Source organism: Cyclopterus lumpus, chromosome 23, assembly GCF_009769545.1.
Source record: "Cyclopterus lumpus isolate fCycLum1 chromosome 23, fCycLum1.pri, whole genome shotgun sequence".
Classification (NCBI taxonomy): Eukaryota; Metazoa; Chordata; class Actinopteri; order Perciformes; family Cyclopteridae; genus Cyclopterus; species Cyclopterus lumpus.
In genome coordinates, this window is record NC_046988.1 from 2870010 (window position 1) to 3014188 (window position 144179).

Here is a 144179-nt window from a genome sequence, read left to right on the forward strand (position 1 = left end):
GGAAAATTTGTAATTTGTGATTCTGGGCTATACAAAATAAACTGAATTTAATTCAATTGAATTGAATGTACTTTTACACATAATGTACCCAAGTGGCAACCTCCGGTGCTCAAAATAAAATTAAGCAATCGCCTTTCAAATGCTTTCCGAATGGAGTGAGGGTGGAGCATTTAATGAGGTCCTGGACTGGCAAGTACCTGGAGCCTCTTTCACAACAGCCCCCCCCCCCCCCTCCCCTACACACACAACATCTGGAACCTGTTGGTGTCGACTAGCTCAAGGAAACAAGGAGACGACAGGTGGGAGAGACGGATCGGGCCAGCGTAACAGAAGAGAGGGACTCAGTTTGAGCAGGTGGACAGGTGGAGAAGCTGCAGCACTCCTAATGTCTCTTTGCATCTCCAACGTTCCTTTGGAGGTCAAAGGTCATCAACACAGACACTGTTCCGGCTGTTGATGTGCAGAGCCGGAGAGCTGTCGCTGTCTGAGGCCTCCGTTACAAAGAAAACGCTGCGGCGGTGAAACTGGATCTGAGCAAACCGGGCTGTGTTGATGATCTCGGCCGCCACCATTGGGTCGTCTTTTTGTTTTTATGGCGATGGAAACTTGAGACAGGGCCCGGGAGTCTGTTAATGAAACAGAGAGGAAGAATCTTGGATCAGGATGACTGATAGAGTTCACCGGGGTCACGCAGTACAAACCGCTGACGGTACCAGTCCCAATCCAAGCGACACCAACGTCCACCAAACATGGTACAGTGTCTCTCATATGGAGCGGCTTTTGGTCCAGATTTATAAACAGCATCTCAACAACTATTGGGTGGTGTTGAAAACCCATCGATGCCAGTTTAAACTTACAACCCCAATGAGAGGAGAAGGCCAGACAACAGCCCTGTTAGTAAACTATATATTTAATAGTATAGTAATTACAGAATTACGTAACTATGTGTTGTCTTAGATCATTTAACAGCTCTTGTCATGGCTCAACACTTCCAGGTCATTTCCCTGTTAGGAACCTGCAACTAAAAACAAAAAAAGACTAATTGACCACAGCGGTTGTCTTGTTTAGCTGTGAGGCATCATGGTGGATTAGTTGGTTAATTAAGATGCATGTTAAATATATAAAAGCATACATAAATAAAATAACTAAAAGCCACGCTGATCTCTCCACATGTGGAATAAAACAAACACTGTGAGTCCACATAGTAAATATCATTGGAATACTGTTTTTTCTTTTTTTCGTCCATTAGTGGAAAGAAAACAGTCACAATCACATCCATAAATTTGCCCCAAAATCCATCATCATCCCTTTGTCAAACGCGTATCTTCACCTGTGTTTGGTTTCCCAACAAATTAGCCTGCAAATGAAAACACTGGGTGCATGATGAGTAATATTCAATACTATTTGAGTGCTATGAACAGCTCCAGGACGTCACGATGCCACGTGCCAAGTGCAAACGTCTGAGTGACACACTTTCCTCAGCTGCCTCTGCTCCAAATGTCACATCTCCATGATAAACATCATCTGTGCTGGTGACCAGCCGGTCCTCAGCCCCGATGCATATGTTTACCCCTGACAGATACACCTGCATGTACCAGCCGTCCTATCCGCTCTCCATCTTCTCCAGAGGGAGAATACGTCTCAGAGGAGTCTGGCTGTCTATATACTGCAAGTTAAAGGGGGGTCGCCCTGAGCCTCTGTGCGCCTGAAATCTAAGGTGTGCATGAGAGCGGGCGTCGCGTTCGAAGAAGGCGAGACGGAGAGGCGGGCAGCTGTTCTCATCGGGGTTCCCCAAAGCAATTCCTCTTTCTAAAAATAGCCCACGCTCTGCCGACCTGGACGAGAGGATGAAAAACATCCATCCGAGGCGTGCATTCAAATGAAGGGGAGGGAGGCCAACACCTATCTCATTGCCAGTAATCAGGTCTGGTTGCCATGCTGTGAGTACAACCAAAAGCTCACACTATGTCTGATGATCATAACATGTTCAAGGAGGAAGGAATCACCACCTGTGAAATTGCCCAGGCCGAAGAAGTGATGGTTTTATGGTTTATGAATTACACGTCACGCCTCCCTTATCTCTGACCCAGATGTTTTGTAAGGAGGAGAGGAGGAGGCAGGGAGTGAGCCGGTTATATGGACGGCCCTGGGAGACGGACAGATCGTTCCGCAGTGTGTTCATGTCTGTGCTGTCGAGGCGCAGTCGGAAAAGAAAAGAAAAGAGAAAGAGAAAGGGAAGAAAATCAGAATAAAAAGACGACTAAATGCTCCACTAATCCGTCTGTGAAAGAGAGCGGCTCGCTGCAGCAGTTCTTTTATGCTATGCGATTCCACAGAGAGGAGGAGGGGGGGGGGGGGGTAAACACAACGCTGAGCCAGCACCCGGCGCAACCTCGCCAACCCCGCCGCACCGCAAGCACTGCGGATTACCTCAATTTATGTCTGTTAACCCATTTAAGCCTCCCGGCGACGGCGGCCGCCATAGTGGGCAGAGGGCGTTTTGCAGGTGATGTAAGGCACCCTCTGTCGGCCACAACGGAGGCCCTCTTCATCCGCAGCGTCCAACAGCATCTGTAATGACGCCTTTGGCCAGGGGGGGCCATGGAAATAGAAAGTAGAGTAGACGTTTGCCTAGATGGTGGCTGTTGTTAGTCAGAGGAGCCATAACAATGAGGAGGTGGTCACAGAGCCCAAGAGACTTCAATGACTTTCTTTCCTAGTCACTTATCGATGTGACTAGTGGCATGGCGGCACCACAGCACACACAGAACCTGTTGAGAGCAGTTTCATTCAAGCTAATGTGGGCTAGCTCAGTGGTGCTAGGTGAGCTAGCAGTATCTGAGCTACCCAATCTCCAGTCAGGCGCCGGGAATATATCGTGGAAGAAGAAGGTGCAACGCGATAGTCATTAAATTAAGTCCAAAATTAAAGTGTAAAAGGGGACTAAACCTTGAATAAAGCTTGAGGGACAAATTAGTTACATGCTTCATGTATATGTAACTCCATTGCACTTAAGCCACATTTTGCTTCCATTGATACTTTTCAGACGCTGGCTATTTATTTTGGTTAAATATCCGTCATTTCAACTCTTTTAAACAGGAGCATGAACAAACGCTCCCTCTCAACCTCCTGCTGGCATAGTTACAGTGTTTGTGGATTCTTATTGATACATACAAATAAAACTCTGTAGAACACCACTCACATGGTATGCCAGGTCTATTATTCGGGTCGAGCCTCCTCCGTCATTGAACGACCTTGCACCTCTTCACACAATGACAGAGGGTCTGAGTGTAACATGTCATTGAAAACAGAGAGTGCTCTTTCTTTCTTTTCACTGTTGGCTCTCACGGCCAATGCATTTCGAAATAGCAACGACAGGAGAGCTGCTGTAAATATTAATAAGCCCCCTCTAATAAATGAATAAAGACCGTGGGTGGAGAAATGCACGGCTTCCATACACCGATCAGAGGTGCTGTGTGCTTATGTAACTGTGCCGTGCCAGCACATCTTTTAAAGTGACCCCTTTTATACGAAGCTCAACGTCCACCGATGCAAAGCAGGACTGAGGAGTCACGCCCGGCGACATCCGTCTGACGGACGTCTGTTTTGTTTCCTCCCTTCCTTGTGCACTCTTTCCTGTGCCTTCAACACCTTCCTCCAATCTCTTTTCCTACCTTACCACCCCTCCATCTCCTTCACCTCCTTCCAAGTTACCCTCCCTGCTATATATATATATCCTCCATGTGTCCTTCCCCATTCCCTCTTCCCTCATTCCTCTCTGGCCTTGAAGGAAAGCCAGCCAACCATCAGGATGATGTATCCTAGCAACAGCGACCCCCCCCCCCCCCCCCCCCCCCCCCCAGCCAATTCAGTATTAGGATGAACACAAATTTTAATTTTGGATGAAGAGAAGAGAGAAGTGAGGAGGAGGGGTGAGGAAGGGTAATAACCATCAGCGGATTCCAGACTTATTTCAAAGTGCTCTGTGAACAGTTTTGTATCAGTAGCCACCGATTCATCATTCCAAAACAAACATGGCATCCTTAATAGGACAACATACGTAGAATACTAAAGGTACATCTTGCTGGGTCAAACTGAGCTCTATGCTGTGTGAAAGTGTGACATATTGACCTATATCCCCATAATCATCTCAAAACATGCGGGAAGGCCACACCACATTGCCAGCCAAATGTTTGTATGAGGAGAGGAGGGATTTCATCAATTTGCTCAAGAGCATTGACCACAGTGCAGCGGTCCGGATGTCTCTTTCTGTTCCTCTTGAAAGAAAACTGAACAATCATCCAAACCTTCCAAAAAAATATAGTCTGCGGCGAACACGTACAGTTATATCTTTCTCTGGTTCATTTGCAAGCAGTGCCATGAAAAAAGCTTTTTTCACACTTTGCCTCTGCTTCTCAATGTGTAGGCTTTGCAACTGCAAGCCTCTCCGAAGGTCTGGATGTGCTCTCATAGCCAGTCCCCAAGCCTCTCCGAAGGTCTGGATGTGCTCTCATAACCAGTCCCCAAGCCTCTCCGAAGGTCTGGATGTGCTCTCATAGCCAGTCCCCAAGCCTCTCCGAAGGTCTGGATGTGCTCTCATAGCCAGTCCCCAAGCCTCTCCGAAGGTCTGGATGTGCTCTCATAGCCAGTCCCCAAGCCTCTCCGAAGGTCTGGATGTGCTCTCATAGCCAGTCCCCAAGCCTCTCCGAAGGTCTGGATGTGCTCTCATAACCAGTCCCCAAGCCTCTCCGAAGGTCTGGATGTGCTCTCATAGCCAGTCCCCAAGCCTCTCCGAAGGTCTGGATGTGCTCTCATAGCCAGTCCCCAAGCCTCTCCGAAGGTCTGGATGTGCTCTCATAGCCAGTCCCCAAGCCTCTCCGAAGGTCTGGATGTGCTCTCATAGCCAGTCCCCAAGCCTCTCTGAAGGTCTGGATGTGCTCTCATAGCCAGTCCCCAAGCCTCTCTGAAGGTCTGGATGTGCTCTCATAGCCAGTCCCCAAGCCTCTCTGAAGGTCTGGATGTGCTCTCATTCTGCAGATGATCCATAAGAGACGACTTAAGATTCAGGAGCTCCAACAGTCGGTGGAGCTCACCAAGGAAGCAGCCAACAGAGAGGCCGGTGTGCAGGTATTTGCCAATATGAAACAATCTGTTGAGGAAGGCCTGGCTCGGCTCGTGGACCCGATTGAAGGGAAGCAAAAAACATCAGAGAACCGGTGGAAAGGCATCACGAAAGGGCTGGAAATGGACATTTCGGAGCGGACGAAGAGAAGCTCAGAGCTGGAGCAGCTCTCACGCACAGAAGACCCCCCTCCACCTCCTTAGACATTGTTCCACCCACCGAGGCTTGGACAAAGGTCAAAGTTCACTCGTCATATCAGGGGACTGTAAGGAGAGCTGTCTCACCCTGAAGGTGTTTGTGGATTACTCCTAACAGGCAGTGAGATCACGGAGAAACTCTCCCGGTGCTCCAGTCCATGTCTCAATGACAGCTGTTCATGTAGAAAATCACAGATTTGACAAACGAGTAGATTTTCTACAATAATGACTTATTTGAATAATAACACCAGAACAAATTCAGCTCTTTGTATGGAAAGGCCACCAAATAAATATAATAACTTGCATTCTTCTATCCAAAGTTGGTCTCCTGTCCTCCCTTTTTCTTCCTTGCCGGTCCCTTTCAGCCTCTCTTTTCTTTCTTTCCCTTCTTCCCTCCACAGCACCTTTGTGGGCGGGGCTTGGTATCAGATGTTCTGCTGTTATCTGAGATGGACAGGAAGGACCGTTCTGCTCTCTGCACCGTTGGCAACGTCCTTGGCTCAGGAGAGTATATCGTAATGCTTATTAATAACTGTTAAAATTGCTTCTATAAGACAAGACAATAAAAGCACAACATCTTTAATAGATACAATACTGTTTCATATTTCTTGTTACATCTTGTAATTCTCTATATTTTAATATTCCTTCTTGTCATTTGTACTGGCCTCTAATGGATAAATAAACTGTATGAAAAGTATTGAACATATCTTGAGAGCAACCCCCTATGTCCCGTTATTACCTTCATGTTGCTGCAACCAAGTCTCCTGCCTCTTGTTACTGGACCAGCTGGGGGTTCGGTGCCCTGCTCAAGGGCACTTTAACGATCCCCAAGTGGCTGATCCAGCCTCAACCCTCCGTGACCTCCAGGCGACCATGAACGTGTCAGATCATTAGGAACAAGACGGAAGAGACTTAAGGGCTCAAAGCTGGATGGAGGAAATCACAACGACAGGTCGAATGAGCTCAAACCAACTGGAAGCAGACTCTACCTCCCCCTGCTGGTGGAGGAGCTGTTTTACACAATCCTGAAAATGCTGACTCTTGGTGGTTTAGATGATAAATGTTCATTTAAAAAATGTTAATAGCTTATTAAAGCTAAAACATTGTTAATAGGGCAACTATACATATTTGTATTTGTGTTTATACATCGAAAAAAAAGAAATACAATACTAATTTAAATTATTATTAGTGTTATTACAATTACTAGTATTCAGTGCATGCCAGTGTTTTTAGCATAACTTTAGAGAGTATGCCACCCTGTACATTGTTTGTGTACATCACAAGTAAAACCGTGAGATCATCTGAAGTACAAAAAGAGGAAACAACTAATACAAGTATGGAATCTTCCATTTCAGTTTTGAAATTCAAAATGGCATCAACTGGCTGCTCAGAGGCCCAATGTCATACATTATTTCACCACCATCTGCACCAGCATCACAAAAGGGGAACGACCGGCAAGATTTCAGTTCCTTTTTAACTGGGAAAAGATTAAATTGTTTCAACAATGATAAACTGGAAACCAAGTAAGACCTTCAAAACATATTTCAAATATAATAATAATAATCCATTTAATTTATATAGCGCTTTTTAATGTACTCAAAGACACTTTAGAATATTGATCATAAATCAATAAAATCCCGTCAATTGTATTTGAACCATTTCTCTCTCTCCCTCTCAGACACACATCCAAGTACATCTCTTTGTGAGGACACTCAATTAAATACTGCAATAGCCTAACCTTAACCACCCCATCTAGATGCCTTATTTATATTCATTTATTTTCCACCTTTTGCTTGTTCTGATGTTATTTAGATTGTATTATCTTGGCCTAAATTAGTGACATATTTCCATATGTTTTAGACAAGTGTTCAGTCATTTACATGATACCTTGTTCATGTTTAGGTCCAGACTGACGATGTTGTAACAGATGATCTGAACAGTAATGAGTCAATATCCCTCAGACAACTATAAATACATAATGAATAATACAGTTGCTATAGGTACAGAAGAGACAGACGACCCCGAGATATCATTTGTTTTTATTCTGTGTTATGTTACATGTGACCATAAACTTACAGGAAGTTATAGTTGCCATGGAGATACAGTAAATATATTCACATACTCAGATTGGAACAAAGGTAGGTGTGTGTGTGTGTGTGTGTGTGTGTGTGTGTGAGAGGGGGAGTTGACATTGACAGTGTGCACAAGTTGAGGACAGTTGCTTGTGTGTGACGTCAACACGTGGTGGGATAAAACCAACTGTGTGCAATTATAAAATCAGCATTTAACTAATGCTACAAGCAGAAACAAAAGAACATAGACCCACATACAAAAGAGGAATAAATAAAAGGTATTATTTTACAGAGACAACAACGACAACGACAACAACAACAGAGATGTTTATTTCCCTCTGAATTTTGGTATGTGAGAGAGCGAGAGAGGGACGACGATGCCAACGTAGGGGAGTGGTCTCTCTCCCTCCCTCCCTCCCTCCCTCTCTCCCGTGGCAGGAATCAGCATCCGGAAAACCTACAGGTGATTTACTATGGCGATGCTTCGGGGAGGGGGGGGGGGCAGGAGCTGGGGGGGAGGGGTGGTGAGTCAGACTCCTTTCTAAGGCTTCGTATGGCGCGCCTGGTCACAAACCCTACAGTGACGACAGCCGCCGCCATGGTCCCAAGTCAGAGTCCCCCCCCCCCACATATGCTATTATTCCAGATTATTGCCATTATTATTAGTTCACCTCCCCACACCACCCCCCTGCTGACCTCCTACCACCTCCAATAGACCCCCTATCTACCCCCTCCCCAGTCCCACTCTAGAAGGCACTGGTATATACTTATTTCTCCACATTCTAATATCTGGATTCTCCATTTAAGATGAGCGATCGAGGCAATGAGGATACACAAAAATACACGTACAGATACACACGGGCCAGCCGGGTAACTTACGGGGGTGGAGGGGTGGGGGGGGGGGGGGGGGTGGTACAGTTGGCTCCCAACGTCGCTACCAGTCTTTCTTTATACCTGTGTTAGCATTACAAAGTTGTCATCGCTCAACAGTCTGCTGACGGCGGAGGCAATCGGATATGTAAACGTCGACAAGGCTAACGTCATGACAGGCGAAGAGATATACAAAACCAACGTCCAGATACGGGCCACCGGGTGCTTGGGATCTTTTGGAACGGCCTCAATTAGCGGTCACTGACTTTGTATCTTTGGTGGAAAGTCCTGACAGACCTCCTTCTAATATGCTGCCTTCAGCTAAACACAGCCGCGACTTATTATTAGAGTCCTCTTGAGTCGTAGCAAGCCTGTGCACTTTCAGGGTATTATGTCCGCCATTATTAGTCTTTAAAATGGCTAAATGTCGTTACCTAAAGAGGAAGGCAACAGATTAGAACCACATCGTACTCTCACACAAATGTTTCCACAAAAAAAAAAAACGTCTTTATTTCTTGCAACGATGTGACGAAGAACAGCAACGTCTTGAGGCCATTTTGGGTCAATTTGCGATGGGAATCTAATCGTGTACCCCACTAATTCATTTCTTTTGGCCAATGTCCATGTGTATCTACAGAGCAGTGGACAGAAAGACACACGAGGTGGAAAAAGACTGGCTTGTGCACGGTAGCGCGGGAGTGTGTGTACTGTGAACCGTGGTGTTGGACCGAGCCGTCCCGCTGGGTATTTACACAGTGAACGGGGTCGACTCCTATTCTACGCACAGAGTTTGGCTGGTACTTGCGTACATTTGGAATGGTTTACTGTGGTGATAATAGTAGTTAAAAAAAGTCTATCTCCTCCTCCCACCCTACTTACTAAAGTGTCTATACTAGTTCTCCTGGTTAACTTCTGAGGCGCAAAAGCACTGAAAGCGATGATGATGTTTCACTCCGCTGCAGCCGGCAGCTGAGGGGAACGTTCGAAAAGGGTCAGGGCTCTGTTTTCATATCGAGCTTTAGATCAGCTCGTCTTTTGTCTCTATGGTAGCAACAACTTCACCCTGAAACTTAAACTCATTTTGAAGGAATAGTGAAGTTAGATGAGAAAATTGCCACCACTCCGTCTGTAGTGGGAATGATGACGGTAAGGAGAGCAGCTGCTTAGCTTAGCATAAAGACTCTAATCAGAGGTCACACAATCAGCCCACTGGTACTTCCTCAAAGCTCTCCAATTAACATCTTGTATTTATTTAATCTGTACAAAATCCATAGTGTAAAAACGACACATTTTGGTTAAATTGTACGTAACCCCCTATAAAACCAAATCTTGTCTTTATACTTTAACACCAACAACATGCCAAATGTTTTGTTATCTTCGTTTCCAGTCCTTATGCTAAGCTAAGCTAACCCGCTGCTGGTTGTATTGATCGTACACACACACGAGTGGTATCGATCTTCTCATCCAACCCTCAGCAAGAAAGTGCGTTTCTTATTCTATTCCTTTAACTTGTCGTGTGGTCCAAGAGGGCCGAGTTCACTCCCTCACTTGGCCTGGCTGACTTTGATTAAAACCTTTCGACTCCCTTTACCTGAATCTAGGGCAGTGTTCACTGAAACCCATGAAAAATCACAAAGAAGAAACATTTGGTTGATGATACAAACCTCGTCAGGGCAGAGATGTCGAAGTATTTTCATGTCTATTTATCACGAAGGTGACTGAAAACTCCATAAATAACACAAATGTGACATTTCCAGTGCATTTGTGCCTTAAGACAAGAATACTGTACACGGGGCTGACGTCCTCACCGCTCCTCGAGCTGTACATGCTACCTACAGTCTACAATGAGGCCCACTTCTTTTTGTCAACATTGATTTAGTACGCAAAAGGTGAAGATTTATTATACAGCAGAAATGATAGCTTCTGTACCTTTTCGACAATGTCACTGGTGTCATTTGTCTTCCTCGTCCGTTTCCACGACACCCCGGCTCATATCAAAGTGTCTGATAATAAAAAAATAAAAGTCACATAGATTGGACCACTGTGTTTTACTCTCCCTTATCGCCGCTTTTTCTTCCAAGCAGACCCCTATTCACAAAGCACACACCAAGAAAAGAAACAGAACCATTAAAAAAAAAAAAATACATTAAAATTAAAAAGGTGTACTTCTGTAAAATCGGTGTTACCATATGAGCTATGGTACTCGTCTCCATGTTAAAAGGTTCCCTGTTGTTTGAGGTGAAATGTGAACCACGAAGTAGTTTCACTCCATCGGAAAAAAACAAAAACAAACAGCTAAAAAAAAAAAAAGGAAAGAAATATGGCTGCTGTCTTTGCCTCTTACGTCAAGGCAAATGAATGAACTCCAGAGCGGCAGTTGAGACTAAATCTCCCCTCCAACAACTTCTCCTCATCGCTCCTCCCCTTTTGAAATTTGCGGATCTCCCCAGAGTTTTGGAATGGACTGGTTAAAACAAACACGTCGTAAAACAAAAAGTCTCTTTTTGTGTGGGAGTCTCCACTTTTCTGGACGTGTGTAGTTGAATAAAGACAGAAGAAGAGAGTCACTTATTGTGAGAGCTCCAAGTTCCCGTCTCTTAAGTCGTGACGGCTGTAATGTTCATTGAGTGTGTGTGTGTGTGTGTGTGTGTGTGTGTGTGTGTGGGCATCACTCTCTCTCCTTGTGGGTATGTATGGCTGCTACTTGAAGACATAGTTGATCAGGACCTGGAGGAGGATGAGGAAAACGATGATGACGTAGTCGCGCTGCTGGAGGAAGGAACTGCCCTCCACCCGGCCGGCCGCACGACTCCGCAGCACGCTGATGTTCCTGTGAACACAAGGGGGGGGGGGGGGGGTTATGTCTAGACGCTAGTCTTCATATCCCGCTCTACAGGGTGAGGGGTGCCCTTCTCACCTGTTAATGTCCTCCTGCGTCTGCTTTATGGATTCAATGGCACTTTGAAGTTCACTGAGGTCGGCTCCTTTTTTCCTCAGCCGGCTGTTATGCTTGCTTTTGTGTCCTGAAACAAAGTGTGATCAACATGGCGTCTGCATTTATTCAGCTCACCAAATGCAGTTTAAAGGCTTTTTGAAAGAACTGTTGGACACCACATACAATTTAATGGAACATGTTTTGGGGTCGTCCAGGTTAAAGAATCCTGGAAAACCAGTGCGGAAAATAAGGCCTGCAACTATCGATTAAGTAGACTAATGAATTGACATTTACATTTACATCCCAGCTCTATAATAATACCTAATATTATCATGAATCAATATAGTGGACTGGACCGAGATAAGCAGCAGAACATTGATGAAATGGACGAGCGATTAAAAACTGTTTAATAAATAATAGAATGAAGTTGACACTAAAGTTAATGAGCTCCAGACGTGCCAATGAGGAAGCTTCAGTGTGACGACATTCATTCATGTTTTCATTGCTGAAAATCCCGCAAATACACAATCCACAGTCACACCGGTCTCACTTGTAGTTTATTTATGCATAATGTATATACTAGCCTGCAAACTACATACAAACAATAAATAAACACACAACTCATTATACTGTCAACGGCAAGAACCAACAAATATTCAGGACCTTTGTAATAACATTTTTTAGTGGTGCTTTTCTTTTTTCTAATCTTGGGTATTGACACTATAAGCAAGTTCCTACACCATCACCTCCACAAAGAACCCTAACACCACCAGAATGTGCTGTTTACTTACTCAGTCTCAGCCTATTACTAGCAGTCATATGGCCTTCTGCAGATTGGTTAGAAAGTGAAGGCTTTATCGCTGTCCAGGCAACATGTGACCAGTATTTCAACAGCAATATTCATGTGAATTGTACCCGCCTCTATGGCTGTTGTGTCATTATTGAGATAATATGCCGTCGGTCAGTGGGACCAAATGTTTATATTGTTACCAAAACAATGTATGCTAAAGTTAGACTCACATTAGCTTGTGTGTGCGTGTGCGTGCGCGAGAGTGTGTGTGTGTGTATATGTGTGTGTGCGTGTGGTTAAACGAGTGTGACTCACGTTCGCTGCCGGACGAGTCTTGCCGGTCGGGTTCGGGTGAAGAGCAGCCACTCTCTGGGCTCTTGGGCTTGTCGCTCTTGTGTTTCCTCTTTGGCACCGTCACCTACACACAAACACACACACACACACACACACACACACACACACACACACACACACACACACACAAGGAGAAACAGGTCAAACAAACAGGCCACACACACACAACAGGCTACAACCAAATGAGAGCACATGCAAACACAACTTAGCATCTGCACAAGCACAAAGACTCAAGAACACAAGATAAACACAATTGTTTCCCTATCAATAAAACAAAATAGTGTGATGATGCAAGAGCCCCCCCCCCCACACACACACACTCCCTTAACATGCTAGTTGGTGTTGGCGTGTCAATGCAAGGCATGCAGGTACACAAGTCAGTCGCATCCGTTTAAAACAGTCGACAATGACACACAACAAACGTTCGAAATGAACCAATCCTGCCAAGAGCTGGCACATTCAAATAATTCAGTTCAACGGGATTAAACTCAGATTACAGTTTTTATTCTTGATGCTGCGTTTGATGTGATGAGTCTTTATCAAGCAAAACAGGATTAAAGGTGGATTAAAGGTTGGCAGCGCAAACACATTTAGTATTTTGCGAGACAATAACCAGAAGGTCAAAAGTGCGCCAAGAATTTATAATAATAAAAAAAAAAAAGTTTTACGTTTTATTCATTTTTTATTTAGCTCGAAATATTTTTCCAATCATTTCACTGGTAGTTACGGAAGCTCCGAGAGGCAAGTGAGAGAAAACAAATAATGATGGTGATCCATCTGTTTTAAGGCTGATCTAGACTTCTGCTTGTATGATGAACATGTGGGAAAAGGTTTTGGCTGCATAAAAAAAAAAACATTTCAAGAGGATAAAAGGGTGTTAATGCAATATACATTTTGGCCACAAGAGGCTGAAACGCAACACTATTCCTTAACTTGGACTAAAAGTTACATTGGTTTCTAGGTTAGTTTAAATGTCTCCATGCGCTCTCAACTCAAGGGGCACAACATGTGTGTTATGAAGTGACATCAATTACAATGAATTTAGACCATGGGGTCGTGGTGCACTTCAGCCTCTTGTGGCAGAGATGAGTACAACAACAACAAACATCCTGTAAAAGACTCAGTGATCTTTAGTCGTAAACACAGGAGAGAAAACTAGTTAGATCAGACTTAGAAAATGGATCACCTGACCTTGTTTTTGTCTCACTTGCCTCTTCAAAAAGCTCCACCAAAGAGCAAAAGTGAACCAAAGCTCGGCCCTTGGCAGGAACAAACTGTTCCACACGGACTGCCTTCAGCCTCCTCAACCCGACATGAACGAGGAGCGGCTCGGTAGAAGTCGACACTCGGCGAGCGAACACAACGTGGAAAACGGACAAGAGGACGAGGACGGGTGGAGGATGGGGAGCGCGTGGCGAACACCCTGAAACGGCCAGGCGTCGGTCTGTCGATGTGATCGACGTTCTCTCGTTTAGACTTTGTATGGGAGAAAAATGTATAAGAGTGGGAGACAAAACTACGTATGACGCTAATTTCACATTGGAGATTGGATTCGCAGCTATAGATGCTGCCAATCATTACCTGACTGACATCAATAAAGATGGTTTCAATATATGATATTAAACTGAGCATCCTTACAAAAAATGCTTTAATAGTGCCTATTGTGTAGAAGTTATTATACTCACTGCAGTTTTACTTTCTCAGAAACCTGAATTATCGTTCACGCCTGCTCGTCCACGTACTTCAGTGTGCACTTTGACATAACCCTTCCCTCCCATACAGAGAGAACAGCTGGTGCCGGGTGGGAGGAAAAGAAAAGACAAGGACAAAGAGAAAGAGAAAGAGACAGAAGCAGCGGCGGCGATGGCGGCACAGCGATGGCGACACAAAAGAGAAGAAGCGACAATGAAGACGGTGCACCAGGTGCTGCGTGGGAGGTGGCTGAGGCGGCGAGCTGCTTTTTAATTTGAATCGTTTTTTTTTTTTTTTTTGTTGAAATGTCGGTTTTCGATCGGGACGACCTACCTGGCACTTGCAATTGTCCCTCCGCGGCCCCTGGTTACTCAGACTAATAAGACTGCCAGAACGTACCATAGGGGTGCGGTGTCGGACCTTGGTCTGGATACAGCCGTCTTTCTCGAACTGGATCAAGTCGTTGAGCGGATCCCATGGCCTCGTGCTGGGGTGAGGGTCGAGGGACGCAGAGGGCGAGATCAGGAGACACAGAGGAGGAGGAAACGGTGAGACGGGTGCAGAATGGAAAGGAGGGAAGAAGTAGACGGTCAAAAAACACAACCAAATACTGTTCTGCCCCAATGTATCAGAAGCCGATTACAGAATATATTGATCACAAGCACAATGTTGTTTTCTTTAAAATCATTAAAACGCAAAAAGAATCTCCAAATAAATACTGCAGGATTTATATTATATGTTTAGTGAGTTGGGTATTATTCATTTTATTATTAAACAGCTAAAAAAAAGCTAAAACATTTAACATCAGCTTTAGGCTTTTGTCATTTTGCTGAATGTTTTTTATTTATTTAATTACTTGTAAGTGAAGCCTGCACCAGTGATTAGGTAGACTGATAATAGTGTTAGCTTGACACTCCAATTGTATGAAATAATAAGTCATTGCTGTCCATTCATGCCAAATAAATGTTTGTGGTAATTAGTGGTAAAAAACAAACATTGTCGCCATTACGTGGTTTGTCCACTAGAGCGCACTCACAAGTGTATTTTCATACCAGAGAATGACCCATTCTCCTACCTTGGTCCCAATTATTTATTTAAATGCAAGTCATTTTGATTGTTTATGTAAATCTACTATTAGTTCGGTTGTACTTTGTTGCTGTTCAGCACCTCCAAATGCATTTATACATAGTATGCTGCAGCGCTGAGGTAAAGGCAGTAGATACGGTATGAACCGTCACTTTTCTATTTCCCGTCACTACACTTGGAGCCTGGTTCCAAACCCTGTGAGCTCACAGGCAGCCGAGGGAGCCACTCACTCTGCGTATCTGTAATGCCACTCTCCGGTGACGGGGTCCTGCTCGAACAGGGCGGGGTTCCACTCCTCGCACTTGGCTTTCCGTTCCCGGGCGGACTTCCGCTGAACCTCCTCCAGGATGAACTTCTCGTTGGTGGCCTCGGTCTGGTCCTTGTTGTAGATGGCCCGCGTCACGTGCTGCCACAGCCTGGTGATCGAGAGCAAACAGAGCCATGAAGTCCATCTGCTCTGAGGGAGGAACTGCACAAGCAGCGTTTTAAAGAGAACGCGTCAAGATGACAAAGGGGGACATGGGAATGTGGCCAGAGAAACTACATTGAAAGCCAATGGTACATAAAAAGTAGTCTGTCATGTTTAAGGATGAAGTCAAAGTCCACCTTTCGGATTCAGAGTCTCCCTGCTCCTCTGGTGGGACGGTGCAGCGCGTCAGGCGACTCTGCCTCAGCTCTGTCGTCGGGTTCCAGAAGGTGTCCACCGTCCCCGTCTTCTTGTCGTTGATGAAGATCTCGCTGTCCTGTGAAGGGGAAGTCAAAAAGCTCTCTTTACTTTGCCTAAAGGCGGCGCAACAACTGCAGCAAAGGCCGTAGATCACAAAAGGGGTCGGCATGGAACTCGGGACCGAGGCGTGCTCGAGCCCTGCACGGTGCATGTTCTATGTACATCGGGTTTTATTATACAACAAGCAGCCGTCAGCCAAGTACGTATCTCACCCAGTGTCCTTCAAGCGTCGCCAACACCTCCTTCCCCAGCTTGATCTTTCCACAGACCTGATTGACGCTGTCACTGCTGCCCAGGAACGGCTGGAGGAGAGAGAGGAGAGAAGGGAGCAGCAGGGAGGGGGGACGAGAATAGGGAGAGCAAATAAAGAGGAGGAGAGGATCGGTCGGGCAAATGGACATTAAAGAAAAGAGCAGGAAAAGGAGAGCGACGGGAGAGCAAGAGAAACACAAGGAGGTGTAGGAGGTAAGGGACATGGGGGTTTAAAGAGGGGGATACACGCACACACATAGTTTACTCGCTGCAGTTACTGTGGAGAAAATAAATACTGTAGGTTTGTCATTTGATCTAAATGTACGTGTCTGTCGAAAATTTGAAACCGGATGCTTTCTCATTCTAATAAAAAATAAATGTGGCTGATGGAGCAAAACAAGGCATGAGAGCAGGCTTCAGTTCCAGATTTAAAAACTATTTTTTTTATCCAATATATGCCCAATTTAACAAACAAAAATGAAATTAAGCAAGCAACCACCATTAACTTGTAATATAACTTACTAATGAAAGTACGTCGACTGACACTGCCTTTAACACTACTCAATCTTCTCCACTAATCTACATGAACTCAAGTTTACACTGTAACCGCAGTGCAACAGAGAGACGTCTATCATCATCTGCGCTTGACCAAAGAGATGCATTCATTCCCTGTTATCTTCCTCTGACATGTACCTGTCGCTAGTTTGTGATGGCATAATGTAGTCGATGGTGTTAAAGGCGGTATGGAGGAGGGGGCGTTTTTCAGGGGGTGGAGGAGGAGTGGCATGGCGGAGTTGGCGATGGCGAGGTGGGGTAAGACATTCAGAAAAGTTATGTGAGAAACTGTTTTTTGTTCTTGTTTTAAACACTCCTAGAGGTACTGCAGCTACAAAGGCTTTGGGGAGTTCCCTCTTAAGGGGACAGTTTGGGTGTTTAGAAGTGTGGTTGGATGAGGTACTTCTCCATAGTCAGGGTATCACAGGTAGATGGAGTTTAGAGAAACTGACGGGAGCAAAGCGATGGACGTATTTTAGATACGTACAAAACATATCAATATCACTTTCAGTGTTCTTTTCTAAAATATGTCCACACTGCTTTGCCCCCTGTGCTGCTGCTCCAAGCTCCTGACTCTCTAAGTACCTTATACAACCCCACAAAACAGCCACATTCTCCCTTTAAGACGTGTACTAGCTGTAAACAGCTCTAAATGTTCCAATCTACCAACACAGTACTGACAGGATCTACTCCTCTGAACTAAGTATCACAGCCATACCTTTAGTTTGAACTCAAGCTGAGCACTGTAGCCCGTTTTCTCACACGCGATGGTGACCTGACCCCCCAGCTCCAGGGTCATGGTGCCATACAGGATGCCTACCAGATGAAAACAAAGCACCAGCAGGAGTCAGCACTGGTAACGGGGGAACTCGGACACATGCTCAGAAAGGGGAGCAATGCAACACGTGCACTCACCTTTACAGTGAGCGTAGGGCATGTTCATCACGTAGTCCTCTCCTCTATTGAGAAAGGTCAGCCGAGCCTCCCCGTCCAATATGGCCGACAGGGAGTTTCCTGTAATGCGGAGGAACGGCAGTCAGTTGACAGGTTGGCACAGCGCAGACAAAATAAAGCAGCGGAATAAATATTGTATGTATTTAGGGTGCCTGCAGGTAAAGTGTACCATAGAACTTGGACTTGGCGAGGATGCTGCCACTGAGGCAGAAGCCATCCTTCCTGTTGCTGACATAGAAGGCTGACACAGGAGGATGATGGGATACCTGAAGAAAGACACACAGATGTTATGGGACTGAATGCTAATTATATTAACACACAAGGTAACTTGTTTGATTTATGTCATCACAGATCGTCAATGTAGTCTATTTGCTTTGTACTATAAGAGTTATCTGATACAGTGGGAATGAGCTCCAGACCAATCACAGAGCTAGTTGTTAGCACAGTAGTTACCTGTTCTCCTATGTAGAAGGTCTTGCTGTTGGTCTTCTGGTGGAGCCACATGCAGCGATATGTCTCTCCGATTATGGGGTTATAAGGCTTCTTCAACCCCTGAGGATTAATAACCAACATGTCATATGAGTTTAGTACAATTAATTGTGTATACAGAAGAAAGCACTTCATGGAAGCCCATTTCCACCAACGTGATGAAGAGAAAAAGATCATTATAATTCAGGACTTTCTCAAAATGACCACTTTGTCTTTCAAAATGTCTCAAAATAAAAAGCAACTTTCAAGGTTTCTTATTATTATGACATTCTAAGTCATTATTTTGACACACACAATAATGACTTGGAATGTCAAAAATAATGACGTAATGATTATTTTGAGATGTTAAGGCGTTATTTTTCAGAGTAAGTTTCTCAGTATTTTGATATACTGACTTTTTGATACAAACTTTTTTATTTTCATCACAAGGCTAAGTTTAAGCTTGGTGGAAAATGGCCTCCATAATACTCTTTGAAGCTCATTCTCATGAAGGAGGATGTGTGTGTTTATTCCCCTGACCTTTGGCTTTTTGTAAAACCCAGAGATGTACCACTTCACCACCTTCTTCATCCGGTCGTAAGCGTTCTCTTCGATCGCCGCCCTGAGAATGAAAACAAAGAGTTTAGACGGATGCTCCTCCAGAAGTCCGTGCGGTTCTCTGAAATGTATACATGCTGATGCAATAATCTCTCCATCACCCCCCCAGTGTTTCTCTACTGAACCTCTTCACAAGGCATGAAGACACCCGGAATACACAAGACACAATGAAAGTGTCCATATGAGTAATCAGTCGCTCAACTTCAACTATTGATATTGACCATTATAACCCCCAAAGAATCCCTGCTAGATTAATGGAATATATGTATTCTTATGGTAAATACAACTGAGTACATATGGGGAAAAGTAAAAAAAATATTTAATTGCTACAGAAGAAAAAGGACCACATCAAAAAGAATCATTTGATTTATGTGTATTTATTTCGATATTTAGCTGAAAGTGCTTGTTATAATCTGTCTACACTTCAGTTCTTGTTATACTGCAAGAGGCAAACAATAACCTCAGTTAAGGATGCACTGTCTGTTAAAGGAAGGGTTTGAGATATTTCTGCACAGATATTCATTTGTAAAAAGATATTGTTTCTATTGGTTTGATAAGACTTAAAAAACAGAGCGTGGAGCTTACTCTGACAGGAAGTCTGCGTGGTAGTAGTAGTCAGACAGTTTGTCCAGAAAGGACCTCTGCTCCAGGATGAAGGTGGGCAGCACCACCTTCGACAGATCCATGCCGGGTCGCACCTGCTTCAGCAGAGTCCAGATCAGAGATTTATTCTCCTCCGATACCGTCTCGGTCTGGGCCGCCTCGCCAGCCTGGGGAAGGAGACGCACACGAGGGTACAGAGGTGATCCTAAAATGCTTGCATGGCTGTTTATGCACAATGAGGTTTTAATTAGCTCTCAACCGCAAACATTTTGCCTCAGCTTCGGTAAGTGTTTAATTATTGAGTTGTCAAACTTCATGTCGGCCTACTGCAGTCACCCACGCAGATCAAAGCCTGTCCATGTTAGATAGATAGTAAATGAAAATACAGCTTTTCTCATAGCCCCGTCAGAGGAACATGCTAATTCCTCAAATTTGACAACAAAATAGCTCTTAGCTGAAGTTTTAACTTCATGAAAATGCCTGGAAGAAATCCTGTGAGAAAGTGGTGTAAATGCAGCAATCTCATGATCTACGTGTCTTATTAAAAGCTCTGCGTGAAAACGTTGTCTTCCCCCCTGACCTCTCCAAGCTCCTCGTGGGACTGTTCCAGGTACGGGGTTTCCCGCAGGTGTTCGTTCGGGTCCAGGTCGATGTAGGAGTCGTCCTGCCGCTCTGACGTGTCGCTGTCACTCTCCTCACTCTTCTCCAGGCCCTCTGGGTCCGACTCCTCGTGGTCCTGTTCTCCCTCCCTGTCCGACTTGTCCGAGTAGAGGTCCGGGTCTTTCAAATGGTCACTGTCGTTGAACCTGGAGGAAGGGGACGGATCGGGTGGCAGGATGTTTACCACAAATATTTCCTACATTTGAATGTGAGCTGGCAGCCCATAAAAGTGGGAATAGTGTAGCTTTGGTTTTATTTCCCACTCACTGGAAACCATGGATGTTGTGGGCTCTGAGGAGGCTGTAGAAGTTAATGGAGTGCTCTCCGCCAGTGGCTACTGTGCTCATGTCCTCTTTGCCCTCGCGGATCATGGTCCTCTTCAGCAGGCTGGAGCACTTCAGGGCCAGCTCTAAGGCGTCCATCCAGCATCGACCTGGGAAAAGGATAATATGTTCAGTGTCCTCCTTTTGTATATGGAGCAAAAAACATTGGTTTGAATTTTTTTCTTTTAATAAAATTGTACCCACAGTCCCCCCTGGCATTTTAATAGTAACATCATTACAGAAGGCAAATTACATTATCACTGCAATGAAAACCAGAAATAGCTGACTTTTATTCAGAAATAGAAGCTTGTCTTGGTTTTAATATATAAATGCATACAACTTAGTGAAACTTATATTCTAAATATTGTGCAATGGTTTTAGAAACTGTAGGACTATTCCAGCACCACGGACGGAGACCCAGACAAGGAGAGACTGGCTGTTTCAGCACCATGGACAGAGGCACAGGCAGTCCTCCATTCACCCACTGTGTAGTGAATTCTGTGTAATGAATTGTACCAGTGCTCTTTTTAAAGACATGCCTATATTTAGGTAATGAATTGGGTTCAAAATAACAAGGATTTCCACACACACATACTGCACATGAACCTAGTTTTAAAACCAATACTAATATTGATTTGACTTGATACCAAAAGTCAATAGATTTATGTTTATCTTTCAATGTTTCAATGTCAATGTTGTTTCAAAGACAAATAGCTGCAGTGTGATCGGCAGCCTGTCTCTTACCATCAGACTCCGAGGTAGCACGAAAGATGAGGTGGCTGCTGGGTAATGGCTGAGTGATGGAGCCGACTGCTTCTCCTTTAGGACCCTGACGGCGAGAAAGAAATACATCAGCTTTAGTGTTTAAGTTCAGGTAGATGTTGTTGAGAGTCAGCGTCCTGATTATTAGTCTCCGACTCTTTTTCACTTGAGTTATGAAGTCCTCGTTTCACCTGCGAAGTGTGCGTATCATTTATTTCACTCGTGTGTGCAAACAGAGGAAAACGTGGACTCCCCGGTGTGTCGTTATAATAATGAGCAATGAGAGGGGGACAAGGAGCTAATTGAATGAAGTGTTTATTTCAAAAGTAAAGGGGGGCGACGTGGAAAGCAGGAGCGCCGCAATCTAAAAGACACAGATTGCCAATTGTGATTCAAGCCTTCCCACTGCACCAGACACAAAACAATGGCGAGGCGGGGCCAGTGATGAATACCAAATCACAGTTGGAGTGCACGGCCGAGCGCATCTGAGAACACAGGAACAAATGGAAAATGTGCGCCGCCAAATATTAAAATTGCTGGCAGTATGTATAATTGTCTGTGTATGTCCTCAAATTAAAGCAAAGATGAGCTCTTAATTATACAGCTAACATCCACATCTGTTTAACTATTTCTTTGTTTTACTGCAGCAGACAAAGGGTTTCGCCTGTAGTGAAAGATCCTGTCTCCTGGATCTGTTTGTGTTCATTTTGTTTTGTTCATCGCTGCATTCAGACTCATCCTGCGTAACAAACCCTGTTCAGTATTCCGCTCCTCTCGCTTTCCCCTGATCAATCTATCATTAATTAGTAATGGGACGATAAGGTCAGAGGCTTTGTTCCATCGCAGTGTAAAGATAAATGAGGTAATATGTCAGACTTAAAGGGATAGTACAATAATACACTGATTTGCTGAGAGTTAGGTAAGAAGATTGATGCCACTCTCATGTTTGTAAGGTACATGTGAAGCTACAGCCAGCAGCTGGTTAGCTTAGCGTAGCATACAGACTGGAAAGCTTACCTGGCTCTGTCCGTTTCCCCCTGGTTACCAGTGCTAAGCTAAGACAGTAGCTTTATATTTACCAGACAGACATGAAAATGGTTTCGAACTTTGCATCAAGCTCTCAGTAATTATTTCCTAAAATGTGAAACCATTCCTTTTAAATGCCGTCCTCACACATATTCAACTTGCTTTCTGATATTCTAGAGTAAGATAAGATAAGATATGTAAGTGAAGAGTACAGGTGCATGACCAACACGAAACCTTGAAAATTCTCCTCAATGTCAGGGCATCTTTTACCGGACCGGCTGTTACACAGAACCATCTGAGAAAACTTCATTGGAAACTGCTCAGAAAAGAGCAGGCTGTCAAAAAAATTGGTTGAACCATCTGTCAATCATTACAGAAGCAGTGAAAAACCTTCAGTGCAGTTTATTGCTTGTTCTTTTAAATAAAGAAACCACTCTGCAGTTTTGATAGAACTGATGCTATTGCAGCAGCTACGCTAACCTTTTCTGTCGTCACACACTCACCTAAACCCCGCCCATTTCTCATTTCTGTCAGGACACTGATTGGTCTGGTCACTGGCTTACCGAAACACAAATGATACGTGATGCCACGACTCTTGCGTGAACCTCTGACATCTCGAGAGTCCAGCTGCTGTGCAAAAGGGCGTTTTATCAGTGAGCCAAATTCACACACCACTTGCTTCCTTTTTGCCTTCACTATTCACGTGCGTACCTCTCTCTCTGTTCAACGGCTGACACGTCTAGTCTTTGCTAGAATTTCTCATCTCCCAATTTTCCCAGCCTGGAAATCGCTCCTCAAGTTCCTCAGAGTCCCTGCCGGCTGCGAACCCTGCCTCTTAAAACAGGTTGGTACTGACCTTGACGGCCCAGATGGACTGCTCCAGCGGGTGGAAGAGCTTGAAGCAGAAGCCGTCCTTCTTGGAGGGCCTCTCGATGAGCTCGCAGGCGTTGAGCAGCACCGTTCCCACCCACTGGCCGTTTTTGTGGGTTTTATAGATGAGCAGGACGCCCGGCTTCAGCACGCACCACAGCTTGGTCCAGCTCTTCAGAGTGCCACGGATCTGGATCAAACAGCGATAAGTCAGGAGCCTTACCTCACCGAAACCACCCTTCTGCGTTCCGCTACATGAGGAACTTGAGGATTCAGATTAGCCAAACAAGAAATGCCTTTAAATGTATGATTATATTATAACTATAGTCTATTGTACAATCGCTGCATCAGCAGCAGGGAATATTGAGTGTGGGGTGGAGGGCGCTCCCACCTTGAGCCAGTCGGCCATGACGATCACAGAGGGGTCAGTGATGGTGCTGAGCAGCTCCTTGGTCGCCCTCTTCTTTTCTTCCCTGTAGTTTTTCTTCTGCACCTACACGGAGCACAGAGAGGAGCACAATGCAGAGAACATCACCTTCACACAGCTGTAAATGTTAATATTCCACATTTGCGTTTTCACCAAATCAATATGTGGCAGCAAATAACGGGCCCTGTGATGACACTCCTCTGCGTTCTTGTTAAATAACAGCTGGTACCTTCCGACTGCAGTGTGAACTTTGCATTTCATACCCTCCTTTAAATGTAATAACTGTGGCGACATTGGTGCACAATAGGAAAATGACACCCATCTACTAGAAGTACGTTATGCATATTGACGCTTATATGGGTATTTTAAGACTCATTCTGTTTGCCTTAGTGGAGGAACACACATAACTTACTCTAAGCTGACCTCTTAGCTACTCTTATCTCACTCACCTTAAGGGACTCCTTCTTGGTGAGCTTTCCTCCGGATGTCGACACATCTTTGTCCGAGCCATTGTACAACTTGGTTTCAGACTGAACACAGGGGGCGGGGGAAAAAGAGAGAGAGGGGTTTATTTGCAAGAAATGCCACCGGATTCATCCTTGAAGACATCGATATCTGTATTATTTCTCAAACTAATTATCTGGAACTATTAACAACTATTAGCAAAGCTGTCCACTGATTGTAACCAAAGCTTTCCTGCCACGACTTGTCTTTCAAAATGTGTGCCGGCGTGTTTCACTGCTGCACTGTTCTGAATAAAGTCTCGTTCCCTTCTCATTAACGAACGTATTACCACAAATAACACAGTGAAGAGAGTGGGCATACATGAGGGCTTTACGGTTGTGTTTCTTCACAACAATGAGCTGCGACTTGGTTGTGAAACAGCGTCTCGAAGTGACCGTATTGTTTTCCCTCGCGTGCCTCCTTGTTTCCCTGGTGGCCCAAACTTAGCTCAGTTAGCAGAATGGAGCCTATATATGCCAGCGCTGGTGTGTCTCTCTGCCAGCTCCTCTCACCAGCCAATTGGAGCGATTTAAAGTGGAGAGACAGACCGGGGGGGGGGGTGTAGGAATCCTAATGCCGGGCTACTTATGGTCTTAAGTGGCCATAGACAGGGCTGGACAAAGATTGAAGGTGCATCATAATGAGAGCTAAAATCTTCTCTTTCAAATCCTGTTCCTACTGAGAAACCCACACAAGTTTGTTTTGTTGTTGTTGTTTTTGGCTGAAACGATTGATGGATACACGGCCATGGCTCAATTGGGCTTTTCTATAGCTTTGCTGTGATGGTGGTTGTTCTTGACAGCAGAATCAAAAGATTAATCGGAGTGGGAAGAAAAACCAAACAAACGTCTTGGTTTTGGGAAGCCTTGCTTTATCATACTTCACAAAATCAGAGCACATTTAAAAAAAAGGATTCCTCAGTGTGACAGACGGAGACTCAGACTCCCTCGTTTCTCACCGACAAACACATTTGATGTGGGCTTCGAGAGATAAGACTCCTCCACACGGCGCTCACTTGAAAGGAGGGCTGAGCTTGAATTTGAGGGGGTTGATCATTATTTCATGTGCAACAGTGTACATGATGCGTGAGTCATCGGGATATGGGCAATCTCACGCCTGAGGCCAGGCTGGGAGAGAGGAGAGGAGACGTGCAGTAATTCCCAGTAATTCCCAGTCCTTCCCACCCACCAGTCATGGAACTTTATCTCAGCGGGGTGATGTGTCCTCACCTTGCTCTTCGATATGGAATGTGAGTCCTCTTTCAAAGGCAGAGACAAGAGGTCCTCCTTCCCTCTCTCGAAACCTGGAACAAAGAAAACAAAAAGCCCAACAGTATGAAAACCCAGTCCACCATCCTTCTCCAGGTAACCTACAGGACCCCGAACCAGGAGGCGACTAATGGGTGTGCTATGAACGGGGCCCAAGGGGCCATGGCCCCGTGTCTGGTGGTCAGGAATCTATACTGATTATGGGATCATCTCAGGGACCCTAATGAAAAGGCGGTTTATGTCGTATTTTGGTCCTCTGGCGTGGTGGTTCCTAAACGGGGTCCCTTGAGGATGGGCCGAGGCTGATGGAAGATTGATCATAGCATTGTTGATTTTGTGTGTGTTTTATGACGTTATTATACATCTGAGATATTGAGATTAACTAGGTTTTATGTTTCCATTTAAACTTCTGAAAGGTCTTCCACTTAATAGACCAAAATACAAATTGACTTTTAGATAAAATAACTGGTAGATTAATTTACTCATGAAAATGATCCTTATTTGAAAATTCAAATAAAAGAACAATTAATGCTCTTCAGCTTTTCAAAAAGGTGCACAGTGTAAGATCTGGCCAACATGTTAAGCATCATCAACAGAATGTGAAGAGGGCACATGGTTGACGTTGATTTAAAAGACGTGCCTGTATCGTGTGACTACTGAAATGAGCATGCTAACCAGCTAGCCGCGGCCCATCCCGTATGTAATGCCACTTAGTGAGTCACTGTAGCGCTGCAGTCTCGTGGAGCTGTCTGAGGGCCCGTCGAGCACGTTGAAGGTAAACCTTAATGTTGGCTATTTAATGACAACACAAACCGTACCGAAAGACATTCGCCAAATGGCGGCGATAAACAGTTGCAATGTGTCTGTTTTCTTATTTAAAGTGAGCTAAGCAAGCTAATGTAAACCAGATTTGACTGCCCATTGGATGTCAAATGTCTTTGAAAGCGGGTCTTTGAGTGCAAATGGGATCTTTTTACATAATGTCAGGCGCGGTCACGAGAGCAGGCCGTCCTTCAAAGCAACGCGTGGCGAGCCACAGAACGTGGATGACAACAAGCTGCTGCAAGTCCTTAATCTGAACGGAGCTAAAGTTAGATCACTGGCAGGTGAAAGGAGATTCCCTGTTTTAATCCATAGTTTGGCTGGGACAATGTGGGCTGGAGAGCGAAGGAGACACTGGGTGACCGACCGCTCCAGTGACGTGTGCTGCGGTTCTCCCCGAGCAGCAAGCTGGGCAATAAGGAACGCTTACGGATGCAGTTGCCATAGATATAGTGCGTCGCAACAACAAACTCCACCTTGAGCTCCACCTTGTTCCGATCCTTATTAATGAGCCGGTTTCCAACCAATTAGTCTCACCCCGGCAACAGATTCCTGGCAGCGGGGGCTGCCAGTGGTCTCAAGGTGACAGAGAGCTTGTAAATATTTGATAGCTTTCGTCTCCACAGGCTGGAGGCCGTGTATTCAGCCATGAGAAGGAACCGCAGAGCTGGATTACCAAATGAGATATTTGACGAGCCGTTTTGATTTAATAAAAAAACATATTTTGTGTCTGTAGTTCTATTCGATGTATTCTTCCTACATACGTTTATGTTGTCCTGCAGACAAATTGGATCGTGAACATTTAATTGACTCCTAAGTCTGGATACTTTTAATAAAAATAATGTGATGTTCAGTGCATTATGGAGGGACATTAACCTTCCTCCTAGGGTTTTATTTAATAGGTAGGAGTCTTTTAATTTAGCTGGTTTTATCCGACCTACTCAGTACACATCATACATTAGACCATCTGTGCCCACACAGGCGCATCTCCATGACAACTTGACGGCTGGAAATCAACTCAAGGGCAGGTCATCCACTATATATATTGTCCCCACCCCACTCCAACCATATAGTTGTCATATATGTATCTACAGTGTATTTATAGAAACAGAATTCACTTTAAGGTGCCTCTTCCCCGTCCCAGTAAAACTAAAACGGCACCACAAGAACACAGAAGAGCACTGTCAACTGTCTTGTTGCAAACAGAATGATTTCATTGCAGCAGGAGGAGCTGGAAATATGACATATTATATACATATTATATATTGACAAGCTCGATGCAGCTTGTCAATAAACAAGTATGGCTAGATATTGACAAATTAAATAGGTGAAAGTGGAGCAAAGCATTTCCCTTTTGCACACAAATTCATCAGTACGTCTAAAATAAGAAAGGAAATGTGAAAACAACTTTGTCCATTGCTCGTCAAACACGTCTAATACAGTTATTTGTTCAAATGTGCTCTAGTTCATTCACCTCTTTTTGGAAGTACTCTCTCCAACTAAACCTTTTATATCAGTAGTACAAAACATTAGCTTCTAAAAGGAACCACCGGGGTATGAGCCGCCTTTCATGTGTAATCTTTATCCTGATAAACCCACAAAAAACTCTTTGTTACATTTTCGGATTATACTAAATGTTAAAAGGCTTTCTACTGAGGGCTTTTGCAAAATATTGCAAAAGTATTTCTTCTTCTAGGACAAAGGCAGAGCAGGGAAGAGACATGTCTGTGAAACCAGCAGGAGCTGCAGGTTTTAGTGGTGTGAATGCCACAGAGTACGTAAAGCATGCTCTGATGCGTGAGGGCAGTTTGTCTTCTTTACTTTAGTCTTCTGGTAGCCTGTCACACAGATGATGGTGCCACTGCAGACAGACGCCACCAGGGCGGTCTCAGGTCAGAGGCCAGAGGCCAGTCTCCCAGACAGAGACTTCTGCTTCCTGTTGAGTCCCGCTGGAGACGAGCGGCGGACATCTCGCCCACGGGTGACGAATGAATGCCAAGCGCTTGTCATTTAAGTCATTTGGGCATTCAAGACTGACCTTTGATCTATCATTTTACATTGTTTGGCAGTGACCTGCCACTCATATCCACAATTACCAATCTTAAGTGGGCAGTGTTATTTATGTGAGAGGGTCAGAGCTGTTTTAATGAAAAATACCCATTTAGCAACCAAATAGAAACTCAACAGTTATAAAGTAACGGATACAACATTCTAAATATAACTAAAGAGCAAAGGATTTAAGAGCAATGAGATTGCACAGTGAACATTATTTGGGAGATTTTAGTGGATCCAAGCAAAGATAAGTACAGTTCTGTTGAATTAAATGTCTTTAGCGTACCAATGTTTCTTTTTTTTAAACTCTTAACCCTTTCCCTTTTAAAGGATGTCAGAGTGTGTTCTTGTGTGTGTAGCTGAAGGCTCACGTCCCACTGCAGACCGACTAGTAAAAAAAAAAAAAAAAAAAGAAACTAGAGCTGCAGTGCTTCTCACTCCGCATCGAAAGATCATACACAGGACAGAGAAGGGGAAATAAAGAGTGACGAGAGCTGCGTGCGGCTACAATGAATCTATTCCCACTGTAATGCCTCACAAAATAAACACAGTGGCCCGAAGCATTAATATTTCTTGCACCACGGATACAAAAACAGCTGCGATCACGCAATTAATTCCTGGACAAACCACATCATTTATGTCCAGAAACCTTTTCATGCATCTTCAGTATTACGGGAGATCGACGTCCCTATCCCGACTAAAAAGATAATCACGGCAGCACAAGGTGAAATAATCATGACTCAATGTTCCACCAGAAAACATCCCTCTGGAACCCGCCATGTGGGGTCGAGACATTTTAGACATCCATCACCGGAACCCTGAAATCATGTCACCTCGTCTCAATCGTGACAAATGCAACATTGACGCCGCCGCTCCCCAAAGAAAGGAAAAAGGAGCTTTTGTTCCAAGTCACCGACATGATCTCCTTTCGGAGAGCTCAAACTGGTATCTTCCAACCACATCACAGAGTGAACCATGTTCCTTCAGGGGAAAGACGGGCTCAAAGACACAAGCTTATATCTCCCTTTCAACCATGATTCAAAGGTAATGAGCAACTCTCAATGGTGCTGGTGTATTCTGTAGGAAATGTGAAGGCTACCATGGAAACAGGTCACCTGAGAACAACAAATGAAGGGAGAAGCAGTCAGTCTCTTCTAAATACATCCATTAAGGTTTGTTTCCGAGGGAGAATCGCCATGGCAACGGTGGCTACACATTTTTGGCTCAATAATCACGAGAAGTGAAAGATTAGCTGGACCATCGGAGAGAAAAAGAGATACCGTGTGGAAAGTTCCAGCCATGAAGATGTTCCCATTTTGACGATCCAATTAGTAGCATGAATCAAACTGTGAGTCCCTTTATGTAATAACATACAGTACAAGCACAAACCTGTCGAGTATAATCAAAAGGACAGTTGACAACTCAAAGCAGTCGTCCTCACTTCCTGTGCGGAAACACCTGCTGGGCTGACTCAATTAATGTTTCAGCTGCTCCAACTGAATATAGGATAAGAGGATGCTGCACCGACACGGAAGGTTCAAAGCTATATGATCCAACACTCCACATAATGTCATTGACCCTCTCGGTCTGATAAACATGTGTCTTTCAAACTCCACACCTGTGGATTGTAACGCAGTTATCAAACGTGCACTCTCCAACCCCGGTGAAATCAACAGGGTTATTTCCTCCAGAGCCACAGAGACGTTTTACAAGAAGGAATTAAAAAGAACTGATTGCCTTTAAGAGAAGCTTTGATTCTTCTTTTTTTAATTATATATATATATATATATAAATATATAAACCTCTTATTGGATCTAAAGCACACTTGTGTTCTTTGCCACTGAAGTGCACCGCTTCCTCGTGGTAATCACAAACCTTTTCTCACTAATCTCACATTATCTCACATTAATCTCATGTGGTCAGAGACTCCACTGAACGCTCCGACATGCAGTCTGCCGAGTCATGCTGACCTCAAGACGAGCCATGGTCCATCTAATTATTGACCACAAGGGTACCGCTCGTTTCCTGCTCTCTTATTAGCTTGATAGAACCTCCAAATCAATTTCCCTCTTAATTATTAGTCCCTGGCTACCGAGGAAGCAATATTAGAAAGTAATTGCAGTGAACGACAACATTATATTACTTGTGGGATTAAGTGTATTTGTGGGTTATCGCAGTAGTTTGTGGGGGATACACATTTCAAACCGGCCCAGCTGAGCCCAATCCCTTGAGCACTTGAATCTCAAACCCATTTCTCCTGCAGTCTGTCGGAGTGTAGGACAAACAAACACAACAACAGCAGATATGAATCGGCCCAATCCACATCAAAAGGTACTTTTATCCTGTCTGCACGGTATCTTTTGTTTGGAGGGGGTGATGTTTCAAATCGGATGTGTCTGGATGAGAGTGGGGGCATAAGGCATGTTGCATTACCACGGCTGGGTTTGTGTGCACGGCCAGACGCAGGGCCTGTTCTTTGGTCTTGTTAAAGACTGCAGGCAACGACCCATCTTTTGACCTTTAAAAGGACGGCTTGGGAGAGTCAAACGGCAATGCTTTGCTCAGAAAAGGATACCAGGAAAAAAAAGAAAGAACTTTTAAATGCAATAAATCCAGGTGGCGAACTCGAGGATTCAAAACAGCAGTCCACAATCCAACGGGTGACGTCACCACATATACGTCCACTTCTTATAAACAGTCTACTATTAAACCTGAAATGACTCAAAGTAGAGCTTTGGACATCACACATACAACAACCGAACAGGCATCAACCGTTCAACCGTCTTCTATGAGACAGCCACAACGATCACAAGGTCCTGAATACATGAAAGCGACACGAGAGTACGCAGGCCTCACAGCGGAACTGAGGGGCGATGGACAAGTAAGAGAAGAGAAAACCAAAATGAGTGAGGGCAACCCGCGTGCACCAGCTGCCTCCTGCAGTCTCTCTTAAAGCCGGCGCCTGTGAGCGTCGGAAATGAGGATGAATGGAGCCGAGGCCGGGAGCCGACTGTGAGGGAAACCAACATGACTGATGATGTTATTTGTATTGCTGAGCCGAGCTGCTGCTTTAGAGGAGAGAGAAGCGGGCTCGTGGCCAAAAGGTCACGGGCTTGAATCCGAAAGGTCGGCGGAGAGAAAGGCGGTGACGAACAACCTCCACGTCCTCGGCAACTGCTGTTCAGATGCCCTTCGGAAAGGCACTCATCTTGACTGAGGTTCTACCAGGTCGCGCAAGTCTGAATTACTGCGCCAAAGTGTGGCGGTGTTTGTGCACAGTAAGCCTTTCCTGGATTAATAAAAAGGTTAAAAAAAAAACAGTGGAACAGAACATCCACCCTCTCAAAGCGCCAGGGGGCTGCCAGCTGTCTGACACCGGGACAAACGGTAGGAAGATCACAAGAGGAGGCCATTTCACAAACGAACAGCAAATTGATTTAATCCGAGAGGTTCTGGAGGATTTGGCGTGCTTCTAAAAAGCGAAAAAGGATTATCGCTGCGCTCTCATGGAGGTATCGTTGGAACCCGAGTGACAACGCGTCAGCTGAGCGGAGGCCCGAGCCGTCCTCCTGCATCAGCTGGCAGCGGCCGTTTAGTCGTTATCCATGTTGTAAGATCACAGATATGACCGAAGCACAATTCTTCAAAGACATCTTTGTGTACCTTCTGAAGAGACAGATACAGCATGTTGCCACTACATACACCCTCTGTGTTTGTTTGGACTTTTCTACCCTTTCAGGTTCAGGTTTTTGGATCAGAGTAACAATGTTAGTACTTAATATTGATTGGTGGAATACTTTTTTTTAAAGTGGACATTAAAAGTAGTTAATATCACTCTAATTTACTTTGCCTGGTGTCCCAGTGGTTTTAGTGCTCCATACTTTTAGTCCATACGGAGGCTAAGGTGACAAATTGAGCCTTGGGAGTTTTGACAATCTGGTCATTTTGTTGTCACCACCTCTGGAACCATGAAAATGAAACAGCTAATGCAGACTAGAGCCCCTCCTTTCTTATCTGTGACTACAGCTGCAGATGACTCAGCAGGTGTTAAATAACCTGAAGGAAAAGTGGGAAACGGTGCTAATATGACACTCGCTGACATTTTCCAGGTGGAAAACAAACTCGACAGCACCCACATGTTGGAGCAGATGCCTTCAATCACAGCTGAGGGCTTTGGTTTGTAGAATATATGACGATGAAGTTGACGATGAAGTTGACGGCTCGTCTCCTAGCGACGCAGCCCCTCAGATGTCACTCACCAGCTGCTGCCGTGAGAAACTCCCACCCGGAGGCTTGAAGCTTAGACGCACAATTTCATCCTCTTTTAAACTGTGCACAATAGCAACGCCATTGTTTTAATTAACAAATTGAAGTTTGACACGTACAGTCGCAGGAAGTTGCCCCTTGACTGTGTTCACGGCAGTTTCACTCGACATTCTTCTAGAGTCCCTTCTCTCTGCTGACATGAACAACGTGCTTTCTGTGGCAGAAACTTCAAGTCTGCATCCGTTCTCTGAAACCGGAGGATGAGCAAACACAAATGGGTTCCAACAAGCATGAGACACTCTTTCAAGTGTCTCATACAAGCTTCCGACACAGTGGAGGACCTTTGTCACAAACAAGGTGCTCCACTGTCAGCCCAAACAAGTACATCTACATTCACTACTACAGAGATACCAATCAATCACGAGGTGAAACTACAGGCTCTACAAACGGGCCTTTCCTTGGGGGGGGGGGGGAGCATCATACACCCACCTGGCAGCGAGATGGGCGACAGCTCGTTATAGCCCCCGAAGGAGGCATTGCGGATGAGTTTGCGTCCGTCCGGGTGCGGGGGTCGCAGCGACGCTGTACCGCCGCACGTGGAGAAACGGCGACGACTCAGCAGGCCCTCCTCCTTCATCATGGGGCCGGCCGGAGCTCCCTCGGCGTGTGCGAGGAAGGGAAGGAGGGACAAGGTAGCGCCCAGGAAACCCGAGGGTGGAAGGTTGAGGGGGGGTGGGGGGGAGGGGGTCGGGGAAACAGTCCGATCCGTCCCACGCAGCTAGTGAGCCAAGCGGATAAACCAACCAAAACACACACACACACACACACACACACACACACACACACACAGAGTAGCTCAGACACAGAACAAGTGCAGTATGCTGCTTTCCTCTACGCTTCCTTCAGCAGACTGCTCCCTTTCTCCCTTGCACACTCACACTCACTCTCTCTCTCTCTCTCTCTCTCTCTCTCTCTCTTTCTCTCTCTCTCTCTCTCTCTCTCTCTCTCTCGCTCTCTCTCCGCTCGTGTGTCTGAAAGCAGCAGCCTGTAAGTACTTAATAACAAATAAGCTGAGCCCCTCCTACTCCCTCGCTTCTGGATGGGCAGGAGAGCTGCATCTTGAAAATATCCCCCCTATGTTCTACAGCTCATCTCTCTCTACTGCTTTCTTTCTTTATTTTTTCATTGAAGGACTTAAGATTCATAGGGACGCTTTACCGCTTCCCAATTCATTGTAGTGGATTATTCATCAGGGAATTTTGTTTCTAATGACATCAGTAGGCGATGGGAAACAAAATAAGAGGATATGGCTGATTGGCTTTTTTTTGTGTGTGTGTGTATATATATATATATATATATATATATATATATGTGCTAAACATGAGTCAATGCAACAAGCAGATGCATAAAGCTCCAGCTGCTACTCGTGCTCCTGCCTTCCTGCTAGAGGCTGATGCAGGCAGGTAGCAGCTAGTGTGGCTGACGGACAGGCTGCCCAGCCAGCAGAGGGTGGCGCTAAAAGGGTTGTTGTGCCTTACAGACCACGAGGAGTTAATGAATATCCAGGTTAGTAGCCGTGAAATGTCCCTTTAGGACACTGTATGTTCATGCACCCCCTCCTCTTCATCTCTCAAGGTATGCAGCTTGTAGACTGTGAAAGCTATGCATCACACACACACACACACACACACACACACACACACACACACACACACACACACACACACACACACACACACACACACACACACACACACACACACACACACACACACACACACACACACACACACACACACACACACACACACACACACACACCATTGGCTCTATTGAGGACAGAAGATCACACCAGTGCTCTGTTAACCATACTATATTCCGCAGACGTAAACCAATCACTTTCAAGCACAGGCCATCTATCAGACCGACAAATAGCTCCAGTGTAACATTGTTTTTTGTTGACTGATATCTGTGGAGAAATGTTATCACAATGATGCCAATCCAGCTGCATTTTAGCAGAATTAATGTGGCTCAGACCAGAGGAAAATATATATTTTTACTTCTATGAGAAATTGAGCTCTTTAGCCAAGTTATGCTGTTTTCTTTATTAAAAAAGGCGACATTTTTTTTTGGTTGCTGTGATAAAAGCTGTGAGAAATAATCATTTCTGCAAGGGCACCAACGGTTACTGTATCTCTGCAGAAATGAATAGCCTTGGCTGGCACCGGGCCTTATCTACGAAACCCAATCTGCTGTTGATCCTTCCTCATATTGCCGCCATCATCTTAATCTGCCTTTCAGCGAACTTGTGCCTTTCTTCGCTTTCCATTTCAGCATTTTTAAAGACGTACAGCATCCTGCTGGCACCAAACCGTGCTACCCACTGTCTGTGAGGACATTCACTCCCAGAGAGCTCAGAGAAGTAAACAGCGTGATCCCCTCCAGAACAGCTGTCCCAGAGCCAACTGATGAATCTGCGGCTCCAATGTGCTTTGATTAACACAGGTAATTAGGGTGTTCAGTGTGTCCCAGACCTAATTAACCTGCTTGTAGAGGAAAAGCCCATTTATGCTGCTCCAATGGCACTTGAGAAACATTGGCTCAGTATAGTCATCATCTGGGTCATTTTTCCAAGTTATTTCTAGTCAGGCAAATCCGACACCCCACCACATACCAAATAGAGCTAATCCATAGCCAAGCATGGCTTCGTCCTACTGTAAACATTCAGTCCTACGGATACAGTGTTTGCCTTCTGAACTCCCGGCACTGATAAACCATTGCAAACACTCATTTTAAAATTCCATCCACCCTTCTCTTAAAAGCATTCTCGCCACTCAGCATCCCAATGTGAGCTGCAGTCCAGTCGACACCATGCAAGTGATACATACACCGCAGACAGTGGGTCACATGCAAACACACATACAGTATGTGGTCTTACATAAATGCGACACGGGGACCCTGTTAAGCCCGGGATTAGCTTCTCAACAAAGAGGCTTTCTGAACACGCGCCTACAGGTATCTCGGCCAGTCACTTTAAAGAATAGCAGGATCTTTTAGCGGGTCTTCTTGTCCACATTTTGTCGGTAAACGCCATCTCACCATGGTGCGATCTTTCTATCCTCACGAGAGCCACCTCACATAGACAATGCACACGTACGATACCGACGTCATCACAGGGAGGGGGACTCCACGTGAGCAGAGCTAGAGAGGTAGAACACAGACGTCAAGCGCTAACAAGCACGACTACTACTGCACACTGTACCTTGATTTCCTTCCGGCTAAAACGTAAAGAAAAGTTTGCAAAGGTCAAGTGTTGACAGGACCCCAATAGTCCAAACCATGCTAGGATCCCCTCCTTGCTTTAGGTCCAGGTCGTGTCAGTCCAGGCAAGCCATCGGCCGTCCGGGCAGAGCTCAGGCCCCGAGGCCGGGATATTCTCCATTGCTTCGTCCTGTCCTCCTGTACTTCCACTGACTCTTTTCGTTATCTCCGGTGCACGTCTCGGTCTCCCAGGGCTCAGCGGGAGAAGGGACGCCGGATTGGCAGTGGCTGAGAGAGTGGATAAGTCCAGCCCCCTCTGATGTGGTTAACCTCGTCTGACAGGGCATAATCCCTGAGGCTGATCTTAAATCCATGCTGACCCCACCTGCTCTTTGCTCTCGCCTCGCCGACCAACTCACTTCCGTTCAAGTATATTCTTAATTTCTTAGTTGTTTTTTTTCAATCTCTTTCTCAGTCATCTCACTATCTTATCATCCCTCCCTCCCCCCCTCCCTCCCCAGCCGCCGCTGCTTCGCTCTCCAGCACATAGACTCTCCCGTTTACCTGGAAAGACGACGGGCCAGCCAGTGAAAGGCGGTCAAAGCGAGAGCCAGCTCCAAAGCGGATTGAGGGAGCCTCGTCAAACAACCTCCTGGGTTTATTCTGGTTGTCAGTGAGTCATAATGGAAGAGAAGGGCTCACTTGGCAGCCAGACCACGGACACCAGAGTTGGTCTGTGTGTACGCGGATGCTCCAGCTCCATTATGAAAACAGTCCGACCAACATTGCATTTTTTTTTTAAATTAAATGTTATTTGATTTGGGGGGGGAGAAAGAATAGTTAAAGAGTTGTGACCAATACATGTACTCAGCGTTGAAAAGCATACTTTGTTCTCTTGTTACATTATCTTTATGTGCGATAAGTTCAGTCGATCATATTGCGATAATGTCCTATGGCTGTCCTCAACCACAGAAAAACAGACCTGGCAATAAGGGCATCAGTCAGAGAGGCTGAAGCTGAAGCCCTCCTTGTTGGCACTCCACACCAGGTTCAGCCATCCTCCATAACTCATCTCACCTTCGATGGTCAGGTCATACCCCTCTCCTCCACAGTCACTCATCTAGGAGTTAGGTTTGATCCTCCTCCTTTTATCATCTCAAAAACATCTCCAAACTCCGCCCCACTTTAACCCTGTCAGATGCAGAGAAGCTCGTCCACGCCTTTATCTCCTCTAGACTGGACTACTGTAATTCACTCTTCACTGGGATCACTGGCAAGAACATCCAGAAACTACAATACATTCAAAACAGCGCTGCCAGGATCCTGATGAGAGTCTCTCCACTCTCTCCACTGGCTCCCCGTCTCAACCCGGATTGACTACAAAGTCCTACTCCTCACCCATAAATGCATAAATGGACATGCACCTCCCTACCTACAAGAACTCATTACTCCCCAAACCTCTACCCGCACCCTCAGATCTACAAACAGCTCTCTCCTCCGGGTCCCCAACAACAAGCTCCGCCCCATGGGCGACCGGCCTTCTGCTCAGCAGCGCCCCGCTTATGGAACATCTCCCTGACCACCTGAGGGCAACACAGACACTGGACGCTTTTAAGACTGGCCTAAAAACCTTTTTATTCAGTTTATGACTTTAAGTTGAGTTTTATGACAAAGATGACCCTGAAGAAACTGGAACGCTCCACAACCAAAGACTTGAGACTGATGATTATGTTTCTCAGTCACAGGTCATTCAGGTTTTTACCCCCGTCTAGTGCATTAACACACGCCGAGATATTGATCGGATGATTTCCCACCTTTGGCAGTAATTTCATTAAAACATATCAGGAAATGTGAAAGCAGGTTTTATTTGGTTACGAAAGCCAAAGACGTCGTCGTCAGCTCCTTCTTCGGAGAGGGTAGAGGGAGAATTTGCTTACTGTCCAAACCCCCATGTAAAGTAAACAAGAGGGTTTTACAGAGTGATGTACTAGTGTCTAAATATAGCACACTGGCCAATCAGAGGAGGCCCTTCACTCTGGTACAATCAAATGTGATTATGTTCCAACAGAATTTGTGACAATTATCCTCTAGAAACCATGCAAGCTGTTTCCTGTGCAGCATCAAGTTATCGTCATAATCCATCTTGGCACGTTACTACGACCTACTTCTCAAATCAGATTGAACTATGTGCTTACCTCGTGACTTTAGGGTACAAATGAAAAGTGAAGCATCAGTCATTTATGACTGCAGCCAAAGGGGAGAGAACAAAACTGTATCTTGAAACATTGGTCAAGAAAAACAAATGAAGGCATACACTGTCATCACTTTGACGCAGGACCTAAGGCTAGTAGAACTGAAATCCGTTGCCATGGATACACATTTTGTGCTGCAGGGAGTTGAGGATCAGAAGAAAAAAAGGCTTCCATGCTGTTTTTGCCGACTCGTGCTTCACGGACGCAGCTCTGTTAGAAGGTGATGCTGCTGGACAGACGAGAGCCACGTCAGCCTGTAGGTCTGCTGCTGCTAAACACCATCTCCTTTTATGTACTAACACGAGTCAACCGGACTACACTGTGCAGAACAGATGCAGGACAACTGCACAAAGGGGGACATCAACTACGATGTTTGTGTGAAGTGCATGAAGCCCTAATCTTGACAGGGCAGCCGCTGAAAAGAAGAATGATTGATATTACTGTATACACATACAAACCCATCATACGACGCGTGACAGAGCTGTCAGACGATATGATGCGTGTTATATGTTGCGTGGAGGGCTGTGAATGTATTCCTGTGTTATGCTCACTCCCTCTTGTGGTTGGATGTGAGGTGTGCAGCTTTCTGAAAAACAGAAACCCGAGCTTTTACTGCAAATGTATTCATGCAAAGGGGGCGGCGCTATAATCGACTGCTTAGGTTTCGATTCCCAGCTGGCTGAACCGTTTCCTGTCGCTCTCTCTCTACACTGTCACCTTTGAGCTGTGACCCAAACCTTGAACAACCAAATGGAAAAGCCAACACATTTGCCGTTTGAGATTTGAAAGATGTACAACTCAGAAATCTTTTGGATTATCAAATCCAGCAGTGAAGAAACTGGTGAGATGTGGCCTCTTATCTGGATCACAACTACCAGCCAACTGCAGGCCAAGCACTGCTAATGAAAACATACACAAATATACTAAAACAGTTTTGACGTGTCTTGCCCTGCCCATCACTGGAGAATTTTTATTTTCTACTTCCCAATTTTGCAGCGCTGTCATAATTCAATTCAATTCCATTTATTTTGTATAGCCCAAAATCACAAATTTGTCTTAGAGGGCTTTACAATCTATACACATACTACAACCTCGGTCCCACAAAAAACCCAGGGAACAAAAATGGAAGGACACAGAGCAACAGAGGAGGATCCCTCTCCCAGGTGATAGATGTCATGTCATTTTCATCAAAAGAAAAAAGAAAGCCGACTAAACAAACCGTTGACCAAAACAGATACTGAGAACATCAAAATCTTTCAGTACAGCCCAAGCAGAGAATCCACAAGAGGGCGACGTAACACAAGAACAAGGTCCAAGCAGTGTGATGAGGGGGTGACGTAAGACCCCGGCCGGATCTATCTGTGAGCTTATTTCTCGACAGTTATGCATCCTTAATTTGATCTGTTCCTAATCTGAAGCCCAGCAGGATGCCTCTCTGCACTGAGCTGCCAATCAAACCAAATGAGGCCATCTACAGCCATACTGACACATTCTGATGACCTTTTCCAACGACAGAGCTCCAAGGTTGAGGGTAACGGGCTCTATAGAGCAACGACAGGAGTCTAACCTGGTCTGGAGTTTACCACAAGTGCCCCTGCTGAGTTACGCCTTCTTTTGGTTTAGAGATCGTACACAGCGGATCTAATGATCCTCAGGGATCTACTGCATATAAAACATTCGCTATCAGCGTTACAAACGCAGCAAAAAACTAGAGAACATCGCACGATGGGGTCCCAACGGCCACATTGGGCCAAGGGGCGTAAAGTGAGTGTGTGGGAACTGGCCCCTTCCCCACTTCCTCCTTGTTGAAAAAAGCATCGATTCATTGAATGTTTTGTTTTAAACCACTAACTCACTCTGTGACTTTTACTTTGAACAACAACAAAAAAACAACATTGTTATTTATTGAGATCGACAATTTATTACCAAAGCGTTTGTCACATTTTGCCACAATTGCACATAGATCTAACAACACAATAACGAGAGGACATAAACCTGATCAAACCCTGCAGGTTTATTGTTGTGCATCAGCAGGCAGTAGAATGCTGAATGACCTGAATTAAGTTTTATAACTTTTTCACAATGAAACCTATGCAGGAAGTGTTGGATTTATTGAACGGGGGAAGTTAGAAAAGTATTGTTACAAAGCAAAAACTAAGATTAGTTATTATACAGGTAAACATGGTGTTTGTACATTGAATAGCAGCAACTTAATTAGGCTTATTGGCTCACATGAGAAAACTAAGAGACTTCTTACTGAAATACAATACGATACTTACAAAACAGGCAAATTAGAGATACAGGTCTCTGTATTAATAAATAAGAGGTACTTGAACTAAGTGAAGACCCTGGCCACTTTATTTATGAATTTACAGTTTTTGTCATAATACTTAGTTTTTTTCTTTTAAATGAGCTGTATTTATCTTCCTGAATTAGAATATGGCGCGAGTGCAGGTAATAAAAAGCTTAAAAGAGTTCAAGAGGTCATTTATGAAGTCGTAAAAAAGGAAAGGGTGTTAAGCTGCGAGTATATTTTCATCTAAAAATAATCCTTGGAGCTCAGTGTAATGCCGCACAAACCAAACATAAAGTTCAAGCCGGACATTTGAAAGCGGGCCTCCTTGCGGTGAAGAGTCTTACCGTGACTGTAGCTGACCCCCGGGCTGAGGCTGGAGGGGCTGGCGACGTGCTCCCTGTTGGGCGTTTGGAGGCCCGCCTCCTTCTCCTTGTCCCGCTCCTTCACCTGGCGCTGGCTCATCCTGCCTGGTGTCAGAAGGAGGGTGTCATCACCGCACACTACGGCAGCTACAGACGGAGGGATGGAGAGAGGCAGCCAGGAGGGATGGGAAAGGGTGGGAGACGAGAGAGAAGACAGGGGGACGTGAAAGGAGACATCAGACATGTCTTACTTTGCATCAGCGAACATCTACAGCCCTCTTCGTATGCAACTGTAGTTTTCATCCGGGTCTTAAGATTGGAAAGAGAGGCGCTTCGTGAGCGTTGTTTACCTGCTGCTAATGAAGCGAGCAGGCTAGCTGTTCCTCGGGAGCTCATTGTGGTTTGGCAGGAGACCAAAAATAAATGTATGAAATGAAAACAGTTCCATCTCTGCTTTAAGAGAGAGAAGCTGCATGCTTTGGTTACACGGTGGCTCCTAGCAAGTACTCCATATAAAGCTCAATACAGCTGGAGTATCAAAACAAAGCAGCAGATATGGGAATGCTTTTGACGTGGAACTTGTTGGCTTTTCCATACCATAATTCATACGTAGTTGGAATGACACGGTGTGAATAGGGACATCATGAAATAATTCATACGTAGTTGGAATGACACGGTGTGAATAGGGACATCATGAAATAATTCATACGTAGTTGTTCAAATTAGCTGAGCTACTACACAATCTTGCCATGAGTTTCTGATTATTATGGGAGAAAATCATGGTGACACGATTTCCCAAAATACACTGCTCACATAATCCTGTTTGGTTAAAAGGGTTTGAATCTCAACAACAGCAGTGAGAAACCCAGTGGTAAGAAAGTGGAATGAAAGGAAATGGGTTGAAAAATCTGCACGTACAAAGAAAGCCCGGGGCTAAGTTAATGTCAAAGAGACTGCATGCAAATGCTGCTACAAGACAATCTGCAGTTAATGGTTTATTAATGAGGTTGGATAAACTTCAGTGCTGGCAGAGCAATCAAGAAAACTGTTAGGTTTAAGTACACTAAAATCATGGAACAATGACGCCGTCTCCTTTTGACAGCGCTTGTCCAAAGGAGATTGTGGAAAACGGGTGCATGTATGTTATCTCTTTGCCTTTCTTAAATAAACACACGCTCCCCTTACGTTTTATCTACCCCCTTCATGGCACTCTGAGATTCTTGGATGAAGAGTGCCTTACAAATAGAATGCATTATTCATTATTATTATAACCGTGCTGACCCTTCCCCTGACTGTGTGCCCTCAGCTCTTCCTCTGAATGGTCACTGGCTTACCGGAGGTGGCATGGTGCTCTCTCAACTCTGCGTGCTGCTGGCAGGCGGAAAAAGAAAAGTACAAGAGGGGTGGAGATTTAAAAATGTTAAAAAAAAAAGGTGATGGTCGGGGAACGGGGAACAGAGAGAGAGAGAGAGAGAGAGAGAGATTGAAAAAGTTTGTCAGAGATTTTGGATAAAGATTAAAGGAAGGGAATGGAGGGCGTCCACCATGTGTTGTTGACCAGATGTTGACCAGATGTTGGTAATGGCAGGTTTGCGTGAGGCAGCATCAGCAACGGGAGCAGCAGGAGACGCCACAGCCACACAGGACGACAACAAATAATAAGAAAAGAGGAGACAAGAGACAGAAAACAAAAGAAAGAACAGACATTAGTTCAACCAAAAATATTAACGGAGGACACAACTTGACATAAAACAGGCAACAGATCGAGCCAATGGCGGAGATAATGATGGGGGGGAGTGGGTAATACAAGAGAATTGACACATACACACACACACACACACACACACACACACAAACAACACAACATTGAAATATCAACTGGCACACTTTGAGGAGTTAATTTTGAGCCCTGTGTAGTAATACAGTAGTAATAGTGTTTACAGTAGCAGCTATAATGTTTTGTGTGCTAGCATGCTAACACAGTTTTACAATGTGACCCCATGACAGCACGTTGGTAAAAAAGTGAATTAATAAGTTCTTACAATTCATCCCCCAAAAAGCCTGAATTTGTGTTAAAATCCATTGAACACTTGACATATTTAACTTGAACCCACAAACACCAGCTTCATGGTGAAGCAATAGTCAGTGGATCACCAAAATCATTTGCATACATCATCTGGGAACCACGAATGTACGTCTATGACACGAGTAAAAACAGGCCATGAAACCGGGCTTTAGTGTGATTGACGGGTGGCTACCACACCGTTGTCTCCTCCACAGGTTTCCCAGTTTTTGTCTTTAAGCCTTTCACAGTGCGCTATGAGTTCATGAAAGTTAATTAACAACATTAACAATTTGTGTGGCTGCCGCGGATCGCGTGGAAAACTGACTAACGTCAGTCATACCTGAAACGACGCCAGATTGCCCTAATCCAGGCGGACGAAACCCAACCACAGGGAGGTCAGCAAGGAGGGAGACAAAGAGAACAATGCCACTGATTGGATATTTCTTAGTTAATCAGGAAGGGGAAAGCAAAATACTAAGTCCTGATTGGTTAGGAACCTTAGAGCCACTGTCTGAGAGGATAAACAATTCCCGAGAGCTGCTTACAACAATAAGGCGAACGGATTAGGTAACTTTCACTGCGCGTCAGAGGTCAATTAACAAGGCTTTGTGAGAGAGGCATCAACAGAGTGGTTTTCTCATTTAATCTTGGCTCAGCTCAATATCCTGGCGGTGGGAAAGTTGGCCACTCCCTCTGGGTTGCAAAACACTGGCCTACGGTCATGAGGGCACGGAGGTCAGCAGAGTTTGGGACATGAAGGATTCCTGGATAGTACTTCTGAAACAATCTTCTGCTTTTCCAACCAGTGTGATAATTCTGCCGTCCATGATCACAGCCTGAGCCGATCCCAAAACAAGACAATCACATTTTCTGTTTGGGTCAGCAAAAGAAGATAAACTCATGGCAAGTTGCCAACTTCTGCAACTGACAGACTTTAAACTCTGTGTCCTCACGTGATGATTAGTACCGATTAATTATTCAGAGTGTGTGTGTGTGTGTGTGTGTGTGTGTGTGTGTGTGTGTGTGTGGGTGGGGGGGGGGGAAGAGAGATTGACTGAGAGAGAAAGTGAGCGGCTATGAATAATCTTAAAGTGTCACTAAGAAAATTTTAAAAACTGTGACAAAGCAGCGTCAGAGGAGTTTTACTGGCACAGTGTAATGAGAGACCCAGTTGGATCCTGACATGTGACAGGCCTGTATTAGCATTTTAAAAAAGCTTTCTTGATGAAACATTAACAATCAAGTTCTGCGGAGGCTGGTGTGTGATCTAATTGCATGGCAGGCCAATCAAAGGGGTTCTTTCTACGTGGGGATGTGTCTGTTTGGATTGTACAGTTTAAAGTATACAGTCGGAGAAAGTGTTGAAATACATCTCTCCAGAATGACTCTAAGCTGGGACACAGCCAGTCCCTCGCAGTTGGAGTGGACTCCGATGATGGACTGGCACACTTAAGAGGACGTGCACCTGTCGGAGAATAAAAGAGGGAGTGGTCGATATCTTCCCCCAAGCTGCTTTTATTTTGGTTTAAGGGGCACAGTTCAGGCCTGATATTTGATCACAGAGAACCTTTATGGGACTCTTTAGTTATTGAATTAAAGGCAAGAGCCAGATCGATGAAACTGGTGTCAGGTGCCTCGGGAAGGCAGGATATTCGACACGGCCTTCAGTAGGTTAAGTCCAGACAGTGGATCGAACAAGAAAAACTATTTTGAGTTGCAGTTTTTATACAGTTCAGGGATGGGGGATTCAGGATGTTCTCTATAGGATCAAGTCCCAAACTGTTTGGCAGGACATTTCAGAAGAAGTGTTTGAGTTGAAGACAAATTGATCCTCCATTGAAGGTTTCCACATGAAATTCCGAGCATTAATATAGCAGCTAACAAACATTTGCTCTGTCAAGATACATAGTACAGCAGGAATGAGTCCTAAAAGCCAGAAATTTGCTCTTCCTGAGCTCTTTTTGTTTTTTGTCTGTGGATGACACAAGCTTAAGAGATTTAAACTTAACATAAACACTTCTGACTTTGTCTTTAAAAAGGCAGATGTTACCAAGTGGCTGAATGAGACTAGCCCGCCTTTAGCTTGGTGGTGGAGATATGAAGTCATATGAACAATGCGCAGTTTGTTATTAGTAGTGTTTATTCTCCATTTGTGAAGATTATATTGGCAAACACAATGTGTAAGTATCATAAACCTTTGTTTGCCACAGAGTTTAGTGTTCTGCAATAATCCAACATGCTAATAAAACATTGAGAGCCACTGGATCAGCTGTCGCCATGTTGAGAGCCACGCGGAGGCAGTCGACGTATCCTTCGTTTTGAGGGTAGCACCTTTAATGTCACAAAACTAGAAATCGGGAGCAGACCTGGGAGACTAATTCCTCTTTTCTGGAATATGTATGGTGAACATGTAAGACAAAATATAAATTAAAACATATCCTTAAATCATTTTAATCATTTTCCACAAAAAAAGCACTCAAAAGGTCTGAAGAAAGGTTCATTTGAACCAAATCCACATTACTTTCCATCAACAGCCCCATACATCTACCTTCATGAGCCGCCCAACACAACCACATTCTTTTGTTAGACAGCAGATGGGCTTTGGTGACCCCGTTTGTCCCAAACATCAGGTCTTAGAGTGAAGCAATCAATGGCACCAGGATGTTAGTGGACATGCTGCATTGTGAGGCTGAAAATACAGAGAACAAGGCGTGGCAGGTACCGCTGCGCTACAGGACGGCGTGCAGCCCGCGGTGCTTGATAAAGGCAAAGTCAGATGATATGACTCAAACAGACGTCACGGTGACGGCTCGCACATTTAGAGCCCAAATTAGTCTGCTGTTCTGCCGCGAAGGACAAAACATAATAGAGATGTAATGTTTGGACCATCATAATAATATATATATATATATATATATATATATATATATATATATATATATATATATATATATATATATATATATATATATCCCTGCATGCATGTCAGACAACCTTCCGTGGATTAACAGAGGTAAAAAGAAAGGGAAAAACTGAACAATGACATCATTAGCTCAAGGTACTTGGTTGTCGAGGGGGAAAACAGAAACCGATTTTGTGGGCTACTTGGGAGGTTTTACTGTTTTATTTGTCGTACTTTACCTGTACAAACGCCTCCAATAGCTGCGCCATTCACCAATGTGTTCCTTTCTGCAGAAGTTGGATTTACATGCCTTCACATGTACGGTTTAAAGTTAGTGGAGTTTGCTGAGATTATCAACTATCACACCATACTTTAGCACCTTTACTAGCAATGTTACTTTAACGAGACTAAGCGCCCACTGTGAGCTGCCAATAGCCAGTATTCATCTGGTGTTTTGGGCTCCCATTCATTGTTTTGACCCCCAGCTCTCTAAAGTAATGCCCAACACACAATTGAAACCATTGCTCCTGGCCAGAGTTGAATCACAAACTGTAACTTTGTAGGCAAAATAAGCGAACGTTGATATGATCCTGAACATAACAAAGCCCTTTCAGATGGCAACGTGATCTGTTTGGAGGAGCTCTGATAGATGCAGTGGTACTACAGGTGGGATGCAGTGGTACTACAGGTGGGGCGCAGTGGTACTACAGGTGGGGCACAGTGGTATTACAGGTGGGGCGCAGTGGTACTACAGGTGGGATGCAGTGGTACTACAGGTGGGGCGCAGTGGTACTACAGGTGGGATGCAGTGGTACTACAGGTGGGATGCAGTGGTACTACAGGTGGGGCGCAGTGGTACTACAGGTGCGATGCAGTGGTACTACAGGTGGGGCGCAGTGGTACTACAGGTGGGGCACAGTGGTATTACAGGTGGGGCGCAGTGGTACTACAGGTGGGATGCAGTGGTACTACAGGTGGGGCGCAGTGGTACTACAGGTGCGATGCAGTGGTACTACAGGTGGGGCGCAGTGGTACTACAGGTGGGGCGCAGTGGTACTACAGGTGGGGCGTAGTGGTATTACAGGTGGGATGCAGTGGTACTACAGGTGGGGCGCAGTGGTACTACAGGTGGGATGCAGTGGTACTACAGGTGGGGCGTAGTGGTACTACAGGTGGGATGCAGTGGTACTACAGGTGGGGCGTAGTGGTACTACAGGTGGGATGCAGTGGTACTACAGGTGGGATGCAGTGGTACTACAGGTGGGGCGTAGTGGTACTACAGGTGGGGCGCAGTGGTACTACAGGTGGGATGCAGTGGTACTACAGGTGGGGCGTAGTGGTACTACAGGTGGGATGCAGTGGTACTACAGGTGGGATGCAGTGGTACTACAGGTGGGGCGTAGTGGTACTACAGGTGGGGCGTAGTGGTACTACAGGTGGGGAGCAGTACTACAGGTGGGATGCAATTGGTACTACAGGTGGGGTGCAATGGTACTACAGGTGGTGTGCAGTGGGAAATGCAGAAAGACCTTTAAAAAAAATAGTTATAGTGGAAAGCAGGCTCATTGCAGCCACTAATACTGATAAAACGTGATGCTCACACATATCTGCACTAGTTTTGTTTTGCACATGTTGCACGTTTTTGTTGTTTTGAAAAGTTATGCAGTGTAAAACTCAGTAAAACTCTTTATTGCCAAATATTTGAACTTATTTAGTTTAGTTTTTCACACGTTGAAACGATATTTCAGTGCAAAACGGGTTAATTACAGCCCCAATAAACTATTTCTTTTGCCAAATATTAGTAATTTTTTGCGCAGATAGAACTCTGTTTGCATTGTTCTAAAAGTTATTTCAATAACATTTCAACATAGACAATTTAGTTACAATTTTGTTAGGGCGGTGGGGCATGAGCTAGGAGAACGTTGAAATCATTTACAAGGACCACACAAGGTTTCCTGGACTGGTTTTCCAGGTTGAGTGTGAATCCTGACCTCTGAACTCTGCCGTGCAGGGTCCTCTGGTATCTTCATTTATTTCCACATCCATTCCCACACTTGCACATATGTCCCTACATTGTATCCCACCGACACAAGTTTATCATAGTGATTCAAGATTTATCACAGAGTTCAACTGCATGGAGAAATTAGTAAAAAAAATGAGCATATATATATATATATATATATATATATATTGTATATGCACACAGTGTCACAGAAATTACACTCATCTCCAAACACTGCCTTAACGCAGCACGCTCTCTCTGCTTACGTGGGATAAAATGCCATGACATATTACATAATGTTTAAACATCACTCGCAGCAGATTTTTGACCCAGTTTCTTTTTTTAGTAGCAGGGAAAACAGAGATGACAAAATAATTTTTTGTTTTGTTTGTTTTTCTATATCTGAAGGGCACCTTTTGCCATTTATTCAGCTTTGAATCAAAATATGTTGCTATAAAAAGGCAAAACATAAATGCTGGTCCAATACTGAACAGTCCTTTGCATTTCAAGTATTTTCATTTTTTTTTTATGGAAAAAGGTTCAAACTTTAAGGGGACTGGGGAAAAACAATAGAAGAGACAGGCGCTCGACTTCTGCTGAGCAGCTGAGTCATTTGTGAAGGTGCACTCATTTTATTAGTTTGCTTACTCATCAAGCTGAATGATGAGTAAGACAGATGGGTGACAGATGGGTTTTTGATGAAGGTGGAAGGGAGAGCTGTCTAACAAGATACCCTTTAGATGTGGTAACTGCAAAGGCCATGGTCTATATGATTCATCAAGCAGTATTTTAATGTTTGTTTAATGTATTTATAATGTTAACGCTAAATTATGCCTGGCTTTTGTGTTAGTTCACATTCTCCTCCAGAACATTTCCCTCGTAAAATGAGTATGAGAATTTAGCAACACAAGTATTCATTAGGGAAAAAAGAAGCAACGTAACAAATTGTCACGGTCTTATCTGTGCGTCTGCCCATCCTGTCCTCTACTGTATGGAGATACAGACTGTACGGACGCACCATCGCTAAAACATCCGATCACGTGGTCCCACAGAGTGGGACCTGAGCCGACCGTTGGCCAAGATGCTGGCCGCAGTGAGGCCTGAGCCAAGGGAGTCAACACGAGTCCTTCAATTGAACAGAAGGCAGACAGGGAGGAGTCGACGACATCACAATTAGAGAACGGGCAGATGGAGAGCAGATGACTTAGCGAGTGCACATTTCCTTTCCGATGTGTAAAAAGAAGGAAAAAAAAGGTACAATTTCAGACACTGTCTAGGACGGTGCCAAGCATTAAGATGCTCTGCGTCTCAGTGCCGGGGACCTCGCTGCAGTGCACAGATTAATGACAATGGATAACACACATGTACCCCTCATCTTGTGTATGGATGTATACACACAAGCACATAAACCCACCTGCAGACAGTTACAGTAGTAAACTACCAGGTGGCATTGGTGTGGAGAACAACCAAGAGTGAAGACAGACTGAGTCCTCCTCTTTCTCTTTTCTTTCAATGCTTACTTTTCACTCCATCTCATCATTTGCTTACTTGGCGTCATGAATCTCGTTTGAAGTAACCTTTTCTTAGTGGCATTGAAGAATAAAGGGAATAACTTCACCCTTTTTTTTTATAATTGAAATACATTACAGCTAATGGCTCTAAAAGTGTTTTTTAATATATAATGTATTGGGAGTATTTCACTTCTGCTCCAGATATGGGTGGAGGAAATGTGAAGCCTTGTATGGCCCGACAGGAAATCTATAAAGAGATAATTGTCAGCAGCAGGGCACATTTCTGACACTGGAGCAAACCAGAGCAATCTCACTGGCTTTCTGTTTTTTATCCTCTCTCTCCGTTGCTAACATAACAACTAATGAAGTTGCATCAGAGGGGACTGGGAAGCAAATAGATGCCTGTTCGGTGTCGGGTCTACAGTCGTTTGAACAATATTGTCTCTTGTCCATGGTTTTATCTTTCATGAGGAAGGAACAGGAGGGGGAGGGGGTGTATCGGCTCCACATTCGACCTCACGGGCTGCAGACAGTATTTCATTAGACTGTAGCAGTGTTTCAGCACCTCGGCCTTCAGAATAGACGAGGTGGTGGGTAGATGGGTGCGTCCATGGGCCTCACATGGCGTGGAGTCTCAGTTGCATCACTGCGGGGGAGGGGGTTAAGGACAGCATGGAGGTGACAGGGTGCATGTTCTAAAGAGGAAGGACGGCAGCAATATCGACAATAGTCGTGATGGAGAAATCAGGTTTGGTGTAGTACTACGACAGAATAATGCTATTTCATGCTTCATAATATTAGTATCTACCAGTCTTGGATAGCTGAAGAGTCCAGCAGGTGGTTTGTAGTGGATTATATACAATTTTAAGAGCTTGAGTTAACAACAGCGTGTATATTTATCAGGGTTTGACACACAAACCTCGAAAGAGCTGGCAGGATAACGTTGTCTTCCTATGCCAAAGACAGAAACATGGAAACAGGCACGGCTTCGCCTCAACCAGTTGCAGCAACACATGCTGCTCTTTATTAATAATGGATCCACTGATAACAATTTAATATCATACCACGTACATGTAATACCTTTCCTGCTTCCACTAAAGTATTTAACTTGAGTGTGATTTTGAATGCAGGACATTTACTTGTAAAATTTAAAATCCTTACGGTGTTGCTACTTCTTCTGAAGTAAAGGATTTGAATACTTGTTCCACCACTGAAAACGTCCAGCATGAACAACATTTCAGACCGAATAATGACAACAAGCAAAGTGGCAATTCAATCTGATGACCAGATTTCCTTTAGGCGATTACATTGAAGTGTTTTGGTGGTCTGAATTGAAAACTCTCACTTAAGCTCACTGTGTAATATCACTTGATTGTTCTATAACGGTTCCCTGTCCCAGGAAGCCGCATCGAGTCAAAACCCCCGGACTCCGGCAGCGTAAAATTAACACGGGCCTCGGCCGGAACTATCAATCTGATTACACTCACTCCGGCCCAGCTGCCTGCCCTCCTGTGCTGCAGCCAAGATTCCAGCAGAGCCTCTTTTGTGGGCAAAAAAAAAAAGAAGTACTAATTAACAACCATTCCTGGAAATCTGTTTCGTAATTGCATCCCAGCAAAGATTGGTTAACACATGGTCACACATTTAGGTAGCAATTATGAGTCCTGATTGGCATTTCTTTAATTTTTTTATGTTAATTCATACAAGATGGACAATCTAAATACTATACTTGAAAGCATCACTGGGACTCCTAGAGAAATGCTGCATTGAGTAGCTTTCGCACTGTTTTTTCCTCCATCTTCTGTTGCAAGAAACCAGAAACTGACCCCCCCTCTCAGTCACTAGCCTCGATTAGGGCCATAGATTGTCTATAAGCCTGCAGCAGGGCTCCCAGTGCAGACACAGTCCATCTGAAAGAGAGGACCCTTAAGCGGCAAATACTGGGTCAAGCAACCCTCCCCACCACGCTATTGGGAGCAGCATGATCTGCGTTAGCTATCCATGAAGCCCTTGAGCAAAGTGTGGTCTGGGTGCGTTCAGTGACCGAGGAGACGGCAAGATGGAGTGGAAACAACACGGCAGACTCTCCGTCCAAGTGTGAAACCTTCCAACAAAGACAAGGCAGAAGTTAAAAAGCTAACGTTTTATGGCAACAAGTTATGTTCCAAGGCTGACTGACAGTTTTTTAAAAACTTTTCTACATCTTCATTGGAACAAATCCTGTACACAGTATGATGAACTTCAAATACAGTCCAAGCCGTCCACTCCCGTTTCCCGTTTTGACGCTTGATGGTGTTGAGGTTCACTTTGAAGAAAGAGAGGAAATGCGTACCGTGTGTCCGGTCGGCCCGGGGAGGTGAGCCTGTCTCCGCTACAGCTTCTCGGTCTGACTAAACCGTGGTACGACAGGCCACTGAGCTCAGCCCCGTCTCCCCACGCACACTGACACACACACACACACTAAACACTGAAGGGAGGAGACAAGGCAGCGAGAACGAGTATTCAAGACCCTCTTTTTCTCTCTCTCTCTCTCTCTCTCTCTCTCTGATGAGTGCACTTTCCTCTTTTTTTCTTCTCCTCCTCCTACAAGTAATTGTCCTACTCTGTGAATTTGTTACGTTGCTGGCATTTGTTTACTCTTCCTCATCTTTTTATCTGGAATCAAGATCTTCAACTCTTGCTATCTCCGCGCCAATCTAACTGATTCCTTCATCTGCTCCTCTCTCTACGAACCTCCTATCAGGTGTTTTCGACATACAATGCAACTCTTTTACATGTGTTTGTCAGACAAACATCATCTGACACACGAACTCGAGGAACACCGCGCGGCCTTCGAAAACGAGGGAGTGGGCTGTTGCCGTTTCTTTTTAAAAGGGCTCGACTGAAAGCCACAATGAGGATCTAGTGTGTAGAAGCCACTATTCGTGCGAGTCGGAGCCCCGTGCGCGCCCTCGAGCACAGCTATCGTAACCGCGCGGCGCTTCCTCATGCTCTTGTTTACTGAGGCCCTTCTGCACCAATAAACCAAAGCGAGCAGCCCAATCTCCTGGGCCATCGCGGGAAAAAAGCCACATGTAATTGAACATATGCCGAAGAGTAACACAGTGTCGCCTTCCATAGGAGGAAGTAAAGGATCTGCAAAACAAGATTCAGCCGAATGGTTCCCATGTCATCAACATGTGGTGTCCTCAGGCAAGGTGAAGCTGAGGTCTGCTGTGTATTACTTTGCACAAGAGAACATGTTTGTCAGTATTCTGTAATTAGGACAAAACTGACGTGTTGTTCAATGGCTCTAAAAATAATGGTACACCTTGATTACAGCCTGCTGTGGTTCTCACTAAATGTGTCACCAGATTAATTTTAAAAAGATTTACGACTTGATAACTCAGTCGGTGGCGGTAAAATGTACTGTGAACAAAACTTGAGGGTGTGAAAACAAAACCAATGTGCATGCTGTATACTCTGCATGTTACCAAAGTGAATACTGTATACTCTGCATGTTACCAAAGTGAATACTGTATACTCTGCATGTTACCAAAGTGAATACTGTATACTCTGCATGTTACCTAAGTGAATACTGTATACTCTGCATGTTACTTAAGTGAATACTGTATACTCTGCATGTTACCAAAGTGAATACTGTATACTCTGCATGTTACCTAAGTGAATACTGTATACTCTGCATGTTACTTAAGTGAATACTGTATACTCTGCATGTTACCAAAGTGAATACTGTATACTCTGCATATTACCAAAGTGAATACTGTATACTCTGCATGTTACTTAAGTGAATACTGTATACTCTGCATGTTACCAAAGTGAATACTGTATACTCTGCATGTTACCAAAGTGAATACTGTATACTCTGCATGTTACTTAAGTGAATACTGTATACTCTGCATGTTACCAAAGTGAATACTGTATACTCTGCATGTTACCAAAGTGAATACTGTATACTCTGCATGTTACTTAAGTGAATACTGTATACTCTGCATGTTACTTAAGTGAATACTGTATACTCTGCATGTTACTTAAGTGAATACTGTATACTCTGCATGTTACCAAAGTGAATACTGTATACTCTGCATGTTACTTAAGTGAATACTGTATACTCTGCATGTTACTTAAGTGAATACTGTATACTCTGCATGTTACCAAAGTGAATACTGTATACTCTGCATGGTACCAAAGTGAATACTGTATACTCTGCATGTTACTTAAGTGAATACTGTATACTCTGCATGGTACCAAAGTGAATACTGTATACTCTGCATGTTACTTAAGTGAATACTGTATACTCTGCATGTTACTTAAGTGAATACTGTATACTCTGCATGTTACTTAAGTGAATACTGTATACTCTGCATGTTACTTAAGTGAATACTGTATACTCTGCATGTTACCAAAGTGAATACTGTATACTATGCATGTTACTTAAGTGAATACTGTATACTCTGCATGTTACTTAAGTGAATACTGTATACTCTGCATGTTACCAAAGTGAATACTGTATACTCTGCATGTTACCAAAGTGAATACTGTATACTCTGCATGTTACTTAAGTGAATACTGTATACTCTGCATGTTACTTAAGTGAATACTGTATACTCTGCATGTTACCAAAGTGAATACTGTATACTCTGCATGTTACCAAAGTGAATACTGTATACTCTGCATGTTACCAAAGTGAATACTGTATACTCTGCATGTTACCAAAGTGAATACTGTATACTCTGCATGTTACTTAAGTGAATACTGTATACTCTGCATGTTACTTAAGTGAATACTGTATACTCTGCATGGTACCAAAGTGAATACTGTATACTCTGCATGTTACTTAAGTGAATACTGTATACTCTGCATGGTACCAAAGTGAATACTGTATACTCTGCATGTTACTTAAGTGAATACTGTATACTCTGCATGTTACCAAAGGGGATACTGTATACTCTGCATGTTACTTAAGTGAATACTGTATACTCTGCATGTTACTTAAGTAAATACTGTATACTCTGCATGTTACTTAAGTGAATACTGTATACTCTGCATGATACTTAAGTGAATACTGTATACTCTGCATGTTACCAAAATGAATACTGTATACTCTGCATGTTACTTAAGTGAATACTGTATACTCTGCATGTTACTTAAGTGAATACTGTATACTCTGCATGTTACTTAAGTGAATACTGTATACTCTACATGTTACTTAAGTGAATACGGTATACTCTACATGTTACTTAAGTGAATACGGTATACTCTGCATGTTACTTAAGTGAATACTGTATACTCTGCATGTTACCAAAGTGAATACGGTATACTCTGCATGTTACCAAAGTGAATACTATATACTCTGCATGTTACTTAAGTGAATACTGTATACTCTGCATGTTACCAACGTGAATACTGTATACTCTGCATGTTACTTAAGTGAATACTGTATACTCTGCATGTTACTTAAGTGAATAATGTATACTCTGCATGTTACCAAAGTGAATACGGTATACTCTGCATGTTACTTAAGTGAATACTGTATACTCTGCATGTTACCAAAGTGAATACGGTATACTCTGCATGTTACCAAAGTGAATACTGTATACTCTGCATGTTACTTAAGTGAATACTGTATACTCTGCATGTTACTTAAGTGAATACTGTATACTCTGCATGTTACCAAAGTGAATACGGTATACTCTGCATGTTACTTAAGTGAATACTGTATACTCTGCATGTTACTTTAGTGAATACTGTATACTCTGCATGTTACTTAAGTGAATACTGTATACTCTGCATGTTACTTAAGTGAATGCTGTATACTCTGCATGTTACTTAAGTTAATACTGTATACTCTGCATGTTACCAAAGTGAATCCTGTATACTCTGCATGTTACTTAAGTGAATACTGTATACTCTGCATGTTACTTAAGTGAATACTATATACTCTGCATGTTACTTAAGTGAATACTGTATACTCTGCATGTTACTTAAGTGAATACTGTATACTCTGCATGTTACCAAAGTGAATACTGTATACTGTGCATGTTACCAAAGTGAATACTGTATACTCTGCATGTTACTTAAGTGAATACTGTATACTCTGCATGTTACTTAAGTGAATACTGTATACTCTGCATGTTACCAAAGTGAATACTGTATACTCTGCATGTTACCAAAGTGAATACTGTATACTATGCATGTTACTTAAGTGAATACTGTATACTCTGCATGTTACCAAAGTGAATACTGTATACTCTGCATGTTACTTAAGTGAATACTGTATACTCTGCATGTTACCAAAGTGAATACTGTATACTCTGCATGTTACCAAAGGGGATACTGTATACTCTGCATGTTACCACAATGAATACTGTATACTCTGCATGGTACCTAAGTGAATACTGTATACTCTGCATGTTACTTAAGTGAATACTGTATACTCTGCATGTTACCAAAGTGAATACTGTATACTCTGCATGTTACTTAAGTGAATACTGTATACTCTGCATGTTACTTAAGTGAATACTGTATACTCTGCATGGTACCTAAGTGAATACTGTATACTCTGCATGTTACTTAAGTGAATACTGTATACTCTGCATGTTACCAAAGTGAATACTGTATACTCTGCATGTTACTTAAGTGAATACTGTATACTCTGCATGTTACTTAAGTGAATACTGTATACTCTGCATGTTACCAAAGTGAATACTGTATACTCTGCATGTTACCTAAGTGAATACTGTATACTCTGCATGTTACTTAAGTGAATACTGTATACTCTGCATGTTACCAAAGTGAATACTGTATACTCTGCATGTTACTTAAGTGAATACTGTATACTCTGCATGTTACCAAAGTGAATACTGTATACTCTGCATGTTACCAAAGTGAATACTGTATACTATGCATGTTACTTAAGTGAATACTGTATACTCTGCATGTTACCAAAGTGAATACTGTATACTCTGCATGTTACTTAAGTGAATACTGTATACTCTGCATGTTACTTAAGTGAATACTGTATACTCTGCATGTTACTTAAGTGAATACTGTATACTCTGCATGTTACCAAAGTGAATACTGTATACTCTGCATGTTACCAAAGTGAATACTGTATACTCTGCATGTTACCAAAGGGGATACTGTATACTCTGCATGTTACCAAAGGGGATACTGTATACTCTGCATGTTACTTAAGTGAATACTGTATACTCTGCATGTTACCAAAGTGAATACTGTATACTCTGCATGTTACCTAAGTGAATACTGTATACTCTGCATGTTACTTAAGTGAATACTGTATACTCTGCATGTTACTTAAGTGAATACTGTATACTCTGCATGTTACCAAAGTGAATACTGTATACTCTGCATGTTACCAAAGTGAATACTGTATACTATGCATGTTACTTAAGTGAATACTGTATACTCTGCATGTTACCAAAGTGAATACTGTATACTCTGCATGTTACTTAAGTGAATACTGTATACTCTGCATGTTACTTAAGTGAATACTGTATACTCTGCATGTTACTTAAGTGAATACTGTATACTCTGCATGTTACCAAAGTGAATACTGTATACTCTGCATGTTACCAAAGTGAATACTGTATACTCTGCATGTTACCAAAGGGGATACTGTATACTCTGCATGTTACCAAAGGGGATACTGTATACTCTGCATGTTACTTAAGTGAATACTGTATACTCTGCATGTTACCAAAGTGAATACTGTATACTCTGCATGTTACCTAAGTGAATACTGTATACTCTGCATGTTACTTAAGTGAATACTGTATACTCTGCATGGTACCAAAGTGAATACTGTATACTCTGCATGTTACTTAAGTGAATACTGTATACTCTGCATGTTACCAAAGTGAATACTGTATACTCTGCATGTTACCAAAGTGAATACTGTATACTATGCATGTTACTTAAGTGAATACTGTATACTCTGCATGTTACCAAAGTGAATACTGTATACTCTGCATGTTACTTAAGTGAATACTGTATACTCTGCATGTTACTTAAGTGAATACTGTATACTCTGCATGTTACTTAAGTGAATACTGTATACTCTGCATGTTACCAAAGTGAATACTGTATACTCTGCATGTTACCAAAGTGAATACTGTATACTCTGCATGTTACCAAAGGGGATACTGTATACTCTGCATGTTACCAAAGGGGATACTGTATACTCTGCATGTTACCAAAGGGGATACTGTATACTGTGCAAGTTACTCAAGTTCCTTAGGGCATGCATGTGCAGTCCTCGTGCTTGCACTGGTAGAGCATCAAAACACAAATCCAAAAGTATTTTGAAGATGCCGTTTCAAGTTCTGGAAACCCTATTTCACAAATCGTTATTTATTAGGTCTACAAAGTCTACACTCTAGTCTGCTGAGAGATATGAACATGATCCAAATCATGTGGTTAGAAGAAATATGTTGTTTGCATCGTGAAAAAAAAGAAAGTCTGTTCATTGCACTGCCCTGCGGTGGCAAAGGCAGTCACAAAAACTTCCTTTAAGACAACTAAAAATAGTCAAAATCAAACAAACTGCATCAATCACATTTGGAAATGTAAAGCTCATTTGCAATTTAACACTGGCCATTTAAATTAGACTAAAGAGCTCAGCTGCTGGCAGGAAACCCCTGCTGAGTGTGATTCAGTCGCTGACTTTGACAACGTTTGTTCAAAGAGGAAGAAATAACTAAGCACCCATTTATGGTAGTGACTGTAGCAGGAGTACAAAAAAACTCAGTAATTTGGTGCTGCATTATTCATTTTTTTGAGAACAGCTACAATTTGGTTATTTTGAAAGACGCAGAACCGTCTAAAATGTATTTCAAAGGGCACTTATTTAGTTCCCTTTGAAATACACCAGATAAACCAGATTTTGGTCTAACGTAGCCTTACTCGGGTTAGTTGAAGCCCTGTTAAGGAAGCTTGAAATGGTGCGAGACTAATTATAATTTGACATAAAATAGACAAATACTGTTTACTATGCCAACACCCTGTGCAAGGGAAACCTTTTTATCGTCGCATACGTCAACTTCTGCATTTAACCCATCCTAAGCATTAGAAGTAACTTGGGTAGGACTGGTTTTAAAGGCTTTGTTACAGTGACATGATGATATTATCTGTTCGAGCTGTTCTATTATTTGCCTTTATCAACAATCACCAAAAAGCACCAATGGTCAATCCTAATATATTGCTGCAATTTTTATATTGAGGTATTAGGTCAAAAATATTATTTTACCCCACATCGCCCAGGCTTAAACTTACTTTGACATTCGGAGAGTGGGAGCTGGGTATCGAAACAGACTACCTTGTGATTAAAAAGATCAACGGCTCTATTTGTACAATTTAATCATCAACGTATTCTGTCTTTGGTTTTGCCGCTAAAACAATTCGGATTTCCACTTTACTTCTTGGGAATTTTGAGCTTTCATATTTTAAAATACATTGAAAATACTGTATTGTTGCCATATCAACAAGATATGTTGATATGTTGAGATAATATGCCAGACATTAAATCTATTCTAAGCATATAATTAGATGCCAGCATAGATTTAATGTCTGGCATATTCCACAGTATAATCTCTCATTAATGCTCAGAGAACTGCACTGCTGCATTTTTCCTCAATTCTTGGGAGGAAAACATAACCCCAAAAAATTATGCATAATAGATGACATTCTGTATACAGTGGGTACTACTTGATATGCTATGGATATAGGACTTTAAAGTACCTGTGAATAATCATAATGGCTACAGGATACACTTGAGGACACGAATAATACACAATGTCAGACATGATTGCGAGGATGGTTGCCACTCCTCCCTCTTCTTAGCATTGAAGCCAGCAGAAGACATACTTCATCATAATTGCAGCCAGTGACCTGACACACAATATATAACCCTCCTCAAGCCAATCTCCAAGAGGGATGTGTGTGTGTGTGTGTGTGTGTGTGTGTGTGTGTGTGTGTGTGTGTGCACGTGTGTGTGCGCTGATCAATTCACACCAGAGAACAAAAACAGATGCAGACAAATCCGAAAGGACTCCTTATTAAAAAGCAACACTTTAAGAGAGAGCACGCACACACACACACACACACACACACAGCGTGTCTACCAATAATCCGATCTGTGTGATGCTACATGCTGTCTGCCTTTTTCATTCCCCGTGCAAATAAATCCATACTGCTGCCTTCAAATCAATAACCCACCCGCCACCTCGACTTTTTACGTCAGAGAAGGAGCGAGCTAATCTTGGCAGGAGACTCTTCACAGCACTTGGTTAAATCCCCCCCAAAAAATAAAGAAATCGGCAACCTCCCCCACATCGTCTAATGTTCACTTTGTCGAGTCTTTCGTGCAGTTCCTGTATATTTCCAGACTTTCATTTGCACTTGTTCCACGTCTGAGGCCAAGCTTAAGCCGTGGAGAATAAGTTTGCTTTTCCTGTTTACTTCAACCCGTTTACTTTGGTGGTGAGAATGTGTCTCATCAGCCAATGCTGTCAGCTCGGTTCTGTCAACAGCACCCGGGGTCCCACTACTGATGTGCAGAAGCTGATGCAGCCTCGGTTTCTCACTCCCGAAGAGCAGCCTGAAGACAATTTTCACCTCTGGCTTCTTGCAGCCCCCTGTAGCTCATTGCTGTCACAGTCTGTGGAACCAAGACCCTGTCTCTGCCCGTCTTAACAGCAGAATCCAGATGTATCAATACAGTGATACATAAAAATGTGCACTATTGGCATTGGGTCTTGCATTTCTGGGACATTGTAGTTTATTTTAGGATGTATATTGCAGCAGATGAACAGATAATCGCTGGAGTCTCAATGCAATAACAAAACATGAACACTTCCAAGGGAGGGCGACTACTTTTCTTAGGTGCTCTAGACATGGCAAGTTGAAGAAAAGTTGATGCAACTACAAATTCCGTTACAACTATCCAGCCAATAGAAGGTATTTAACTCCTCACCACCAATGTCAACCTCAGGGTGGCGCTAGAGGAAAAGTCAGGGTAACCATGCATGTCTTTAGGAAATTTCATGCCACACAAATGTTGAGATATTTTACACCGGGGCTTTTGACCTGCTGTAAGCGCTTGGTAAAAAGTAATTGGATCATCAAAATCGTGAGCATTAATTGTCTGTGAACCATGAACGTCTGTACCAAATCTCATGGAAATCCATCCAGTAGCTGTTGAGATCTCACCGTCTGGACCAAAGTTTTAGAACCGACTTTTAGCGGCATTACCTTTGTCTGTAGGCTGCAGCACAACAAAGCAGAAAATAACAACAATCAACACATAAAACAGACAAAGAAAGAGACAATTTAACTACTCAGCATACTACTGATGGCAGGTAGATGCTCAAACATCAAGCAACACAATCGGGCAGGCAACACGCTCTGCTTCTTAAACAATCCCGGGGGGGTACGAAGCCACAAGGAAGACGGAAGCAAACTTACGGTTGGAACGCCAGGTGGAAACTAGAGTTTAGCCTCAGAAATCATTCATATTGGTTCAGACTTTCATGCTGATGATTTATTGAGCCACGGAGGACATCCTGACTCGCATGAAAAGAGTCTATTAAGGGGGTTGTGCAGTAAACAAGAAGAGATGCACACTTGGGCAATTCACCATGGTTTTTTTTTTTATTCATAAATAACTCAAACTCAAGTTCTGTACTATTTTGTAGCACAACTTGTACTGTTGGCAACTGTAAACCACCTCTGGAACAAATGTGGGAGATGAGACTTGCCGAGGGGCAATCCAACAGCCACAGAGGATGAACTGTTTTTTTTCTTCTCATTCAGCTGCTCAAATCCTCTCAGTCAATGCTCCCCTAGTCACAGATCCTGTGTCCTTACCTCTAAGCTACCCCAAACCCATTGTTGGAGTGCATAATGTCTGTCTATATATCTTTTCACTGCTGTCTATTCTGAACAGCAGGTCACCAGCTCTTTCATTATAGTATGTACAATGCAAATGACAGCAGACTGCATCGTGGCGGGTGTTTGAAACGGGAGGGGGTGGAGGCTGGCTGCCTTAAACCTTTCCTGAAGTGTCTCCTGACTGTGAGGATGTCAGAGCGCCAGACACCTGGCTTGCTTCCCAGAGCCTTTCATCTCGTTTTGGGAGCCATCCTCTCTACCGACGAGCCCTTCTTCTTCTTTGCATAAGCAAACAGCAGGACCGGCCAGCAACACAATACGTCCCATAGCCGTCCCGGTACTGCAGGTGCCTGTAATGTGTGATCAAGTGATAACGCGACTCCCCAAAAGAGGTACACATTCATCAAATTCAATGCAATCAAAAAGAAAGCATTCAGAGGACACTTTAAATACACCGACGTGGCTTTCAAATCAAATCATGCATCAGCAGTTGCATTATGCAGCCACTGAAATAGGCTCCGAAGAAGGCGGGGTGAGGAATTAGCTTGCACTGCCGGCAGACATCGAGTGTTATTAAAACTCACTCTTACTCCAAGCAAGACTCAAAGAAGTAGGTTAGGGCTTTTAGCTCTGCTCCCATACGATCCCATTGTGTGTCATTGTCTGCGGAGGCCCGTGGGGGTGATGGCCAGAACTGTTATCACCCTGGTTATCTGCAATTATAATTGCCATCCCGCTCGCTGCAAAAATGGCTACTGAGGATTATGATGAAGGTGAAATGAAAGGGCAGAATCACACTGCTGAGAGCTGAGAGGAGTTCTACGGGTGTGTGAATGGGTGACTGAAGGTGCCACTGGTAACCCATCCCTGATAGGTCCATTTAGAACAGGGGTCCCCAACCTTTTTGGACACGAGGACTACCGGAAGGGTAAATAATAATATGTTTAATATAATCTGTAATAATATACATTTTCTTGGTTTACTTTTAAATAATACAGTCCATTAAGAGACTTATGATGTTCACTTATTACGGTTAATAATTCCTCATAATCATTAATAATGGTTTACCAAGTGATCATAGGAAAACACAGAAGCTATACATACATTTAAACACATTTCTCAAATAATCTCAATCTCAGGGACCTACTGGTCTATGTAGGTTCATGAGACTAAGATGGAGGCTGCTTCAGTGGCATGTGTCCCGCCCCTCCTACACTGTGAGGTCCCTTCTAATAGCTACAGGGTACCTACCACAAGGTTCCCTTCTTGGAACTATCCACATAAATAATATTCATACTCTAAACATCTTGATAAAAATATTTTTTTTATGCAGATGATAAACTTGGGCTCTTCTCCAACTCAAGCCGTGTTAAACATATATATATATATATTAGTCTATCGTTAACATTCTTCAGACATCCCTGCATAACCTTGAACTTGAATAACTATGTTGCCAAAACATGACATTTTACATCGCCGTGCTATCCGCACACATAATGGTACTTAAATAGAAGTCGTCCAACCTTGTAAATATGGAGCCAACTGACACAGTAACAGAAGATAAAAATGTGTTTCTTATATCTGTATGAACTATGTTTTTCTCTTGAAGACAGGACAACCACTATGCAATCCACCATCATCTCCTGTACTCATACCACTTGAACAATACCACACAGTTTATCATTGTGCTTTGCACTTCATTACAGGAGATACATATCATACCATTTCATATACAGTATAAAAAACTAGGCTGTTGCTCACTAGCAACAAGAAGAGAACATGATCATGTTTCATAATAAATGTATTTCACTAAAACTGCCGCGGTAGATCACATCTCTTCTCAAATCTCCGGTTCACCAGACCACATCTCAGTGCTAAATACGTAAATACGTTGGATATAATTCAAACATTTCTTCTTGGACCTGTTTAAAGAAGTCCGTGATTGATTCTGATGCTGTGTGTGGACTGTTTTTTGTGTGTTTCCTCTCTTTTAAGGTCAATGAGATTAGTCTAACCAAAGACAAAAGTGTTTCCTCGCTTTGTTTGTACTTCTGTTTCAGTGAGTCACAAAATGTACTCTACAACTCTATTCATGACCACGACAGATCCCTGAGAATAGGTGTCCTGTGTGGTTCAAAACCAAACGAAAAAGAAATGAAACTTGACTTTATCAAGTCAACATTGAGACCAAGAAGATTGACTTCTGAGTGCAGAATGTTTTCATTTTAAAGCTGCACTATCAACCTGCAACACCAAACAGGAGGTAGCAACAACTTAACATTGTTGTGCAGAATGAAACACAACAACCGTGGATGACTGTGCCCGTTTCATTGTTATTTTCACCATCATTGTTGGCCCTATGAAGTAGGTCTGTGCGATATGAAGAAACAATGCAATGACGCATCACGAGAACAATTTAATTTACAACAATAAATACCTGACACTCAAGTGTACTCAGTTCTGTCTTTCATCTGCTTTCAGTATTCCTCTAAAATACTACAAATTGCTTGTTGGTTTAAACATTGACAAGAAAGAATTTCCAACATTCTTGTGTTGGACAAACATTGGACTGAACCCAAAAGGCCCCAATACAAATGTGACGATAGTTACATTTTAAAGATATATTGAGCAGTCGGGACTATGAAACAGGGCTTCCAAGATAAACGCACCTCTGAAGTGAGTGTAGCTATCTTGTCTATCTATTGATACACACACACACACACACACACACACCCTCAGACAAGTTTAATGACTAACAGCAAAGTGCAGTGTCTGCCACAGCGAGCCTGGCAAGCCTCTGGCTCGTTACCAATAGTAGCACCTTAAGCTAATCATTAAGTTTCAAACAGTGTTCTCCTGTCACCGATGTCGGCCGGGAACAGGAACCCATTCTGTCTTCAGACTATACTTGGAGGTAGAGTGAAGACCACCAATTATCGGGGACGATCATCAGTGGCTAAAAGGCAATGAGGCAGGGTGAATTTAGGATAACCTCTTGATCTCATGTGGCACCTGCAGAATGAAGAGCATGCTTTGTGTGTTTCTTTCCTTTAATGCTTGATGGCAAATGGCACCTTGAGCTCATTGCCCAGAATCATACAAATAAAGCACTTACAAGGACCTATTACCATCTGAAAGCACCATAATGTTTGTTGATTAATTCCTGGTTGTTGGCTATATAGCTGCGTATGAGAGTGTGTCAACTCACCAAAGTCTTCTCAGGCTCCTGCTGGGACTCGGAGGAGGGCTCCATGGTTGTGTTGAACCAGAGTCGGGCCTGTCAGCGCTGCTCTGACGACTGCATATCTGTTAGGAGGGAGAAGCAGCGTGTTACCACAGCAGGACAGGTTTCATTTCTTTCAATTCAATATGTTCATGATTCGGTTCCCTACGATGTTTTAAGAGCAGTAATTTTCTGTCTTGGAACAGCCCTAGATTTTACCTTAAGTACCCTTTAACCTTGTGAGGGACGGATAGCTCGCCAGATTGGACTCATTTCCAACTTAATGCCTACTTATCCAGCACACTTCAGAACAAAATCGGCAGCACTAGCTGTTTACCAACACAGGTCCGCTACGAACGATTTCCCTTATTTCTGTCGTTGTTTATACAAATGCAGCAGAAAACCTGCTCAACAGTCCTCGCTGCCTTTTGAGCAGGAGAGTGCGGAGAATAGGCCAAGAGATGTCTGCTCCTTTTCCCAGAGTCCTGAATCAAATCTATTTCTTTAGTCAATTTGGTTCCTGTCTGGCCTCAGCTTGTTTTCCCTATAGAAGTGTTATGGTTTCCAACCTTTATCTAGCCAAGGAAGGTTTTGGCTGGCTGCCAACAGGCCGCTCCACTGACCCGCTGGGAAGTTACTCGTGGCTACATCAGTGAGGGCGCCTGCTGTCGGTCACTTCATGAGCAGGTATTTGAATCTACGTACTGTTCTTGGTATATTTAGGGTGGCATGTTGACTCAGCTGTCAACTAACTCAGAACACCTACCTGCTGAGGTGTTGTTAGCACACTTTACTGATGAAACAACTGCAAACAGTAGGACAACCCTTCAGGGATTAAATCTATTCCATATCAAACAGCCACTTCACTACTTTCCTAATTGCAATGCTTAGCACCAACTATGAAGAAGATACTTTGAATGCCTCATCCGACAGTGATTTTGTTGAGCAAAATTTGAGGTAAAGTAATTAATTGATTTAATGATTATTCGGCCCACAGCAAAGTAATAGGCAACTATTTTGCTAATTGATTTATCTGTTTTTTCTGGGATAGAATGCCAAATGTAATTGTCTCCAGCTTTTGCTACTCTTTGTTAGGAGAATCATGAACGCAATAGATTTGTGTTTTCGGGCAAATCAACTTCAGGATTTAGGTCATTGTGACAGAAACATATGTTAGCATTAGCATTGTCCATGATCCAAAAGTAAACAAAAAGGAGTGGTCCTAAGACCAAGAATGACTGTACGTGTTCGGCTATTAGCATCCACGACCCCCACAGAGCCGTCCATCAACAAGCCCTTTGACTGATGACAACATCTTTTGGTTTTCCTTGCCGTCGCTGCACAAGCACACAACAAAACCCAGGTCTGACCAGACTGTACACAACTGTGCCGCCACTAATGCTAACACTACACTAAATCCTCAACATGAGTTTCATGAACAAGTGGGAGCATCTGTTAATTACACTTTATGCTTCCGGGGAGATTACTCTGGGTGGAGCAGCTGCCAGCCAACACGTGGCCGTCCTGAAAACACTTTTAAGATTATGGGTGGCAGCCACTTGTGCTGATTGCTGTTTTGTGTGGATATATGAAGGGCATGAGTCCTGTGGTCCCAACTGAGATTACACCGTGTCAGAGTGTGTGGCCACACAAGGCCACTTGAGAAAGACAGACTACTATGAGTAGAGGGTTGACACTGCAGATGTTGCCAACAGCAGCAAACGGTACATAATTGTCTCAAATAGGAATTGAGAACTCCAACACTGCAAACGTGCGCCCCTCCCGCCCCCAAAATAATGTGATTAGAAGCAAACCAGTGAGAAGTTGGTCGTAGGAGAGCATATCGACCAACCAATAGATCAACTGACCCCAAACTGTCAACTGACCCTAAGCTTTGCAGCTTTTCCTGACATCAGGACATGAGTTTCCTTTGAAAGGTGCCAGGACGGTAGTGCCAGGAAGGAAGGTAGAGGTAGGTAGAAGGCAGCGGCTCCAGGGGACTCTTGAGAGACAAATAGTGCCTAATATCAGACAAGGACATCCGGTCAAGGAGAAGGTCACCAATCCCCCACCCCACCCCCACCAGTCATTCTACCAATGTAACGCTCCAGCAGCCTCTTGGCTTCAGCCGGCACACACGCTTCATCTGGCCTTGACTCTCAAGGACCCCGTCATGCTGAGACAGACGCTTTCCATACTTTCAGCAGCTTCAGCTATCAGCCTGGAGCAGCGGTCACACAGCTGGGCTGGGAAAACAACACGGCATTCAAGGCCCGTGACCACAGGGAATGGTTCACAGCCGTGTAAGGGAGGTAGACAATTATTGTTGTATTCCTTGTCATCTCTAACTGCGATTGTATATCATCTCTGAAGTCGTAGCAATGACAAGTGATGTCCCTCTGGGATACTTTCAGTGTTTTATCTTCTCACCGGGTCTAGACTGAGCCCTGGGCCACTGATTTACATTTGTCGTATTTAGTTGACACTCGTATCCAAAGAGACTCCATGTGCAACATATGCTTCGCCCCAGTTTATTTTTAGGATGACTTAATACACATTAGCTCTGAAGTCAGCCTCAATATACAGCTTTCCTAGTGGAGGTATGGATCTAAACATTTTCTGTTTTTGAGTGAGACGTCTCCACAGCTTTTGGATAGATTGCCATTCAATAATAGCACAGATATTCGTGTTCACTTTGGGAATTGCTTGATAAATTTTTTTAAAAAGTTGTCCAATATTTTATGTTTAAGATCAAATAAATGCACAACTAAAATATATTCCTCATGACCCTCAGCTGCACTTTGTGTTTGGTGCTAATTATCAAACATTTGCATGGTAACAATCCTAAACTATGATAGTTTAATGGTAAACATTATACAAGCTAAACATCAACATGGTAGCGTGCTGATGTTAGCATTTAGCTGACAGCTGTGCCTCAGTATACAGAGACTCTTAATCTTCCTCTTTTATACACTAATTATTTCTGCCTATTTAAGCATCTTTTTTTCTTTTTTTTTCATACCGAACTGATTATGGAGACTCCACTTCTCTTGATAACCAATGGACTATCCAGTGACATCCACTCTGCTATGGCTCTATTGTCTCACACTTTAGTGACACTATGTCCCTTCGCACAAGCTGGCCCATAACAATGTCAGCTAACAGCCATGAAGCCAAAGATAAAGGGCCAACGCACAGGGAATCCTAAACATTTGGTTTTGGCGGTGGAAAACAAAAGGGGTTCCTCCACAGAGCCAAAAGATGGCAGGAAACATTTGGGATAACGTGTGTTTTCAGTTTCTCTCCGATTTTCTCATTTATGTCAGAGAGCATAAATGCAAAAGGTGTGTGAATACGCATCCCTGACCTTTGACCTCACATCGAATCAGGAAAAACTCCCCAAAATAACCTTTGACAGGGAAAAAAAGTGAAGAAACCTTCAGGAGAGCAACAGAGGAGGATCCCTCTCCCCGGATGGACAGATGCAATAGATTTCATGTGTTCAGAATGAACAGCATTTACAAAGTTACATAAACACATTACATGAATATGACAATGTATGAATGGAACTCCAATCCATGAAACAGAAGGAGGTAGAGAGGAGGGGGGGCGGGGCGATCAGCAGGGCCAACGCGGGAGGCCGGCTCACCAGGCATCAGACACCTCCAGGTCCAATGGACCCTATGAGACGTGAAGTCACAACGACTCCGGGGAGGAAGCAGAGTTAATAAGGTGCAATGGAGAGATGTAAATCCATCCATAAGGAGAGAGAGAAGAGGAGAGAGGTGCTCAGTGTATCCTAAAACATCCCCCAGCAGCCTATAAGCCTATAGCAGCATATCAAGGGGCTCGACCAGGGCAAACCTGATTCAGCCCTAACTATAAGCACCATTAAAGAGGAAAGTCTTAAGTCTATTCTTAAATGAGGTGACTGTGTCTGCCTCCCGGACTGAAAGTGGAAGCTGGTTCCATAAAAGAGGAGCTTGATAACTGAAGGCTCTGGAATAATGCATAATTTTCTTTCAATCTGCCAAACATCCCAAAATTATGATGCATGCACGTTTGTTTTAACAAGAACGTACATTACAATAATTATTATTGAAAATAATGGGAACCAGAAAAGATTTGTTTGGACCGCGCGTTACCATTATCGAATGTGCCGCAGTTTTTATTTTGATTGTTTTTAGATTAACAGAAGGGCTCAGCTCAAGGGCAAGCGAGGATAGCAATAATTTTAGGACCCCTAAGCTGATTGTGGTGACGTTGCAGTTCGCTCTCGAGAGGCGAGGCCACAGATGCAGAGCTGTAGAGGCCAGACCATGCTAGATGGGTGATGAGAAGCAAAGCATGACATTGTGACGATATCCCATGTTGGTCCTCGATAGTTCTTTCCCCGCCTCTGTAATACAATTTAAACACCAAACCACAATGTGTTTTTGTCTGAGGATTCAATCTCTTTTCTTTGTTTAAACATGGCTTTACCAGTTTTAACTATTGGCAACGTCAATGCTATTCCAATATATTGAGAAAGAAATTAATTTGGATGTATTTATTGGCTCCAAATAAAAACATCCAGCCTCAGGCAAAGTTTGATTAAGTCTTATCAAGATGGCTGAACAGTGATGGAGCTGGAGCGTGACCAACTACGGGGATGAAGAGGCACGACCAACCACATAGACACACCCGGCCTGGAGGTGACTCGCCGTATCCCGTCGCTTTACAGTCGTTCTAACGGCTCTGTGAGGCTATCGTTACGCACAGCTTTGCTCTGACCTCAATGCGTGCATGCTGATGTTCAACAGGTACATTACCTGAAACAATACAGCGTGTTTTCAGTTGGAAGGCCTGCCTCGAATAATGCAGCTTCAATGTGAACCGCTATGCAAATCATTATTACATGGAAAACAGATACAGACATATACCACTAAGACGACTGGCTCACATGAATACAGACATATCAGAAATCTACAGAGCATCTTTTCTTTTTCTTGAAGATCAAATAGTCCAAGCAGGCCTGATGTAATTTCCTGTGTAGAGGCATGTCAAACATGAGGCTGTCCTAGAAATGCCAGCTTGTCAGGAATGAGGAACTGATGTACAACCAGGGTTGCAAAATTCCGGGAATATTCAAAGTTGGAAACTTTCCACGGGAATTAATGGGAATAAACGAGAATATACGGGAATTAACGTGAATAAACCGAAATAAACTGGAAATGTTGGGGTAATTTAACTGTATGTACCTTGTCATAAGCAGACATGCATGCAAACATTTATAATAGAACTTTAAAAAAAACTTAATTCTTTCATCAAACAACAAAAACATGAACTTTTGAATAAAAAAAGGTGTATTCCCTATGATCACCACCTCCCTGAATCCTTTCAGGTCTAAATGCTTTCTTCCTGGACCTCATCAACGTCCTCCTCACTGCTGTAAAAAGTCAGTCTACTGTATACAAATAAACTTGGTATTAAAATGAACATGGCTTCAGTTTACCAAGTAATCAATATGCTATATGACAAACAGTGTTGGGAAAGTTCACTTTCTTCATGAACTAGTTCAGTTCATAGTTCACAAATTTTAAAATGAACTAGTTCAGTTCATAGTTCATAATTCAAAATGTTGAACTAAGTTCACAGCTCCAAAAAATTAACTAGTTCAGTTATTTTTTTCAATATGTTGCGAGCTATAATGTAAATCTCTATCTGTCTGCAATACCGCTCTTGGCCTCTACGCAACTCGGCGCTCTCACACTTGCCAGGCATAGGGCTGAAACGTTCAGACGCAACACTGATAACAAAGACGTTCAAAAACAACAGAAGGTTTTATGTTTATGTTTCTGGCAGACAATGTTCCCAACCAGCTGCATTCAGGGTCCAGCTGAGCTAGGTGTGCATAGTCTTGTTCTCAACTACATTTAAGTTCCCTGTTATATGTTTTTGCAAAAAAACTTAGGCACATTTTTTTTTTTTTTAATTCCCAAAATTCCCGAGGAAACTTTCCGCCCCTTTGCAACCCTATGTACAACCGATGTTTGTAAAAAAAAATGCTTTCTGTGGAAATGAGAACAACAGGATATAGGGAAGGAGGGAGGAAGAGGGGACATTCAAGTCGCTGGGTCCTACGTAATCTTCTGCCTGTCCCAGTTTGGTGCTCAGGGGGCGACATCTTTCAAAGAATTAAGCCATGTGGGTCAGGGAGCAAGGACTATTAATCAACCATGTAAGTAGAGGCAGAGGATTGCCGAGCTGGACCACAGAGAACCCAACACTGGTTCGCCAGAATAATAGTCACCTTTCATCCCCCCCAGGCAAGGAAGCCTACAGAAAATATGCCACTGCACATGTAGGAATACAGAGATGCAAACACAGGAAGCAGGACTACTTTCAATGTAAAGAGCAGATTCAGGACAGGACAACTGCAGTTCAATCAGGGAAAGACCAGTTAGATAAAGAAAGGATGCATGTTTATTGTTAACAGATTGATGATGAAGTCTCAGAGTCTTTGGCGTAATATTCCCTACATTCTAGCTAGACTAGGCTAACACCGGCCGATATAAAGGCCTGGTCGACGTATCGGTCGAGCGATGTGGAAGTGACCAACACTTGCAACTGTCCAAAGGCCAAACTGAATGACCCGCTGCAAACATCCTAACAGGATGAGGCTACTGTTATTCTGTAGTTTTCTTAGTCACAAAAAGACATTGAGACGTTCGTCTCTTAACTGTCTCGTTGTCCGACCCAATCCTATAGGTTCTTCCTGAAGAAAACTGGTCACAAATATATACTTGAATTAAATTTCTCCTAATATTTTTTTATTATTTCGTGAAACAGCTGAGTTTTAAAGTGCATTTCTTGGAGATCTGATGAGTATTTCCAGCAGCAGGACGGTGTGCTCGGGATTGAGTCTAAATAAACTACAGTGTGTGTCTGCTTCACAGTGATACAGGAACATGTGACCCAGGGCAACAGTGTGGCTCATTGACATGCTTTTCATACATTTGTTGGACGACAATGCAGCTCTGTGGCATAGAGACATAAGATCGGTCAGGCTCCGGGTGCACAAGCCATACTTGTTCGTAAGATCCACTCGTTGATTTAGTCTTTTCATGGGATTTGTTGACAGCAGGAGGCGTTTAGAATATCGTGCACACCAGCACAGCCAAATGGAGCACTGCTCTCACCTAGAGACGAGACTGATATCAGTTATATAATGGTGGGTTATTATTAAAACAGGGCTCCTGTGGTGCTTCAATATCATCTCAGACAACGAAACCTCCCACATGATAGAAATGTCTCTTTCCCTTCTGTAACATCCCCGCTATATTATCCTGAAGTGTGGGAGAATGGCATCGTGGAGCACCTCGCAAATATTAAAGCACTTTTGAATGCAACAAGGTGATTCAGCGCTGGGGTGTGGATGGGAATGTTGATGAGCGCTGTGAAAAGGGTCTGAACTCCCGTGGTGTCGAGGAGGCGGTGGGGACCTCAGAGCGCTCGATCCCCTTATGGGGGGACGGAGACGCTGCGGCTGCTCGGCTTTTTGGCTTGTAACGAAACGCCATGAAACAATCCCTGCCACAGAGACGGAGAGGGAAATCAGAGAACAGAGCTAGAGAGCTGAAAGATGTGTGTGTGTGTGTGTGTGTGTGTGTGTGTGTGTGTGTGTGTGTGTGACGCACACAGCCCGAGTGGAATTATACATGTGCGTTTGTGTGCGATGTCTCTTGCATAACAGAAATAAGGGAGAGAAGATGTGAGGTGGAGAAGTCAGCCCATTCAGCTTAAAGATTCCTAATGGATGTCTTTAAAGGATTTGTCGAAATCACAAAGAAATATTCCTGTAACCCAAAAATGAATGGAAATAGGAGGGGGGGGGATACATGAGCTGGAAGACGGGCATCGTGGTCACTATCTCTACATGATCGTAGAGGGGTTGCACGACTACAATACACTGAGGTCACATCCAGCAGGAAATGCCGATATGATAAAGCTTTCATCACACACACACACACACACACACGAGGAGTCTCAAGAGTGAAACTATTCCACACAGGAACACTTACGGACTACGTGCATCTGGATCAAAGTGCGTGTAAATTCTACCACACAAACACTGGGGGGCGTGGAGGAAACCGGACCGACGCCAAATGCACGTGTGCAATAGAGCGCAGGGGAGGTGAATAAAAGGACCTACCTCATGCAGCCCGGGTAGCAGAAAGCACCATTACATTCACAACACAGTTGCTGAGAGAGGACAGGGGGGAGGAGGGGGGCGGAAGAACAGAGATGACATCACCATATTTTTTTCTTCCTCCTCTGAAATGTAGGCTAGCGCTGCAGGGCTGTCCGCAGCAGTCAAAGCTCCCTGTATGTGTGCGTGTGTGTGTTTTTCCTGCTGGATGTGACCTCAGTGTATTGTAGTCGTGCAACCCCAACAGAATCCTCAAACACGCACACACAGCCTTCTAACACCTGAAATAAGAGACAGATCGATATCATTCCTCTGTCATGTGTTAAATCCATGGGGACTAGCTTACATGTTACCCAGTGTATCAGTTTTCTAGGGCTTCTCTAATTCCATATTTGAAATAAAAATGAATTGAATAATTGCTCTGCCAACCGAGCTCCTGGGGGGGAAACCCAGAGCACATGGTACTACTCTTCCCCCCCCGGAGGGAGTCAAGCCCGTGACCTGCCACCAAGCAAACAACTGTGGTACGAGCTCGACTGACGGCGGGGTGGCGCTAGCGTTCCCAAATACCCCTTTCTTTAGGGCTCGGCGGTGCATGTCATGTGACAAGGAACATCCGATCACAGCAGTCTTTCCTCTCTTCCGTTAATATCAGTTTATGGTAAATATGGAGGAGATGTTGATTGTTTTATTGAAGGGCTACACAGCGTTTTATGATCTGACGCATGTACAGTATTTCATTTTTTATATAATAGTATTAGATGTGCCCGCGACGCTGGTATTGTGTTCAGTTTGTGCGTGTGTCATCACGGCAAAGTGTGCCATGAATACACAAGTTTCCCAGTTGTTTCTATTTCTGTATGTCTGTGCACCGATTATGTCACATCACACAGATGTGTAGTTGAGGTCAAAATGAAGATCGAGTTCGAAGATGGTTGTGGGGAGGATTTATATGGAATAGGGCTACATCTACCAATTATTAATTGAAAGTTTTTTGTTGTTGTTTTTTTTTTAAATCAGCCTGGAACATTTGTACATTAATGATCAATGTCCAACAAATGAGCATCATAACGTCATCAGAGCCCACTCTGACCGCTATACTCAGCCCCGGTCCCGGAAGAATTATGTGCCACAATTGTGGACATGAGAGAGCACAGCCCAGCATTTGTGTCATATTTTAAGACCATGAGCAGTCTTTTCCTCAAGCAATTATATGTGTGGTGTGTTTTTTGGTCCAGCTGCAAGGGACAAAAGCAGCCAGCTGTGAGTGTGTTCCTGAGGGCAGAAGAGGCTGAGCTGAGGTTGGTGCGTTAGTAACAAAATAGGCACACACAGAAATAATAATAATAATAATTATTATTATTATTATTATAGTAATACCATGGCAAAACATAGTTGATGACATTTGGATGAAGACAAATAAGTCAGTGGGCTCACCAGGTGGGCTGATCCAACGACAAATCATGATGGATGATTCCATCCAAAGAACCTCACAGCATGCTTTATTTATTTGTTTTAGCAAATACAGCCGTTCACCCTTCATAATTAAATCAGAGCATCTCCATGACCTTTACTGCGTTGCGTCCTGTGAAGGGGTCTGGTTTCCATTTATTCAGAAATCCAATCAACTATATGTGCACAGTACCATTCCTTAAACATGACTCCACACATCTCGTCGAGGAAATCTGTCAAATGCCCTTTCTAAAATGTACAGAGATAGAGTAACATTTCCTAAATAATCCATAATCTCAACAGAGAGAAAAGAACATTCTATCTCACCCTTTGCCATTAGTCGCTCCGGAGAGAGATGCGTCGTATTAAACTGAATTACACAGTTGTGTGGCACTTGAAGCTCAACTGAGCTCATTTAAGATAGGAGCGGATGTTTAAGAAACCCTAATCAGAGCACTCACGTAACAAAGTACGTCATTTATGAACGGTTCACTTACAATCAGCTCGGGGAGAAGCTTAGAAAAAACGCTGAACAACTCCCCGTCTATGGATCTCGCACCGATGGTCAAAACAATGCAGCTCTACGACGCTCTATGCCCCCGCTCTTGTCCCATCTCAGTGACGGATCACTAATCACGTCTGTTCAAAATAAACTTCCGTCTTCACAGGAAGTTCAGTTGGGGCAACACAACTACTATCGTCACTAACAACTCGCGTGCCTTTTCACAAACGTGTTGAATGAGCAAGAAAAGCAACAAAGAAAAAGGCACGATTTGATGAGTCGGCGCATCAGACTCGACGATGTAGTCGAGGAGACTCCTAATGATAACCCCAATGTATCAGGAGAGTATTGCCAGGATGCCACCAAGATTCAGGAGCCAAATATTTCCAAAAAAGACGCGCAGATTAATTGCCTTTAACATAATAATGATATATATTACCTCTAACGTGTCTCTCTATTTGAGATTTAGCCACACCTCTCCTGGTAAAAGCTTTGGACAACATCCAATAGCAATAAATTACCCGTCTCCCTCAACACTTACATCTTACAAAATGTTGCTTGAAATGGAGGTTTCGAATGAGAGACTGGGGGGACCTTACTGGATGGTGCACAAGTCCATGTGAGGAGGTTCTACCACCGAAGCCATCTGCAGTTGGAGGAGAACAAAGAACGGTGACACGGGCCAAAGACTTGCCATGTGCAGCCAGTTTTGCAGTGAGTGTGACACACACCAAGTTCTGCTGGAGTGAGAAGTGAGACGGAGGACGAGGGGGTCGGCCGAAGGATCAATTCTCCAACAATACTTCAAAACCTCTTTGTTGAAGAAAGAGGCTTTCCCCCCCCCCACACACAAATAACCGCAATTATCAGCCAAATGATCAGCCTGTGCAACCTGAATACGAGGAGGAGAGATGGGCCAACAAAGATAATTCAAGTTGTGATTATGAATTTTGAGACAATGCTTGAATGTTGATCAGAACGGCACAACAAAAAAGTACCGGTAGATAAGAAAGATAAGAGCCAAACTGAGGTCTCTTGGATTTTCTATCCCAGCAAATCAGTAACATTATCCACCTGACCCTTGCGTTATCACTGCTTGTAACTCTGGGAATATACAGGATACTCTTCTTTTTTTTAAAAATCAAAATGCCTAAGCTAAATACTGTTGTGACACCCCAAGTGCAAATCCTGTGTGGATAATGCGCCTTGAGTATGTGCCATTTTGCATCCTCGCCACCGTCCCTTTCCCCTCAGACGGCTCAGCCTGGAGGCGTTGACAGAGTCGGACCATTGGGTATTTTTGGAGACGTGCAGCACACCGCAGCTGGAATACATTGTCGTCGAAAGACCCCCAAATTGGCGTGGCCACTAACCTGTGCTGCATAATGACATGACATTGTATCCTTGCTGAACACTGTACACACTCTCTCTCTCTCTCTCTCTCTCTCTCTCTCTGTATCATTGAAAAGCAATGCACTTTGCATCCTTCAAAAAGCTGCAGCTGCGCACAGGACCCCGGAGTCTGAGTGAGTGAATTAGGACACGAGGAAGCAGAGCATGTACAACACTCGTAAACACCTTCAGCTTAACAACCAAGCCTGAGCCAAGGAGAGGCTATGACTAGATATGATCATGGATGCACTCACAGCCTCTCCTTGGCTCAGGCTCGAACAAAAACAACAACATTTAATTGACATGTCGCACTGCAAACCAGGGTTCTGACAGTGTACAATGTGTGGCTGTAGAATATAGATATGGCAGCACAGAATAGAGATATATACAGCTATTCTCACGTTCTCTCGCGAGATATTACGTGATCTCGTGCGATCCAGCTGCCTGACATGGAGGAGAGTGAAGTTGTAAACACATAACAGGAAGAAGGCATCCGAAACAACCCAAGAGGAGGACGAACTCTAGTTACGTGACCTGACAATTGAACCCACTAGTTTATTTTGACAGGGTTTTGTCAGCTTTTTTAAATTATTATTAAAAGATCAGCCAATTTTGTTTTGCGTGGAAGTTCCGAATAAAGGAAATAAATAATCAAACGTGTCAGTACTGCAACGTGACAGTAGATTTTGGCCATATTGCCCACACCAATTCAGTCAGTTTTAGACCACATGATTACATAAATCTTGGAGTGAATGACTAAACAATGAATAGTAGTTGTGACTTCATTTCAGTTCACATTCAGTTCATCAAACTCGTCACTCAGCTACAACAAAGGTATCCACCCCTTTTAAGATGAATGGCTACTGAGCTGGACGGAGAGGCCTGGTGCGCAATTCGACACCCTTTAAAAACAGCCACGGGCACGGCTCAGGGCTTTAACAGGAGGATCGTTTTTAGAGGTAATGAGCCCTAATAATGATCATGCGTTTTTGCTGTTAACCTGTCAAACACATGCACTTTTCAATTTAAAGACAGAAAGCATGCCAAGCTCTCAGGCTGGTCTAGCATGCATAATGGCTGCACCCTGTTTTAAAATAGAGACAAAGAAGATGCATGGTGAAAAGTGGGAGTGTCAGTAAAACATCAAAAGCACAGTTCAGTCACTGAAATACCAGGTCCTGCAATTCTGATCCAACATCCATTAGAGATAGTTTCTCCTTTTGTTTACTACACGTACATTACCTTTGTTCCTGCAGGGAAATATTTAAAGCCACTACAACTAAAGAAAACACTTTTAAAAAACACGTTTACCGAGGCATACGAGTAAAGTAATGCAGCAAAAGAATATACAGGCTCTCGGAGCCTTTGTTTCCTATACTATATTTTCGCTGCAACCGTGGATTGAATTTATTTTCAAACCAGTCAAATATTTTATCCAGGATTATAGTTTCTTTTCCTCCTCTTGAAGATATCCCGTGATGCAACCCATATGACCTCAGTACAATACAAGGTGTGGTCAGAGGCAACACATACGGTCCCACCAAAGATCTTATCAACTCATGAGCTCAGACACTATTCTTTTGGGGGGGGGTGGACTCTGCCAGCCTGGTGGCTGGTAATGACAGTTATGAGACAAAGTGAGAGTCCTTATTGATGGTAAGACCCGGGTCTGTTTCATATGACCATTTGTGGGTAACAACGAAGTCTCAGAACTATTAAACCAAAGTGCAAAGGAGCAGACTGTTTTGGAGTCTATTCAACTTGTCAAGATCTTTCACATGTAAAAGGTGACTTAGGGCATTTCAAACCAACGTGTTTGGAGACTGATGGGGGGTCAATAATTGTTTTAATTGGTCCGGCGTTGAGGGAAAACGCTGCAGATGGCAGCCGCTAAACGGGCTGGAATGTCTCGGGGCGACTCCACACCATCAATGTAGGTTAACTAAATGTTTGACACGGACAGGCTGAGGTAGTTATTATCAGTGTCTGACGACATTATGAGTGTCCGACTGTGGCTCAGTGGAAGAGCAGGGTCAACCTTCAATCAGAGGATCAATCCCTGGCTCCTCTAGTCGATGTGTCCTTGGGCAAGACACTCAACCCCAAATTGCAAGCTGTGCCTGCAGTGTACCCGTCCCGGGAGGTCGGTGTGTGGATGGGTGTGAATGGGCGAATGATGACGTGTAGCGTTGAAGTGCTTTGAGTGGTCAGAAGACTAAAAAAAAGAGCTATACAAGTACAGTCCATGTACCATTATCAAAAGAACCAGAGAAACAAAACCTTTTTCTTTACCGTACGCTTTCCGCTTGTTCTTATGTTGTGTGACTGGTTGCTGGGAGATAGCGGTGGAAACGTGAGTGAGGGTCGGAGAGAGAGAGAGAGAGGAGTACCGCTGATGCGTTATCTAAAAGGTGTTCAATGCCATGGCGAAATGTTTAGCGTGAGATTTCCACAGAACGAGACTTGATTGGACACAATAACAATAACAAACAGACGGTTCAGGAAAAGGAGTTTCGTTTCTCGACGCTGATTTTCAGTTAATATGCCATAGAAGATTGGCATTAATGCTTCATAGACGCCGATCCCTGATAATGCTACATTGTGAACAACATCGGCAAGAAGTAATGCAGTTGTTCCAGATGTTTTCGCAGCAAAAAAACAAAAAAGATATTAGAGATGGAACGTTGACCTGACACTAGCTCTAAGCTGTTTTTAATCTTAGCATCAAATTACTAATGTCAGGATATTGTTGTTTATCAATAAAAATACAATCTGTTATCTCCAAATCTCTTGAATTGTGTGTTTTTATATAAATAACCACTATAGATGACTATAACAAAATTTAAAAAAGACATTTAGAGTTGTTGATGTTTACACTGACGTCGGGGCGACTTTTTGGGACGGTGATGGAAAAAAAAAAAAAAAAAGTCCGGAGCCTTGTACACCAGCAAAACGACAGAACAAAAAATATCTTGATCAGCCAACGTGGCTCAGCGATTGTCAATCCATATGATCAGAACATCTCAAAAGTTGTATTACTTCCAAGGTTTTTTTCTGCTTATCTGATCCGTGACTAAAAAGCCTGACACGATCTGAACCGTGAGGTTGAGAATTTGTTAGCGAAAGATGAGAAAGGCCATATTAAGGAAGTCATGTTTATGTTTTCCATTGGTTGGAGGAACCGCTAATCTGGATGGTCACACACGTCGGAAAAAACAACAACTGATCCACGATCACACGTCAGCTTTGGAGGAAACGGCTTAAGTGACTCAGTAGGTCAAAAGGTTTTGTCCGTGAATATCTAGACGGACATTTGTTATGGGTTTTAGTCATCCTCGAGAGGTGATACTTTAAATCCATGGTACGGGTCAAAACTGCATCTAAAGCCGCTTCCGCTTGAGTTTCACACATTAGGTGTAGAGCTTTGAAACCAGCAGATCTCGCTGCGATACAGATTCATGTGGGCAGTAATAAGGTTCCTCTTCCTCCGAAGCTATGCTCTGGGGACGACGAGGGTGGACACTGAAGTTAATGGACTTGGACACTCATAAAAGGCTTGACGCTCCCACGCTCCTTCCTGAAATAACACATTCTGCTCAGTAGTGGACGTGGTGCGAGGCTGACACAAGAAACCTAGCTGAGCGCTTTCATCACTGGGGGACAGGTGCAAATTAAAGCTGTGTTTGTTCAGTTTTGTTTGATGTATGGGAAGCGCGGGTAGTTGAACTTCTCTGGAATAATTAAGGCTGAGACAATGAACTGGTTGCACCGGCAAAACACCGGCTGTTTTGGATGGTAATAAAGTCTGTTGACCCACACGTTGAACCGGATTTGTGTGCTGCTTGCTGGGCAAATCCACACCAACGGGAAGTGTGAGGCAACTTATCTCACTCAGAGCACATCTGGCATTTGTCAGAGCAAATGCATCCAATCAGTCAAACCACAGCCAGTGGCCTACGTGTCCCAGCTGGCAAGATTACGCCACACTGATGCACTGGCCTTGGCATTTCAATAACTTCAGAAGCGACGGAGCATTTGTTATGGCTCCTAATAGTGGGAGTGTCTGGAGGCAGGAAGGGACAAGGCCGTCGCTGTGCCTGGCCGACACGTGGACATTCGCTCAGCGAGGGACTGAAATTGAGGGGGTTGTTTGATTGTTTCAAAATGCGGCTGCTGTGAAGCCATTTGAGGACTGTAACTGTGATTAAGGACAATAAACGTGGACTTTACTTCACAATGCTTATAGATTATACCCTATAGTGGTATCAGCTCAATTTAGCACTAACCATTTTGTCCTACCGATATTACCCACATTATCATATTTCTCCATGTGCAACAATAAAATAATAAAACACCAATAAAAGCTACTGTGGTCTAGAAAAACAGCGGGAGAGGTACATGTGGCTGTACAGTATTAAGGCCCACAACTGAAACACTGATTTGTCTAATTTTATCCTTATTTACCCAACGTGTCGTAGGAAAGAATGATTTATGTAAAGCAGGAACATACCACCCAGTCAGAACACGTTGTGCAGACGAGGCCTTGTTAGATGGCTAGTATACAAAGAAAGAGCATCTCTCCTTGGGACAATTTAGTCCAGCACTTGGCATAATCAATCAGCTTCATTAACATAACATTGTGTAAATGTTCCACTGAAGCCCTAATTCTCTTGGCCATAGTTCTCCTAAAAAAGCCTTTATAATAGGTAACAATAAATAGAAATTACAAATTTACCAGATGCAAAAAATTGGTCTTAGGTCAACAATAACATTTTTGCTGTAGCATACGGTTTCCTTTGGTGATTCCCTTCCATCTCGAGCAATCAACCCAAGCAAAAATGATCTACTTCTGTTTCTCTCTGTATGTCAGTATTTATAATTGTACTCACAAAATTAGATTCTGCATTCAAATGTGGATCTACGTGCGACTGCCAGAGGAATGAGCAGGCAAAAGGCTGAGGTTCAAAAGGGGCAACATGGAAACTTAATTTGGCTGGCAAATGAGCCGGTCGTTCTTGCGACCCGGAATCGCGAGCCTCACCTCAACAATAGATTGGCATGGAAAGTCTGGGATTGCCCTTCATTGACATGCAAATAGGCAGCAGATGGAAAACATGGAAATACAGCATGTGAGTGGCAGCACCTAAGTTGGTACAGGTACACAGAGTCAACTGACACGTGCTTTCATTATTGACTGACGTCAATTATAATTCATTCAATTCTGATTATCGAGACTATTACAGGCAGATCTGTGAACAACAAATTGATGCCTTCAAATAAAGAATTATCTACTATAAAACCTCATTTAGGATCTAAATAAATCAGGGCGTGAGAGTAAGGCTTTAAAAAAAAAAATGGCAATCAATTCTTGCCTTTGGTTGCCATCAGTGGCAACCACATGTAAAAAAACAAAAAAGCAGGGACAGCAAACGTGGAAGATATAACGTGATTAAAACAAGCAACCATATGTTCAGTTTCAGCCACCAAAAAAGCTAATGCTGGCCCCCACTTTTAACGTTTGCGTTGAGCCCTTTACAAAGAAGAAAAAAAGAAGCAACAGTGGATAACTAACATGACAGGCTGATATCAGATCTCTGAAAACAGACCAGGATCTGCCGGATGCATCCGTTGTCTGACACAATTAGGAACAGGTCTTACTGCCAGCTGGTCTCCTGTTCCTGCTGCTGGCCCCCTGACAGGCGAAAGTGGTAACGGAGCACCGGGGCCGAGGAGGCTGCAGACATGCAACACTGCAGCAGGATCATATGTTTGAGGATGGGGGGGGGGGGGGGGGGGGTGTAATATGTAGACAGCAGGGGAGGTCAGGTGGGGGGAAAGCAACAACATCTCCAGCACTGCATGCGGTTGTAGAAACACACACACACGCACACACACACACACACACCACTGGATGTCTCAGTCACTGCTTCTGCCATAGATCTCAGACACAGTAAGGTTGCAGGAACATGAAATTAAGCATTCCTCGCCAGTCACCACTCGCCGTGTAATGCGAAGGCGTACCGGGGTGGAGAAACTGCTCCACTTATTGCATCTAACTGTTAGCTATCGCCGGTCCGGTTTATTACATAATAGTACGCACTGCTCGAATGCAGAGTCACGTCTGTGAACAAGCAACAGACATACTGGGCAAATTCGAAATTGAGCTAACGTTAGCTTCACTTAGCCGACATTAGCAGGCGGTTTGTTTCATTGGTTTTGGTTATTCGGGTTTTGCGGGCCACTCGACGTTACCTTTGCTTCGTTGAGAGTCTCCCGGTTGGTTGCCAGCTAGCTCTCGGAAGGAAAACGCTGTCCGTTAAATATGCAGGCAGTCCCCGGGGATGTTTTTGACGTTTGTCTGACTGCTAGCTGTTAGCTAACGAGGTTTTGATGTTTATTACTAGGTATTCCCTGCCTCGGCTTATGATAGCGTCCTCCTTAGCCCGGCGGCGTCCTGTGGGTCCAGTGTTAAAGTTTGAACAGTTACATATGGTCACCACTGTTGCTGATACGCTTTCTACTGTCTACAGCCTACTGACATTCAGCCAACTTGATAACCACTAGCCCGCCTCCACGATTCTGTCTGGGACTGGACAAAAGTCAAGGCAACCGGAGTGGACGTTATTTCCGGTTGAAGATTTCAAATTAAAGGCCACCCACACCGAGACACTCGCACACATAAACTCGTATATGAAATGGCATTCCCTTTCCATGCATATTGAAGAAAAAAAAGTTACCATCGTGTCGTTCTTTTGTTGTAAAGTTTATGGGAATATCTTTGATTTGTGTAAACATGCTTTTTTGATTGCGTATTATTCCATAATTCATAATTGCTTTCTTCTGACTTTGCATATAACTTCCTTCTGCTTGTAAATATGTGGCTAAGTGCAAACATTGAAGTATTCTATTATTAAATCGTTCTTATTCTTCCTGACAAGCACATGCTGATGTCTGTCGTAAAATTAAACGCGATAGTGCGAGTACTAGTCTGGCTTTTATTTTGAAGGCCAAACACTCAACTTCCTTTCTTTGATTTATAACGGCGTAACTTAATGCAACAACTGGAGACTTCCTCCCTGGTTTCTGCTCGGTGATCATCTGATGTGCCTGCCTGGACAGGGCATCGTAAACATGTGACCAGTCCAGTCCAATTTTACTCCAAACGCAGTCCAGCTGAACACTTCCCATTCTTGATCGACATTTAGTTATGTATGCGATGATGATGTAGGTATGTCACGTCCAGGGATTGCCATTATGACCCTCTTCTCTGGGTAAATTCATGTAAGCAATGCATATATTAAATGCATCAATGTAAGTGTTAAGTGTAATGAAACATCTTTGCTGAAATTATATTTGTATGTGGGGTTATATAATATCACTTAAATAATCAGCATGTTTCTGGGATTCATTATGGTCAACTTGCATCACTGGTATCATATCATAGATGCATTTGACATATTTTAAAGTTTCAATAATATTCCAATGAAACAATAAAAATAACATCTAGGTTTATAAACTGTACAAGATTACTACAGTTGTCTTCAGTCAACGAGCTGCATGAATGCGTCCTTGGATAAAGAGGGACATCTAGCGGCTGATAGAGGTATAGGTTTAGTAGCGTGTTATGGGACATTGAGAACATCTAGTTGAACAAATTAGTAACTGCAATGTGGTCCAATATCTCTTCTGGCCTTCTTATGAAATGTCAGTTGTCACTCATGTTACACAGGCACGTGCACAGATAGACCCCCTAGTGGTGCTCCAGCACCTGCCCTTTTGCCCTGGATGAGAAAAGTGCCCCTTTTGCTGGAGCCCAATTTGTTCTTCATTCATCAGTATTTAAGAATAACAATTACTCTCTCTGTCAATTCCTCCCAAATGTGTTTTGATATCTGACGGGGCATTTATTTGAGTTCTTGTGAGAGTTTCGCCCGGACATGCTCCTCCCTCCCTCCCTCCTCCTCCTCCTCTTAGTGCTCACGCAGTGCTGAGCGCCATGCCAAACAGGTGCAGTCTACTTCTTCTCTGACCCGCAGCATCAGACAAACGGAATGACGTTGTTTGGTGATAAATTAACCACAACATTAGCGCCGCTGAAAACATTACGTCGCAACTGGTTCGACGTTTCCTAAAAAATGTTTTTAAAAACTCACGAAATTCGTGATTTCAAAGCCTTGTCCAGCTGTTTACTGACGTGTGTCATGTTTAATGAAGAGAGAGACGCTCCTGTGAAGATCCTTTAATTTATCCAGAGTTTGATTGCATTTGGTTATACAATATGGCCTTGTTGTGTCTGTGTTTGCCTGTTATTCATTTATTTATTCAATTTGATAATTTGAATTAGTTTGTTAACAAAAATAAATATGTAAGTTGAAAATATCCTACTGTGTTTTTTATTTATTATTATTACTTTTAATTTCATAAATCATTTTGTTGATGGGTGCACTTTTTTTGGGTTTGAGCACCTGCCCCCCAAAATGTCTGTGCACGTGCCTGCTCATGTATGTCATTAAGGAGGTTCTCTCGTGACCATAAACACTGGAAAACCATGTCAAGATTTTTAATTGAATTTATTCTATTCCGTATTCTTATTAGAACATTTAAAAAAACTTGTATATATTTGTTGTTCATAAAAAAACATTGTACTTTTAGTTAAACCAAAAATAATAAAAATATATACTATTTGGACTTGAGATTTTGCTCACAAATAACATGCAATGCAAATTAAGATTGATGACATACCAGACACACAATACATCTTAATCACATTACCTAAGACAACTCTTTGGTTGACTTTGATGTCTGCAGATTCACAAATTAAATTAGGGGGGGGGACACTGCATCATGGGTATTTTTTGACCACTCGTCTTGCCTTCTCTGCACACATCTACATACCCAGTGTCTGTCATGTACCCAGAGTACATATTTTCCATATTCGCTTGCCTGTCCACCATGACCATGACACATAGGCTACAGCAGGCCATTTTCATATCAAACCTGTGAGGTAGTATATGCAATAACAATGCATGCAACATAATTTGGCAACACAAATATAAATCAATGCTTTATATCAGTAGCCCTGAGTCACTGGCTGTGCTGTTATTATGTGACCTTCTGTGCGGTAGGGCTCATCCATCTGTGTTTTTCTTTTTGACTGCTCCTCTCTCCTCCTCTGTTTGTTTCCCCCCTACACACAGCCTCTTGTTTCCCACAATGCTCTGCGAACATCACCACCAAGATGGCCGACGCTATGGAGGAATATGAGAAAGAAGCTGGCTGCGTCCCTATTCTCCATCCCGAGGTATGGTCCTTGGACTTCACGCCTTCGCGCGGACACATAAACATAGATAAAAAGCGTTGCGCCAGTCTGCGCGTGGGTGGCTGTGTGTTTTTGCAGAGCTTTTTCGGGAAACTCCGATGCCCCCTGCAGGACCAACGATGGGGGGTGGGGGTGGCAGGAAGCTAACGGTGCTAAAGGTGCTAACGCTAGCCCCCCCTCCTCCTTCTGCATAGCGAGGAACCGATGGGCAGATGTTCCTGTTAACGTTAACGTTATGCTAGGTGGTGCTTTATGTAGCGGCGACGCCGTGCTGCTAGCAACCAATACTGTACGTTGTGTGCTTATGTCTTTAATGGCACACAGTACCGTTAATGCTTAATCCTTCCAGCCGTACGACGTTAGCTTTGTACGTTAGCGGAGTCGTTAGCGTCAGTGGTAGCTGGGAGAGCCTCCGTTAATGTACAGTGGGGTCAAGTGTAAAGGGGTACAATAAACTGGGCTGTCCAGTCGCTAATCATAATAAGTTGAACTAAAAGAGCCACGAATGAAATGCAAAACTGTAAACGACATTCGTGTCTTAGTAAGACATTTTGCAGTCACTGTCAGCGAGCTAACGTGACAGCGGGTCCACTCAGATGTGGTTTACAGGAACGTTAACGTTATCTGACCGTTTGTCAGGTAACGTTAGCTAGCGTCATAATGCTGCTGACCGTCGTTATGCTAAGAATACGAATACACACGTGGGTTTAATTGAACAATAAAGGAGAATGTCTTCATCATTTTCTTACTAACTATGTTTCGAGAAATGCATTACAATGTAGCTGAAATCGAGTACAATGTAGCTGAAATCGACTAATTTCAACATTGTCAGCTAATGACACCTAGCTAGCATGACGTTGTGAACCTAATTGAGCCTAAGTTGCCTCTCTTTATTATGTTTTACTGCACATGTTTCATGTGACTGTGGTGGCTATGGTATACCTTTACACTTAAATGACAGAGCCACATAGGTTGTTGTCACCATTTTGTTCATTCCAAACATTTATATTCCGCTCTTATTCATTCTCCATCACATGCACATAGTACTGTACCTTGCTACTGAGCATTAATGCATCAATGAAGTTCGTGGTTCTGGATAGAAGTGTGTTTTAACAGGTGTTGCATACTGAACACAGCCTGGTTGTTATTTTCTGCGCTTTGTTGGTAATCTAAATATCAGGAAGAGCTCATGTTACATCCAGCAGTTGGCATACTTTTCTCTGGGCCATCCTGTTTGGCTTGTTGGTTTGCAGCTGGCAGATACTTTCAGACTTGGTCAGTAACTGTTAATCCTGGCAGTGCGCAGTGAAAGGATTCATATCTTTAATGTCCAGTGAGTCCTGAAAATGCTGACAGTTGAGTTAATATATGTAATTTTAAAAAGGATAATGGGAGTTCTAACCTGGTTTTGTAAGGTGGAAGTGTTTTGAACATCATGAAGCAATTTTGTCTGGTGATCAAAATGGTTTAATAAAAAAACTAAATGGAAAAGTCTCGCTCACACATTGTGCCATTATGGAACTTCAGTGGCAATGTCGCTACATCCTAAGCAGTCAAATTGCCACAAATAGATTTACCTCCACTGCGGTATTTGCTTTCGATTCACACGTGACCCCATAATGGAAAAATGTGGTCCACAAGGGCTCAATTTGTGAAGACATGTACTGTATGTTAATATGTTCAGTTTGGTTTGCACAAAAGAAGAAGAATCAAACAATTGAAGACAGTAGTTTGTCGGATTATTCTACGTTTCTTTATTTTACAGTAAGTTTGGTGATTATAACTTTAGATAAAGCCTTGTTTCTTTTTGAGAATAAGAGCACTGTTTCTACCTTGAATGCTGCAATGAAACGTAATGCCACTTTACAACAGAAACACTGGGTTATACCCACACAAGATCATCTGAATTAGACAACATACTGTATGTCAGCTAACACCCCTCCCTGGGGTATCTGGCAGATAATTTAATTTAATGTTAATATTGACAACGTCTTTTTTAAATTGAATCTACAACTTGAATAAAATATGTCTGAAAATAATGAGAGACAAAGAGTGACCAGCAGGTGTGAAGGTGTTGAGTGAGCTGAAACGTACATGTATTTGGTAATTAAGTAAGGTAATATTTGGTCATTTTGTGGTTTGGCAGTTAGGTTTGTGGAACTACAGTTGAAGCGTGTGATGGCAGTCTAAAAGAAAGAAATGTACACTTTTATTGATCCTGTGGGTAAATTCTTCTCTGCATTAGACCCATCTTTAGTTATTAAGGAGCAGTGAAGCGCCCAGGGAGCATCTGGGGGTTCAGGGTCTTGCTCAAGGGCACTTCAACATGAACTATGGGGAGAGCGGGGATCGAACCGGGTACCTTGTGGTTACGGGACGACCACTCAAATGATGGGATCAAACACTAGTTGAATATGCGTAACATGCTTAGTACACCCTATAGCTGTATTGTCTGGAGGACTTATTCCAGACCGACCAAACAGACTTGATTAAAGCTTTTGCACCTCAAAAGACCTCAGACCAACTTAGTGGAGTAGTCTCGTCAAGTCTGGATTCAGTGTTAGAGGCTGAGCCAGTGATTCATATAGCACACAGAAACAAAAACACAGGCAGAGCAAGGTAGCTAGTTATTGTTAACTGATGTTTAATACACACATTATTTTATGTAATAACCCCTTTTGTGCAGTAGGGGCTTTAAATACTACATCTACTCAAATTGTAGATCAGAGAAACAGTACATGGGATTTTGTTGACACTTTATATACAAGACCATAACTGGGCTTACGCCTTGTCTAAAGCATCCGCGTGGAAATTGTTGGTGTCAGAATGCCAGGCCAGAACTGGTTGTTTACCAAAAAGTGCTAATAAAACATTGTCCAGTTTTCTGAATCTGCTCTTTTGATTAACATAATCTGATTTAACATTGACAGAAAAATAAATGCGTTACGTGTAGTTGATCAAATAGTTTCAGCTCTAGCAAGTATTGTCTTAAAGCTTTTTGGGTTGTTTCTTAAGTAATGCTATTAATGGTCCAAAATGATGTCAAATTCACTAGATTTAACGTTCACATTTTCTTGAAGGAGGATTTCCCCCCCCAAATAAAACCTCCCTTTTTATAGCAATAAACACGAGTGTCAGCATTTAGCAGCATTTAGTCTGAGCACCACCAACTCTCTGGCCCAAAGTTTATTTTCCTCCAATCTTGCAAAAGGCAAACTCTCTGCCATGAGTGTAGAGTTGCCTCAAGCTCCAGTGTATTCAAAACCTTTTGGATGCACATATACCTGTCCTATTGAAAGAATATGTCTGATAGTGGTAGCTTTACCATAGATTTTGTATATTTTGCCTATTCATGCTTGGCTTGAAGTTACTCCTCTTTCAAGTGGGGTGCTGCTGGAAATCTGGGTCATTGGGTAGATTGTAGTGAGAGCAGAGCGAGGCTGAATGCATGAGGCACCTGAATTTAGAGCATCAGAAGTTTAGCTCCATGCTCAGAAGGGCCAATGCGTTTTTCTTTTTTCTTTGAACCAGTTCAGCACGTCCAATGCAAACATTTCCTCTCGAGGAATGTAAGGGATGGACAAATATCGGCATCTCTCCCCAGATCTCATTTGAAAATGCAAATGAGTGTTCTTGCTTAAAAGGCACATAAAGGAGGGCACATGCTCAGGCACTTGATTTGATACTTTACAATCTGAAAAAAAACCTGCATTCTGTTTCCTGAGAGCGTTCTCCTTGTTCTCCTTGCAGAAAGTGTTTCCCCCTCTGCTTCCTCCCGATCCATGGACGTAAACTGTGCCTAGAGTATTGAATTAGTCCCTCTCATTTCAGATCAAATCAGATTTTTAGCTATGACCAGCCAGCAAGAGAAAGAACACAATAACAGTGCTATCTAGTCTCAGCAAAGTAGACATTGCAGATGCAGTGATAAACTATTGTAATTATTGTTTCTTCATTTTTGTGGTCTGGATTTTTATGTGAATTGGTCACCCGTATTCTAATGGTGCTGTGTAACATTTTGGTCTCAAGACACGTGAAGTGATAACATGGAGTCATGGCATGATACGGTAGATTAAACTATCGTGTATATGTGTTTATATACATCTATATCGCTTCAACAGCATATGTTGTGATGAACAACATCTCCAGGCTGCTAAGAGGATCCTATTTCCTGCTGTGGATTAACCAGTGAGTGATAACTGATGACCACACTGATATCAGATCGGTACCCGCTATCGGCCAACAGCCAAAGCTCAGGTATCGCTAATGGTATCGGTGCATCCCTAGTCTGGAGAAATACACATCAATACAGTTACAATTGCCATCATCAGCTTTTTAGATGGCAGGAGGGAATGAACAGACAGAGTGGGGCTGCTGTGACTGGTAAGGGGTCAAAGGTTATCTCTGTGAAGGTTGAGAGGGAGACAGTGATTCAGCAGTTGCTGTCTGAGGGTTTAGAGCCAGGACTAAAAAACAGGGCTAAAAATATGTGGTGTTCACTTTAATATCCCCGACTTCACACCCTTCATCCTCCTCCTAAGTCTTGTTTACTGTAATCAAATATTTTGACAAATTGATACTTGATACTTTTCTCCTCCTACAACTAATGTTTTTTAATGCTTTGGATCTAGGAAAAAGGAAAGTAAAAGCAACGTTGGGTAACGGCACCAGAGGATGTGAAGAGGATAAAGAAATCTGATCTGGTTTCATTTATTTGACATGTTGGGGCAAATGTAGGTGGTTTTGAGGTCTGACATTATCACATTACATCGCTGTGTATATATCCAGACATGGCGTAAAATGTTGGTTTGGTGGTTTATTCAATGCCATGAGAAACTGTATTTCTGGTGTGTGTTGCTTCTGTAATTTCACATAATTTCTTGTGAAAACAGGGTATTGAGACAGACTCCAAATAACTTGTGTGAATGTATTTTAAAATCATTTTAATATACAACTAGCACCAGCAAAGTGCAAACAAAAATTACAGTTTTTCCAGAAAGTCAGAATGGCAAAAGGGCAGCGGTGGGAGCTCTGTGTTTACCACACGCAGCCCTCGTTTTTCCGGGTGACGGAGGCTAATTACGGTTGTCCGTGACGTTGCTATGGAGGCTAATTGAATGTTAGATTCACAGTTGCCACATCTGTGTGACAGATTAGATCTTCAGCAGCAACAGGACTCGACAAGCCCGTCTTTGTCCCACAGCCTTTATTTCCCTTTTTTAATACTGTGATCATTTATTGGAATGAATGCTGTGTCGTCTTGGAGCAAGGCCATCACCAATCTAGTAGTTGAGCCAAGCATGTCCATCTTGTACAATCATGTTATATTGCTCTGAATAATTCTTGCTGAATACAAAGATGGCGTCCCTGGGTGTATCTGAGAACTCTAGTTTCTTTATTGTTTCCAGATGAATCCGATTCACAGACATTTTGACTTGTCATAGATGAAAAATCACAGTTGTAACTATTAACATTAAAGATGGCTCAATTCAAGCAATTACTGTTGTGGAATTCAACATTTAATAATGCAAATATTCCTGTGTTGACAAGTCACCAAGCATGAGTGCACCAAGATTTATAGTGCTGAAAAATTAAGCCAAAAACTACATTTCCTCCAATATCCGGTTGAGGCTGGTCAACCAGTACAGCCGGGTCTCTATAGATAATATCCCCATTCATACCCTCGCCCAATTTAAATAATATTAAGTTCATGCATCTTTAGTGACAGTGACATTTCTCTGTGGCGTCACCACCAAGATGGTCAGAGCTCCCCACCTTGAGCTTCACAACGGCTCTTTAGACTACGTCCATATTTTATACAGTCTATAAACACACCTTCACACCCACATAGGTGTTGGCTTGACTGACTCCACTCTCCCTTCAGTTGTGTTGCACCTGTCGGCAGGACAATTGGCACCTTTTATCATGGTTCAAAGTTCATAATTCATAATAAGTCATCGTAGCTCCACCCAGTGTTGGGGAAAGAAATCCGCGCTATTGACGAGCCAGCCGCAGGGCTTTTTCCTTTTTTATAAACTTTGCAATGGTAGTTAGACGCTTTCTTTCTGATTGCAGAGACTTAAAATATGTTCACCTTTGGGAAAAACGCTGCAACCCTTCACCGTCAATTGTTGTAATATCACAATTTAGGCTACAAATGCTGAACAACACTAACGGAGAAATGAACACAAATAAACCAACAGGTCCGTCCTCTCCCCTCACGTGTTCCAGCCTTCCCTTCATCCAGAGTACTGTGCCTTGGGCCGATATTCATTTTTTCTGCATATATTCTATACTAAAGCAACCAAAGCATCTCAGCTGAAAAAAATTGCTGAGCAGTATTTAATTACTTTTAAAACTTCTGTGTCAAAAGAGCAAGAATATCCATAACATTAGACTCACAATAAAGCTTATTTATATAACACTAAAATATGGGTCAATGAAGTAAAAAAGGCAACAACGCTGCATAACGTGCTGATCATTCTACTATAAGGGAAATTCCTTCACCTTGACAGCCCTACCTGGTGTGTAAAGACCTGCAACCGCATCCCACATGCCAGGGCGTTCTTGTGCTCATGGTCTAATAAAGCAGTTTAACAATCTGATCTTTATCGGTGTGTTTCTGTCTCTTGTCCTCATTTTTTAGGAAATCAAACCCCAGAGTAATTACAACCACGGCTACACGGAGACCGTCAGCCGTAAAAACCATGTGGACGACTACAGCAACTGGGACATCGTCAAAGCCACACAGTGAGTGAATATCCGTGTCGTCTCTCAACGACAGCAAGATAAGCTTTGGGCTTCGGTCACGTGGTCAGAAGTGATGAATGGATTTGTTTGGTTTCGTCAGTGTCATAATAACTTAACACCGGCTATAACTTACATGACTTTTTATTCGAAATTCACACTTTCTGTGACGGCCTCTTCAAATTCACAACGTACCCTCAGAATGAATTTATTTTAAAATGTATTTCACACAATTGGACTCTATAAATCAAACATTTCAAGCTTATAAAGCTTTTTGAAAAAAGTGACATCATTACTGGAGGGCAGCATGTTCACCTATACTTATGTTAATTTATAAGCTTCACATATTCTGAATCCGGATCTAACGCCGCCATGTTTTCAACTGTGGTTGTCCGAGTCAGAATATGCTGAAGAAGTAATTCACAAGCTTAGAAGATGATGAGAGAATGTAGAGGGAGGAGGAGCAACGTGGAAATGTTTCCTCATAAGACAACAGCTGCTGTCACCCTGTGGACCCACCACCCGCAGGGAGAATTATCGGGGTCGGGTGCTATGTAGACCGGGCGGCGGGCCAGGCGGGAGACCTGGGCGGGCCGATCGCCGGCAGCATAGACTAGCTCTAGGGACGTGGAACGTCACCTCACTAGCGGGGAAAGAGCCGGAGCTGGTGCAGGAGGTGGAGCGGTACCAGCTAGATATAGTTGGGCTCACCTCCACGCACAGCATGGGCTCTGGAACCAAGCTCCTGGAGAAGGGTTGGACTTTGTCCTTTTCTGGTGTTGCCCAGGGTGAGAGGCGCCGGGCGGGAGTGGGGATACTCACGAGCCCCCGGCTGAGCGCCGCTGTGTTGGAGTTTTCCCCGGGGAACGAGAGGGTCGCCTCCCTGCGCCTACGGGTTGCGGGGAGTAAGGCTCTGACTGTTGTTTGTGCTTATGCACCGAACAGCATTTCGGAGTATCCGGCCTTCTTGGAGTCGGTGGGAGGGGTCCTGGAAAGGGCGCCGCCTGCCGACTCCATAGTTCTCCTGGGAGACTTCAACGCTCACGTGGGCAATGACAGAGAAACCTGGCGGGGCGTGATTGGGAGGAACGGCTTGCCCGATCTGAACCCGAATGGTGTTTTGTTGTTGGACTTCTGTGCTAGCCACAGTTTGTCCATAACAAACACCATGTTCGAACATAAGGTGGCTGGTACCAGAACACCTTAGGCCGGAGATCAATGATCGACTTTGTAATCGTATCATCTGATCTGCGGCCGTATGTCTTGGACACTCGGGTGAAGAGAGGAGCAGAGCTGTCAATTGATCACCACCTGGTGGTGAGTTGGATCAGATGGCGGGGGACTCGGCTAGAGAGACCTGGCAAGCCCAAACGTGTAGTGAGGGTGAACTGGGAATGTCTGGCAGAGGATCCTGTCCGGGAGGTCTTCAACTCCCACCTCCGGAAGAACTTCTCACAAATCCCGAGGGAGGCTGGGGACATGGAATCCGAGTGGACCTTGTTCAAAGCCTCTATTGTGGACGCGGCTGCTCGGGGCTGTGGCCGGAAGGTCATCGGTGCCTGTCGTGGCGGCAACCCTAGAACCCGGTGGTGGACACCGGGGGTGAGGGTAGCCGTCAAACTGAAGAAGGAGGCCTTTCGGGCCTGGCTGGCCCAGGGGTCTCCTGAAGCAGCTGACGGGTACCGGCGGGCCAAAAGGGCTGCAGCGACGATGGTCGCGGAGGCTAAAACTCGGGCATGGGAGGAGTTCGGGGAGGCCATGGAGAAGGACTTTCGGTTGGCCTCAAGGAAGTTCTGGCAAACCATCCGACGGCTCAGGAAGGGAAAGCAGGGTCTACCCCAGGCTGTTCTCAGCAGGGGGGGGGAACTGCTGACCCGGACTGGGGACATCGTCGGGCGGTGGAAAGAGCACTTTGAGGAACTCCTAAACCCGGCCAACATGTCCCCCGGAGAGGGGGCAGCGCCGGAAGACTTTGGGGTGGATTCACCCATATCCCTGGCAGAGGTCGCTAAGGTAGTCAAAAAGCTCCTTGGTGGCAAGGCGCCAGGGGTGGATGAGATCCGCCCTGAGATGCTGAAAGCGCTGGACATTGTTGGGCTGTCTTGGTTGACACGCCTTTTCAGTGTCGCATGGGGGTCGGGAACAGTGCCCATGGACTGGCAGACCGGGGTGGTGGTTCCCATCTTCAAGAAGGGGGACCGGAGAGTGTGCTCGAACTATCGTGGTATCACACTGCTCAGCCTCCCGGGAAAAGCTTATGCCAGGGTGCTGGAGAGGAGGCTCCGACCGCTTGTCGAACCTCAGATTCAGGACTAACAGTGCGGATTCCGTCCCGGTCGTGGAACAGTGGACCAGCTCTTTACCCTCGCAAGATTACTGGAGGGGTCCTGGGAGTTTGCCCAACCAGTTTACATGTGCTTTGTAGACCTGGAGAAGGCTTTCGACCGGGTCCCTCGGGGGTTTTTGTGGGGGGTGCTGCGGGAGTATGGGGTGCCGGACCCGTTGGCACGGGCCATCCGGTCTCTGTACGCCTGCAGTAGGAGCTGTGTTTGTCTCCTCGGTAGTAAGTCAGACACGTTCCCGGTGGGTGTTGGCCTCCGCCAGGGCTGCCCTTTATCACCGGTCCTGTTCGTGACCTTCATGGACAGGATATCTAGGTGCAGCCAGGGGGCGGAGAGGATCCGGTTCGGGAGTCTCGGGATCGCCTCTCTGCTGTTTGCGGATGATGTGGTCCTGTTTGCCTCCTCGGACCGTGACCTCCAGCATTCACTGGGGCGTTTTGCAGCCGAGTGCGAAGCGGCAGGGATGAGAGTTAGCACCTCCAAATCTGAGGCCATGGTGCTCTGCCGGAAACCGGCGGATTGCTCCCTCCAGGTGGGGGCAAACTGCCTACCCCAAGCGAAGGAGTTCAAGTATCTCGGGGTCTTGTTCACGAGTGAGGGTAAGGTGGAGCGGGAGATCGATAGGCGGATCGGTGCGGCTGCAGCAGTAAAACAGGCGCTGTACCGGTCCGTCTTAGTGAAGAGGGAGCTGAGCCGGAAGGCAAAGCTCTCCATTTACTGGTCGGTCTACGTTCCAACCCTCACCTATGGTCACGAACTCTGGGTCGTGACCGAAAGAACGAGATCTCGGATACAAGCGGCCGAAATGAGCTTCCTCCGTAGGGTGGCCGGGCTCAGCCTTAGAGATAGGGTAAGGAGCTCGGACATCAGGGGGGAGCTTGGAGTCGAGTCGCTGCTCCTTCGTGTCGAAAGGAGTCAGCTGAGGTGGTTCGGGCATCTAGTTAGGATGCCTCCTGGACGCCTCCCATTAGAGGTTTTCCGGGCACGTCCAACTGGTAGGAGGCCCCGGGGAAGACCGAGGACACGCTGGAGGGATTATATCTCCCGGCTGGCCTTGGAACACCTCGGGATCCCCCAGAATGAGCTGGAAAGTGCTGCGGGTGAGAGGGAAGCCTGGGTCGGCCTGCTGAACCTGCTGCCACCGCGACCCGACCCCGGATAAGCGGGTGATAATGGATGGATGGATTTGAGGTCAGGATTATCTGCTGAACATGCCACAGTGTGGGTGTCATGTCGAAGTATCTGTTTGTTTTTAGTTGCCAGTTTTTGTGTGTGTGTTGTCAGTGGTTAGTTTTTCAGTGTTTACCCCTATGTTCACCTGGAGATTTAACACTTCTGTGCCCCTCTTCCTCAGGTACGGCATCTTCGAGCGCTGCAGGGAGCTGGTGGAGGCGGGCTTCGATGTTCGGCAGCCAGACAAAGAAAACGTAACACTCCTTCACTGGGCCGCCATCAACAACAGGATAGATTTGGTCAAGTGAGTCCAGTCCCGTTTTGTACGAAGTTGGTGGCGGCATGGTACGAAAGCAGTTAGAGTCTTGGGACTTGTGAGTTCAACTGGCCGGAGGTGCGCGGTTGCACCAGTTTGAAATATGAAGCAGAAAATGGGCGACTATGGGTCAGTGGTTAACATGCCCGTTTTTCAATCAAGGGGTTGGCAGTTCAATCCCTGCCCTAGTCGATGTGTCCTTGAGCAAGACACTTAACCCTGCATTGCGCCCCGTAACTGTGTCTACGGTGTATAATGTAAAGTGTCTTTGAGTATCTTGAAAAGCACTATATAAATTAAATGGATTATTATTATTAAAATGACAGCAAAAGTGTGCTCAGCCTGCATGCCATAAATAAAGGTTACATAGAAAAGAAGAAATGTGGCTGCTGCATTTTTTTCTTCTTAGCTTGGACAGCTTTTCCTGTATACTTTGTTGTTGTTGATGAATAACCCTTTCCACTGAGCTGCTCACCCCCTTCAGAGGAAAACAGTGGCCCTGTTTCTACATGCACACTGAATTTTATGGTCGCTCAGTAAAAACAGTTGTAATGCAAATTTAGCAATGAACTGGCTGATGTTGCAAATGTATTAAGGTCAAGGACAACATCAATGTTCTCCTCAGTAAATACTGCTGGCTGTGACTGACCCTCTCTCCAGCAACTCTTGTACTTTTCCTCTAATTACAAGGGTCATAATTAGTATTTTGCTCAGTCAATGCAGACCTGCCTTAATCAAAGTGAGTAATAAAGGTTCAGTGGGCAACTTGACTTTGTGTCCCGTCTGCTCCAACTCCCCGTGTCCTGGCAGTAGGACCTGAGCCAGATCATCTATGATGAAATCTGGCTCCTCTGCCTCCTTTTAGTGCCGATAAAAGTCGACCGTGCACAGAGAAGAATCAGAGCCGTATTATCATTATTTTCTCAAAAGGTCATCTAATTGTTCTGTCTATGAAAAAGTGTTGAAATACTCATCACACTTTCCTAAAGTGTGTGCGTGCATGCAGGCGAGCACCCTCCCACCCGGAGTAGTACACCTAGAGTAGTTCTCCTGCTAAATAATAAATACATTACATTAATGAATAGATGGATGGATAAAATACAGTACAGCAAGTGGGCTCTGGTCCACTCAGGGTAATTTAAAAACAAATACAGTCTAAGCTGTGGGAGGGACTTCTCCACCATGAACTGGGTAATAAATACTTTTCACAATGGGTTTGCTGCTTCAAGCTATCGCTATGTCAAGCTATCACTTTTAAAGCCTAACAGTTCATGTATTTGCAGGTCAAGACAAACATCTGCAGACTTTGCATATCGAGAGGCTCTGGAAATGTTCTTCCAAAAGCCCCGAAAAATACTCTGCAGTGACAAAACCTGCACACTTTAAGTGTTCGTGTCAGTGTGCCCCCCAAGCTGTACACCTAGGGGAAACACTGTATTCAAAATACAATCACATAAAACAGATACATCCTCAAGTCTCAGAAGCTAGAACCCGAGTATGTTTGGCGTTTCTTACTTGAAAAATGAGTAAAATGATTAATCGATCGCCAAATTAGTTACAGATTAGTTTTAGCTCTACTCGTGTTCTCTCAACTTTGCCGTTTGGCTTTGTGGAAACTGTGTATAGTTTTTCTGGCCGTCTGGTCCGAAGAACGGCCAACAATCTCATCCATTGTGGTTTTTAAACCTGTCGTGCACTCCACACCTAGATTAGATTATCAAAATGGATTCTCGAATGAATGGATGAGGCATAAAGTTCCACCTGACGATTGTGTTTGTGTGTGCAGGTACTACATATCAAAGGGAGGCGTAGTGGACCAGCTGGGAGGAGACCTCAACTCCACCCCTCTGCACTGGGCCACCAGGTGACACACACTCACTGCAGATAACACATGTGCCTTTTGGTGGAGATCTGGAATCCACGGAGCCTTCATTTATTATTATTTAAAATGCCGTGACAATAAAACGTTTCCTTTAGTGCCTTGAAATTCATTTCACTAATCGTTATAACAGAAAGCAACTAAATCTAAGAAAAGCCTTTTCTTAGCTTCCCGAATGTGGTCGCCAGAACATTTTAGAATTGTTATTAATGTAAGAGATTTTTGCCAACTTCCTCCGTGTCTTGTTTTAAATCCTTCCTACAAACACGCAATTATGATTTGGCTTGATTGAGGGTCTTATTCCTTTTTGTCATAATGTAACGTCTCTCCCATGCAGACAGCGGGGGGTGCATGAAGCACTCCTCGTCCTGAATAATTGATCGATTTGACACACGGGCATCCACACCATCAACGCCACACTCACGAGTCATGTGTCTCCCTCCATCTCCCCTCCACCCGTCAGTGACCTTTAAGGCAGTCAGGGAGTTAGTGTCTCGATGTTGTGGCGCCATATGAGGCCACAGAATTTCATGTGCAAATAAGGGAGTTTAACAGCAGCCGGAGTAAATGAGACCCCCATCTTTGGATTGACAGTTTAGCCTGAGCGCTCACTCAGCATCCAAATGTGTGATCAAGTGAAAATGGCTTCGGCCTTCTTCACCCCAACCCTCAGGAGAAAGACGGGAGTTATTTGTTCCTGCGTGTCAACGGCTATTTTCACCCAACTGCAAAGCGTTCTGCAGCAGAAGGACATGGAACGCGTTCACTGACGCTCAAAGGACGTCAGAGCACACTGCTGTTCATTTTAAAATGTGTTATTCTTTGAGTAGTTAATGACGTTTTTCCTTTTCGTTTTGCGCTCATCTCCTCCCAGACAAGGCCATCTATCCATGGTGGTGCAGCTCATGAAATACGGCGCCGACCCGTCTTTGATCGACGGCGAGGGATGCAGCTGCGTTCATCTGGCCGCGCAGTTCGGCCACACTTCCATCGTGGCCTACCTTATCGCCAAAGGACAGGTAGGAAACGCCAACCATTATTCGTCAGGAAGAGATCTTAAAATAAACAATGATGCTTCTCACAACAGCAGTGTGTGAATCTCTAGACAGTTTACTGCAGGTTGTTTTTAAAAACAGAGATGGATATTGCTGTACTGTTGGGACAAGTCTGTTTTGAAATAAATATGTACCAGTGCTCTCCACTAGGGGGAGCCCCATTGCTTCTCTTTTCCACCTCGCACTCCTCCTTCGGCGCCTGCGGTTTTTTGACTGCATCTTTCCTCTGTATCAGGATGTGGACATGATGGATCAGAACGGCATGACTCCTCTGATGTGGGCGGCTTACAGGACACACAGGTGTGTAGTTTGTGTAGTTTGTTGCAGCTAGGTGATTAATAATTTCCAGCTCACACTTTCCCATGAGCAAGCTCGAGCATGTTTCTGCTGACTGCAGCCACACACACAACGTCCTCATTCAAACACAGAAACAAGTCAGCTTCATCTGAACATTCCCTAATCAGCCTTTTTTGCCTGGGCCTTCATTTAAGGATGTACTTATTGGCCCATTAGCAGCAATACATTTGAATTTAGCATTAAAACAAATGTAGTACTGATAAAGAAGTTCTGTAAATAATGTAAGGAATTAAATCAGATGGACACATTCCAATGGATTGTTTTCTAATGACCTTGATGGCTTTTTAGCAGTTGAAATGTGCTGCTGTTTCAGGCTAAAATGGCAAAGAAAATGCTTACATTTGATACTTTATTTTGTCATACTTTATAGTAAACTGAATATCTTTGCGTTTTTTTACGTTACCTGAATGACACCAATGGAGTTTGGTTATAAAGTGTTGGATATCAGCCAGATTCAAATCCTTAACTTTTCCAACTGTCCTATTTTTTTCTTTGTGATCACCTTCCCGTTGTCTTCGTCCTCATGGCGAGTTTGTTTGTTTGACCTTATTTTCCTCCCTTGTGTAACAGTGTGGATCCCACCCGGCTGCTCCTGACCTTCAACGTCTCCGTCAACCTGGGCGACAAATATCACAAGAACACAGCGCTGCACTGGGCCGTGCTGGCCGGCAACACCACCGTCATCAGCCTGCTGCTGGACGCCAACGCTAACGTCGACGCGCAGAACATCAAGGTGTGACGCCTTGACCCGCTGTCTCCGTGTACCTGCACCGCCGGATTATTTAGAGCTTTTTGGGACACTAGATTTTTTTTTTGGACTGACCTTTTCTTGTGTTTGTTTTCAGGGCGAAACACCGCTAGATCTTGCTAAGCAAAGGAAGAACGTTTGGATGATCAATCACTTACAGGAAGCGTGGCAAGCCAAAGGCCACGACAGCCCGTCCTACCTGAAAAGGCTGAAGATGGACAAGGTAAACATTCAGACACACACACACACGCTCAAATACATTATAATTATACGTCTAGAAAAAGCATCACGCAATGTGAATTGTGGGCTTACATTTTAACCAATAGACAGAAACCTTTTCAGTCGGGTCTCATTTTTGCTGTGAAGACACGCACACCTTTTGTGTCCGTTTCAGTTCAGACGTGCTCAGACCGGCCTGACCACACTGAACCGGTGCTCTGCTGCAGCATCACAGCATGTCTGGGGTTGTGTTTACCTTTTAGTCCAAAGCTGGGCCCCGATCAGACAGCCTGACAGGAAGGAGACGGCTGCTAAATGACGGGTTGTCCAGTCCCCACAGTGGGGGATAACAGACATGCATCCTGATAAATATCCTCTTCTACTCGAGCGTAAAACATACCAACATCTGTCGGTCGGTTTGTTTGCGTCTCAGAATGTTTCAATGCCAATTTTGTTTTCAGAAATATTTTCGTGCATGCATAGACTTGTTGTTGTTTCTAACTCTTGTTGTCTTTCCACTTGTCTGCTGGGATATTATTAGTTAATGAAGGTACATTTTAGAATGAGACAGTAAGTTAGCATGTAGAAATGTTCCTAGACTTGATGCCTCACCTTTAGTTCAGATCCCCAGTGCTTTGTGTCGATGTGTAGAATACATGTAACTTGTTTGGTTTGCTACTTTCCTTTCTTTATATCGCCACATCTGAGAGGGACGAATATGACTATATAAAGATGGAACACTTTATTTGCTTGTTTTCTAACCATGAACTTTTGATTCATGAATATTTATTTATCCAATAACTCTTAATAATAATAATAATAATATTAAACTCTCGCTTCGAATATAATCTATTGTAAATCTATACTCTGTTTCTGATAAGAGAAAGCTCAATGGGACTCCTTCCTGCTTGTAAAAATCAGTGTTTTTCATTTTTGTCATCTCTTGCCCAACTTACATGTGTCTGATCAATTCAATCTTCATTTTCTCTGTCTCCCCCAATACTTTGTCTTCTCTTTCAACTTGTTTCTCCACCATTCCACCATCTTTCTATGCCTTCTTTCTTCTCTCCTGCTGTTCTTTCTTCTACCTTCCCCTTTCTGTCTCCTCTCTCTCCTCCTCCTGCAGGAGTTCAGGCAGAAGGTGATGCTGGCAACACCCTTCCTGGTCATCTGGCTGGTTGGATTCATCGCTGACCTGGACATTGACTCCTGGCTGATCAAGGGCCTCATGTACGCCGGCGTCTGGGTCACCGTGCAGTGCCTCTCCAAGTACGTCTCGATGACATGAACGACACACCAGCACACACACAGGACCGGTATTCCTAGAGGAGCTCGTGGCTTTTGTTTAATCGCCCCCTAATGTCTGCGTACACAAAACACAGTCTGCAGTTAACTCACATTTATTAACATTATCCCCCAGATATGATGTCACAGCTCTGTTTAACATTTGGTTATATTAACAATATTATTCTATATAATATTAATATTATAAATTGTATTATAATAATGTGTTGTAGTATTCTCATATCTCCCTGCTCCAGTGGCCATGCAAATGGGTCAGAAGGCCGTACCGAATAGCTCGAAGCTTCATTCATAGCGTTAATTATTGTTATTGATAAATTACAGAAATATTGTGTTAGAGTCCACAAGCTTCCACCTTTTCTTCCCCTCACTCTCGCACCGTATCATAGCTTCAACATAATAGTTTGCGTTTAGCCTTTTAAAAAAATGTTCATTTAGAATTGGCATCCATAATTCCAGGAAAGATGCGGACTGCATACCAAACAAATCTGCACTGGACTCATATTGTCACATGATCTCTGTGTTAAGAAATTAGGATCACAGGCTTCAATTATTACAAATGACTAAAGGTCTCCGGGTGGGACTCGTCCCAACGTCCCTATTTCGATCCAAATGTCCTGCCGCTCCATTTACCACACACCACTGAATACAGTCTTTATTGCACCAGCACATGAACTGCACATATCTGGTGTCATTTCTGACATTCCATACCATTCATTAACAAATACTCCCTTAACACACACACACACCCTGTTCCCCCTACTTAAGCTCTATTACCACTGCCACCTGGTCCTGCTGGTATCGTGTGTTGTGCCCCTCACTCCTGTTTGCTCTGTGACTAAAATAACACACATTACGCAGCGCTTTTTTTTAATGGACATTCTTGGAATGCCGACTTGGTGAAAAAACAATGGTGACCGAGTCCAACTGCAGGTCGGGGTTTGGTTCATTGTTGCTGCTGTCCGCAGGACTCAGATCACAGACTCAGGTTTGCATTGGTCCACATGTGCTACGGTGAGCTGTTTCACATCTGTAGGAAGAGGGCCTTGATATATTGAACACATACATTATGAGCTGAGCAGTGCCTGTAGTGGGAATGTTGCCCATTTAAAAGGCAATTCTGGCTTCTTAGTACAGAAATCAGTTGTGATCTAATTTTAACAACCACTGCTGATGACTGTGACCCTCCTCCTGTCTCATCTCTCTGTGCAGGGCTTTCTTCGACCACTCCATGCACAGCGCTCTCCCTCTGGGAATCTATCTGGCCACCAAGTTCTGGATGTACGCCACCTGGTTCTACTGGTTCTGGAACGATATCCTTTTCCGTCTGAAGACGGCGTCGGCCCTTGTTTTCTCTAAGTGATAGAGTGACATTTTGGGGAAATTCCTTTATCTTGCTGTGTGTTCGATGAGATGAATGATTTGTTTGGGACACACAACAAACGCTACAGTCAGCAGCCAACTAGCTTAGCTTCCAAAAACAGACTGCGTAAATATAGCATCGAGAAGAGAAAACGACATTGAGATGACTGACTGTTTTTATGGTCGTGCAGTCCCACTTTGATGAGAGCCTGGCACACACCGTCTGGAAAACAGACGTGCATTCAAAGCCTTGCACATGTGTCACATGCCGGTTAAAATGGGCTTTTTATCTTTGACTTATTAACAGTTGCACAAGTTCCGCAACAAATTTTATGAATCTGTTGCGGCAGTTTGTAAAATTGGCAAACGTGTGATCTCCATGCAGGGAGGATCTCAATAACATATGGACTAGTAAAATAGATTTTTCTTCCCCTTTGGGTTGCAGAAGCTATGTGAAACGACTGCGGTCTCATTGTGATGGACATGCAAGTGAAGCTGCAGTGAACACGTCATTCGCCTGTTGCTGTGTTGGAGTTGTGAACAGGAAGGTCAGTGTGTAGCAGCAGCTGGGTGAAACTTCAAAGAGTTGACTCTCACTTTTTCTTCTTATTTTTTTCTTTCCGTAATGGAAGAATTGCCTTTTGTGTTCGGGAGCTGCTAATTGCCGGAGGTGAGAGGGCAGTTCTCATTTGTGGAAGGCATCTGATTTCCTGCCTTCGCTGCTCTGCTAATGGGAAGAGAGAGGACGACGACTTTGACCTGAGCTTATTGGAAAAAGCAAACCGTTAAAAACTGCTGCTGGAGATTTGTTCTGAGCATGTTTTCCGACATAAAGCCGACGGAAGGGATCGACTTCAATGACCGACCTGGTCTTGACCCCGGTTTCCAAGAGCAGCGTTTGGGTTTCAACCTGCAGTCGGTACATGTTTGCTCGTACACTGATCAAAAGTTGCCCCCTTTGACAGCAGGCAGGTTCTCTCTTGTCTGGAGACATTTCTTTGTGCAAAAGAGTTCTTCTTGTTTGCCCTCCAGTGATCACAGTAGTCATTAAACCTGTGTGCTGTATCTGCCATGAACCTGCGTCTAGTAATGGTTTCATTTGTCTGCCTTTTTAGTTGAAAGTGTACCTGACGGCTCAGGGAGGCGAGTCTAAACAAAGCATAAATCGCTGATGGAAACGCATGTTAATTTTCATTTTCTGGAAATTCATTTTTGAATTTGCACACAAATTCTGACGTCTGAAAGCAGCGAGGGAAATGTTTTTTTCGAAGCACTGGGTTTATTGAAGGATGAGAATAGAAACCTTTCACTGGTTTGATTTCCTCACCTCGTCTTTGTTACACAGACGGTCTTTGTTCTGGCCCACTTTCTGCCACTGTGAGCTCGTCCTCACCCTCAAACCTGTGGTGGAAATCAGATCAAATGATGATGGGTGGAGCTATAAGATGATACTTATTCTTTTTTTGGTCCTTCCCAAACTCTGATCATATCTTCCTCATTAGACTTTGCTCATGAATGCATTTCCAGCAGGTCTGAAAAGAACAGAATGAGCGATGCCCTGGAGTTAAGTACTGTACTGATGACCCCTTAATGTCACCATAGTGACAGACAGCCGCAGACTGAGGAATCTGTTTGTGACCCTCTTGCACCCTCCCCACTCGGCCTTCAACAGATGGGTGCTAACGGGAGGTGAAGCATTCAAACCCATTTGTCTGAAGCGTTGCATTGATCACTGCTCAGCTGAGTTCGCAGAGCAGTGGCGAGCTCTGAGAGGGTTTTACTTATTAAGTCAACACCCAGCTCTTTAAGGGGATATTTCTGCAGATCAATGGCTGCGTGTGGTCTTTAGGGACTTGTAGAGAGGCCTCTCACTCTGCCAGTGCTAGGTAAGTGAGGGGGGGGGAGACACACACATGTGAAACTGTGTTTCTCAACAGTGAAGATTTTATCATTTTGCATTTATGATTTCAAGATTGCGTCTTACTCTTCCCACTTTCCCGTTTTCAGTCACACATTAGCAAGTGGTGTCGAAGCCTCGCTGTGTCACTTCCTGTGGGATTCTAGCTGAGTCATGCCCACCTGCACCGGTGACTCTGCTACCAATCAGTGACGGGCTCCACTCGGTTCCACAGAGGACTGGAGAACCTGCACACAAACGGTCTGTTGGTGCCTCTTAAGAGAGCAGGGGTGGTTCATGGTGTCACTCGTATGTATTAGGAAGGAGGTCACGGGGGCTGAATGGATGAGTCGAGATGAGACTAGTTCTTAGAATACAGGACACGCTTTTATTGACGTATTGGCTTAATAACAGGAGGTATCTCAAGGAACAAAAATAATCTGTTTGTTCGTCTTCCTTAACCCTCGCTGCACATCTCCCCTTTGCCACCGTCCACTTGCCCTTCCTGTTAAACACCGTGGCGCTGTTCTACAACTTTGGCAAGTCCTGGAAGTCCGACCCGGGAATCATCAAGGCGTCAGAGGAGCAGAAGAAAAAGGTAAAGGCAGCGGCAGCAGCACCACCTGCTCCGTGATGCTGCTTCCTTGTATTTCACGTGTCTGTGTAAGTGAATCCATTTGTTCCAACGTGCCCGGCGGCTGATTCCTCTGGCCTCTCGGTGTCTCCGTCCCTCATTATCGCACTCTAATGGGGGACAACAGAGGCCTCTTCTTTCCTGCCAGGCCCCGTGATTGATGAAGAGCTATATTTACTCTGCATTGTCCAGCACAGGACTCGCCTCTGCATCAAAGGCTTCAAAGCTTTCCATTCACTGCAGAGTGGTGAATTGTTTTACCCTGATTTTGCAGCTTTTGTTTATTTGCACAGTGACGTAATGTCTGTAATGCTGTAAAAGCAAACTGGGATTTATTTTATTTTTGCAGATTAGATCAAATCCAAACCCCTTCGGTTAAAAACAAACTGTAATGACGGTCTGGAACTGTGAATCCCATTGTAGCTTTAGTTGAGTGGGATCGGCAGCTTGTGCACTGTTAGTAGGTCTTTTGTTGCGGTGCCAATTACAAGATTAATGTCTCAGATGCTAGTTCATTTATCTGCCTGGCCTCTTTAAACAAAACCATTTAAATCCTGCTTTTGTTTCTCGTTTCCTTCCTCCAGACAATTGTGGAGCTGGCAGAGACGGGCAGCCTGGACCTGAGCATATTCTGCAGCACCTGCTTGGTAAAATGTGACTCCTCTCTCACGAGGCGATACATGCAGAGCCAAGTACAAAGAATAACGTATGCTTTTTGTTTCCGCTTCTTTTGCGACCGCGTCCTCTCAGATACGGAAGCCCATCAGGTCCAAACACTGCGCCGTGTGCAACCGCTGCATCGCCAAGTTTGACCACCACTGTCCCTGGGTGGGGAACTGTGTCGGTACGTCAACATTCACCAGCTCGCTCACAAACACTCGTCTGCTTTCGTCCCCTCACAGAGTTGTGGCTTTTTATTTTTATTGTCGAGTTTTTATCAGCTCCATATTCCACTGTAAGAAGCAACATGCTGAGGGAAGTGCTGCATGTCTCCAGTAAGCTGGGGTACCTTTAATGAGCACTGGTCCAAATGACACCAGATTTAGTCAGGAGAAGAGGTCCGGTTGTTGCATTTCAGTTCATTTGACAGAGGACGTCATGAAGTGTAGCCGTGTTGAGGTTAGTTTTCATTTACTTGTCAGTGCACACGACACAGTGTGAGGACAAGAAACGAAGCGGGCAGAGTGAAGTCGTAAAGGGAAGCCGGAGTGTGCGTCCTGGATTGTGTCGATGACGTCCGACGGAGACGGTTGAGTGCACGCGGCTTGTTCTTCCGCCATCGACCCAGGTGGTCAGGAAGACACTGGGAACAACGAGCCCCGCTGAATGACTCGGGATCAGGGGCCTGCATTATTATTATAGAATTACATAAATAAATACAATCCATGAATGAATAGACAGATACAATACTGTACAGCAAGTGGTCTGTATTTATTTACTTATCAAGATCAGTCTTGTGTCTCGAGCTACCGGGACGGGTCATGGCATGTTTGTTTCTCCTCAACAGGAAGTGGGAATCACCGCTACTTCATGGGCTACCTGTTCTTCCTGCTCTGCATGATCTGCTGGATGATATACGGCTGCATTTGCTGTGAGTAGGAGACCCCGCTCCCTTCCCCGCCCGGTCGCCCCATTTCTCAGCTCACTGCTTCTCTCCGGTCCCTTCTCCCTCAGACTGGAGGATCCACTGCGCCACCAGTTATGCCAAGGATGGCTTCTGGCTCTACCTGACCCAGATCGCCTCCTGCTCTCCCTGGATGTTCTGGATGTTCCTCAACAGCATCTTCCACTTCATGTGGGTGGCGGTGCTCATCATGTGTCAGCTCTACCAGGTCTGGGAGAACTAGGATTTACCATGTCGCTTTGTGCCCTGAACTTAATATTCATGTGTGTGCTGCTCTGTGAAATGTGGACTGACCTCTTTGCCTTAACCTCTCTCAGATCGCAGCTCTGGGAATCACCACCAATGAGAGGATGAACGCTCGGAGATACAAGCACTTTAAAGTCACAGCCACGTCCATCGAAAGCCCCTTCAAGTGAGTGATCTTCTCTCACCTGTTTGCTACGGAGAGCTGAATCTCACCATTTCGTTTCAGTAAAAGCATTGAAGCTGGTTACGGTCTGATTAATATCCTCAAGGGATGTCACTTGATTCGGCACCAATTAGGTCAGAGGAACCTCCCACTGAACTCTCGGCAGTGCAGTTAGCACTCCAGTGCGGGTAATCTAGGCGCCCGGTTTTGACAAGAGCGTGATGCTAAGCTGGGGGAGTAGTCTTTAAATGCCACCAGCAGGTCCTAGGACACATGTGATAGTACTCTTTAGTTATTCCTATGGTCCTCACTCTGATGCCACTCATGCTCCTCTGTCTCTCTCTCTCTCTCTGTCTGCAGCCACGGCTGCATCAGAAACCTCATCGATTTCTTCGAGATCCGCTGCTGCGGTCTGATCCGGCCCGTGGCGGTGGACTGGACCACGCAGTACACAATAGAGTACGACCAGACGTCAGGCTCGGGCTACCAGCTGGTGTAGAGGAGGAAGAAATGGGGAAGGTGGGGGAGTCCAGTGTCGCTTAGAAGGATTACCCGTCCCCATCACCCTTACCGTCCCCATGCCGGCGTTCATATCCGAGCGATGCTGTTCTCGAGAGCACTTGCTTTTTTTGGACCATCTCTCCCACACCGATCAAAAGACTTGGAAAAAATAAAGTCAGCCAGGACTCGCATGCTGTTACGGGGCAATGCCACATCCACACCCCCTCCCTCTGCCCTCACCACCACCTTTACTACTATTACTACTACTACTATTCTACAGCATCAGCTGTCCCACCCCTCCACCTCGTCTCTTCTCCTCAGCCCTTTTGGACGGTGCGTTGCTGCCAGGCACAAGCGGAGAGGAGAGAGGCCAACGGACCAGAGGAGTTCCAAAATAAAAGCATTTCTGTTTGGACCGGAGACAGCGCCGCGATGGCAGCGCCGTAACGTTGCAGTATCGCTCTTTGCCCTTCCCCTTTATATCCTTATTTATGGCGTCCCTGTTGATATGCCCTGTATGTATTATTATTTTTTTTGTATTGATTGGTTCAGGAAGTCTGTTGTTCCTGTGAACGTTAACTGTGGTGGCCAGGGAGGCGGATGGATTAATTTAAATTGTTTTAATCATGAGTTTGTTTCTAAGTATGTTAGAGAGAAGGGAATCTCTTTACTTTTTCTTTTTTAAGGTCTTGATTTTGCACCGTGACGAGTCGAGCTGATGAGGATTTGCCAACATAGTGGAGCTCATCAGAGTGTAAGAGGTGGAGCCGCGGCAGGAGTCAAAGCCGTGAGGTGGAGTTCTAGGAGTTATCCCAACTGTTTATTTTTGAGCCTTTAACCTAAAAACAGTCGTCGTGCGGCGGTAACGGGATGACGTGCGCGACTCCTACAGCGGCGACCACCGTAGAGGTATCCTCCAAACAATGTGATACAGGTATATTTATTTTAAAACGATTTATAGATAAAGTAACTATGTGCTAGCGCCACCATTTTTACATTTCGCATCATTTTAGCTGAGTAGGATTTTATGAGAGCAAATGATTAAACAAGGACCTGTCGCAGTTTGACACGGAAGCCCGGGATCTCCACAGTCCAACTCTATATAGCGAGTGTATTTATTAGCAGCAGAGTGAAAGCATGGGGAGCACGGATGAGTTTACAAGGAAGATTCATTCCATGTGTGTGTGTTTCTCTCAAAAAAGCTGTAAAGTCTTATTTGTTTTGTTTGTCTTGTCTGCCTCCGACATTGCACTGATGATTTATTTGTAGTATTTTTTTGCTGTTACTGAACACATGGGCCCAGCAGCTTCCATTGTTTACAGAGAGGAAGAGTAGGGGCCCATCAGACAAGGCCAACTCCCATCACTTCCTGTCTGGAGCCCCGCGGTCAGCAGCAGGATGGACTGAAGTGTAAAGAATGTGTACCTGTACATAAACAATATCTTTCTCTGTAACTATTTTCTTTGCGTCAGTGTAAGGTGCTCCTGGATTTCTTTTTTTCTGAGTTTGGGGGTGATTTCTTCCAACCGAACGGAAAGAAGAGGATCGAGTGACTATACTCCAAGTGTATGAGCGTAGCTTCTAGTGATGTCCCACACTGCTGTCTATAGGCATTTTACCCCCGAAATACCCCAACTTTACCCCGCCGAGGACTATCTACTGCATGTACGATGCTCGGGACAGCTGGGCTCTCACGTCCCCCCCCCATCAACCCGACCCCGTAGTCGGCAAGCCACCTGTCTGTATATAGTGAATGTTAAGTATTTGCAAGTACTTTTCTGCATTACGTTTATTTGTCTGTATTTGGTTTGTTTTTTTAATCCGTTTTATTTCTCTCAAATCCAGTGTGTTTAGTGGAAGTTTTCTTTCAGGTTGCCAGATTTGCAGTCGGGCCCTCCTGTGCAAGTGTGTAATATATTTGAATGTTCCATGCTTGTGGTTTGTTTTACATTTCTATGTCATATATCGCTGGGTTTGTTATACCACTGGATGTACAAATTGTAAAGCAAAGACACTAGAGAACTAAGGCAGACGCCAACTTTTTTTTGTTTTCTAAAAGCTGAAATGTGATCATGCAGTAGTTTAAAGGGTAGAGGGGAGGTTCTATTACATTAAGGCCTCCAGAACGTGTGGGCCTCGTGTTTGCATCTTCATCATCATCAGAAGGGGACGATGTCATCATTCCATGTTTCGTCTCTCTCCCCCCCCCCTTCATCTTGCTAACCAACCACTGATGTAATTTCTGCCCTGCAAAGACAACACACAGCCGCTAGTGTATGCGTGCTTTAAAGGTCAAAGGTTGTGACTTGATTTTATATCAGTAACCAGTAAATAACCACTTGCGTTCTATTATTGCCTTTTCAGTGATGGGAGGTAAAAGAGGAGGGCTTGTGGTTCCTTTGTTTTTCTAGGGCAGAGCTCATCCAGGACATGAATCAGTCCTCACTAGTTCTTCCAGCAGCCTGAGAAGTCTCTCCTCTCGCCACGTGGGATAATCAAATAAATAAAAAAAAAAAAAAGATAAAGCACATAATCATCTCCAGTGCCTCTCTGCCCACCTTCAGACATCACTGTAACTCCGCTTCAGATGTAAACATATGGGCATGGTTCAGTTTTAATGGCTTTAATAATAAAATACAGTCAAATGTGAACAAGTGGGTTTCCGTTTGTTAATGTTTTTTTTATTTGTATGGTGGGCGCCTCCTGCAACTCGAAGGCACACGAGGGAGGAAACGAGAGGAGGGCCGGTGGACGCTCACTGAGCGTGGACCAGAGCGCCGGCTCCTTGGCCGTAACCGAAGCCTTTGGGCCCGAAGTTCTTGGCATAGCACGCTGTGGAGGGAGAGAGGAAATGAACATTAACGCTGCAGACGACTGCCATTTAAAAACTAAGGATGGAAGAAAAATCATTTCACAAGAGGTAAGAAACCTCACCACTGAGATATATTCAGTTTATTTTGGATAGCCCAAAATCACAAATTTGAGGGCTTTACAATCTGGTTTTCATTTTCCATGTCCTGTCAAAACCTCTTCTGACCGAACGGTCACCACCAGGATGCAGCCAGGCCAGATCCTCTCCAGCTCTCTACCGCATTTCTTCAGCCGTGTACTCGGGCTTAAATAAAGTAACTAAATAAATTCATTATTAGGACTAATTATTGCCGTTTCAAACTTAGATTTTGACAAACCAAGTGTATGCTCCACAGCTGGTGTTTTCTTAGTTTTATATCCATCTCCTAATAAATCACACCTTGATGGACAAAACGTTCCCCAAGTAAGAGGAACGTTGAGTTTTACTGCGTCTAATTAAAACATCTGCCTCGTTTTCCTGTTGCACGCATGCGCCTCCAGCAGTTTGGACCTCCTTCAGCCCGAGTAGAGGTCCAATGTGTGCTCCAACACTCAGGGCTGTTTACCTCACATCAACATGTGACGTTTAAAGGAGGAGCCCACCACTCGGGTTGTGGTCAGAGCAACGAGGTGTAGAATTTACTGACGTGTTCTTTCTATTCTCTGAAAGCCACTCCTGGTTGGTTTTAAACTAAACATCTCCATCCTGCTGTCCACATGCGTCTTCCAGACCCTGATTAGAGTAACAATATCCAGCTGCTGATCTTAGTCACAGACTGCAGAGCCGGGCCTGTTTGGGTTTAGAGCTGAGATGCAACATTCCTCCTCCTCCTCACTACGTGGGTTCATCATGACGGCAAAACATCCGGGTCTTCTGTTTCACCAAACCGCCCCGTCTCATTGTGCTGGTGAGGAGGGAGGCCAGAGGGGTGCGAGAAAACCGACACTGAATGTGGAATAACTCCTCTCAGTTCTGCTGTCGGCTGATATAAATCACACAAAAAAGCAAGTGAACATGGCTGGATACCAACGGGGCTCCGCTGGCGGCCAACCCCAACTCCAAAAAGAGTCCCGCGACTCCTCTGGCTCGGGGACCTGAAACACTCAGCAGAAAAATGTTCAAAAGAATAAATTACTGGGGGGAACCGCACTTGGTTTTCACCTGGGGTCAAGGGGCGGGCACTTCTCCTGTCAAATTTGAATGCCGAGTTCACCAAACGGCCTTGAAGTCTAGTATAAGATCCACACAGTGGTTTCTGTAACCTGGGTGAACTCGTCAGCCAAATCGACAGCTGTGATAACGTGCTGAGGTTAAGCTCCATTGTGTCAGTCATCACACAGCACACTGAACCTACGACTCATTCATGGACGTTTTAGTGAGAACATGTGTTGCTGCTGATCAGAGTGTGGCATGCTGGATTCATTCTACTCAAAACATGTGTTGGCAAATGTGATTTCCCCTCGCGTTAGTCCGGGCTCTCAGAGCTTAGTCATGGCAGTAATGCATCCGAGGCGCGACAGAAACGATGTGCTGGAAGTCAAACGTTCCACATACTCTATATTGGTTCCATCTCGGATGTTTTCAGCTCACCTTTGCAGTAGATCTCTCCGTCTTTCTCAGTCTGAGTGGTCGACTCCAGGCTCTTGCCACACTTTGCACAGCGGAAGCAGTTCTTGTGCCACGGCTAAGAGGAGAAAAAGAGACGTTTAATGGTATTGCTGTTCAAGTCTGCCTTCATGCTTTTATGCTAAATCTACCTTTTAAATTGTCAGACAAAAACAAATGTCAGCAGTTCCTTAAGAGCTGATGATGGCAGATGTTTCCGTCATCAAGTCCCATCAGAGCACACAGCAGATTACAGGTTGTGCTTTGAGCCAATGACTGAGGCTCCTCTTTTTGGAAGGAGAACAGAGATCCACACAAATCAACGAGTCTGAGACTCATTGATTTTCTTCCTCAGAACCAAACATCCTGCAAAAACATCTCAGGAGTGTGAGCCAGAACCCCAGTGTGCAGACCGCCCTGGCACCATTAACGCCAGCTGTGAGGAAGCCGGGGCATGGCTTGAGTCAGATGCTCTCATTAGAGGAGAGCACACCAGACCTCCTGCTTGTGGCTCAGCGCTGTGTAAAGCATGTGCGTTCAATCCAGTCAAACATGTTTGCGATTGCGGTCCTGTGGAGTTCAAGGAAGCAACTCTGCTTGGAAGGTTTGATTTCCGTTTCCAGGCACGCTGGTGACTTGAAGTCAGCATGCTCACATGATCAACAGGACATCGTAAACACGGTCCAGTCCCGATGGTCAGCCTGGAGTTTTGAAAAAGTGTGAATAGCCTTGCAGGACTCTGCCCACAGACCTATTGGGATGCCTCACCGTCACCAAAGCACGGGACAAAGACTTTGAGGGGGGATCATCAGAGTGGTTACAATCCATCTTGAGGGGAACATGAATATATGTACCAAATATTTAAATATGGCAATCCATTCAGCAGATGTTGAGATATTTCTCTCACCTTGCCTGCCCCCATGATCTTCTCCGCTGCATAGACTGAGTCTCCACACCGGGCACATTTGTCTGAACCTACAAACTTCTGGGCGAATTTGGACGGGTTGGGGTTGGTGGTCGGTCTGTGAGTCTTGGTCCTGGGGGGGAGCATATGAAGCACATGACAAATTGTTAAAAAAGCAACAAAAAAACGCTGATCTTGTCTCTAAACATAGAAGCTGAAGTTGATCTTTTAAAAAGGTCATTTACGTCTAAAAAAATCTCCTTCTTAAGTGGTGGAAACTGATTCTGTCCCAGAACCTCCTCTTTTCTTGAGAACACATTCACTCATTAACTATTGGTAAACCAAGTATGACCCAAAATATTGACATAGGCAGTAATAAATACCTTTGGAACTCCATTGGTTAGGTATCTGTTAAACATCCATTCTTCATCTGTTGAGACTTTATGAATGATTGAAATAACTTTCTTTCCTCCATGACAAAAAGCCCATGAATAAACCTGGCAGCCCCTGCTCCTCTACGGTCTCCCTCTGCTCACTGGGAGAGAGAGTGGGCTCACTGGGCTCACTGGGCCCCTGGAGCGGTGCTTATCGAAGGGTGACGGCCAGCCCCAGTGGCTCCTGAATGAAGCCCTTTGTGGCGGTGGACAAAGATGAGGGATCCTGCCGGTTACATAATCAACTCTTTCATAACGGTCATCACCTGACGCCTGAGGCAGGTCAGGTGGGTGTCTGTGGGCCCGGGCCCGTTTGTGGTGCCGTCACATCATCATGTGTATAACGAGGAGTCACGGTCGAACGCTCACTTTGTCGTGATGCGGTACGAGCTCCCAGAAAGTAGAGCCGTTTGGGAAGCAAGGAACCTGACCCATTAGAATATATATTAAACTCTCAGGTTATAACTCAGACTTGTAGACTTCAGCTTTGACTTTTCTCGACAGTAAAGAGTTGTTGTTCATCTAACAGTTCTGACCTGGTAGGCGTTTAACGTCCTGTTACTGGATGGCTTTTACTCCCACTGACATTGGTTTTCATGAACTCTATGTGAATCATCAACTGGTATGTATTTAAGAATGAAGTTCAGCTCAATGAATGCTTTGGGGGCAACGATGCGGTCAGAGTCGGCGGCTCCGACTGGTAAACATCATTACGCCGCTGAGCTCACTGACCTTGTTGACCGCACAGCAACCGTGTGTGCAGTTGAGTGTGATGAAAGAGCCTTTATGCAGACATTTCAAGATGCCTTTTGTGTTGTATTTAATCTGTAAGAATTGCAAAAACAGTCAAAGTACAAACAACAACACAGCACGGAAGCAGCACACGCAGTGACATCATCACTGCGTGTGCTGCTTCTGTGCTGCGTTCGCACTATAAAGAGTTGGTCGGCTGCCTCCAGCGGCATGTTCACGTCACAGCATACTAGAGCACATAACGTTGGTTAAGCACAGCTTACTCTTGGTGTTTGATTCCCAGCCGCTCCCCTCGGTCCATGTTGAGCGTGCCCGCCCCCTGGCCGTAGCCGTAGCCTTTGGGGCCGTACTTCTTCCCGTAGCATGACTTGCAGTAGATCTCCTGGCCGTGAATAGCCAGCGTGGTGCTGTCCAAGCCCTTCCTGCAGACCACTGGGGGCACACAGAGAGAAGGAGTTAAGTGGAGCACAGTACCGCCCCGTGACCAGGATGCCGCTGCAACGTTCTCGGAGAAAGAAAGGATTTAGGCAAAATATGACATGAAACAAATACTGAACATTAGTGAATGGACATGTAGCACACACCCTCTGTTTCTGCCCCAGGTTAACACTGTTAGCTTTGTCAGCACTGCTGCCCTTGTTAGCACCGTTAGCACCATAAGCTGCTAGCCGCTGGCTCAGCCGTGTGGAGGCAATCGATGCTTTGCATACCGTGTTGTACACATTTAAGCACAACCGGGACACACAAACTCAACCTATAAAGTAAAAGTATTCTTTCTTTCTTTTTTTTAGGTATGCCCTGTTTAGATTTTCAGTATAACTAGTTTTGATGAAAATCTAAAAAGATGTCAGCGTAATGTGTTAGATATTAAAAACAGTTACGATGAAACTTTATTAGATTTTCATCAGAACTAGTTTTTCTAAACTCTTCAGGTTCTTTAGGGTTGATTAGTTTTTTGGCAGGTTTCTACAATAAATAAAGCATTGTTTGGAAAAACCAAAGCATTACGGTGGCTTAAGAGTGTGCTGGGATTAGTGGAATTGTTCACACACACTGGGCTGCACTGTGTGCCCGTCTGTTACCAGTTCACTCCACAACTGGCTGGGAAAAATGTCTCCTCTCTGATCTCTGATATCAAAACACTTCCAAAATAAAAAGCTTTGGGCACTTTTAAGATTTATGTCTGTCCAATCAAATTGCTACTAAGTTTTGGCTTCTCTGAGTATTTCAAGTTTCCCCCCAGTTAGATCATCAATCTTCATGCGTAACCGCTAGCATAGAGTATAAGCACTTTAAAAAAAAAAAAAAGGCAAAGGCCCAGTAAGTGCACAAAGAGTCGTATGAGGCTCTGTGTGATAGTTATGTCAGTTTAAATATAGATGCCTTTCATACACAGAAATGAAAAGTGGTGAATGTCACAGAATGTCAAACTGAGAAACTGGAGAAAAGGGCAAAGGAGAGCTAAGGACGCCAAGTCCCCTTGCCCATAATCTCCTCAGCAGGAATGTCCGACAAAGCTGCCGTTGTATGGGAACCGCTGGAGAAAATAAACTCATCTTTCTGTGGCTCATATTGCTTTGGTCTTCTCTTGAAAGCAGCTAAATGAAAGCGTTTGTATAATTCTGGTCTCTCTTCAGGAGCAGGACAAGAGGCCCACCCGTCCAGCAAAGTGATCAAAATGCTCCCTTTGACCAGCTGTGGAGGTGAAACTGAGGTGAGCAGCCTTTCTCCTGGCCGCCCGCGGCCGTCTGCCGCTTGGACCAAGGACAAAGTAGCATTAAATCATTTGTGCAGATTGATGCAATATCTGCTCTTGGCAGGTCTTACGTTAACATCATTACTTTTAAGACTTTTGGCAAGGGAACGGCAACAGCTTGAAAGGTGTCAGACTTTTCTCTTCAACAAATGTGTCTTTGTGCTAATGGAGAAACACAGATATCTGTGACATTGGCTCTGGTGTATTAACTCTCAGTGACCTTTTCCATCCAAGAAGTTCACATGTTTTTCTCTGTTTGTCTGCCAGGTTTCACATTTCTTTGGGGGGGTCTTGTGAATGAGATGCTTTACAGTCATAAGTTCTCAAATCTGAAATGACATTGCTTACTTCAACATTACAAAGCGGTCTTTCACTCGGGCTTTACTACGCTAGTAAACTCTGCACTTTCATAAAGTTGTGGGACTCACAAGCACACCATCCTACATTTCCCATAATGCCCCTCCTTCGCCTCATCCCTGGTAAACACTCCATGTCCCCGTGTTGGTAATACCGGCTTTATGTTCAAAATGTCCGAGAGCTCCTGCACAGCTGCAGAGGACATCATCCAACTGGAGAGAAGAGTAAGTAGAGTAAGTAAACTGATCCAGACTGTTTATAAAAAGTAAGAAACTTAGTGGCTGCCCGAGTTGGGAAATCAATATGAGAATATGTGGTATGATGAAGAAATGGTTAGCCGTAAAAAAGAAATACAAATAAAAATCCTCTCTCTGCTCTTGAAATGGGCTCTTAGTCCACAGGGGGGGGGGGGGGGGGGGGGGTACTTACTGCAGAGAAAACAGCTTTTGTGGAAACTCTTCCCGTCACACTGCACCTCCTCGGCGTGGTAAACCGTCCCGCAGCACGCCGCGCACTTGTTGCCTCCTCCCCAGTTCGGCATCGTTTGTGTTTCTGAGAAATGAGAAATGAGAAATGGAGATGGTATGATAGGCTGGACCATCTGGGGCAGGGTTACTTTGTCCGCCCCTCCTCCACTCGCTCTGATGAAGGACTCTTTCGGGCCTCATTCACACAGGAAAGGTGACCGGGAAATTCAGCATCCATGTTTTTCAGCACTTCATTCATTCATTCATTTTCACACACATACTTCCACCTGGAGGAAGTGGACCTGTATGGAGCCAAAAGCACCCAATAAGCTCTTTTGGGGGGGGCGGGGCCTTGCTCAAAAGCTCGTCAACTGTAGTTTTTGATGGAAAGGCGCATGTTGTTGTTCCCATGAAGATTTAATTGCTGTTTTAATAACTGCCTTGAAAAGTTTTCAAGCTCCTGTCATATTCTAAGCCCACCATCTGCCTCTGAGAACTGCTGCATTTCTAATGGTGCACATGGGTGAACTGAATCCACTGCTCCAGGCCAGCGCTGCCATTCTGAGAAACAAAAACAATGCAAAAGAGGTCAGAGCAGACTAATACCCAAAGGAATGTCTCAGGGCGCCATGCCTTCTGTCTTTTGTTGTCTGATGGGCCGTGAATGCAGCATACACACACAAACAGCAGCGGAAAGTAACCACTGTTGTTACCTCACACAGCCTCCGTGCCCATTCACTCCTTGACTCACATGCGCATCTGTCTGTAATTACAGACTCACTCCTCTTTACAGATTGTGTCAAAAGGGCGTTGATGAGGTTGCATAAGAGACCGATTTAAAGGTTCATCACCGCAAAGCAAGCCGGCCGCGATATCATATTCAGGATGATGGATTGCATTCATTTGAAAGAAGGCACAAAGCAGCAGAAACCATTAATCTGCTGAATTAGAACCCAGCCTGACAGGGGGATCAAAAGAGCACTACCATTTCCCTCAGAGTGCCTCGGGCGTTGGGTGTGATGAGAAGGCACACGCCAACACGTCAGCCGATGTGTACTTTGAAAGAAACCGCAGTCTCACAGAGTTCAGTGGCAACAACTAGTCTACAATGAAGGATTCACGTCTGTGCCTTTGATTCATTCACAATGTTTTTAGACTTAAGTCGCCAAAGACCAATATTTGTGCTGATGTCCAGTGATTTTAAGCATGGCACATTTCATTCAGTATTCAGTTTGTGTACTCAGAAAAGAATCTTAAACCTCCCTGAGAGCATTGCTGGGCCACTCGGCTACTGACATTATGTTATTGTTGAAGTCTTACATAAGGGCGATGCACCGAACCATGTGGACAATCTGGGAGACATTAATGCCAGTACATGAAATTGCATCTGATTTTTAATTGAACTCTTAATTATAATTGGCACTTTTCAGAACACTATTCTCAATACATGGTGTAACCTCTCTGACCCTTGAACACATACTGAACCAATAGTAGCAGCTGGACCAAATGTCTTTAATTGTGAAGGAATCTGACTTGAGATATAAGATTCGATTATGTATTGATTTCAGCAGCTGTACAACATCCAGGTGGGGACAGTGTATGAGGCATGGTTATAACATAATAACATCATTTGCTTCGACGCAATATATAAATGACAACACAATAACACTGCAGCATTAGCCTGTTATTACTACCGTGATACCGTATTAAAAACACTGTAACGGTGAGTGATACATATTCATGTTTTTCATGCTAATGTTTGGCTTGTTATCTGGATCATTCGTTGGGTTTTAGGACTCTGTTGTCACCTTTGTGTCGGTCGGCTGTGAATGGGCAACGCAACAAGTCCTGACACGACAACTGGCGACCGCAGGGGCAACTGGGCACGAGGACGAAGATGCACGTGGACCCCGCAGGTGTGGTAATTTCTCCAGTTTGTTAAACAACGTATAAGAACCACTAACCGTATTTCCTCCTCAACTAACTATATATATATATATATATATATATATATATATATATATATATATATATATATATATATCAGAAACATTAAATACAAGTGTGTCAGTAAACCGGTCGGATATCCACAGCGTTGAGTTTCACACATTACTTTTAGAATGAAAGAGAATAATGTTACCTGATGTACGTGAAGCGGCTCCTGTGTATCCAGACGACCTCCGGCTGTTCAGACTCCTCCACACTGACTGCGCCACGAACTCCACCTCGTTACGGTTTCAGTGGGAGGGGCTCCACCATGCTGCCTTCAGGTGCCGTCAGAAATGATGAATCAAGGCAGATATTCATCGAGAAACGGCTCAACCTCAGACATTTTAACTATTTACACCGACCACCCGCAGAGCAAACCCACGTTTACGCACACAGCCGAACCAGGCAGACGCCACACAGTGTTCCCTTGTGCACAATGGGGACTCCCCGACTCGGGATGGAGTCTCCCCGCTATCTAAAGACCAACACGGCTAACTAAGCTCATCCCTGATGCAATTACAGTCAATTCAGTTTATTTTGTATAGCCCACAATCACAAATTACAAATGATCCTCAGAGGGCTTTACAATCTGTACACATACGAATCCCTGACCTTTGACCTTACATTGGATCAGGAAAAACTCCCCAAAAAACTGAAAAAAAACCTTTCACGGGGAAAAAAGAGAAGAACCCTTCAGGAGAGCAACAGAGGAGGATCCCTCTCCCCAGATGGACAGATGCAATTGTTGTTTTGAGAGAGAGAGAGAGAAACAAACGCATAAGGGTCACTGTGTGTAATAACTAAATGAATATGCATTCATTCTTTCCGTCAGATTTATTGCAACAACATAGCACATATGCCTGACCTTTAAAAAAAAAAAAAAGTCAATCATTGTGGAGCTGTGGGCACACACATGCACAAGTCTCCATTTCTTTCATAAATGGATGTAGACATGCACTTTGACAAACGTTTGCATAGCAGTTGTGCTTGTGCATCAGACCTGTTGATGGGAAATAATTACAAAAAACCTGGACTTGACCCTGACAGCATGAGCAGGTTCCAGCCTATCTCCAATCTTCCCTTCCTGTCAAAAATACTGAAACGTGTTGTCGCTGCACAACTCAAAGCCCACCTCATCTCCAACGATCTATTCGAGCCATTTCAATCCGGTTTCTGCTCACAGCACAGCGTGGAAACAGCCCTTATCCAAGACACCAATGATCTCCTCCTCTCCTGAGACTCCGGTTACCTCAACATTCTCATTCTCCTTGATGTCACTGCAGCTTTCGATGGCATCCTTCTCTCCAGCCTCGAATCGTCCCTCAACATCACAGGATCTGCTCTCTCCTGCCTTAAATCATATCTAATAAACAGTTCATCAGGATCAACACCTGCACCTCCTCCACTGCTCCTCTGTCTCAAGGCGTCCCCCAGGGTTTGGTGCTAGGTCCTCTTCTGTTCATCCACTACCTGCTCCCTCTTAGTAATATTATACGTCAACATGGTCTCCTCTTCCACTGTTACGACATCTCCACAAAGGGCCATTACCACTGCTACTCACTCCACTCTGACCAACTGCCTCACTGACATTAAATCATGCAAACCAATTTTCTTAAACTCAACTGTGATAAATCTGACATGATCATGATCGGTCCTTTACTAATCCCTCACTAAAACCAGTCAAAACTTCTGTCTCACCATCGACCACTCCTCTCTGTCTCCCTCCCCACACATCCACAACCTCTGAGGCATGTTTGACAGCAACCTCTTCTTTGAACAACACGTCAAACAAATCACCAGAACTTCTTTTACTTAAAAAACATAGTCCGTCTCCACCTATCTCTAAATAAACTCCAGTACAGCCAGAACTCTGCTGCTCGCCTGCTCACCCACTCCCACGATCACATCACCCCTGTTCTCCAGAATCTCCACTGGCTCCCCGTCCCACAACGGATTAAATGTCAAAAGTGACAGGTAGTTATAACAATGCTATGTGTGTGTTTAAATCGTGTTCATTTCCCTTAATTGTTATAATTTCTTGTGTGTCATTTAAAAACGTTGCAGTAGGTGGAGCCTCTGCAGCATGTTACAGTACGTCGTAAAAAATCTACAGAAGAAGTGTAAACAACGTCAAGATGTCTGAACGACCAGGGGTGACGAACGAGTGCCGCTCGCTTGCTGCTGTCCTGACACCTGACCTACCGCCTACACGCTTGCCACATGCTTGCCACTGACTTGCCACATGCTTGTCACTGACTTGCCACATGCTTGCCACTGACTTGCCACATGCTTGTCACTGACTTGCCACATGCTTGTCACTGACTTGCCACATGCTTGCCACACACTTGCCTCATGCTTGTAACTGACTTGCCACATGTTTGCCACATGCTTGCCATTGACTTTTCACATGGTTGCCACATGCTTGCCACATGCTTGCCATTGACTTGCCACACGCTCGCTTGCCACAGACTTGACACATGCTTGCAACTGACTTGCCACACACTTGCCACACGCTTGCCACATGCTTGTCACTGACTTGCCACATGCTTGCCATTGACTTGCCACATGGTTGCCACATGCTTGCCATTGACTTGCCACATGGTTGCCACATGCTTGCCATTGACTTGCCACGTGCTTGTCACTGTCCTGACACCTGACTGACGCTTGCCACTGACTTGCCACATGCTTGCCACACGCGTGTCACACACTTGACACATGCTTGTCACACACGTGACACATGCTTGTCACACACGTGACACATGCTTGTCACTGACATGCCACATGTTTGCCACATGCTTGCCATTGACTTGCCACATGCTTGTCACTGTCCTGACACCTGACTGACGCCTGCCACAGACTAGCCACACGCTTGCCACATGCTTGTCACTGACTTGCGACACGCTTGCCACTGATTTGGCGCTGTCCTGACACCTGACTGACGCTTGCCACACGCTTGCCACATGCTTGTCACTGACTTGCGACACGCTTGCCACTGATTTGGCGCTGTCCTGACACCTGACTGACGCTTGCCACACGCTTGCCACATGCTTGCTACAGACTTGCCACATGCTTGCTACAGACTTGACACATGCTTGCCAGTAATTGTCAGTGATCACACGTGCTCCCAAGACTTCTCAGCTCGGTGCAGGTGATCCGGGTTACTTTTTCTGCTGTGCACATTTACCTACATGCAATGACGACGTGTTTACAGTTATTATTATTTATTGTGTTAAGCATATTTGGAAAATTGTGCCTTTTTTGTTCAAACCTGATCCGATGGTCTGGTGGTTTAATTAACTGGGTCGTGTGAGTTGACACAATGGGAGCAGAGGGCGTTAACAAAACGTTATTCTATGGAGAGTCCACAAGAGGGTGGTAGAGTCTTCATAATTCCAGCTCTTCACAGTGAGACGGTATAACCGGGGATCAGGAGAGCTCCTACCGGACACCTCAAAGCTCCTCGACATTATTTTTACTTTACTAAGACCGTGTTTTGTAAGAGGTGTTGTACTTAATTTGTGTGGGCAGGTCACGTGACAGGAGACAGCGCGTGTTGATATTCCTCATGAAGTTGTGTTTGATTGACAAGTTAATCTGAAGATTCCATGGTTCCGACGGAAGAGTGACGTCAGGGTGCCGAGTATCACGTGGGATTCAATTACATGCATTGTAAATCAACTCACATGATGCTACTCAGCCAATCGCATATGTGTATTCTGATAAACGTCGCCCTCGACTCGATAAATAGATCTAAGAGCCCAATATGATCATAATCCGTAATTCACTATGTGATGTGAGAGAGTCCATATGATGCAACAGTCCTTGGTTGTTTTCCATGTATGGAGCAGTGGTCTGAGGGTTGTATTTTATTTGTTTAACTTCAGGCGGGTCGATGCGTCACATGGAGGTCTTTCCACATCCCGGACCCCAACCGGCCGGTGACCCACCCCCCCTCTAGGCGAGCTTATTTATTCACCAGGCCATTCTCTCCACAAAACATCAAAAGAAAAGTTCAAAAGAAACACTCCACAAAATGATATTCAAATACAATTAAAAGCATTAAAGAGCCCAAAAGAACCACAAACTAAGACACTCAAATGGAGTTAGACGGGAATAAAATATAAGAGTGTCGTGTAAGAAAGAATGACCTACATCTTGGTTTAATTGAAGAATATTCTACTTTTCAATTATTGATTGGTCCAATGTACTCACACTTTGCTTGTATTGGACAATAGCCCCCATGTCATATGGTTATGTAACATTGTGTTTCATCTGCATAATTCTGATAACTTATTTTGACTGACTGAGAAAGTGACTGACTAACTGACTGACTGAGAAAGTGACTGACTGACAGTGACTGACTGACTGTTTGAGACAGTGACTGACTGACCCTTGAGAAAGTAGTCGCAAATCAGTTGTGCTACTTCCTACATCAGAATAGTTTATTTGAGGAGTTAGTCAGGATTTAGAAAACACCACAGCACAGAGACAGCACTGGTGAAAATTACAAATGACCTCCTAATTGCATCAGATAAAGGACTCATCTCCGTACTGGTATTATTAGACCTTAGTGCTGCGTTCGACACCATTGATCATGACATCCTAGTACAGAGACTGGATCAGTCGATTGGCATTTCAGGTACCGCACTAAGTTGGTTTAAATCCTATTTATCAGATCGATCTCAATTTGTATTTGTAAACGATGAAGCCTCAATGACCACCAACGTTAATCACGGAGTTCCACAAGGTTCTGTGCTTGGACCAATTTTATTTGCCTTATATTTGCTTCCTTTGGGCAACATTATCAGGAAACACTCCATAAACTTTCATTGCTATGCAGACGATACTCAATTATATCTATCGATCAAACCAGAGGAGACCAACCAGCTCGCTAAACTTCAAGAATGTCTTAAAGACATAAAAACATGGATGACCTGCAACTTCCTGATGTTAAACTCAGACAAAACTGAAGTTATTTTACTGGGCCCTGAACACCTCAGAGATCAATTATCTGGTGATGTGGTTTCTGTAGATGGCATTTCCCTGGCATCCAACACCACTGTAAAGAATCTAGGCGTTATCTTTGACGGAGACTTGTCCTTTAACTCCCACGTTAAGCAAATCTCAAGGACTGCATTTTTTAAACTACATAACATTTAAAAAATCAGGCACTTCATGTCTCAAAGCAATGCAGAAAAGCTGGTTCACGCGTTTGTTACTTCCAGACTAGATTACTGCAACTCCTTATTATCAGGCTGCTCTAATAAGTCTCTTAAATCCCTCCAGTTGATCCAGAATGCTGCAGCTCGTGTACTCACAAAAACTAAGAAAAGAGATCACATTACTCCTGTATTAGCTGCTCTGCACTGGCTCCCTGTAAAATCAAGAATCACATTTAAAATTCTTCTCCTCACCTACAAAGTCTTGATTGGTGATGCACCATCATATCTTAAGGAGCTTGTAGTACCATATTGCCCCACTAGGGAGCTGCGCTCACTAAATGCGGGGCTACTTGTGGTTCCTAGAGTCCTAAAAAGTAAGATGGGAGCCAGAGCCTTCAGTTATCAAGCTCCTCTTTTATGGAGCCAGCTTCCACTTTCAGTCCGGGAGGCAGACACAGTCACCTCATTTAAGAATAGACTTAAGACTTTCCTCTTTAATAGTGCTTATAGTTAGGGCTGAATCAGGTTTGCCCTGGTCCAGCCCCTTGATATGCTGCTATAGGCTTATAGGCTGCTGGGGGATGTTTTAGGATACACTGAGCACCTCTCTCCTCTTCTCTCTCTCCTTATGGATACATTTACATCTCTCCATTGCACCTTATTAACTCTGCTTCCTCCCCGGAGTCGTTGTGACTTCACATCTCATAGGGTCCATTGGACCTGGAGGTGTCTGATGCTGGTCAGCCGGCCTCCTGCGTTGGCCCTGCTGATGCCCCCCCCCCTCCTCTCTACCTCCTTCTGTTTCATGGATTGGAGTTCCATTCATACATTGTCATATTCATGTAATGTGTTTATGTAACTTTGTAAATGCTGTTCATTCTGTACACATGACATCTATTGCATCTGTCCATCCGGGGAGAGGGATCCTCCTCTGTTGCTCTCCTGAAGGTTTCTTCCCTTTTTTCCCTGTCAAAGGTTATTTTTGGGGAGTTTTTCCTGATCCGATGTGAGGTCCTGGGACAGGGATGTCGTATGTGTACAGATTGTAAAGCCCTCTGAGGCAAATTTGTAATTTGTGATATTGTGCTATACAAAATAAACTGAATTGAAAAATTGAATTGAAATTGACTGAGTGACATAGACAGTGACTGATTGACTAACTAACTGAGAGAGAGACTGACTGACTTAGACAGTGACTGACAGTGCCAGACTGACTGAGAGAGACTGACTGACAGTGATGGACTCAATGACAGAGACAGGGCCGGACTGACTGACAGAAACTGACTAACAGAGATGATAATTCACTGTCACACTGACTGACAAAGACAGTGACTGACTGACAGAGACTGACTTAGACAGTGACTGGCAGTGCCGGACTAACTAACGGAGACGGTGAATGACTGTCACACTAACTGACTTACAGAGACACTGACTGACTGACTAACTGATTGATTGACAGAGAGAGTGACCTACTGACATAGACAGTGATTGACTGATTTATACACTGACTGACTGAGACACTGAAAGACTGACTGACTGAGACATAGACAGTGACTGATTGACTGACACAGTGACTGACTGATAGAGACTGAGAGGTTTTGTACTTAATTTGTGTGGGCAGGTCACGTGACAGGAGACAGCGCGTGTTGATATTCCTCATGAAGTTGTGTTTGATTGACAAGTTAACCTGAAGATTCCATGGTTCCGACCGATGAGTGACGTCAGGGTGCCGAGTATCACGTGGGATTCTATGAAGCGCGTTCTTCTCTTTTATTTATATATACCACAACCGTTGGTGGAAAATCTGCGTCATGTGAGATAATAAAGTTATTGTTGTTGTTAAAACTATGGGTTAAATTACACAGGCGGCAACCTACGGTTCTGTAAATGTGGAAGTCTCTTAAACCTGCTTTCTCTCTAATGGCCATCAGGGGGCGACTCGTCTGCAACCTAATCCTTCATTTGTTTATTATGAATACAAAATGGTGTTGTGAATATCAGACCAGACCCGGTGTCATTTTAATGAGTTTTCACAGGTAGATTGTGACTGAAATGTTCCACTGAACTGTGTTCTGTACAGTTTATTGTCTCAGTGGTGACTGTGTGCTCATAGGTTTGATACCAGCATCATGTAAGGCCCCCTGCAATAATAACAATGACTATGTTTACACACATCAAATATAATTTTGTCCAATTACATGCATTGTAAATCAACTCCCATGATGCTACTCAGCCAATCGCATATGTGTATTCTGATAAACGTCGCCCTCGACTCGCATCCGAAATGAAGGCACTGATAAATAGATCTAAGAGCCCAATATGATCATAATCCGTAATTCACTATGTGACGTGAGAGAGTCCATATGATGCAACAGTCCTTGGTTGTTTTCCATGTATGGAGCAGTGGTCTGAGGGTTGTATTTTATTTGTTTAACTTCAGGCGGGTCGATGCGTCACATGGAGGTCTTTCCACATCCCGGACCCCAACCGGCCGGTGACCCACCCCCCCTCTAGGCGAGCTTATTTATTCACCAGGCCATTCTCTCCACAAAACATCAAAAGAAAAGTTCAAAAGAAACATTTCACAAAATGATATTCAAATACAATTAAAAGCATTAAAGCGCCCAAAAGAACCAGAAACTAAGAAACTCAAATGGAGTTAGACGGGAATAAAATATAAGACTAAAAGTTAGAGTGTTGTGTAAGAAAGAATGACCTACATCTTGGTTTAATTGAAGAATATTCTACTTTTCAATTATTGATTGGTCCAATGTACTCACACTTTGCATGTATTGGACAACAACCCCCATGTCATATGGTTATGTAATATTGTGTTTCATCTGCATAATTCTGATAACTTATTTTGACTGACTGAGACAGAGACTGACTGAATGAGACAGAGACTGGTTAGCTAGTTGACAGATACTGACTAAGACATTAACTGACAGAGACTCACAGAGACAGTTACTGGCTGAATAAGTGAGTAACATAGACAGTGACTGACTGACTGACAAAGACAGTGACTGTTTGACTAATACACTGACTTATTGAGACAGAGACCGACTGACAGTACCGGACTGTATGGCGGAGACAGTAACTGACTGAGACAGTGACTGACTGACAGAGACTGACTTAGACAGTGACTGGCAGTGCCGGACTAACTAACAGAGACGGTGAATGACTGTCACACTAACTGACTTACAGAGACACTGACTGACTGACTGAAAGAGACACTGACTGATTGATTGACAGAGATAGTGACCTACTGACATATACAGTGATTGACTGATTTATACACTGACTGACTGAGACACTGAAAGACTGACTGACTGAGACATAGACAGACTAACTGAGACATAGACAGACGGGCTCACCGACTGACAGACTGACTGAGACATTGTGGAGACACTGACTGACTGAGACAGAGACTGACTGACAGAGACAGACTGACTGAGACAGTGTGGAGACACTGACTGACTGAGACAGAGACTGACTGACTGAGACAGTCACTGACTAACAGAGACGGTGAATCACTGTCACACTGACTGACTGAGACAGTGACTGACTGACTCATGGACAGTTACTGACTGACTGACTGAGACAGTGACTAACTGACAGAGACTGTCTAACAGAGACAGTGAATGACTGTCACACTGACTAAATGACAGAGACACTGACTGACTGACAGTGACTGACTGAGTGAGACACTGACTGAGACTCTAAAGACTGACTGAGACAATGGCTGACTGACTGACAGTGACTTACTGAGTGACAGAGACTGTTTGACAGAGACTGACTGACTAACAGTGAATGTCTGAATAAAACAGAGACTGAATGACTGACTGAGATAGTAACTGACAAAGACTGACTGAGAGAGTGACTGACTAACTGACAGAGACTGACTTTGACATTGCCGGACTGACTGAGACTGACAGAGACACTGTCTGACTGACATAAACTGGCTGACAGAGACAGTGAATGACTGACAGAGACTGACTAACAGAGACAGTGAATGACTGTCACACTGACTGACTGACAGAGACACTGAGTAACTCACAGAGACACTGATTGACTGACAAATACACTGACTGAGACACTAAAAGACTGACAGAGACAATTGACTGAGTGACAGAGACAGTGACTGACTTACAGAGACTGATTAACTGACTGATAGATACTGACTGAGACAGTAACTGACAAGACTGACTGAGACTGACTTACAGTACATAGACACTGATTAACTGACGTGGAATGACAATGGAAATCAGGGTTTTCTGCTCACAGAGGGTGACGTTGGAGAATCTGTTGGGGGGGAAAAGATAATTCAGAATTTTCCCTTTGGTTGTTAATTGAATTAGTAGCATCTGTCATAAAAAAACTTTCTGCTAAACAGCCAACTGTAAACTCCCATCCAGCCATGCTAGCAGCTCTGTTAGGCTGTACTTTGAGCTTTAGGCTCAATGCTTATAAAGTAGGGGCAAATCACACACAAGACTTCAAGTGCTGTTTTTTTGTAGGATCTTCATTGTCTTCCCATATTTTCCTGTAATCTTTTGAATTTAAGTACAAATACATACACAATGTGGTGCCAATCCATCACGCAGCTGAAGAGATACTGCATGGTGGCATTGTAAAGTAACTGAGATCCACCCTCTGTGCACAAAGAATATCTGGATCAAATTCCATGGCAAGCCTCAACAGTTGTCGAGAGGTTTCACTAATGACATTTGACGCTTGAGGAAGAGTGAGCGGAGTGTCAGAAGGAGTCAGCCTCTGGGGATCATGAATGTCAAACATTAAGAGCAATTCATGGCAACAGTCAATGTGGATTAAAGGAGCAGTGTTTGGTCCCGTGCTCCTCTACAGGCGTGAGGAAACAGAGAGTAATCGCACAACGTTGTGACAAGAGTGGGCGCTGACTGTATCGGGGTTCAACAACACAGCAGGTATGTCTTGTTTGAGTCTGGCTCGGACTGTTGTTTGCCTTTATTAAGTAACAAGATAAGATAAGAGGACTGGGTCTGTGGTTAAAACTTTAATTCTGCTCAGTCTTACCGACAGGACGTGGTTTATCCAGCACACAGGTCAGTGCTAGAAAGAACGATTACATTACTATGGGCTAATAATGTCAGTGTTTCATCCCTTGGTCTCGTGGAAGTGAACGAAGGCTGAGAAGTCTCACAGCTCAGACAGCTGTTTCAACATGTATGTTTTAAAAAGAGATTATCTTTTAAACGCAGGTCAAGATGAAGAGTCTGGTCGGGTATTGCTCGCTCATGTCGATGTTTCTTTTGGGCTGCAGTGGACAGGCTGAGGTAATACAAACTACATGATATATCTCTTTGTCTCTCCATTGTCTTCCTCCTCTCTTTTGTCTTTAGCATGCTACTCAATTTTCACACTCTGGCTTGTACCGTCCTTATTTTTAAGTCTCACTATAGAACTGTTTCTCTGATCTTGCTAGGACCGCCAGTCGAGTTCGCCTAATGGTACGGTGAATGCTATTCTTGCAATGCACACATTTTGGGAAGGTCCTGTGTATTCAGATTTCATGATGTTCCTCCTCTTGTTTCTCTCGTCACTCTAACCTCAGGCACAGACTGCACACAGATTAAGGTTCTCTTACCACAAGCATCCAGTGGGGTTTATTGGATCCAGCCTTGTAAAGCCAAGCCCCCGTTCAAGGTATGAAACCTGAGCTGTAATGTACACAGCAAGGCTTGACTGTAATTGACTATTCGCTAAGCCCCACCCCCTTAGTTGCAATGCCTGTCCTTACCAATACAGAATCTTAAATTGTACAGCTCTTTTCTGTTGTGTAGTGTCATAAAAATTCAATCATTTGCATGACTGAAATTGATAAACAGTGCCATGATAGATTTTGGAAAGCATGCAAAGTCTTTTCCAAACCCCTGTGGAAGACATGTTGGTCCTCTAGGTACTGTGCAAAAAAGGCACACGTTCATTTTTATATTTTTAACAAACTGCATGTTAACTGGGCTACCTGCTCAGTGTTCTGTGAAATGCGGCAAGATGGCGGCTGGACGGTGCTTCAGCGGCGCAGTGGAGGAGCGGTTTCCTTCGACAGGAAATGGGCAGCATATAAAATGGGTTTTGGAAACTACTCTGGTAAGTAAATTATATAAAACAGGTGGCCTTTGTTTAGAATGTGAGGTTTCATCAAAGAATGCTCCATTTGCAGCAGTTTTATAGCTTCTCTCACTAGTATAACTGTTTTCAGCTGTGCTAACATAATTGCACAATGGTGTTCAAGGGTTTTCTAATCATCCATTAGTCTTCTAAGAACACAATGTACCATTAGAACACTGGAGTGATAGTTGTGGAAATGGGCCTCTATAACACCTCTGTAGATATTTCATTAAAAACTAGACGTTTCCACCTAGAATAGTCATTTACCACATTAACAATGTATAGAGTGTATTTCTGATTAATTTAATGTTATCTTCATTGAAAAAACAGTGCTTTTCTTTGAAAAATAAGGACATTTCTAAGTGACCCCAAACTTTTGAACGGTAGTGTACATTTATGTAAATTGGGCTGTCAATCGGTGAACTTTCAAAACCCTGCATCCTGCAGCAATGACAACTCAAAGCAACTTCGTATCTGATCAAACTGAATCGTCTGCTTGTGCTCTGCTGATTCCCTCAGAGGACTTCTGGCTGGGTCTGAAGATGGTTTCCTCTCTGACCAAGACCAAGACGTGGACCCTGAGGGGTCGATCTGTGGGACCACACTAATGCCACTGCTTTCGCCGAGTATAAAAACTTCAGTTTGGGCGGTGAAAGAGAAGCTTTCAAACTGCATGTCGGGGAATACAGAGGAGATGCAGGTACTTCAGGCTTTTGACCATCTTTTCCCCTATGCTTTTTAGTGATACACACATTTTCATCCCATTTACTTCACTTCCATTTATGCTGGTTGGACTAGTCTTTTTGCCACGGTCATTTCAACCGTATCATTCTGATAGACTTAAATGTAAACTATCCAGTTTAGAAATGTCTACACCGTCAAATTAATTGTACAGTCTGTGAGCCCAGAGAAATGAGGGAGTTTTTCTAGTTTAATGTTGTTATCTTGGCAACTATATCAACTGGGCTGCACATTGCTTTTATCAGAACACAAACTCTGTCTAATATCTCTTTGATGGGTTGTTCTACACATACCATGGCAGCTTTAAAGTGAGTCAATCTAACTTTTGAAAGAGGGACATTCCTCTTTCAAAAGTGGAATTTAAATAAAGTTTTAATTCAATTCAGTTTATTCTGTCTAGCCCACAATCACGAATTTCAAACTCCCCTCAGGGGGTCCCAGGACCTCACATCGGAAACAGGAAAACAGAAAAAAAAAAACTTTCAAGGGCTAAAAAGGGAAGAAACCTTCAGGAGAGCAACAGAGGAGGATCCCTCTCCCCGGATGGACAGAAGCAATAGATGTCATGTGTACAGATGAACAGAGTTACAACACATTCAATGAATCCACAATCCATGAAACAGAAGGAGGAAGAGAGGAGGGGGTAGGGCATCAGCAGGGTCATGGAGGCAGGAGGCCGGTCCATTAGGCAGGAGGCATCGCTAAAGAGGCCGGACCAATGAGGCCAGGCCCTTGAGGCAGGAGGCACAACGAAGGAGGCAGGACCAATGAGGAAGGAGGCCAGGCCCAGGCCTGGGGCTGGATGCCAGAAGCAGGGGCAGGAAGGCAGGACCCAGGACCCAGGACCAGCTTCAGACACAGCCAGGTCCAATGGACCCTCTAAGGCGAGAAGGCACAAAGACTCTGGGGAAGAAGTAGAGTTAGTAATGTGCAATGAAGAGACGTAAAGGAGAGAGATAAGAGGAGAGAGGTGCTCAGTGTATCCTAAAACATCCCCCAGCAGCCTATAAGCCTATAGCAGCATATCAAGGGGCTGGACCAGGGCAAACCTGATTCAGCCCTAACTATAAGCACTATTAAAGAGGAAAGTCTTAAGTCTATTCTTAAATGAGGTGACTGTGTCTGCCTCCCAGACTGAAAGTGGAAGCTGGTTCCATAAAAGAGGAGCTTGATAACTGAAGGCTCTGGCTCCCATCCTACTTTTTAGGACTCTAGGAACCACAAGTAGCCCCGCATTTAGTGAGCGCAGCTCTCTAGTGGGACAATATGGTACTACAAGCTCCTTAAGATATTATGGTGCATCACCAATCAAGGCTTTGTAGGTGAGGAGAAGAATTTTAAATGTGATTCTTGATTTTACAGGGAGCCAGTGCAGAGCAGCTAATACAGGAGTCATGTGATCTCTTTTCTTAGTTTTTGTGAGTACACGAGCTGCAGCATTCTGGATCAACTGGAGGGATTTAAGAGACTTATTAGAGCAGCCTGATAATAAGGAGTTGCAGTAATCTAGTCTGGAAGTAACAAACGCGTGAACCAGCTTTTCTGCATTGCTTTGAGACATGAAGGGCCTGATTTTTTAAATGTTATGTAGTTTAAAAAATGCAGTCCTTGAGATTTGCTTAACGTGGGAGTTAAAGGACAAGTCCTGATCAAAGATAACGCCAAGATTCTTTACAGTGCTGTTGGATGCCAGGGCAATACCATCTACAGAAACCACATCACCAGATAATTGATCTCTGAGGTGTTTAAAATAACTTCAGCTTTGTCTGAGTTTAACTTAACCGGCTTATATAACCGGCTCGTGGGAAGTGGGGCGCCCGTTCAGTGGCACAGTTTGTGGCCACTGTTCCACAAACGTTGCATTTCAAAAAGGCACCCACTGAATCCTGAACTTGCTTAAACAGTTTCCAACGTTGTCCCCAGGTGATGCCATCCGTGGTGCCTATTCAGGCATCGACCAGAACGGCTTCGGCTTCAGCACCGCCGACCAAGACAACGACGGCTGCCATCCGTGCATCTTTGGTGACATTGCTCAAAATGCTTGTACCTCTTCAGACACAGGCGGTTGGTGGTACAGCAGCTGTGGCTCTGCCAGCCTGAACGGAGAATGGCATCCTGATGGTGACCACATCTTTCAGAGTTCAGGCCTCCACTGGAGAACCTGGCATGGTCCTGTGGGGTACTCCATGAATGCCACCAGAATGATGATCAAGTCTGTGTGACAGGAGCAGACCCTCATTTAACTTCATACTGGCTTTTTTAAATACAGAGCACAGTTTGTAACGGCTAGGTGCATTTATTCCATTGTAAAACACCTACGTATAAATACATATATATCCAATAAACATATGTGTTTGCAGAACCCTTGATCTGTCTATTTCTTTATATAAACAGTCAGTCAGACACTGTCTCAGTCAGTCAGTCACTGTCTCAATCAGTCAGTAACTGTCTCTGTCAGTCAGTCACTGTCTCAATCAGTCAGTCACTGTCTCTGTCAGTTAGTCACTGTCTCTGTCAGTCAGTCACTGTCTCAATCAGTCAGTCACTGTCTCTGTCAGTCAGTCACTGTCTCAATCAGTCAGTCACTGTCTCAATCAGTCAGTAACTGTCTCTGTCAGTCAGTCACTGTCTCAATCAGTCAGTCACTGTCTCTGTCAGTTAGTCACTGTCTCTGTCAGTCAGTCACTGTCTCAATCAGTCAGTCACTGTCTCTGTCAGTCAGTCACTGTCTCTGTCAGTCAGTCACTGTCTCAATCAGTCAGTCACTGTCTCAATCAGTCAGTCACTGTCTCTGTCAGTCAGTCACTGTCTCAGTCAGTCAGTCACTGTCTCAATCAGTCAGTAACTGTCTCTGTCAGTCAGTCACTGTCTCAATCAGTCAGTCACTGTCTCTGTCAGTTAGTCACTGTCTCTGTCAGTCAGTCACTGTCTCAATCAGTCAGTCACTGTCTCTGTCAGTCAGTCACTGTCTCAATCAGTCAGTCACTGTCTCTATCAGTCAGTCACTGTCTCTGTCAAACAGTCAGTCAGTCACTGTCTCAGTCAGTCAGTCACTGTCTCAATCAGTCAGTCAGTCACTGTCTCAGTCAGTCAGTCACTGTCTCTGTCAAACAGTCACTGTCTCTGTCAATCAGTCAGTCAGTCACTGTCTCAATCAGTCAGTCATTCACTGTCTCAATCAGTCAGTCACTTTCTCAGTCAGTCACTGTCAGTCAGTCAATGTCTCAATCAGTCAGTCACTGTATCAGTCAGTCACTGTCAGTTAGTCAGTCACTGTCTCAATCAGTCAGTCACTGTCTCAATCAGTCAGTCACTGTCTCAAACAGTCAGTCTCTGTCAGTCAGTCACTGTCTGAATCAGTCAGTCACTGTCTCAAACAGTCAGTCAGTCTCGGTCAAACAGTCAGTCACTGTCTCAATCAGTCAGTCAGTCTCTGTCTTAATCAGTCAGTCACTGTCTCAATCAGTCAGTTAGTCACCGTCTCAAACAGTCAGTCAGTCTCTGTCAAACAGTCAGTCAGTCACTGTCAGTGAGTCACTTTATCAATCAGTCAGTCACTGTCTCCGTCAGTCAGTCAATGTCTCAATCAGTCAGCCACTGTATCAGTCCGTCAATGTCTCAATCAGTCAGTCACTGTATCAGTCAGTCACTGTCAGTCAGTCAGTCACTGTCTCAATCAGTCAGTCACTGTATCAGTCAGTCACTGTCAGTCAGTTACTTTCTCAGTCAGTCAGTCAGTCACTGTCTCAAACAGTCAGTCAGTCTCTGTCAAACAGTCAGTCAGTCACTGTCAGTCAGTCACTTTCTCAGTCAGTCAGTCACTGTCTCAATCAGTCAGTCAGTCTCTGTCAAACAGTCAGTCAGTCACTGTCTCAATCAGTCAGTCTCTGTCAAACAGTCAGTCAGTCACTGTCTCAAACAGTCAGTCTCTGTCAGTCAGTCACTGTCTCAATCAGTCAGTCAGTCACTGTCTCAATCAGTCAGTCATTCTCTGTCAAACAGTAAGTCAGTCACTGTCAGTCAGTCACTTTCTCAGTCAGTCAGTCAGTCACTGTCTCAAACAGTCAGTCAGTCTCTGTCAAACAGTCAGTCAGTCAGTCACTTTCTCAGTCAGTCAGTCACTGTCTCAATCAGTCAGTCTCTGTCAAACAGTCAGTCAGTCACTGTCTCAATCAGTCAGTCAGTCTCTGTCAAATAGTCAGTCAGTCACTGTCTCAATCAGTTAGTCACTGTCTCAATCAGTCAGTCAGTCACTGTCTCAATCAGTCAGTCACTGTCTCAATGAGTCAGTCAGTCACTGTCTCAAACAGTCAGTCAGTGTCTGTCAAACAGTCAGTCAGTCACTGTCAGTCAGTCACTTTCTCAGTCAGTCAGTCACTGTCTCAGTCAAACAGTCACTGTCAAACAGTCAGTCAGTCACTGTCTCAATCAGTTAGTCATTCACTGTCTCAATCAGTCAGTCAGTCACTGTCTCAAACAGTCAGTCAGTCACTGTCTCAAACAGTCAGTCAGTCACTGTCTCAATCAGTCAGTCACTGTCTCAAACAGTCAGTCACTGTCTCAATCAGTCAGTCACTGTAATTCAGTCACTTTCTCAGTCAGTCTGTCACTGTCTCAGTCAGTCACTGTCTCAAACAGTCAGTCACTTTATCAATCAGTCAGTCACTGTCTCAGTCAGTCACTGTCAGTCAGTCACTGTCTCAATCAGTCAGTCACTGTATCAGTCAGTCACTGTCAGTCAGTCACTGTCTCTGTCAGTCAGTCACTGTCTCAATCAGTCAGTCAGTCACTGTCTCAATCAGTCAGTCAGTCTCTGTCAAACAGTCAGTCAGTCACTCTCTCAATCAGTCAGTCACTGTCTCAATCAATCAGTCAGTCACTGTCTCAATCAGTCAGTCACTGTCTCAAACAGTCAGTCTCTGTCAGTCAGTCACTGTCTGAATCAGTCAGTCACTGTCTCAAACAGTCAGTCAGTCTCGGTCAAACAGTCAGTCACTGTCTCAATCAGTCAGTCAGTCTCTGTCTTAATCAGTCAGTCACTGTCTCAATCAGTCAGTTAGTCACCGTCTCAAACAGTCAGTCAGTCTCTGTCAAACAGTCAGTCAGTCACTGTCAGTGAGTCACTTTATCAATCAGTCAGTCACTGTCTCCGTCAGTCAGTCAATGTCTCAATCAGTCAGCCACTGTATCAGTCCGTCAATGTCTCAATCAGTCAGTCACTGTATCAGTCAGTCACTGTCAGTCAGTCAGTCACTGTCTCAATCAGTCAGTCACTGTATCAGTCAGTCACTGTCAGTCAGTTACTTTCTCAGTCAGTCAGTCAGTCACTGTCTCAAACAGTCAGTCAGTCTCTGTCAAACAGTCAGTCAGTCACTGTCAGTCAGTCACTTTCTCAGTCAGTCAGTCACTGTCTCAATCAGTCAGTCAGTCTCTGTCAAACAGTCAGTCAGTCACTGTCTCAATCAGTCAGTCTCTGTCAAACAGTCAGTCAGTCACTGTCTCAATCAGTCAGTCTCTGTCAAACAGTCAGTCAGTCACTGTCTCAAACAGTCAGTCTCTGTCAGTCAGTCACTGTCTCAATCAGTCAGTCAGTCACTGTCTCAATCAGTCAGTCATTCTCTGTCAAACAGTCAGTCAGTCACTGTCAGTCAGTCACTTTCTCAGTCAGTCAGTCAGTCACTGTCTCAAACAGTCAGTCAGTCTCTGTCAAACAGTCAGTCAGTCAGTCAGTCACTTTCTCAGTCAGTCAGTCACTGTCTCAATCAGTCAGTCTCTGTCAAACAGTCAGTCAGTCACTAAGGTCCTTCAATCAGTCAGTCAGTCTCTGTCAAATAGTCAGTCAGTCACTGTCTCAATCAGTTAGTCACTGTCTCAATCAGTCAGTCAGTCACTGTCTCAATCAGTCAGTCACTGTCTCAATGAGTCAGTCAGTCACTGTCTCAAACAGTCAGTCAGTGTCTGTCAAACAGTCAGTCAGTCACTGTCAGTCAGTCACTTTCTCAGTCAGTCAGTCACTGTCTCAGTCAAACAGTCACTGTCAAACAGTCAGTCAGTCACTGTCTCAATCAGTTAGTCATTCACTGTCTCAATCAGTCAGTCAGTCACTGTCTCAAACAGTCAGTCAGTCACTGTCTCAAACAGTCAGTCATTTACTGTCTCAATCAGTCACTGTCTCAAACAGTCAGTCAGTCACTGTCTCAATCAGTCAGTCACTGTCTCAAACAGTCAGTCACTGTCTCAATCAGTCAGTCACTGTAATTCAGTCACTTTCTCAGTCAGTCTGTCACTGTCTCAGTCAGTCACTGTCTCAAACAGTCAGTCACTTTATCAATCAGTCAGTCACTGTCTCAGTCAGTCACTGTCAGTCAGTCACTGTCTCAATCAGTCAGTCACTGTATCAGTCAGTCACTGTCAGTCAGTCACTGTCTCTGTCAGTCAGTCACTGTCTCAATCAGTCAGTCAGTCACTGTCTCAATCAGTCAGTCAGTCTCTGTCAAACAGTCAGTCAGTCACTCTCTCAATCAGTCAGTCACTGTCTCAATCAGTCAGTCAGTCACTGTCTCAAACAGTCAGTCAGTCTCTGTCAAACAGTCAGTCAGTCACTTTCTCATTCAGTCAGTCACTGTCTCAATCAGTCAGTCAGTCTCTGTCAAACAGTCAGTCAGTCACTGTCTCAATCAGTCAGTCACTGTCTCAATCAGTCAGTCAGTCACTGTCTCTATCAGTCAGTCAGCCACTGTCTCAAACAGTCAGTCAGTCTCTATCAAATAGTCAGTCAGTCAATGTCAGTCATTCACTGTCTCAATCAGTCAGTCACTGTCTCAGTCAGTCACTGTATCAGTCAGTCACTTTCTCAGTCAGTCAGTCACTCTCTCAGTCAGTCACTGTCAGTCAATCACTTTATCAATCAGTCAGTCACTGTCTCAATCAGTCAGTCACTTTATCAGTCAGTCAGTCACTGTATCAGTCAGTCACTGTCTCAATCAGTCAGTCACTGTATCAGTCAGTCACTTTATCAGTCAGTCAGTCACTGTATCAGTCAGTCACTGTCTCAATCAGTCAGTCACTGTATCAGTCAGTCACTTTCTCAGTCAGTCAGTCACTGTCTCAATCAGTCAGTCACTGTATCAGTCAGTCACTGTCTCAGTCAGTCAGTCACTGTATCAGTCAGTCACTGTATCAGTCAGTCACTTTCTCAGTCAGTCAGTCACTTTCTCAGTCAGTCCGACACTGTATCAGTCAGTCTCTGTCAATCAGTCCGATTCTGTCAGGTTTTTTTTGTACTTAAATTTGGTATGCATTTTTTCTTGTTTTCTATTCATAAACTAAGTTGTTTATGGATAGCTGCAGTTCAGCCCTTACATGGCTCTACTAGAGGTGGTTACCCACACTACTCCGCTCCTCCGCGACCTTCACTGGTTACCGGTGGACGGCCGCATCCGCTTCAAAACATTGGTACTTGCTTACCGTGCTGCGAACAGATCGGGTCCGGTCTACATCCAGGACATGGTCTAACCTCACACCCCAGCCCGTTCACTTCGCTCGGCTTCTGCCAATCGGCTTGTAGCTCCTTCACTTCGAGCTAAACACTCAACAAAATCACGACTGTTTGCTGTGCTGGCTCCTCATTGGTGGAACGAGCTCCCCATTGACATCAGGACAGCAGAAAGTCTCTACATCTTCCGTCGCAAACTAAAAACACATCTTTTTCGACTATACCTTGAATAGGGAAGGTAGAGCCGTAGTAGCACTTTAGTAGCACTTAAATGTCCCTTACCGATAGCACTTTGTTGTTTAGCACTTTAGTAGCACTTAAATGGCACTTACGGATAGTACTTTGTAGTTTAACTTTATTGAAGAAATTGTACTTGCTTGATTCTTGTTGTTCTGAGTTTGGACTCATGGTTTAATGCACTTATTGTAAGTCGCTTTGGATAAAAGCGTCAGCTAAATGACATGTAATGTAATGTAATGTAATGGTTACAATATTTGGTATAGTTTTCCATAATGGAGTGTTGCAGTAGGAGTTATTAGGCTAATAGCCTATGAGGATAAACATCCAGAAATCTGATTTTGAAATCATAATTGGGCCCTTTAACTTCGTCATAATCATCAGAACCAGATTTGTTCTTTGTAAATATAATACAACTATTGTCTGCACAGTGCAAACACGGGAACAGCTCGAAGTGTAAGTCAGTCACTTTCTCAGCCAGTCTGTCACTGTCTCAGTCAGTCACTGTATCAATCAGTCAGTCACTGTATCAATCAGCAAGTCACTGTATCAATCAGTCAGTCACTGTCTCAGTCAGTCAGTCACTGTCTCAATCAGTCACTCAAAGCAGCATGACATGACTCCATGACTCAGTTTGAGTGTCAACAAATGAAAGTGGAGGTAAGATGAAGAAATGGTCCGTCTTATAAGTTCATGCAAAATGTCAGAGGGAGAATATTGTATGGGATGATAAATTAATTTGCAAGAAATAGTCTCAAATATATCCGCCATCTGAATTTCCTTGTCCCTTAAAGCAATGCTCTTATGGTGAAGATATAGTCTGGAGGCGGATGTCCTGAAAGATGCATATATTGTTTTCTTTCATGTTCTTTATTTCCGTGATTAAATACTGATATCATTATTTATATATTTTCCACTACACTATTTTCTTGTGAATTTGAAACTTTAATCTCTGTGAGGTTTTCTCTTGAACATTTGTGAGTTTTTCCTCAGACAATAGCTATAATTTTTTCTTGGAATATTTCCTCCCTTCCCCAGCTTCGTAATTAGTTTTTGTTTTAACCGACAATGACCCAAATGATATAAACCTCTCTAATTGCGTGCACAACTGTCTTTGTGCAACATTGTTTAAGAACCTATTTTTTATTTTTCTCATTTTAATCACAAGCACACAACCCGCATTTAAAATTAAAAGAAAGGGGCATTTCATTTCAGTCTGGACCAAAGTGTTGTCCTGACATACAGAACAACCTAGTAGGAAAGTCAGCCAGATGACTGAGACAGTAACTGACAAAGACTCACTGACAGAGACAGTGAATGACTGTCACACTGCGTAACTCACAGAGACATTGACTAATACACTAACTGAGACACTAAAAGACTGACAGTGAATGACTGAGAGACAGTGACTAGCTGAGTGACAGAGACAGTGACTGGCTGACAGAGATCGTGTAAGAGTGAAACTGTATGATGTAAACATAATGACATTACATTATGACCACTAGTCGGCGCTGTTCAGGCGTCTGGAGGTGTGAGGGTAAGGAGAGAAGGAGAGAAGAAGGGGGAACTTGGTACAGCTGGAATGTGGAGTTGGACTAAAGTTATGAGTAAAACCCAGAACGCCTTGGACTGATTTATTCCTGCTCATACACCCACGTCGCTTACAATAGTGACTGACTGACTGAGACAGTGACTCACTGACAGAGACTGACTTAAATAGACTGACTTAGACATTGACTGACACTGACGGACAGAGACACTGTCTGACTGACTGAGATAGTCACTGAATGAGACTTACTAACAGAGACAGTAAATGACTGTCACACTGACTGACTGACAGAGACACTGAGGGACTCACAGAGACTGATAGATAACTGAGACAGTAACTGACTGACTGACCTGACAGAGACTGACTGACTGGAACAGTGACGGACTGACTGAGACAGAGACTGACTTACCTAGACTGACTTAGACATTAACTGACAGAGCCGGACTGACGGACTAAGACAGTGACTGATGGAGACAGTAACTGACTGATATATACAGTGAATGACTGTCACACTGACAGAGACACTGCGTGACTCACAGAGACTGACTGTCAGTGAATGACTGACAGAGACAGTGACTGACTGAGACACAGACTGCTGAGAGTCAGAGACTAACTGACTGACAGAAACTGATAAATGACAAATACTGACAGTGACTGACAGAGACTGACTGAGTCAGTGACTGACTAACTAAGACAGAGACTGACTGATAGATACTGACTGAGACAGTAACTGACAGAGAATGACTGAGTGAGACAGACAGCGATTGACTGAGAGTGACGGACTGAATGATTGAGACAGTGACTGACAGAAAAGGCATTTGACAGTGTAAACTATATCAGGTACTTGAGAAATGTGGACTAAATGAAAAAGCTATTCAATGCGTTAAAACACTTTACCAAGATCCAACAGCAAGGATAAAAATAAATGGCAGTCTGACTGATAGTACATCACTAGAACGGTCCACCAGGCAGGGATGTTGTCTTTCACCGACTCTATTTGCAATTGTTATAGAGCCTCTGGCACAAGCAATTAGGCAGAATAAAGACCTTTAAGGGATAAATGTTGGAAAAGAAGAACACATCATTGGGCTTTTTGCAGATGATGTGATCTGTTACTTAGAGGACCCTGACAAATGCCTGCGTATATTAATCAACCAACTTGAGACATTCGGCTTCTAGTCTGGATATAAATTGAATCTGTTAAAAACAGAGATTTTAACACTAAATTACAAACCATCCAAAATTATACAACATAACCAGTAATAGATTTAATGCTGTTCCAAAGGCCCCTTGGGTTACTATTGGACATCTGTCCTTCAACCCTTTGCTTATAAACGCTTACCCTGTTTAATTATAGTTTTTCATTATTTGTTGTTTTAATCATATCTTTGTCGCCGCTGAGAAAAGCATTTTTTTTTTTTAAATTAATAGCAGCTTTAACCTCCCTTGACACATAAGGTTTATTATTAGGGAACATTTGTATTTGTTTACAAGGGAATGATAGACATGAGACAGTATCAAAAAAATTTAAATATTATTATTTCAGACTCAAGATCCAGATAGTACAAAACATTAAACAGAGACAGAAAACAGTAATTTATATTAATGGTCAGAGATACTGTCCAGATACTTGTCATCCTCGAAAAACACAGTCCAGTCAGTGCAATCAAGCATTGCAGGTCATGGTTACCCGAATATAGACAACACAAACAATCACGTGGGAGAACTCCCTGAGCAAATAGTACGGTCGGCAACTCTCCGCAAGCAGCTCAATGTTCGGGTCACAAACGCTGTCTTTCACCGTGACATGACCAGGATGACACCACCGGTCATTCACGTGAAGGCAAACAATATGCAAAGGGCAATATTATGCTTCAGTGTGTCCTCTCGGGGAAGCACAGGAAGCGTATTAAGCAGACAGGGGACCAAGTTCACTCAATGAGACTGGTCTTAGTGTTTGGGGAACTGAACAATATGACTTCTGATTTTGGGGTATTAAGCTGAAGAAAATGTTGTGCCATCCAACAGTTCATGTCACTCAGACAATCCAAGACAGCTGCTAGGCTCTGTGGGTCACCAGATCTCAGCGGAAGGTATAACTGTGTGTCGTCTACATAGCAATGAAAAGATACGATGTGTCGTTGGAGGATTTGGCATGTAGTGGAAGCATTTAGATAGAAAATAAAAGTGGACCTAAAATGTATCCTTGTGGTACACCACAGGTAACGTGAGTTGTGAAAGATGAGTGATTACCTATGGTGACCGAGTAGGATCTTTCTAAAAGGTAAGAATAAAACCAGCACCGTCCTTGATGCCAACCCAGGTTTTGAGGCGATCGATTAAAATGGCGTGATCTACAGTGTCAAAAGCTGCAATAAGGTCTAAAAGAATTAAAACTGCGCTCTTCCCCCTGTCTGCTGCTACAATTAAAATCATTAGTTACTTTGAGGAGGGGAGTTTCTGTGCTTTATAACCTTCTCAACGATGTTGTTATGAGTCATTAAAGCTAAGAGTTGTGTTGAAACCACTTTTTCTAAAACTGGTGATAGAAATGGAAGTTTAGAAATTGGCCTAAAATTTTCCTTTCTCCTATAGTCTCTCTTGAGGTCTTCGGTGGATTCATTCAGCCAGGGCGGTGGTCTATTTTACTTTTTGACCTTGTAGGGGGCAACAGAGTCCTGGACAGTCTGACAGGTGTGATTAAAAAGGTAGACCAGCTCCTCACTATCAGAATGTGGATTAAAAGCAGTTAAAGACTGTTTGCTGTGCTGGCTCCTCATTGGTGGAATGAGCTCCCCATTGACATCAGGACAGCAGAAAGTCTCTACATCTTCCATCGCAAACTAAAAACACATCTTTTTCGACTATACCTTGAATAGGGAAGGTAGAGCCGTAGTAGCACCCTAGTTGCACTTAAATGTCCCTTACCGATAGCACTTTGTTGTTTAGCACTTTAGTAGCACTTAAATGTCTCTTACTGATAGTACTCTGTAGTTTAACGTTATTGAAGAAATTGTACTTGCTTGATTCTTGTTGTTCTGAGTTTGGACTCATGATTTAATGCACTTATTGTAAGTCGCTTTGGATAAAAGCGTCAGCTAAATGACATGTAATGTAATGTAATGTAAAGAAGTAGCAGTAAAGCGCTCTGAAAATGTGCTAGCGGACATGGAGTTAAAAACCCGGCAGCGGGAAGGTGTACTGTGATTTGTGGGAAGTTGGGATAAAACCACACTGAATAAAACTGCGTTGTGATCAGACACACAGATATCCTTCATTTTAAAGTGTTCAGGGCTGAGACCATTAGTGTACAAATAAATGTCTTTCTCACTTCTCTAAAGACGCCTTCTGGACGTCCAAACCTGCAGCAGGACTCTGTGTTCACAATGAAAGAAAGCATTTAATAGAAATCCATACAAGAGTATGTTGAGACCGGAGAGCCAAGCCACTTGGATATCCAAGTCAATATGTATTATGGGTTCTCATCATTCTAAACATTACAATGCACCTAACAAAAAGCTTTGAACAAGAGCAGAACTATTTCTGAAACACATCTGAGCTATACCATATGAGGACAAAGAGACTGATGTCAGACTGGTTAGACTGGTTTGTCAGACTGGTTTGTCCAGTGTTTTAAGTCAAATCCCACACAGATCTACTGAATCCATACAATCTGATCTAATAGACTTTGTAAATCCCTGTGGTGGTGGGGCGTGGTTAAGCTCAGCTGCAGAGGGGGATTGGGGGAGTGCGCTCAGGGAACGGTACCAGGTGGAGACCTAATTGGCCTCAGCTGGGTCTAATGATGTGCTTTCCCTGTTAAATGGCAGTAGGACGGAAGGAGGAGGGGTTGGACGTTGCCGTGACGTAGACCGAGGACGGACAGGAGGGCGCTCAGGGGCAAGGCCGAGAGCGCGACAGTGTCCCGGACAAATAAAGATTCATAAAGCCGAGTTCGGTCTCCTGTGTCTCTGTGGTAGGGGGGGAAGGGTAACACGAACTTGTTACAATCCCAAATCTTGTTTACACTGATCAGTGTTAACAATGAAATATCCTATTATAAAAAGTATTACTACATACAAACACAAGACAACAAGAAACAGCAGATGACGATCACTTTAGTTCAGCTTTCAGAAACTGCAGTATGGACTTGGGGGAAGACATAATATTATGATATATTATTCTAAAATGGGCCTTCTGCATAATGAGTATATTTGCTTCAGATACTTGAGTTATATTTTGATGCTGA

General features: G+C 44.0%; 4 protein-coding genes across 11 annotated transcripts; 2 read left to right on the forward strand and 2 right to left on the reverse strand.

The window, feature by feature from the left end:
• Positions 1–7348: 7348 nt before the first annotated feature.
• On the reverse strand, positions 7349–82191 carry osbpl8 (oxysterol binding protein-like 8). 8 transcript variants are annotated; one of them, XM_034526106.1, is made up of 24 exons: positions 81849–82191; positions 64045–64142; positions 41781–41814; positions 40429–40593; positions 25097–25170; positions 23813–23893; positions 23328–23429; positions 22923–23126; positions 21023–21107; positions 20223–20388; positions 19876–20101; positions 19278–19462; positions 18615–18696; positions 18060–18158; positions 17776–17872; positions 17568–17666; positions 17371–17468; positions 16058–16147; positions 15725–15861; positions 15349–15534; positions 14432–14519; positions 12302–12404; positions 11179–11284; positions 7349–11091 (listed from the first exon to the last, which is right to left on the reverse strand). In XM_034526106.1, the coding sequence occupies exons 2-24, from the start codon at positions 64087–64089 to the stop codon at positions 10962–10964; spliced, it is 2682 nt and encodes an 893-aa protein (XP_034381997.1). In that variant the 5' UTR covers positions 64090–64142; positions 81849–82191; the 3' UTR covers positions 7349–10961. The 8 variants fall into 8 exon arrangements, with proteins under 8 accessions (XP_034381997.1, XP_034381995.1, XP_034381996.1 ...); XM_034526104.1 differs by having other exon boundaries at positions 14366–14519; positions 81849–82187; XM_034526105.1 differs by having other exon boundaries at positions 41781–41817; positions 81849–82187.
• Positions 82192–84776: 2585 nt separating this feature from the next.
• Positions 84777–110131, forward strand: zdhhc17 (zinc finger DHHC-type palmitoyltransferase 17). Its single transcript, XM_034526111.1, has 17 exons — positions 84777–84897; positions 91562–91665; positions 95359–95481; positions 97280–97357; positions 98247–98391; positions 98663–98727; positions 99355–99517; positions 99630–99755; positions 100878–101020; positions 102266–102366; positions 104786–104910; positions 105531–105593; positions 105697–105790; positions 106454–106537; positions 106621–106778; positions 106888–106982; positions 107340–110131. The coding sequence occupies exons 1-17, from the start codon at positions 84835–84837 to the stop codon at positions 107476–107478; spliced, it is 1869 nt and encodes a 622-aa protein (XP_034382002.1). The 5' UTR covers positions 84777–84834; the 3' UTR covers positions 107479–110131.
• Positions 110072–118862, reverse strand: csrp2 (cysteine and glycine-rich protein 2). The gene is made up of 6 exons (XM_034526113.1): positions 118748–118862; positions 116570–116692; positions 114291–114459; positions 112844–112973; positions 111922–112015; positions 110072–110312 (listed from the first exon to the last, which is right to left on the reverse strand). The coding sequence occupies exons 2-6, from the start codon at positions 116679–116681 to the stop codon at positions 110236–110238; spliced, it is 582 nt and encodes a 193-aa protein (XP_034382004.1). The 5' UTR covers positions 116682–116692; positions 118748–118862; the 3' UTR covers positions 110072–110235.
• Positions 118863–128815: 9953 nt separating this feature from the next.
• LOC117726334 (fibrinogen-like protein 1) lies at positions 128816–132871 on the forward strand. The gene is given in 7 exon segments (XM_034526556.1): positions 128816–128842; positions 128999–129090; positions 129341–129459; positions 129771–129887; positions 130428–130492; positions 130494–130608; positions 132573–132871. Coding segments are annotated over 6 exon segments (801 nt in total). The 5' UTR covers positions 128816–128842; positions 128999–129004.
• Positions 132872–144179: the final 11308 nt, after the last annotated feature.

Coding starts and splice junctions, on each gene's coding strand:
- osbpl8 (XM_034526103.1), bottom strand. CDS start 64,089: ATGGAGCCCTCCTCCGAGTCCCAGCAGGAGCCTGAGAAGACTTTG. Junction 15,862..16,057: donor CGACGCTTGAAGGACACTGG/GTGAGATACGTA, acceptor TCCCCTTCACAG/GACAGCGAGATCTTCATCAA. Junction 15,535..15,724: donor GGAGACTCTGAATCCGAAAG/GTGGACTTTGAC, acceptor CTCGATCACCAG/GCTGTGGCAGCACGTGACGC.
- zdhhc17 (XM_034526111.1), top strand. CDS start 84,835: ATGGCCGACGCTATGGAGGAATATGAGAAAGAAGCTGGCTGCGTCCCT. Junction 91,666..95,358: donor GACATCGTCAAAGCCACACA/GTGAGTGAATAT, acceptor CCTCTTCCTCAG/GTACGGCATCTTCGAGCGCT. Junction 104,911..105,530: donor CAGAGGAGCAGAAGAAAAAG/GTAAAGGCAGCG, acceptor TCCTTCCTCCAG/ACAATTGTGGAGCTGGCAGA.
- csrp2 (XM_034526113.1), bottom strand. CDS start 116,681: ATGCCGAACTGGGGAGGAGGCAACAAGTGCGCGGCGTGCTGCGGGACG. Junction 112,974..114,290: donor CTGGGAATCAAACACCAAGA/GTAAGCTGTGCT, acceptor GCTCCCCCCCAG/GACCAAGACTCACAGACCGA. Junction 110,313..111,921: donor CGGAGAGATCTACTGCAAAG/GTGAGCTGAAAA, acceptor CTCCCTCCACAG/CGTGCTATGCCAAGAACTTC.